Source organism: Lutra lutra, chromosome 9 (genome assembly GCF_902655055.1).
Source record: "Lutra lutra chromosome 9, mLutLut1.2, whole genome shotgun sequence".
In the NCBI taxonomy this organism is placed as follows: domain Eukaryota; kingdom Metazoa; phylum Chordata; class Mammalia; order Carnivora; family Mustelidae; genus Lutra; species Lutra lutra.
In genome coordinates this window covers 51,287,985-51,429,717 of record NC_062286.1, presented here as the reverse complement: position 1 = coordinate 51,429,717, position 141,733 = coordinate 51,287,985, and the positions used below count along the sequence as shown (strand labels likewise).

The 141,733-nt window shown below is 51.7% G+C and overlaps 2 protein-coding genes across 9 annotated transcripts in view; one reads left to right on the top strand and one right to left on the bottom strand.

Annotated features, from left to right (window-relative positions):
- The window catches only part of EMX1 (empty spiracles homeobox 1), a 20,217-nt gene extending 762 nt beyond the window's left edge, over nucleotides 1–19,455 (top strand). Inside the window, exons 1-3 of the mRNA XM_047747095.1 lie at nucleotides 1–1,008; nucleotides 6,731–6,915; nucleotides 16,737–19,455. The exon at nucleotides 1–1,008 is cut by the window's left edge and continues 762 nt beyond it. Coding sequence (XP_047603051.1) covers nucleotides 474–1,008; nucleotides 6,731–6,915; nucleotides 16,737–16,904 — 888 coding nt within the window. The 5' untranslated portion in view covers nucleotides 1–473 and the 3' untranslated portion in view covers nucleotides 16,905–19,455. The remainder of the gene's footprint in view (nucleotides 1,009–6,730; nucleotides 6,916–16,736) is intronic.
- A 6,392-nt stretch (nucleotides 19,456–25,847) lies between these two features.
- SFXN5 (sideroflexin 5) lies at nucleotides 25,848–140,427 on the bottom strand. 8 transcript variants are annotated; one of them, XM_047747087.1, is made up of 16 exons: nucleotides 139,119–139,722; nucleotides 132,129–132,206; nucleotides 130,224–130,354; nucleotides 127,483–127,551; nucleotides 115,766–115,843; nucleotides 100,932–100,958; nucleotides 100,403–100,457; nucleotides 98,445–98,470; nucleotides 78,453–78,506; nucleotides 77,609–77,665; nucleotides 76,144–76,209; nucleotides 65,159–65,249; nucleotides 51,077–51,192; nucleotides 49,003–49,088; nucleotides 43,251–43,368; nucleotides 25,848–28,111 (listed from the first exon to the last, which is right to left on the bottom strand). In XM_047747087.1, exons 3-16 carry the CDS (start codon nucleotides 130,272–130,274, stop codon nucleotides 28,034–28,036), a joined length of 972 nt encoding a protein of 323 aa, XP_047603043.1. In that variant the 5' UTR covers nucleotides 130,275–130,354; nucleotides 132,129–132,206; nucleotides 139,119–139,722; the 3' UTR covers nucleotides 25,848–28,033. The 8 variants fall into 8 exon arrangements, with proteins under 8 accessions (XP_047603043.1, XP_047603048.1, XP_047603045.1 ...); XM_047747092.1 differs by lacking the exons at nucleotides 130,224–130,354; nucleotides 132,129–132,206; nucleotides 139,119–139,722 and adding an exon at nucleotides 140,265–140,422 and having other exon boundaries at nucleotides 25,848–27,651; nucleotides 28,038–28,111; XM_047747089.1 differs by lacking the exons at nucleotides 132,129–132,206; nucleotides 139,119–139,722 and adding an exon at nucleotides 140,265–140,389.
- Nucleotides 140,428–141,733: the final 1,306 nt, after the last annotated feature.

Genomic DNA, 141,733 nt, shown 5'->3' with positions numbered 1-141,733 from the left:
CGGCAGAGGCTCCAGTCCGCTTTTTGCCTCCGACTGCTGGCTCCTTCCCCACCCGCCGTCCCTCGCCCCGCCCCGCCCCGCCCCCCACCTTGGGGCAGGTGAGCGGCGGCCAATGGGCGAGCGCGGGGCAGGTGCCGGCTAACTCGCGCCTCGCAGTACAGCGGCCGAAGCTGAGCTGGGCAGTGCTGGGAGGACCAGGGGCGGGGGTCTGTCCTGGCTGGACTCGGGAGGGAGGGGGCCGGGCTCAGCCCCCAGGCCGTAGAGGCAGCTCGCAACATCGCACGGAACCCGCGCCAGTGCCCGCGCCGGGAGCTGCCCGCTCGGCCCCAGAGGCCGGCGCGCCTAGCTGCGCGCGGTGGCCCGACTCCGCGTTCGCTCGCTCTCACGCCCCTCGCCTCTCCGCGCCTGGCTCGCCGGCAGGGTCTGAGCGAGGGCGGGCGGGCGGGGGAGGTGAGGGGTGCTGGTGTGTGTGCATGTGCCTGGCTGGGTGCACACCCCGCACGGCGGCGGCGCCAGGACGCGGAGCGCTCCCCAGAGCCCGGCTGCCTCGCTCGGCTCCGGCGACCGCGACCATGTTCCAGCCCACAGCCAAGCGCGGCTTTACCATCGAGTCCTTGGTAGCCAAGGACGGCGGCACCGGCGGGGGCACTGGCGGCGGGGGCGCCGGCTCCCATCCCCTGGCGGCGGCCGCCTCGGAGGAGCCACTCCGGCCCACGGCGCTCAATTACCCTCACCCCGGCGCGGCCGAGGCGGCCTTCGTGAGCGGCTTCCCCGCCGCCGCCGCCGCCGCCGCCGCCGCCGCGGGCGCCGGTCGCTCGCTTTACGGTGGGCCCGAGCTCGTGTTCCCCGAGGCCATGAACCACCCCGCGCTGACCGTGCACCCGGCGCACCAGCTGGGCGCCTCCCCGCTGCAGCCCCCGCACTCCTTCTTCGGCGCCCAGCACCGGGACCCTCTGCACTTCTACCCCTGGGTCCTGCGGAACCGCTTCTTCGGCCACCGCTTCCAGGGTGAGTGCCCATGCTGTGCCCGCTTAGGCGGCCGGCCAGCGCTGGCCCTGCGGTGGCGCGGGGGAGGCTCGGGGGCGTGCGGGGGCTGTTCAGAAGTTGTTGAAACAAGGCTGTGGGGTCCGCAGAGGCCGATTCCCAAACCGGGAAGAGCCGCGCCGGATCCGTTCGCGCTTCCGCGGCGTTGGGTTCCCTCCCAGAGAGCCAGGTTGGGACCTCCAGGCTTGCCCAGAAAACGGTGCGGGTTCGGACGCCAAACCCGGGCGCATCCCTGGAGTTCTTCTCCTGATCCTCCCCGCGGCCTGCCAGAATCTGTCGGTGCTGAGCCAGTCCCAGTCCAGAGAGCGCAGCGCCCGCCGCCCCCTTCCTCTGCGCGGGCTGGACCTGGGACCCTACTTCCCTCTCACATCCACCACCAATTCCCAGATATCCGCCCTCGCTGGCGCGTCCCAGTGGGGCAAAGTCCACGCGCGTGTCCCGGGTCTGCGGAGAGAAGGGGCAGCGGGGAGGGGACACTGGAGAGTTAATGTTCCGTGAGGAGTTCTCCACCGTCTCGGGGTGTTTCTCAACAACCTCGACCCGACTTTGTCGAGTCACAAGTGCCTCTCGGACCCAGGGTCGGGAAGGGTTGCAATAGCAACCGGCTTCCTTCGCCATGCGCCGACTCTGGGAGTCCACCCGGCGGCTGCGGGACCCACGGCAGTCCTCCCAAGTAGGGGGGCGGGAGCTTTTAAGGTCGCAGGCTAGCCGAGCTCCCACGTCTTCACTGGGCAACGGGTTTGCTAATGAAGATCCCCCACTAGCCTTACAAACGCGCGCGCACACGCGCGCGCACACACACACACACGTTTCCATTATCTGACTTTCCCGAAGGAAAGAGTTGCATTTGTTGGAGTTCGTTTTCTTCCTGGAATTTGTTAAAGTTTGTTTCTCTTTTCTTGCCTTTTTTTCTTTTTAAAAGAATGACCTAATTTGTACAGTAATTGCTTAGTTTCCAGTTTTATTTTGTTAGTGTAGACGGGACTGGACTTCAGCCTTTTGAGGTTCCATAACTCAGAGCTAGGTAACCCGGCTTTTAGTGAAACCAATGAAAAGGATATGGCTAGAGCTTCGGCTGCCAACCTAATCTGAGGATAAACCGCGGTCTACACAGTCAAAGTAAACCAGATGCTTGGTACCATTATCTAGATAACAGAAGAAAAATTATCTTTTTTGAAGCTTTGGCTATAGCTGAACTGTTTCATGGGAAGCTGCTTTCCTGGTCCAATTTGTCAATTTGCTTAGTCCCATCTGACAAGTAGATACTGACCCAGCAGATCCCAACAATATAAAAGGCTGTAATTACTTGAACAAGAATTTTTGTGGGCAGACTTGTTTCCCCTCAGATTTCAAAGATTTGCCTAAATCATGCGGTGGGGGAGGGAGCCTATGGTGTCAGCCGTTTTGGGCATGAAACCTGTCAATTACAATGATTGTTTATTGCTATAAATGATTGAAGTTTTATTCAGAACTGAGTAAACCATCTCGGTGCTCCTTTGGCCCAGACCAGCCTGGGTCTCAAAACCTGGCACCCATGGGCCGATCTGAGAGTCGCGGCTATTTTTGAACCGTCGGGCCGGGGCAGTAGAAGGACCCGTGGTTAGGAGGCTGGTGCAAGGACAGGGGCTCTAAGGAGAGGGCAGAGCCGGTCCTAAGCCCTGGGGTCTCTGATCATCCGGGGAAGACCTCCCGCGCTGAGCCCTCGGCTTCGGACCCTGCGCCCCACGCCCTCCTAGATGCTTTTCCCGCCTCTGGCCTCGTCCCCGTGGGCACGGGGCGCCGAGGGCCAGGGACAGCTTGCGACAGATCCAGCTCCGGCTCTGAGCATTCCCAGCCAATCGAGCCCACATGAATTCTCCGAAAAACCTTCTCAGAAATTGCCGCGGCTCCCTGAGCCATCAGTGCCGGCGGGCACGTTGTTGAGTTGCAAAAACGGTTGAAATTTTCTCTTAAGAACCGTTTCTGGACGCGGAGATGGAGCCATGTGCGGCCGCATTTTTGAACTCGGAAATCCGTTGGACACGGAAGGACTTTGCCGACCCTGAGACGTTTCAGCTTTGGGTCGGGTCTTCGTCGCCGCCGCCCGATGCGCGGCCCGGCAGCTGTGAGCCTGGCGGTCCCAGCTGGGCCTCGGGGCTTCGGGCCGAGCCGTCCCAGGCCCTCCGGCGCCGCGTTTTCTAGAGAACCGGGTCTCTGCGATGCTCATTTCAGCCCCGTTTTAATGCAAGAAACGAAACCCTACACGAACGAAAAGGAACATGTCTGCGCTCCGTGCGCAGCGCGGGCCAGCGCTCGGGGAAGCGGCTTCCCGGCGGAGCGAGGCGGTGGAAGAGGAAGAGCCCACGGGGTATGGTCTGGATCAGGTGGCGGGATCCTGAAGCCGGTAGCCTTCGAGGCCTGAAGGGGAGGAGCCGGCGGAAACCGGGAATTGGCCGCACTTCGGTGCCATTTTCCGGACGCAGGAACTTTCCAAGCCGGGAACGGCGTCTGGAGGGGGCCTGGGAAGCCCCAACCCTCAAGGATCCGCGTCTGTAATGGGCCGGTGCTTCAAAGGGCGCCTTTGTTCCGGCAGGAGGAGGGGGAATGAGGTTATCTCCGCAGCTTGGCCGGCCTCTCCCACTCGTCGCCCCAGGCTCCTCCGCCCAGCCGGCCGGCTCAGAGCTCCTGGCCGGCCGCGGCCTCTCCAGAAGAGAGTTCAGCGGCCAGCGCCGGCACTTCGGATCCTTTAGTTCCCACGTCCGGCCACCTCAGTCCTGGGAGTCTCTCCTGCCAGTCCCTGCCTTCCCTGCATTGAGAGGCTGGAGAAAAATGGGGTGGGGTTCAGTTCCTCCTGGCTCCAGGGAAGCTGAAGTCATCCTCCTTCCACTTTTCCACCTCTCCTTGTCTGAAACTGACAGCCCACTGCCAGAGGTGAGAACTACTGCAGGGAAACGGGCCACACTGGCCCCAGCCCCAAGCTTGTTCTGCTCTTGTGGTCCAGTTAAGGGAAACTGAAGCTGTGGTAGGGACTGTTGAGGCCCCCTACCCATAACAAGAGGGGCCCAGGAACTTAGGCGCCTAAAGCATCACTCTATCCTTACAGAAACATAGAGCTATTTGATCAGTTTGTCCGGATAGTTAGTTTTGCACTAAACCCCCTCTCTCTTACAGGAAAAAAAACCTTGCTTCTTTTGAAATCCAGTCTGTCATCACCTTTCAGTATACGGAGTCATTTTCCTGCCCCTTGCTTCTTCGTGGCTGGGTCAGATGGACCCCTATGTTTCTGCGGGTACATGTGGACATAGCCTGAAGGACAGTCTATCTGCCCCAACAGGGCATGACAGTAAACCAAGCCTAGCTTTTCTTAAAATAGCCAGACTTGAGGCAAAGGGATGTGTGTATGTCACAAGGACAGAGTAAGCTTGTTGCTTCCATCCTCCACTTTGGGTTTATGAAGACAAACACAGAGAAGTCCACCATGCAAGGGACCAATACATACCCCCAGAATTACAAAACGGCCATCAAACCATACACACCGAGGCAGACTGCAGTCCTGCTCTCCCAGCCACAGATTGTCCCTGACACCCCTGCACCCCATTCACTCCCATCTACAGGGTCTCTCCAGGCTGCCACCTCACTTTTGACAAGCCTGGGCCAATTGAGCTGCTGAGGCCAACCCTGGAACTCTGGGATGAGCGAGGCCTTCTCCCTGCCCAGCTTATTTGTCCAGAGGCAAAACTACTGTTGGGACTCCACCCAGGCTCAGAACCACACCGTGTGCTGAAGCAGTTTAACATCAGCAAGAAGGGTTTGCTTCCCACCCACCTCTTCCACCTTTCTCTGGCCTATCACACTGGTACCCACTTAAGACTTTAATTCTTATTCCTACTTGGATCAGGCTCCTCCTTTCATTCCTTCTTACTTCCTCCTCTCTGCCAGACCACTTCCCTTGATCATCTATCCCCTTCACCACCACCAGTTAAACTTCCTTCATTCAGGCCTAACAGCCCTGGACCTGCCTCCACCTTGAAGGGCCCACTGGGCAGAGCGTCCCCTTCCATCTCCCCAAGGTGTGATGCCACTCCCTCTTGTAGCTGCACAGATCCAGCCACTTGAAATGGGAATGTGATTGTCAGGGGACTTCATTTCCCTTCTGGCAACCTTGTTCTAGAACGGGAGGGGGGGAACAATACCCAGCAATAAAAGACACCTGTGTAAGCCTCCAAAGCCCAAGGAGTTGGAGAAAGTAACGCCAGTCAGTTTCCACCAGCAGAGGGACACGAACAGTTACCTGGAGAGTTTTAGCAATAGTATGTCCATGATGTGCCCTTACTTCCCTTACAGAGGTATTTCCAGAAATGGAAAATCTCAGCTGAGATCCAAACAATTGCCTTAAACAAAACAACAGGTCAAACTGGGTAAAACCAGTGGGCCATTACTGGAGAAATTCATTGGCTCGGTCAATCTCAGTGGCTAACCGTGTGAAAACATTCCATCTTGGGCTCTTCATTGTCAGTGGCTCAACAGTACTGATATTTGCCCCTGCAAGAGAACCCATGGGTGATATCAGGGCCTGTTTCAAGTCTGAGAGCATGTGCAACCAAGCCAGAGATTGCACGAAGACCTGGTGGGGGGTTTACTGAACGTGGGGTGGTAGGTGGAGGCTCATTTTGGCTTTTGTACTTCCTGACCTCACCACCCCCACCCCGGGGGCCTTATCCCACCCAGGTTCAGCCCCTCCTCCTGCTTGTAGGAGCTGAGTTCCCATGATGGCCAACACTTGCCAAGGGACAATTACAGTCTTTGAAAATCCTGTATGGTAGATGGGAGAAAAAGACAGTAGGGAGGCTGGAGCATATATTTACACACGCCCATGCAGAAACCAATATATCTATATCTATATATATTAGAGAGAAAGATGACATCTAGATATTTATACACGTGTTTCTTCAGCACGGGACTATTCAGGGACGAAGCAAGGCCTTTTCCCACTGGAGAGCATTAGGAGTCTCCCGGGGGCAGTGAGCTTTACCTGAAGGCCTGGGGTGTTGCCTGGACATTGACCTACCCGCTGGCCTATTTTTACCACTTGCAAGGTAGAGCCTGGGCCTGTTGGCAGGAATTTTCAGAGGGCTAGTGGCCTGAGCATTTAGCTGCAAGTGTGGTTTAAACAGGTGTGAAAAGAGAGTGCCTTGGGTCCCTTCTAGTTCCTGAAAATGTGTTTGGCATGAGGGTGGTGAGCAGCCTCACTGTTCCCCATATCACCTTCGTGACTCTCAGCCCTGTCCCTCCTCGTGTAGCAGGGCCAGGGGACAAAGAGAACTAAGGGATTTTTCCCACCCCGGCCTCTTCCGCTGCTCCAGGCGCCTCGCTAGGCCTGGGCCCTCCTCCTGGCCCATCTAGTGATCCGCTGCTCTGCTCCTCCAGGCCTCGGTCGACCGACGGGGTAGCTTCTCGAACCCTCAGGAAGTGTGGGGGAGGAGAGAGGAGTGGACTTAAGGAAGGGGGCGGCACAAGGGAAAGGGGAAAAGTGGGGGCGGGAGCCAAGGATTGGAGAGGGCAACGGAGCGCCAAGGGCGGTTGCGAGCGGGTCCAGAGGGCCGGGCTCGGCCGGCTCCCGAGGGCGGCCCGGCGGCCGGGCTGCGGCTCACGGCGCCCCTTCTCTCTGTCTGTACCTGCTGTGTTGCCGTCGGCGGCGCGGCCGCAGCGAGCGACGTGCCCCAGGACGGGCTGCTTCTGCACGGCCCCTTCGCGCGCAAGCCCAAGCGGATCCGCACGGCCTTTTCGCCCTCGCAGCTCCTGCGGCTGGAGCGCGCCTTCGAGAAGAACCACTACGTGGTGGGCGCCGAGCGGAAGCAGCTGGCCGGCAGCCTCAGCCTCTCGGAGACGCAGGTAATCACCACCCCGCCGGCCCGCGCTCGGTCCGCGGGCCCAGGTGCAGGTGGGGGCGGGCAGGTGCAGGAGGGGCCCGGGGCTCACGCCCCCGCCTTCCCCGGACTCGGTCCCACTCAGTTCCAAAAGCTACCCCTACCCCCCGCGGCCCTCCGGCAAAACCTATCTCTAGAGCCCATTCCCTCCCGCTGCGGTTAGCCTCGCCGAGGCCGCAGGGCCTCTGTCAAGCTCTAAGGACCCACCAGGACTCTGGACTCAAACCACAGCCCAGCCTGCTCTCAAAGCCCACAGGAGGCGCCGGGTTCTCAGGAGGAGGCAGGGCCACGCCGCTGTCACTCCCGAGCTGTCCCAGTGTCCCCTGGAGCCGTTTCAGCCCTGTGGTTACTGCGGCTCTTCTCCCGCCTCTCCTCTGGGGTGCTCACGGTTTTGTGGGAGGCCCGGCCCTTTCCCACCCCCCGCACCGGCTTTGCTGCTGTTCGTGGGCCGAGTTGGCGGAGGCCTGGGCTGCCCACCAGCGGCTGTGGTGTGGGGAGAAAGCCCACGTGTCCTCAGGCTATAAACATCAGAAGTCGAGGAAACAGCCAGGAAGGGGCCAGCCCTGCTTGGGGTCGGAGGGGGGCGCTGATCTCTGCGCAGGCAGGCTGCTAGGGCTCTGGAAACTGGTGTTTGGGGCGCGCAGACATGGGAGGCAAGTGGGAATGGTGGAAAAGTAGATTCGGGGACTCAGGGACTGCGTTCAAACACTTGGAGGGCTGTTGAGTTGGGGAGGGAACAAACTCCAGTGGCGTTGGAGAGGTTTTGAACTGGATGAAATTAGGGTAACCACGGAGTATTTTTGTAACTGATAATTAAGAAAAGAAAAAATTAAAGAACTAGATTAGACTTCTATGGAGGCAGATTTGGGTTTATTGTAAGTGAAGACTTTGCCTTAAATAAATGCTGTGTGGAAGGACCGCCTGAGCTCTTGGTCCCTGGGAATCCGATATAGCTGTAGGGGCTGGCTGCTTCCCTGGAGGCTGATTTCAGTGTCTGGATAGGCCTTGGGAGATGGTACTCCCTTCCATCCCTCAAAGCTCCCAGATGTGCAAATGAGAGAAGGCCGCTTGCTTGCCCAGGGGCCCCTCGGGCTTTTTATCATCCTCTCCCCATTTTGGGTGGTCTGGCCCCTACTACCTTCCATCCTAGTGCCCTGAGGAGGTGTCTTGCGGGGAGGGGGACAGCCTGGAGTCTCCCACGGAGTAGTGAAAATAGGAAGGGGGCCCAGTGGGGAATCCAGATCCTAAGTGCCTCCCCAGTCCCCCAGCAGACATCACTGGCTGGTCCTCACATTCTATTTTGGTTTCTATTGTCAAGACGTCTTATCTGTCTGATGCTCCATTTAATCACACATTACTTTCTCCTCTACCGCAGGACCCATGCTTTTTCAGATTTGCTGGTTGGGCTGTTCTAACTACAGAGCTAAAGCTTACAAAACAGCCAAGATAATTTTTAAAATGTTTAGAAGAAATATACGCTAAAAAAAGAAGTTAATAAAATAATACCCCCGTTCCCTCATGGCAAACAGTGTTTTAAAGTTGTCTAAAACAAGGTGTCAATTTAAGAATGGTGTTTATAGTTAGCATCATTTAAAAAGTATTAGTTATTAAATTTTAATTGCAGAAGTGTAAGAAAACAAAACGGTTTATAATCCTCCCACCCACAGATTAACACTTGTTGAAATAATGTCATTGTTTTTAAACTTTTAATTTTTTAGCTCAGTGAGGGCATTTTTAATTCACTTTCTTTCAAACCGAATCTAGCTGCCTGTTTGCTCCCCACAATGCCAGTTAGTAAATGTAATGATTGTTTCCTTCATTTTTGTTATGTTTCAAACACATTTAAACCAAAACTGGGTAGAATAATATAGTATATCCAGCTTAACTATCAAAACTCATGTCTAATCTCGTTCTATCTATAGATGAGCTGGTTTTAGCATATGGGACAAAAAAACCCAAAAAAACCAAAAAACCACAATAGAACTATGGGAGGCTTGAGTCTGAGAAACCATCCTGTAAAGGCTCCTCTTTTCAGGTGAGGATTGAGATAGAGAGATGAGGTGGGCAGAGCTCCCTAGGAGGACAGATTGGATTTTATTATCTGCCTCCTTGCTAATTGACTGTGTGACCTTGTGCAAGTTACTCAACCTCTCTGAGTTCTAATTTTCTCATCTGGAAAATAGATTGTTTAAGGATTAAAGGCATGTAATAGGAATTCAAATAATATGAATTCTTATCCCCAGTCCTTCCCTTCCCTCTGCGTAAAGTAGTATATATATCAAGGTGGTTAGTGTTACAGTAAGCCCCTAGACTGGGCTTCCTGAATTAGTCTGGTGTTTCTTCTGCCATATCTGGTCTCCTTCACCATCATAGCTGTCTTTCTGTCCCTCTTGTAACTTATCATTTGGACTTAGGCTACCTAATTAATTATCCATCTTTCAGTATTTACTGGGCAAGCCTACCTGTCATTTCCAACTATTGGCTATTTGTCAAACATCCATTTCTGCCGTCAGTCCCCTGCCATCTATTTCTACTGTCAGTAACTACATTAACTACATTTGTCTCTAGGAGCTCTCCAATCCATCCTGTACAGATAGCTGTTTTATATCTAGCCACATACTTCTCTGTCTGAGCTCCTTAAAATGCCTCTCCAAAGCTGGTTAATTTATATTTCCTATTTTCTATTAATTACATTCTTCTTCCTCCTAACTAACACTAGCTCTCACCCAATTGTTGATTATTTCCTTATCATCTATTCTGTTTTATCTTCTGTGTACCTACCATCCTTCTCAAGCTTCCCTCTATACAGATCTAGTTAGCTACTGACAGGGTATTTGCTTATCTATCGTGTCATCAGCTCTGTCTTTGTCTTCTTTCTGGGCCTCAGTTGCTGTATCTGTAACATTTAATGAAATGAACTCCATGGTTCTTTCCAGCCCTGAGTTTCTGTCTCATCTATATTTTCCTCTGTATTTCTGTATAGTGCTCCCTCCAAGTTCTCAGAGCTCACAGTACAGCTCCGGTATATCATAATACGCATAGGACTTTGCTGCTGTGAAATTATCTACCACGTCCAAATGTCACTCTGTAGACTGGCTAGTTCCATCTCACAAGGATGTCTCAACATACAGATTCCCAGGCCCCATTCAGGAGATTCTCTTAGAAGTTCCAGGATAGGATCCAGGAAATGTTTTTAAAACAGCTCTCTGGGTGATTCTGATGAACAACAGGCCAGCTTTGGGAGTCAGGGGTCAAGCCTTCCTGCTTCTCTCTCTGTACTCTATAGGGTCCTGCTCAGTGACGAGCAAGGAGTCGATGCTCCATAAACATGTATGGAATAAAGAGGCAAATTTCTGGGGCGCCTGGGTGGCTCAGTGGGTTAAAGCCTCTGCCTTCGGCTCAGGTCATGATCCCAGGGTCCTAGGATCAAGCCCTGCATCGGGCTTTCTGCTCAGCGGGAAGCCTGCTTCCTCCTCTCTCTCTCTGCCTGCCTCTCTGCCTACTTGTGATCTCTATCTGTCAAATAAATAAAATCTTAAAAAAAAAAAAGAGGCAAATTTCTGTGGATTGTACACATCTCCATGTGTTAACTTTATCAGTCATTGCCCTTGCTTTCTGTAGTCACTGACACCTCCCTGTGTCTCTGTTTTCTATTCTTCCCTTGCACTTTATTTTAGATGTTCTAGTTTTATCCACCAGTTCGTGGGTAAAACTCCTGGTAGGAATAAGGAAATCAGTGTGTGGGTCTTAATTTAGGGCTCAGGGGTCTCTGTATGCTCAAAGCTTTAGTATGAAGTGTTGGGAGGTGGGCAAGCTGAACTTCTTTGTTGGGGCAGGTTTGTATGTTTGGTGGAGTGTTGGGTATCTATGCGGGGAAGGCCACGGGTCAATCCAGAGAGTGGAGGGAGTGGTCCTGGGAAAGGGCTGGTTCTCCTTTCTGGCTCTGATCACTTGCTCCTCACTGCTGTGGCGCTGCTTTGGAGTCTGATCCGGATGACTGGGTGATGTCCTAAGCTTCAGTTCTGGTGGGGCAGACCCGGATTAGAGTCAGATCAGAGCTGTGAGTGGAAGTGAATGTATGTATTGTAATGGGTGTGTGTAACATGTATGTGCTACAGTGTGGGGCACATGCAGGCAGTGTGATTGATGCCCAAAGTCACGTGATATCACATATACGTGGCATGGAAGGCGGCTCGGGTGCTTATGTGCACGCATAGGGGTGGCATGTTAGGTGTATGGGGAAGGAGTCCAGGCTGATCAGCCGGTCAGTGTTTCCAGCTGCCCCTCCTGCTCTGATGTGTTCAGCAGGTGTTTCTTCACCTTCTCTGGCTTTGAGCTGTGACAAAGGGGTGCAGAAATGGAGTCCTCGGCCTTGGAGATTTGTGATGGGGGGAATTGTAAAGTGTGCACGCTGGCAGAATATGCACAAGGAGTGACTAGAGTCTCCTTGAAGTCACAGCTGTGGGCTGAGGGAAGTGAGGGGAGACCTGCAGGGGTGGAAGGTGCCCAGAAAGCTTGGAGGGTTGCATAGGGTTCTACATTGGTGGGAAGGAAGGGGAGGGTTTGATGTAGGTGGATTAAGATGCAGCAGGAGGTGTCAAGTCTGGCCACCATCCTGGGGCCCAAGAACAGGTGGGGAGGTCTCAGAAGGAAAGAGTGTCTGATTACCTGCCTGTGGGTTTTTCCCTCTGGGGCATTGGTAAGGAGACTTCTTGGGGTCCATTCCTGCTCTGAAAAACTCTGCTTTTAAATGTTTGTTTGTTTGTTTGTTTGTTTTAATTTTATTTGGCAGACAGAGATCACAAGTAGGCAGAGAGGCAAGTAGAGAGAGAGGGAAGTATGCTCCCTGCCGAGCAGAGAGCCTGATGCGGGGCTCGATCCCAGGACTCTGGGATCAGGACCTGAGCCGAAGGCAGAGGCTTTAACCCACTGAGCCACCCAGATGCCCCTGAAAAACTCTGCTTTTGAGATGATGGTTGAGAAGGAGATATCCAAATGACTTGAATTTTAGGGAAGGTCAAGAGACATTTGTTACTAGCTCACTGTCGGTCCTGAGACGGACTCATCTCTTCTCCAGGTCTTGGTTCTTTTCCAAGAACTTCTGCGTCACTCAAGTTCCAGAGTCCAGTGGGAGGCAGAATAGGGCAGGGGAGGTGAGGGAGACTGGAGTAGGTCCCTAGGGGCTAGTCCTAAGGAGGCAGATGACTGTGATGTCTTTCTGAGAGTGAGGGCAAGCATCCAGATGATCTGGCAGAGGAGGAGGCAGGAAGGCTTAGGACGAGTTGGGCTGTGGTTGACAAGGAGTCAGAGGTGACCTCCCTCAGTTTGGTGGGCCTAGCATGGCATCGGGCTTGACCCTGAGAGTGGGAGTAGCTCATATGATCAAATAATAGGAAATGGATCCCCAGCAGAGAGGGCTATTACCTTGATAGAGTGTTTGAACACCTTGCAGACAAGTATTCTCCTGAATATAGGCAGGCAGGAATATAGGCAGACTCTTCCATTTGGGATGGGCTAAAGTTGGGGACCAGTGGAAATGAAGGGATCCAAATCTGGGTCATTCAAATAGCAGGTTACTCAAAAGTAAAGTGAAATAATTGGCTGGAGCTGTAGTTTGCTTGTATGTTAGTTCCTTCGTCAATTCATTTGCTCATCAATACATGCACACCTTCATTCATTAATGTTACATACATCAGCCGGTCCTCTTATACATTAACGCACGCATGCGTTCATTCATTCCTCCACAGCACCTTCTTCATCCTGTTTGACTCATGCTGACTCCTGTGCCTCAGTAAGTCTCCCTCCCTCCCCCAGATTCTCCCTAGAAGTGGTTAACCCAGTCCACAACATGGAGAATTAAGAACTGACCCTATTGTAGAAGTGTCCACTGAACTATGCCTAAAAAGAATCCCATCTCTCCAGCCATCGCACTTCCCAAACCGCTTTTCTGATTAGACCTCAATCCCTCCACCACCGATTTTCTTGGGCTCTCCATGTCTGGCCGAGGCACCTCTTGCCCAGAGCACAGGGCCAGGTACTTCACCTGTAGCCAGCTTGCTGAACAGACCGGCACGTGCCCAGGGGGACGCCAGCCCACACTACTACGCTGCTTTGGTTCTCCAGGTTCCCACCGCCTGATAAGCAGACAGAGGTTTTAGAAGTAAATGAACGCACTGCTGGGGTCCCTGTTGCTGACACAGGGAGAGTTACTCGGGAAGCACAGACAGGCAGCAGGGCAGGTCCAGCCCAGGAACATCTGAGCAGGCTTTTGAAGGCTAAGCAAGAGTACTCCAGGCAGGGAAACTCAGGTAAACATGGAGAAGCTTGGAAGGATCTGGCTTCTCTGAAACACTGAGACAGTCGGTGAGATGGGGACTTGGGAGGCCACAAGGGACCTCTCTCCAAACCCATAGGAGTCACAGATTGGGGAGGGGTTTCTTCAGCCAACATCCTGATGGTGCCCAGGGCCTGTGTGCGGGTATGGTGGGGAAGCGGGTACAGAATAAATACAGCTTCGTAAAGCTAGCACTCAGAGCGGGACACACACTGCATGACCTGGTTCCTTTCTAGGGCCTCTGTCCTCCAGGGAAAGGGCTCTGGGGTGACCCCAGATCACCCCGCTGGATTCCGGGGTAATGTCACTCTGGCCTCCTACTACACTCAGAGCCCAGTTCTTTTTCTTTTTTCTAAGAAAAAATAACTCTTTTTTTTTTTAAAGATTTTATTTATTTATTTGAGAGAGAGACAGTGAGAGAGAGCATAAGCGAGGAGAAGGTCAGAGAGAGAAGCAGACTCCCTGTGGAGCTGGGAGCCCGATGCGGGACTCGATCCCGGGACTCCAGGATCATGACCTGAGCCGAAGGCAGTCGTCCAACCAACTGAGCCACCCAGGCGTCCCAGAAAAAATAACTCTTAATTGTTATTAATGCATCAAGGAAAAGACAAAAAGTGGAAAGAAGAAAGAAATGTCACCCACACTTTAAGTACATTTCCTTCTAGTCTTTTTTCCCCATGCATAGATTTTGTTTTCCCATGGTTGTGATCACACTGTGCCCAAACCGTATCCTGCCCTTTTCACTGACATTATTAAGTCATAAGCAGCCCCCTGTTATTACAGTCTTTGTAAACAGCATCTGGTCACTCAGCCTAAGGCTGTTCACAAGATAGCCAGTCTGCCTTAGGAGACAATTTACCTCCCTGTTTCTAGAAAGCTGCCTCCTTGACCCTGGTCGTTTTCATGGAGAAAATATTCAGGATGCCCTTTCATTTGGGTGCCCAGGAAAGGTGGCTCTTGCCAGAAAAAGTACCGTGTGCCTGGAGCTCCACCATTGAGGACTTTCCTCGTTCAGGCTGGTGTTGTGGGGTGAGGGTAGCAGGCTGGGTCCACCCCACTCCAGACAAGTCTCCTTCCCGAAAGGAGCCTTGGAGTGTGTGTGGGAGGGAGAAGATGCAGAAAGGGGCCAGCTGTCCTGGTGTAGCCCAGAGCTTCCCCAATTGCCCCATCCCTCGGCTGGGCTGGCTTAGCCCTTGGCCAGCCTCGAGGGCCCTCGATAATGCCATTCCGGCCCGCATCCAGGCATCCCAGGCACTCACCCACCTACTGGCTGGCGTAGTGTCAGTGGGCTCTCGGATGGGGGGCGAGGACAGTCAGGGGCCAGATGCAGCTGTGCTGAGAACCACCCAGAGCCCAGCCTGCCCTTTATCCCAGAAAGGTGGTTATGGGATCTAGAAGTCTTGCCCCCAGAGCATCTACCATTTTCCTTTGTCTGTCTGAGGTGAGACAGGCAGGCGGTGAGTTTGCCCCCTGCCTTAGAGACGAGGGAAGAAGCTCCTCCCTCCCTTACTGTATCCACTGAGGCCAGGGGCTTCATTTCTTCCTATCCCTAGCTCCATGCCCCCACCCCCCGCCCAGTGCTCTAAAATTAAAGGGCAGGGTCTCCCTGGGGAGAGGGAGATGTTAGGGGAAGCCTTGGACTGGGTGGGCTCCATGAAGCGGACAGGGGGCCGTGCCTGGGAGGCATGAAGGCAGAGCGTCTTGGGCAGGAAACTGCTCCCTGTGCCCTGACATGAGGCCTGCTTTTGGCCCAACACTGCCTTGTTTTATAGCTACAGCCTGTGCTTTTCCACCATTCTTGGAGTGGGTCGTCTTCTGAGGATGGCCCCTGTCCCCACCCATTCCAGGATCTTCCCTCAGCATTCACTGCTGCTGCCAAAAACCGAGTATGCTCACCATCATTCCACACACACGACCTCCCACTCACCGCCGGCAGGGACACCAGGGGTCACCCAGCGGCAGCCAACAGCACCTGCTGGCTTTGTAAATGAGCTCTCGATTTCAGGAAACCATCCATGTCTCTGCCATCTCTGTGTCACCTCCCCCAGGGACTCTTGGGAGCAAAAGCCCAGGAGGTGCCCTGGAGCTGCAAAGCCGCCGGAAAAACATCTCTCCTACAGATGAGGGGCATAAGCCCAGAACAGGGAAGGAACTTAGCAAAGAATCTGCGCTCAGGCCCACTTTCGCCAACTCTGAGGATGGGGGCGGGCAGGCGATGGCCTGGCTCTGCAAGGCCAGCAGGAGCGGACAGACTGAGCGAGGCTTCCTCCACCATCTCGAGCACTAGGTCTAGTTAGGGAGCCCTCCTTGATCATGCATAAGAGGATGTTAAAGGCTGTATCTTGGACACTGAGCAAATGCCGGGGGAGGTGGGAGAAGTGAGGGGTGAGGAGAGATATGGCTAAATCTGGGGCAGCTTCCTGGAGGAGGTGAGCTTAGCATTGTTTACCTGCCCCTCCAAGCCCTCCCTCCCCCCCCATCACAGAGGACAGCTATCGGCTTTTGAACCCTCCCCTTGTCAGGACTCTCACTGCCTGACACAGAAGCAGGGGGCCCTCTCTGTTTAAGAGGAGCTCACTTCTGTACTCTTTGGTTTCTCCTGTGTAACCTGTTCCCATATTTGGATGGGCTGCAGAGGCCAGTGCTTCGGGGGCAAGAAGTTTAGAGCACTGGCCCCGATCGGGCTGCAGGCACCCCTGTGTCTAAGGAGGAGGCCTCATTAGTGGGTTTCAGACCACCATGAGTAGCTGCCCCCCGAGGGAGCAGCCATCCACCTGCCCAGCTCAACCTCTGATGTGGGGTGGGGGGAATTCCACCTGACGTTGTTCACAGGGTCCTCTGGAGAAGCTGATTGACCTAGACGGTGTGTTAGTTGGAACCTTGAGTGGCGGGGTATGTGACCCTAGGAGTGCTCTGGCTGTCCTGGGCACCGCTCTTGGAGTGGACATCACCTCCTGGTTATTAGCCATGTCTACTCTGCCTCATTATGCTGCAAAGAGCACAGGGTGGCTGGGGGTGGGGGTACATCAGGGCCACAGGCGCTCATCAGGACTCATGCAATGGCTTTTTATACGTCCGCCTACTCACTCTTTACCTTCACCTCGTGAAGGAGTGATTATTATCTCTCCCTAGAAACGGGTAGGGACCCAGGCCTGCCAGGCTCCAGAGCCTGGCTTCCTCCCCTCTGCTGTGCTGTAATTGCTCCCTGCCCTCTGTGAGAGGGACTGGAAGATGGCCCCATCTTGGCCCCCTGTGTCCTCTCCCCGCCCCACCTCATTCACACCTGGAAGCGTAGTCTTTCAGATCCAGCAGGTGGCACCTGGCCAGAGGAGAGGACCCTGGCCTTGGTTTCCCCATCTGGCTCCCAGCTCAGCCTGGGCACTGAGACCCCAGGAGCTGCTCTGGGGGCCTCCTGGGTGTTTCTTACTTCTGCCCCTCCCTCCCTGGCCCAGGTGAAGGTGTGGTTCCAGAACCGGAGGACAAAGTACAAGCGTCAGAAGCTGGAGGAAGAGGGGCCTGAGTCTGAGCAGAAGAAGAAGGGCTCCCATCACATCAACCGGTGGCGCATCGCCACGAAGCAGGCCAACGGGGAGGACATCGACGTCACCTCCAATGACTAGGGTGGGCAGCCTCGGATCCACGAGAGCAGAGCACCTGCTCGCTGCTGGCCAGGGCCCCTGGGTGGGCCCAGCTGGACTCTGGCCGCTCTCCCGCCAGGCTTCGGGGAGGCCTCGAGCCACGGCCGCACAGGGCTTGGAGCCTGGGGCCACTGCTGACGGAAGGACAAGAAATGGGCTGGCTGAGGCCTGGGACTCCTCCACCTTCTCCTCAGAGAGCCCGCCTGCCTGGGCAGGCCGCCGGCCACAGCAGCCTCCCAGCCATTCTCCACTTCTCTGATCTCCTGTTTGTTTTGATGCGTTTCTGTTTTAATTTATTTTCCAGGCACCCACTGTAGTTCTTAGTGATTCCCTTGTATCTCCCTTCCCTATGGGAATAATAAAAGTCTCTCTCTTAATGACATGGCATCCAGCTCCACCCCCCGGAGCCTGTGAGCCTGGGGGGTGGATTCGGGCTCTGGGGACCAAGTGGGGACAGGCAGAGCAAGCTTGTACAGCACTTGGGAGCCTGGGGCAGGGCCTGGGAGACTCAACCCATTACCTTTACTCCTCTGATGGTGGTCCACCCTGATCTTGAGCTCTAGCTCTAGAGAAAGGGAAACTGAGGCTAGATGTGGGGAAAGACCAACCTGTGTCTTAAGGGAGGCTAACTACACTCAGGCCTTTCCAAGGTTATGGAGCAGTGGGAAGCAGGCACATGTGGCTTAGGGGAGAGACAGAATATGCCCACTTCTGCGTGCTGAGAGATGCGCCTACTGAGAGATGCTGGGGGCTCCTTCAAGTGAAGAGACACTGGGAGTGAAAGGGAGGGCTGGGGGCAGAGCACCATTCATAGAAGCTGACCATCCCAGGCCCAGGTTCTGGCCCCGCTGGGACACTCATCCATCCCCAGAGCACCCCCCCCCCAACACACACCATGCAGAGGAAAGCTTTCGAGATGGGGCATAAGGCTGAGCCCACCACCTGTCCCCAAGGACGCAGGGCCTCTAGCCGGGAAAGAGAAATAGGGCAGGGCCTGACTGAGCTCTTTAATCCACCTGCCCTTCTGGTTGTCTGCTAGCCTTTCCTCCTGTCACAATTCCTTCATCTTTAAAACGCAAGACCTGTATTCCTAACCTTTCCCTTACGACATCCAGACCTGTCTCCACTTCTTCACCTGCCGTGTGCTCCCCAACCCTCTGCCTGTGCTGATGACATCACCAATCACCGATTACCAGCACCCTTGGGGCCAAACTCAGCTGCCACCTGTTCGGCTTTACTTACACCGTTCTCTTCTGGCCGTTCCCTCCTTGACTCCCACACCCCTGCCTTCATTTCAGTGCCTCTGACACTGTCACCTGCCCCTCCGTCCTCCTGTCTTGTCCTTGCCTCATCGGCCCTGTTCCTCATCAGGGCCAGTCCCTGTGCCTCCTGCCTCTTCACTGTGCCCTGCCCCTGGGGCTTCACATCTATGTCCGGAACTTCTCCTGGCTCCCCGGACTCCCTCCAGCTGACCCCTGCCGAGCTGCAGACCCACCAAGCTTGCTGCCCACATCTGCTGCCTCCAGGCCCCCTGGCACCTCGAATCCAACACATTCACCACTGACTCATCTCCCCACCAGTTCTCCTTCAGGACTGCCCACCTTGGCAAACAGCCAAGGTTTCTTCTACCTTGGGAAGCAGTGCCCATGGCTCCCAGGGCGTGGGGAGGGGAGGGAAGGGAAGGAGTGGTAGGCGTAATGAGGTTTGTGTGGATGTCAAAGAGGAGGTCCCTCCACACTCTGGCTAGCGCATAGGACTGTGTCACGCCCATCCTAAGCCCCTCACTCTACCCCTACTTCTTTCCCAGCCTTGGCCTCTCCTACCTCACTCCTGGTGCCCTCTACTTCAGTCTTGCCCCTGTCATCCCTGTCCCCCAGTAAGCCATGGGTTTCGCCTGTGCTGTGCCTTTACTTGTGTTTCTCTGGGCTCCTGGAATGTGCTGGGGACTTGATCAATGTTGACGTCCATGTTGAAGACCTGCTGTCTGGGGCACATGCAGGGATCCAAGCACAGAAGGTCCTTTTGCCCGGACTGTCAGCATCTCGCTTGGGTCCAGTCAATGCTAGAAACTAAAGGGCTTTCTCCCATCCCAATGCCCTTCCCCACCCCCTCCACCAGGAAACACACTCCTTACAACTCGAACGTCCTAACCTCAAGGTGCGTTCTCTCGCTGCCAAGCAGGCGGATAACCTCTGGGGAGCATGTACACCCCAGTGGGGTGAGGTGGAGAAGGGGAGGCGTCCTTTTGGCACTGGTGGGGGCAGAGGAATGGGAGAACTGTTCCTCTCCAGATTCTCTCACTTGGTGGGGGAGGGGGTGCGTGAGGATCACAGCAGAGCCGCCCCTGTCATCCAGATAAAGGGCTGGAAAGGACCCAAGGAAACCTGCCAATCTTCCTAGGCCAGGCCCGCGAGGGGCGGGGCGGGAGTCCCCACCGCACTCCCATCCATCCCCCGTGTTGTGCCTCTCCCTGCAGACGGTAAATATTGGTGTTGTGACTTCATTAATAAAGGCTTCTGTGAGCCTGAAAAACATGGAATCAGGATGAACTATTTTCTGAGCTGCCGGCTTGCCAGGTTTGCTAATTTGGGAGTTTTTGGGCCCTCTCCAGGGAACAAACCAAAGTTTCTCTCAAAGAGACACAGATGCAGCCGGGAAGGGGAGAAGAAGCCGAGGAATGACGCTCCCATCCCTCCCTAGACTCCTCCTTGCTCTTGGAGATCGGGGCCCTGCAGGTGGACAGGTGGACAGGGGCTACTTGGCCTGGCTTTCCCCAAAGGAGCCTGGCATTGTTATGTCCCCTCAGCTGGGCTGGCCTCCCAGGCCCTGCAGGGTCAGATGGCTGAGACACTGACAAGAGGCAACCCCACGCTACATGGGGCTTAAGTGGAGGGAACGTGGGGCAGCCGTTCTTAATTCTCATGGCCCGAGCCACGTGCCTCTGCTTCAGGGAACGATCTTTATGCTCTTGGCGTCCATGGAACTTTCCGAGATTAGCCCCCACAGCTCTGTAGCCGCAGGGCTTGTGCTCTTGGTGTCTCTGCACTCGGTTTTCACCAGCTCCTCCTCGGGGGCGCCGTGATTGCCTCCCGTGGGGCTTCCCAGAACCCCGGGCCCAGTGAGCTGGGTTCTGCCCAGGAGGGAGCCAGGAAGGGGGCGCCCCCCAGGCCTCTGCGGGAGCCCCTGCTCCCGGGCAGCCCTGCAGGGGGAGGGGCAGGGAGGCCAGCAGGCTGAGTGGTGCAGGCCCAGCCAGCTTTCCTGTCAGACAGGCGCTGCCAATGCGGAGCCAGACATCGGGAACAGGTTTAACCAATTACCCGAGCGCCCCATCTGCTGTCTGGGGTGTGTGTGAGGGTGAGTGCATGTGAGGGTGTCTGGGAGTGTCTGGGAGGGCTGTGGGCGTGTGTGCGCGAGTGTGACTGTGTGGGTGTGTGTGGGCGTGCGGCGGTGCGCGTGGGCGGGGTGTGCCACCTGTCCCAGTCGTACCCCCTCATTTGTCAGGCTGTGGCCACCGGCTTATGATCTTCCTGTCTCCCCAAGACCTGGGGAGACATTCACTCCATGAATGACCCACCCAGCGCCCCAGGCCCTCGCTCCCTACTCCCCTCATCACCACTCTAGCTCCCAGGGCTTACGAGAGACCCCGGAATCACACCTTCTCTCAAATTGCACATTCGGATGTTCTTTTCCTACTAGACCCCATGTTCTTCCCGCTCACTCTCTCAGTTTTCTTCTACATCGACACTTTGACCTCCTCACAGGCCGCTCCTGGCTGTGCACCCATTTGCTCTCTCTCCCACATCCCCTGGTCCCACGGTTCCTTGGTTGCACCTGCTTGGCAAAAATCACAAACTTTCTTGAATCTGTTTCCCCGTCTGCCCTTGCAGCTGAGTCTGTGAGGACATCAGGCAAGAGCGCTGGATGGCACCCCTTGAAGTCCAAGGTCCCAGCCTCCGTTTAGGCCTCACCCTTAATAAACCCACTCTTCTTCTCCACAGGGGATGTCTCAAACAGTCACCCTTCTCCCCAAACCTCTTTTCCTGCTTACCCTCAACAGGAGACCTTATTTCCATCTCTAGAGGGAAATGAGAAGCTCTGGAAGTGAACACCTTCATATCAATTGGGGGCCAGGAAGAAAGAGGTGGTCTCTTCAAACGGGGCAGTCGGAGGAGAGTTGGATAAAGGAACAATTCACCAATGTTGGGAACCCAACAATGGATGTTGTAGTGCCCCAAGGCTAACGACAGTGGCCCACAGCCCTGGGACCAGAAAAGGCAGGGGCAGGAGCAGTTATCAGAACCTGAGAGGACAGATGGAGGGAGATGGCCCCAGACAGGAGCTGTGGTCTTCAGTAGCGGGGGCCGAAGGAGGCAGGAGAGGCCATAGGAATGAATCCCCCAGGGTCGCTCTCCTCAAATCCTTCACTGGGGACTCCCAATCAGAGGAGCCAGATGGCAAGTCCATACGAGTCAGCCTCCCAGGACAGAGAGCAGGTGGAGAGTGGTGCAGTGTGGATCTGGAAGGGCCAGGCAAGCTAGCCTCTCACCCCCCAGCCTCCACCACCACCACCCAGCCCATCCTCTCCACCTCCTTCCTGTTACCCGAGACCCTTCTCTCCTACCGGCTCGCCCTTCTCCTCTCTGGGGACCTCACTTCTCTTTCCCCCCTCCCCAGGTTCCTCTTCTCTCACCCATTACTGTCCACATGCCCCAGTCTTCCTTCTAATGCCTTCGCTTAGCCCCACATGGTGTTGCAGCCATTGTCATGTCTCAACGCCCAGCTCACTTTCACTTTCACTTCTTGGAAATTCTTTGTTTTACAAGTTACGGTACATTGGCAGCCAGTCCGAGTCCTACTAACTTCTCAGCCCATGGAGATCTGGCTTTTGCTGACCACACTCCACTGAGACTATTCTTTCCAGGTCCTTCCAGGGGACACGCTGTGTGTGCATCTTCTGTCATCCCCAGCACTTGTTCAGTATGTGGACAATCCCCCCACCCTCCACTGGAAGCATCCTCCTCTCTTGTCCTCTGGGATCCCACGTTCTCCTCACACTTCCTTTTACCCCAGCATTATTAGTGGGCGGGGGCTGTCAGGACAAACACCATGGGCGAGCGGTTAAAATGACAGGAATTTATTTTCTCACAGTTCCAGAGGCTAGACGTCTGAGCTCAAAGTACCAGCAAAGTTGATTTTTCCTGCAGCTTCTTTTCTTGGCTTGAAGATGGCTGTCTTCATGTTCACGCGGAGTTTCCCTCTATGGGTGTCTATGTCTGAATTTCCACTTCTTACACGGTCACCAGTCCCATCGGATTAGGAGCCGCCCTCATGAACTTGTTGTACCTTAACTATCTCTCTAAAGATCCTACCTCTGAATCCAGTCACATTCTGAGGTACTGGGGGCTGAGGCGTCAACATTTGAATTTAGGGGGACACAATTCAGCCCATAACACCCTTCTTGTGGCTGAACTGCTTAGCAGCCTTCTGTCTCTGGCTGGGCCTCAGAGGTGAGGGGCTCCTCAAGGTTCCATCCCAAGTCTCCCTCTTCTCACCCCACGTATTCCCCCTGGGTGGTTGCTGCTGTTCGTTTAGCTCTAGGTGCTCTCAATAAATGGCTAACATGCCAAGCTACGTATCTAGTTCCCACCTGGCTCCTGAGCTCCCAACAAGCACACCCAACCGTATCCTGACATCTGGACTTGGGTCTCTCACAGGAACTTCTAATAACCTGTAAAACAAACGCATAGATTTGTTCTTCCTTTTCTGTCCCTTAGCTCTGAGAAATGGCACCATGGTCTATGTCCTCAGCTGTCTGAGCCAGGAAGCTGGGGCCATCTCTGACTTCTCTCTGCCATCAGTCACCAAGATCTGAGCTGAGCTCTTCATTCTCTACATCCCCATTCCACCACCTGGTCTAGGCTCCATCTTCCCCCACCTTGACTCTCTGCTGGTTTCCCCAGTAGTCTTGCCTTTGTCCATGACCCACTCTACTCTGTTGCCAGATGAATCCACTTTTCTACTTAAAGCCTCCAGTGACTGCCAGCTGGCCCACTTCTACCTCCAGTGTCTTGTCTTGCCCCCAATTCCCCAACACTGAGCTTGCAGTTCACCCCTGGACTGAGCGAAGGCCCTGATGGACTGAGCGAAGGCCCTGATGTACTGTCCCTCCCTCTGCCATGCTTACCTGTGAAGAGGAGAACCAGCTCGGGTGGCCAGAGACTGAGAGCAACCTTCTTTCCTCTCCTCCTCACTGGATTTGTATGGCGTCCTCAAGGGGGGGCACCTGGTGCCTCTGTCTGCCAGCCATTTATCTACCTTCCCTTTCTCCTTCCTTCTCTTTACCCTCCCACAAGGCCCAGGGAACTGGGGTGAAGTGAGGCCCCCGTCCTTGTCAGGAAGGAACCAGGCTCTGAGCTTAGACAACATTGCCAACAGCTACGTTGGAGTGGGGCATGAGAAGTGAACGGACATTTTTCAGCCACTGCCCTGAGAGACACCTGGCATTGCAGGGAAGCAAGGGCACGTGGGAGTTAGGCCTATTGGGAGTGGCTGCGATTTTCCTGTTTAAGGGGCTAATCAGTGGCAGGGGTGTGGGTGAGATGGCAGGAGCGGCAGCAGCTGTGGGGGGCTGAGGGCGCTCCATTCTGAAAATGACCCTGGGCCTTGAGAAAGCCTCACTCATCACTGGCTTCATCCCATAGCACTCTGACCCTCCTAACCATGGCCTGAGTGGGAGGAGGGAGGCCTTAGGGGCCAGTAGGTGGGGATGGGGCCGGGGAAGCCACATTCCTGGAGTGTTAATGATCTCCGGGCTGGGCAGGAGCTGAGCCCCCAAACCAGCTAAAAACAACAAACAGCTCCTAGGAGGGATTTGTGTCTGTCCTGAGAGTCAAGGATTTCCGCTGCTCTGCGCCGCCCCCCCAATGGGGGCTGTGGCCAGTGGGGCTCTTCCACAAAGAAATTCCCCAGAGACCAGAAGCCCGGTGACCTAGAAGTATAGCTTTGAGAACAGACCCCACCCCCACCCCTTTCTCTCCTCCCACTCACCTAGGGAGGCTCAGTGCCCAGGTGAGGGGAGGCAGCCGCCCTCCTGACACTTGGGAGGCATAAGAGAAGTGTCTGGGTGCCTTCCTCACCTGGTCTCTCTAGTCCTTACACCAGCCCAGCAAGTGATGCTGTTCTTGACATTTTATGGCTAAGGACACCATGGCTCTCTGCTAGGGAACATGTTCCGTAAACGTGTGATGGAATTGGGGAAAGAAAGATGGAATTGGGGAAAGAAAGAAAGAGACTGGCTGGAAGTCAGAGAGTCCAGCTGCGGCCAAGCTGGGGCTGGAACCTGGGTCAGCCTGACCCCGACCATGGACCTCACCTCTACTACATGGTCCCCCTGGCATGGGAGGCCATCAGCTGCTCCCTGCAGAGGTAGAAGGTGTTTGGAGGTCCCGGAGAAGAGTTCAGGTCTCAGTCCCCTAGGAATTCTGGGGGCTGCTTAAAGGAGGAGCAGCCAGCACTGTCAGGAGGCAGCTGGGGCCTGGTCTTGAGTGACTGTGGAGCGGCTAGGAAGGGGCAGAGTTCCCGAGGCCGGTGCCATGCCCGCTGCAGATATTGCAACCTTGCCACTTGGCTCAAACCCTGCCTCCCTATGAAGCCTCTCTGGGCCCCCAGGCAACCGGGAACTACCCTCCCCACTGTACTCCCTCTCCCTGTCCCCTGGAGATCAACAGTAGGAGAAGCTACCCAAATCTCTATCCGCTCAAGTTCCTCGCAGTGGGGCCCTTAGTGTATGCTCAGCATCTGCTCTGTAAAAAGGGGTCCTTCTGCAGAGCTCAGCTCACCCGCTCTGTCCCGCCTGCTGCCCTCACATGCTCTTCTGTCCTTTCCTCTTCCTTTGCCTAAGGGCCTCCCAGTGGGCCTGACCTCTCCCAGGGCTTGGGTCTGCCCCTCCCTCAGAGGCCTTCCCACAAAACCCTCAGGCAGCACTGGCTTGTCCTCACTGTGCTTCAGTAACTCCCTCACTCCCACCCACAAGCCACAAAGCCAAGCCCTGAGGCTTTAAATCCATCATTTATTGCCCACAGTTCATTAGTATTACATATATCAGAGACTGAGAAATTTTCTGAGAAGGTTAAAAAGACACTGCAGAGTCTCCTCGGTGTGGCTAAGGCACGAGTGCCAGTGCCTCACTCACACCCGGCCCGGGGACTGGAGAACCACTTTGCCTCTGGCCTCTGGCTTTTCTTCCCTCAGGACCCCACCCTGCTCCCGGGCCAGCAAGGGCTCAGGACTGAAACCAAGCAGGCTCAAAGTCAGAAAGTAGAAAAGGGGGGCTGTCGGCCACCTGGCCCCAGCTGCCATCCAGACATCTTGGGCTCCTGGTACCCGCACCATCGGATTATTCTTTGGAAATGGGCGTCCCGAAGTCTGAGGGAATGTCAGAATTGACCAGGAGAAGGTGGACCAGTACACTGGGCCTAGAGAACTGGGGTGGCAGGGGTGCCCTGTATTCTGACACCGCAGGGCCGGCTACCCCCTAGCTGTGGGACCCGGCCCAGTCTCCTCCCCAGTCATGAGCCAGTCTGCCCATGATGCCTCCCTTCCTCGACCTCTGCCAAGTGGGGGATGGATGTTGGGCAAAAGTTCTCCCTCGTGGTGTTTTCCACAGTTAAGCCAAGGCTCATCTTAGCAGCACGGCCCACTAGACCTCCGACATCACACTGAGCTATACAGATCCTTTGCCAATCCCCTCTCCAAAGAGAAGTCCCCTTAGCTCACCTGAAATTGCATTTGGGAGCATGGCCAGAAATGATCAAGGAGACAAAGTAAGTTGGTTATGAGATGCCAAGGCCACAGGGTCAGGACTGGGATGGGGCCGGGCCAGGGCAGCCAGCACTGGGGGGAGTCAGAGAGACCCCCATTTCTTCCAGACCTCCAGAGGGGGTGGGAGTGGGGCTGGGGTGAGCATTTGTGGTCTCAAAGTGAAGTGCACAAGAACAGGACACTGAGAGGTGAGGCAGAGTGAGCTAGAAGAGAGCTTTTCAAAAGGGGACCCAGACATGCCCAGGCTGTTGCTGGCCCAGTCATATCATGGCAGGATTAGCTCAAAAATACTTGTCCCTCTGACATGGTGGCAACCTTTCCCTCTTCTGTTTTGTTCTCCCTACTGGTTCTGCTTTTACCCTTTCCTGATTGGCTGAGGGTGTGGGGGGGGTGGGGAGGGGATGCTGCTCATCAAGACAGTGGGGGGGTGTCCTTCAGGGCAGCATCCTGCAGAAAGAGCATGCTGGCTAGGAGTGAGGGCAGCAAGGGCTTCTGAGGGGACACCTGGTGTCACCCCTGCACTGAGGATGGTAAGAGCAGCCCATCCACAAGCCCCACACTAGATTTTCCTGCCGGTGTTCACTGCCAGCCACGTCTTTCCCCAGGTGGAGTCACCCGGGGCTGCCATGTTGAGGGCTCCGTTCCAGTTGGGGTCAGGTGAGGGGTCTGATGAGGCCCACACTTCCTCTTTGTTTGCCCCATCCACCCCCACCTCGTCCCTGCTTCCTTCTGCAGAGCCCCAGCAGACCTCTCCTCTTCTTGGCCCACCAGTGGAAGGAGACAGCAGCAAGGGGGCCAGTGCAGGGGGAGAGGCGGCACATGGGTTTGGAGCCACACGTAGGCGCAGCCACCCACGCTAGCTCCCCATTCAGAACCGAAAAGTGTTTGGCAGAGGTCAAGTATGCCCGGGATGTGGGCTCACATACAGAAAGTGAAGGTCCAGGTTCTGAGGCCAACTGCTGGCCATTCCCAAAGGGGCCTTCCCCTTTCCCAGTCCAGTGTCCACATTGGGGATGTGCCTGGGATGACCAGCATCTGAGCGGAACAGGCAAAGATGAAGTCCAGCTGGAAGAGCCAGTGGGAACCCCTTGATCCAGTCCTCTGGTTCTGGCCAGGGAGTAGAGGCTGAGAGAGGGGAGCAGACTTCTCCAAGGTCATGCAGCCCATTCGTGTCACAACCACGGGCATGTGATCACTGGCTTGAGGCTGACTCTCAGGTGCTTAGAAACCTGGCCTCCATCCTCAGGCAGAAGACCCTCCCATTCAGGAAGCGGGGGAAGGGGGTAGGCAGCCTGGGGGTGGGGGCTGGAGAGACCTCCCCACCCCCCAGATGGCAGTCAGCCAGGCTCCAGCGCCAGCCTCCCACCCCCACTCAGTCCAGCTTCCAGCTTGGTGACTACAAGGAGGATCTTTCCACAGAGGTCGAAGGGCAGGCCCACAGTTCCAGCCAAACATCCTTCCTTCTTGGGGCTTCTTGCCTGGAGCTGGGGTCATTTCAGAGGCCTCAAATGGATCAGCAGGGTTCTATGAAGAGTGGCCCAGCCCCTGGCACTGGGCTTCATGCAGAGGGATTGGTTCTGCAGGTTGTGGCGTGGATGAGGGCCACCCACACTCACAGCCAACTGCCCACAAAATCTTTCAGAGGCCTCCAGTGCCCCTGACTCCCTGGGCCACCTCCTGAGGACCTCGGTCATACTGGTTCATCCTGTGAGGTGCAGACTGCCTCCCCTCCCCAGCCCAGCCTAGCCCAGCCCAGCCCAGCCCAGGGAGCCTTGGGCATGGCCACCAGAGTATCTTGCATCTATCTACCAGCCCCACTACCAAACCAACAAGCCCCCAGGCCTACTCCTATGCCACCACTGGCCAGCTGCTGCATCCAGGCAGTGGCCACCAAGGCTCAGACTTGATTCTGATAAAAAAGAAAAAGAAAAAAGAAAACCAAAGTATAAAAGGATCCTAAATCTACCCCGTGGACACTCTACAAATTTTCAGCTTCACACATAATTGTGCTGAGTAGAGTTTTGACAACCCCACGTAAGGCCCAGAAATGCACTTGATTATTTTTTTTATAGGAAATGTGTCAGAATTCCTCTCCAATGTGTTAACATGTAAATAGATTAGTCTCCCTACCTCTGCGGGGATCCAGTGCTCCCCCAGGTGGCTCAGGACTGGTGGGGTGAGCTTGCCCCCTTCCCTGCAGGTGCAGTCCCAGAGTCTCCGACCCCACCCCCGATCTACCCCCAACCCCCCGGCCTGGATGGCACTCTGGCCCCAGGCCGGCTGGCCACCACTCACAGTCCCTTGTTGTACACCACTGTCCGACTACTCGTGGCCCGGGCAATCTCAGGCTCTAACTGGGATGTCTCGATCTGAGGAGAGAGGGAGAACAGAGAAGAAAGGTGAGGGAGGCAGGCAGGAGGGAAGGGGTGAGCTTGGAAGCTGGGAGTAGCATTAGGAGCAAGCTGGTGACCATAGTTCTCCCCCTATGCCACCTACTGACACAACCTCTTTACCACCCTCCTGCTGAGGGGCTCACGGTATCCCTTCCCGTCTAGGTCTTGTCTCTTCCTCTGGTGGCCTGTCTGTGTGTGTGAGCATCCTATAGTCTGATCTCCAAGTTGCGTCTTCCTCATCTCCAAGGGCCTGTACTGCGCCACAGTCTGGGCCTGGACCCCCACAGTGACCAGCAAACCTCTCCCTGCCAACCCCCTCACCCAGTCAGCTCTTTCTCCCATTCTCCACAGAGAAATGCCTGAAACCATCCCCACCTTCCTCAGCTCCCCACTCATTCTGAGCACCACAGCCTTCTTTCTACTTCAGAGAAAAAGCAAAAGACAACGGAAGGAACCCCTCAGCATCCCACCACCAAACCCATGAACTACCCATCCACACTGTCCTACGCCTGCCCTCCTGCCACCCCTCCCCTCAGAAGGCAGAACCTCCTGGGGTCCACCTTCCCCATCCCCACTCTGGAAGCCCACTCCCAGACTGTCCTCCCCGTCTCCCACCTTCGCAGACCACTGACTCCTGACCACCAGCATTTCAACACTGACAAAACCTCCCATCTGATAAAACATCCCGTTAACCCCGTGTCACGCTCCATCTACTGCCTGATCTCTCTCCTCCCCAGCAACCACATTTCTTTAAGGCACTGTCTCCACTGGCCTTTTCCACCTCCTCATCTCCCACTGACTTCTCAACGCACAGCAAATCTGGCTTCTCTTCCCACCATACTCCACAAAAATCCTTCTCTCCAAGTTCACTGCCGCCCCCATGCTTTGTGACATCCACTGGACCCTTGTCAGTGTCGCTGGTGCTCAGCCTGGTGGGCCCTCTTCCCTGCACAATCCCTGGGGGTGAGTCAACCATCCTGGTGACTCCCAGATTGGAGGGGTCTCCCGCCATTATTTCTGCCCTGAATCCTGGGCCTATGGGGACTGCCTATCAGACCTCACGGATATCTCACAGGCATTTGAACTCAACCCTAAAATCTAAATCACAACTGAGGTTGCCATCTCCCCCTGCCCCGGCTCCCCATACCACCACCTAATGGTGCCCTGGGACTGCCTCGCCTCCTCTATGCACCCTTCTGCTTGAGTCCCTGCCACCCCGGTCCACCCACCTGGGACAGCCTGAGCCTTCTCAACTGCGTTGGGCCACCCGTCTGTTCCTTACAAAATGGCTGCCCTCAGGCACCCAGTCTAGACTCCTGTGCTGTCCAGTCCCTGCCCAACCCTACCCTGCCCCTGGGACCGGAAACACCACACACACCTACTTATTTCAGGGCCTCGGGTCCACTGGGCTTTCCCCAGCCTGACTCTTTGCCTGAGCTGGTTCCTCTGTCCCCACTTCTCTTCCTCCCCCTCCCCACGTTCCCCCCCAACAGGCAGCTTTGGATATCTTCCCTCCCCCAGCCTGGGTATGGCCACTTCCCCAGCCCCCGGCAGCTCCTGGAGTTTCTCATATCCCAGTTGTATCACTTGCTGCTGAGGCTGACTGTCCACTCGTCTCCCCTGCCCCCTTCACTCTAGATCGCAAGCTCCATGAGGCAGCAAACATGAGGTGTGATCGTGTTCATCCCAGCATCCTCAAGGCCTAGTGCCAATACACAGGAGGTATTCAGTAAGTGTTGAATAAATGAATGGGAAGAAGAGAGGCAGAGGGCCCTGGGAGGAGAAGGTTCCCCTGGAGGCTCTACGGCAGCCCAGGGGTTGGTCTGCAGCTCCAGGGACTAAGCCAGTAGGGATGCCTGAGGCTCCAGCCTGAGGGAGCCAGAAAGAGAGGTGCTACCTCAGTGAGGGGGGCCCCCCGGGGCCTGATCTCCTGCCTGGGCAGAGTCAAGGAAGTGCAGAGTCAACTAAGCCTTCGTGGCTTAGTTCAGCCGAACCTGCTCCCAGGTATCTGCTCTATGTCGAGGCCGACAGCCCTGAAGAGTAGGCAGAAGGTTCCATAGACCAGCCCTGCCTTCAAAGAACACAGTCATGCCCGAGGCCGGGCCCTTCAGAGGCCAGGCAAGAGGGAACTCAGGGCGGACCGGAGCTGCTGGGCATGGTGGAGTTCCTGGAGAAGGGGGACCTTTCCCCTGTCGTCCACGGTACCCCGATACCCAGACTCCGGCCATTGGCGAGGGCCAAAGAGACAAGAGCAAGGCTGGAGGCCCAGGCCTCTTCCCCACCCCCTCTCCTCAAGCCACCTCTTCCCTCCCTACCCCTGCCGGCCTCCGAGTCCCCTCCACCCCACCAGTTCCCCTCGTCCCCATGCTGCCACTGACACAATGCACAGCGCCCACGCTTAAAAATCTAAATGCTTTTGAAAATGTTTAACCTAGTTAGACAAATTAGCAAAAATTTGTGCAAAACAATTTAGGTATTTAAAATATTCAATGTTTTTAAAAAACTGGAAAACTGTTCTTAGCTTTCAGCTGCAAAAACCAACAAAATATAACATCCCAGCAATCTTACCATGAGGTGTAACATAACCCTTCGGGAAAGCTGTTAAACAGCTACTGAGGCATCCTGGGAAATAGCACTTCATTTATTCAAATGCACATATGTCAGGCTTTTGCACCATATGTCATTCCAAGCTATTTACAGTAATAATTAAATCTTAATCAACGTTTAACCTCTGTAAAATGTTTGAAGAATCCTAATCACCCTTCAGACTGCACTAATGAAGGAGAAATATATAAACATAAAAGGAAAATGATGCACAGATATCACACTGGAAAGAACAGTAATTGCAAAATTGTATTTCTTTTAAATATAATCAGTAAATGATGTAAAGTAAGCCAAGGAGTATTTTAAGTTAAGACATCTTGGATGTCAGAGGTGTGAGCAGCTAATTTTGTTCTGCTACCCATAACAGATGTAGCATATTTTATTTTAGTGCCATTATTAGCAACTTCCCATGCCGGCTTTCACCGAAGCACTGAGGCCCGCATTAAAATCGGAGAGGCTGCTCACCACCGCGGTGGAGGACCACGGGCCGGGGCCACGGCCCACTTGACCCATTCGACTGATTCCCTGGAGAGCGCTGGCCCGGGTGCAGACTGGGGCCTCATCCCCTCAGCGGGATGCTGCCGTCACAGACCCCGGGGACCCCCCGCCCCAGGCTCCCTACCGTGCCCGGGGCAGCCGGTAGGAGGGATGCAGGCGGGAGGTTCGGGCAGAGGAAAGGCCCTGGGGAGGGGAAGGTGGCTGAGGTACTCAGGAGCAGAGGCTTGGGGACAGAGTGCCATTCAAGGCTTTTTTTCTCGTTTCAATGTAATCAGCCCTCACATCAGATGTCTCTGGCGGCCAATGCCATCCTCCAGGGCTGGGCACACAGAGATGGACAAGGCATCTCCTCCACGCCCTCGAGAAGCTCAAAGTCTAGGGGAGGAGTCACATAGGAAAGCACATGGATCCCAGAGAGACGAGGTGCCATGGAAACTGGGGAGGGGGTGGGGGTTACCATGTATTGATGAAGGAACAAGGAAGAAAGGCTTCTCAGAGGAGGTAGGCCAGGAAGAAAATGGAGGATTTGATACGAGAGGGTAGGAAATGCTTGGTGGATGAAGGGAGGAGCATCGGCCGGCCAGCATGGCCTGTTTGGTGACATTGCGCGTATAGGGAATGTGGCAGGAAATGGAGGTGGCGTCAGGACAGGCCCTTGTAGGCCTCATGAGTGTGTCAGTGGGGGGCCATGGGGAGCCAAGGGAGGATTCTGAGCAAGGGCGGGCTGCGATCCAGACTCTGTTTTAGAAATGCTGGTGGCCGTAGATGTGGAGGATGGACGGGAGGGTAAGCCAGGGGGCAGCTGTGGGAATGAGAGGCGCCAGCTCCTGCCCTGTGATGCTGCCAGAGGGGCTGTGAGGCGGGTGGCACTGGGATCGTCTCTGAAGAGAAATCCATAGGAGTTGATGACCAATCCCATGTGGGGGTGAGAGGGAGGTGTCGAGGATGACTGTGCGTTGGATGACTCCTAATTCTAGCTCAGGAGCTGGGGTGGCTGGTGACGCCGTTCTGAGGCAGGGAATACGGGAGGGGGACGGGTCAGGGGGGAGGGGGACGGGCTCAGGCTGGACCATGTTGAGACCCCCGGGTGCAGAGGCCTAGGAGGCAGACAGGGTATGGGTTCTGGAGCTCTGGGCAGGGGTCTGAGCGGGAGAGCGAGCAGGGATGTGTAAGCACAGCCGGAGCCCCCAGAGTGGGGGAGCTTGCCCAGGAGAGCAGATGGAAGGGGAGGGCGCCAGGCCTGGAGAACAAGCACATTTGAGGGGCGGGTGAAGGGAACAAGCCCATGATGGTGGCCTTGAGGGACCAGCCCAGGGAGCAGAAACAGTGACAGAGGGTGCCACACGGAACCAGGCAACATGGGTACCAGGCAAACAGTTTCCTGAGTGGTCCCAGTGAAGGCTGAAAGACTTCGGCCTTCGTGACGGGATGTAGTGACCTCTGGAGTCCAGATTTCCTGCCCCCAGCCCAGTGCTGGCCCCAGGCCCAGACTCTTGCCCCCATTCTGGGCCAACTCGAGTGGCTGTTCGTTTAGACTCCTCTAGCCTTAGCTGGGGCTTGGGCAATGGCAGCTTTCACGGGTGTCAGGACCACTGGGGGAGGACCCTGGGCCACTTGAAGGTCACCTTTCTGAGGTATGGGGGTGCTGGGTCTCCCCAACAGAAATCACAGCCAGGGCTCCGCTGACAAATGGATGTGGTTCAGCTCCTGGGTGAGGGCACCAGAGCTCCCCGCTGCTGCCTCAACCAGAGACAGAGACCAACGGCTGTGCTGTGGTCTTGGGGAGTCCCTCCTGCTGGGGGGCTAATGGACAAGCAGCAGAGGCTGGCTTTATGTACCATATAGGCAACAGAATCAATAGTGTGGTGGTCACAGAGGCTCATGGGTGGCTTGGGGAATCAGGGAGGTGCCAAGGCCCGGTAAGGGGAGTGGGTGCAGTGGGGTTGGGGGACACCAGAAGCAGCCCAGTAGAGGCTTGAAGCCCCAGGGTTATAGGCTGAGGGCAGGGGCTTGGTTCTGACCGCAGACCAGCTCTGAGGGTCCTCCTCCAGGGAGAAAGTGATGAGGAGAGAAGGGGTTGGTCAAGGAGTGGCCACAGGGGGAAGGGGTGACCCAGCCCCAGGCAGGTAGCCGTGGGCAGGCAGGAACCCATAGGTCCCTCCGTTAACCTGGCAGACACCTCCCCAGGGAACTGACCGACATTCAGCAGGGGATGGGGAGCTAGAGCCCCGGAGAGTGGGGGCCGCAGAGCCCAGGGAGGAAGCAGAAGTTCTCAGCCCTCTGTGATCGTCCCCCCAGCCCCAGGACTGGCAGTGCCAGGAAGCTGTGGGCCTGCTGGGGACATGTCCCCCTCGCCATGAGAAAAGTAGTCTCACCTAGCTAAAGTTTCCTGCCCATCACATCTGAGCCCTCACCCCATCCTCCACACTCAGCCAGACACAGCAGAGAGCCCCCAACTTCTGGTTGCATCTAAAGTCAGTGACAGAAAACACGAAGCACCGTGTCCAGGAAACCCAGCCTCCCCTGAGCACCCCAACGCTCCACTGGCCCCAGAGTCCCTGAGAGAAGCCTCATAGGGTCTTCCTTGGTGGTGCAGGAAGGGTTAACCCTGAGCTAGCTGCCTGTCTCCTGGCTGGGCTGGCTGGGCTGGCTGGGCTGGGCTCACTAGGGTGGGGGGCCAGAGTCAGGAATGTGTGTGGGGCCACCTCTGCCTCCCAGCCTGGGAGCACACACACCTGCAGCCCCCGGCCAGCAGATAGTTTACATATTTGAACCTGGAGCTAAGGTGCCGAGACATAAACAGGAAACTGGATCCCTGGCCTGTGCCCCATTCTCAGGGGCTTTTACCTACTACAAAGAACTTCCTCCTCCTTGCCTTTCTTCTGGTGGCTATTCTGCCTCCTTTTCAAAGGCACAGGGCTGGGGGGTGGGCTGTTCGGTGTGACCCTGTGACACAGCTCAAAGCTGCCTCCTGCTCCTGGCCAGGGTAATGGGCTTCTGAGCATCCACAGGTGGTGGTGACATTGACATGGGGTCCAATGCCCAGGCCGGCACCTGACGGACTCTGTGCCCAAGGCCCCTTCAGGCCTGGAACCTACTGTACAGCACAGCCCACGCTCTCTCTCTCTGGGGCTGAGCAGGCCTTAGGTCCCACTCACACACAAAAGTCCAGACCCCATCTTTGGTGAAGCTGACCCAAGTGTCCTGGAGGGCAGACGTGTTAGGACAGGGCTGGGGGAACAGCTGAGGCCTGAGCCCAGACCCCTTGGGTCAGGCCTCTGATTCTGGCTCTGGGCTCCCACTGCCTTCCCAACGAATGTCAGGTTCCTTGGCTGGACACTAAAGGCCTTCTGGGGCCGTCTCCAGGTTCCTCACCTATTGGCTGCTCTCCATTTCCAGCACTTTGTATGTCTAGCCTTTGAGGCCCTAGTCTCTAGGCCCAAGAACCCTAATCCTCTAAGATTGCCTCCTCCAGGAAGTCTCCCCTGACGTTCTCAGACCAAATCCACTGCCGCTGCCCCTGGTGCCCCTGGCACTGATTTCCATCTCCTTCACATCCCCAGTCCCAAGCAATTTGTTCACTCACCATCTGCAAATACAGCAGGGGATCCCCCACCTCACCCCAGTTCAAGTGAGTAGGTCCTTGATAAAAGTCTAATCCAACTGAACCGAAGCTCCCCAAATGCAGGAATCCCCTCTTACACTCTTCCATCTCCCCTGTGCAATGCGCACCCAGGAAAGGCTCAGATCCTCTCCCCATTTTGGAGCTTTGTGCTGCTCCTGGGTGCCCCCTGGTGGACCAATCTGGGAATCATTCTCAGTCTTCCATCTTTTGGGCTTTGAGGCCTCAGTTTACCTGTATGTGCGGTGGGAAGATTTTCTGCTTCCGGGGACTGAGATGAGGATAATATCAAGAAACAGGTGAGAGAGCCCTGTGGAATCTTGGAAAACCTGTGTGTTGCTGCATAAGGAAGCTCGGAACCCCATGGCTCTCCTAGACTCCAAGCCCAGGCTTGCTCACGGGAGTCCCCTCACGGTTCACAAGGCTAAGCCCTTGCTTGTGGGCCAGGCATGTCCTATGCTGCTTCACACATACTGATGCTTTTAATCCTCTCAGCAGCGCTTTACAAAACCAAGCCTCCTCCCTCCCTGTCCTGAATTCAGCGAGGCTTTCTAGAAGGTCCTAGAAAGAACCAGGAGGGCTAGGCTGAGAGGTGGCCCTGCTGAGGCCTGTCACTAGGGCATGTGTGTGCACGTTCGTGTGTGGGCCTGCGTGCACGCACAGGTTTGGGCCGGGGGTGTGGGGAACAGGCGACATGACAGGTGGCGTTGGCGTTCCTGGGCTCTGAGTGGCTCTGCCATTCCCATCCGTCCCTCCTGGGGGGTCCTGTGGGCAAACTCCAAGAAAGCAGCGGGCGGGGAGGCGGCAGATTTCTGACGGCAAAAATAGCCCACTTTGGAGTTCAGTAAAGACTGATTAAACCAGTAAATGAGAAAAACCCCAAACAAACATCTCCAAGCAAAGTGGGAGATGGATTTGAGATTAGAGGGGAAGAGGCCCCTGCTCTGGGAAAAGGTGAAAATCTGTGGACTCAGGAAGAACACAATGCCCTCTAGACTTTGCCTCTGGCCTCACATCAGGACCGGAGAGCAGGAGAAACAGGAACCAAAAAATACAACCAACATGCTCTGTGTCAGGTTTTCATAGAGCGCTCATTCTCAGCCTTAGGGCCACCTACATGATGAGGGAGGGAGAAAGGACTATTGACCCGAGGAGCTAGATGGGACACAGGAAACACATGTCACCAGAGTCTACCATGCGAGGTGAGACAGAGCCTAGTGGGGCTCATCAGAGAGGACTTCCTGGAGGAGGAGTCATTTCTAGAACCACCCGAATGTAGATCTGAGCTCATTCCCAGCTCTTCCCCATTCTTGGTGGGGAGTTCAAATGCCTTCTCAGAGAAAGCAAGGCAAGCTGGGGGAGATATTTGCTTCTGGTGAGTCACAGCTTCCAGCCAAGCTCGTTCACCAAAGCTACCATTTTCCTCAGAGCTGGTGATGGGGAGAGAGATGGAAGAGGTTCTGGTGCCCAATGGGGTCACCCATATTCTTTTCCCACATAGGGAGGACATGTCTCTTTGTTTCTTAACTTTTAAAGCTGGAAGGGGGACCAAGGATGGGTAGAGGGTGGGGAATGAGAAGAGGGGGCTGAGCTTGACCCTCAGATACCTTACCTACAGCGGGGAGGTGGCCTTTAAGAGCCACCCTCTGGGGCCAGGGTGAGCTGCAGCTTGTGAGTGGTATGAGGACGTGATGAGGGCCTTTGCCTTCTTCAGATCCTGCCTTCTTGTGCCCTGGACCCGGTAAGGCTGAGTTGAGGAGAGGCTAGGCTGGGGGAGGGAGTGGGGCTGACAGGGTTGACATGGGAGGCTCTGAGCAGGAACCCCGGGGACCTCTGATGATGTCTTTTCTTCCAGACAAGGTGTCTGGCAGAAGCTGGAGGGGCAGAGGGAGGGTGAGTGAGGGGGTCCCCTGCTGAGTTGTCAGGGAAGGCCAAAGAGCAAAGGCTGAAAAACCACAGGCAGGGCAGCTGGGCGGGCCAATAGAGCAAACAGGCCTGACAGGATACAACCCTAGCTACTAGTGAACCTGACTCCTTGCCTCTCACTTGGTGCCTGAAAAGCTGGTGCGGGGAGGAGGGACACACACTCAGAGAGCCCCTAGCCCTCAGAAGCAGCCCAGAGCTCTGTCCTCCACCTGCCACCAGCGAGAGCGCAGAGGCCCTCTTTCCTGTGCCACCATTCCAGTCCCTCTTGCTGCTGGGAGGCCAGAAAAGCTGAGGGAGGGTCAAGGGGCCACCAGGCATGTCCCCAGGAAGGCGAGGCTCTGCCCATCAGAGGCATACTCCAGTTTGGCAGCATTCTCCGGTCATGCCAGGCCCCAGGAGGTGGCTCCCAGAGGGCATACCCATGCTGTAGACAAGACATCCGAAGGTCAGCCTCTGGCTTAAGATCACACAGCCTGCTTTCAGCCCTTCCAACTCTAGACCTCAGCCCTGGCCTTGTGGCTTCACTTCTAGAATCCTAATGTGCAGAGCCAGGAAGAAACGTAGCTCTGCCACCCTATGGCCGGGGAAATTGAGGTCTCTGAGGTTCAGAAAGGTTATATGGATAGTTGAGGCTGAGGGAATGCCAGCCAGAGGGGAGGAGGGTGGGCCTGGGGGATGTGGGGTGACCCTAGCCCTAATTCCACCTACAGACCGGGCAGAGCCCCCCGTGGCCCCCTCTCTCTCCCCCACACCTCACTCATCCCCAGAAAAGCCCCACCTTTTCCTGTGGACACATTTCAGCCTCACCAAATCAGCTAATTATTGACAGTTGGTGAAGAGGAGATTTCACTTTTTCCTCCTGTTAAACTGCTCCTAATTAGTTCCCTGTTACCGCGGCTGGCTCGCCCGCCCGCCGCCCGCCCGTCCGCGCTGTAAGCCCGCTGCACAGTGCCTCATTAACCTTTTGCTCCTCTCCTGCCGCCTGCCAACAAGATGAAGACAAAAACAGATTGTCAAACAATGGCTCCGGCTTGTATGTGCAGCCCCGTCCCCCAGCCCCTGAGCTCCCAGGGGAGTAGTGGGGAAAAGAGAGGGGAATGAGGTTGGGGAAGGGGGGGAAGCCTGAGAAGAACTGAGGAAGGAAGAAAGAGGCACAAAGACAGAGAGACAGAGACAGGCAGGGCCACGGGGAGAGGACTTGGCCAGGTACTGCTTCTTGCTCCAAGGAGACATGAGGTTCATTAAATGGGATTGGAAGCTCTCCCAGGTGGGGAACACTGCTGTCAGAGTCGGAGGGACATTCGCCATTCCCTGGTCCAGCCTCCTGTGGCAGCCAAGACTGGGAGCATGAAGACAGGACCCTGGACATCTCCCTCTAGGGACCTGGGCGCTCTGTGTGTGTGTGTGTACACGCATGTATCTGGGGGAAGACAGAGACGACCACATTTGCTGATACCCAGGGCCCCAATCTCCACAGAGGACGTGGCCAGAAAGGCCACCATGAATCGGGCCCCACGTGCCACGGAGGCCTCCACAATCCACAAATCACCCATGGGCAAACCCCCACACAGCCCTCTACTTTATTTTCATGTTACTACATCAGTACCTGACATTCTTTGTTCATTGCATTTCTGTCCATCCCCTCAGAATGGAGGCTCTCGGAGACCAGGGGCTATGGCACGGCCCTCCCAGGTACAAGAAGAAGGGGGAGGCAACCCAACATCTCTGGGGTGGGGAACAGAATCTAGGTGTGGATGAGTCCATGCCTGGGTGCAGCCTGAACTAAGCCGGCCTTGGCCAATGCTCCCACAGCCTTAATCTATCGGTCCCAGGGTCTGCTAGGACACACCTGACACTCCCTGCATGGTGCCAGGCCTGGGGCCTGGAAGGAAGGCCAGCCCTTACACCCCTGTTCTCACATCCAACTTCCTAAGGAGGTTCCCTGTACCACCTACTGGCCCATTAGACAACCCCCCGCTTCCACCCCCAGATCTAGGGGGCACAAATACCTCCTCCAGAAGGTCCCTGTGAACATGGTCTCTCTGAAGGGTAGGAGGGCTGGCTGAGGTGCCGGAATGTTCCTAAGGATACATTAGCAGGGAGTCATCTCGGGCTCTGACACGGGACTTCGCACTTTATAGTGAGGTGGAGGAGGGCTGGGGAGGGGTTCTAAAATCCTTCTATGAGTATAGAGCTGACATTTACCAACCTTGGACCTTGGGCAAAGCATGCCTCATTTGTTTCCTCATTTGTAAATAGGGAATAATACTGTGCCTACTTCATAGGACAGTTGTGTTCTGGACCCTTGTTTCCCTTCTGCAGCCAAGCGGGCCGCTCTGCCGACCAGACCCAGGGCCATGCCTGTCTGTCCTGGGCTATGTGCATTCCTTCCTGCGTTCCTCCCCATACTGCCATCCCCATCTCCTGGAACACCCAGGGAGTGGAATTTTCTTTGCTGTTCTCCAGTGCTTTCCCATCCATGAGCTCACTTCTCTGAACACAGAGAAACTTGACTACCATACGCCTCCTGGACCGCGTTGTCTCCTACACCCACCCCCAGCTGCTGAGCTCTTCAGCTGGTCCCTCTCACTCTGTGGAGAGCCCCTCGTCCTTGAAACGCCCTTGTCCCAGGGTCCATGAAGGCACTCCTTCAGCGTCCTCCCCTATGCCCCTGTCTGCTCCTGCCTTTTCCTGATGCCTTTCCTTCCTCCCACAATGACCTCATCCCTTCCTTGGCTTCAGCTCCCCCCATGCACCAAAGGTTCCACATCTCCAGCCAAAACCTCTCCCCCGAGTCTGAGACTCGGACATCTAACGGTTTAGGTAACATCCCTTAAGAGTCACTAATGCCTCAGACATGAAGGGCACAGGGAGGGCTTAATACAACAAGGTAAGCAGTCACCAGCATGATGACTGTCCTAGGCGACGGTTGGCAAGTGGTCACTAGTATTATTCTTTGCAATTTTCATTTCAAAATTAGCACCGTTTTAATAGGCAGAAACATGAGTTTAGAAAGAGCAGGCAAAACTCTCTCCCAGGGATTGAAGGGAGGATTGAAGTTCTTTCTTCAACCTCTGGGGTTAGCAGGTGGAAACTCCACACCAATCACTGCGGGCCAGCCATTCTAGAAACAAGTTCCTGAACTCTACCTCTAAGTCCCCTAATTAATTAATTAGCGTTCCAGCTATTACTCCTGTTGACAACCTTGGTGGCTCTTGGCAAGGTTGGGTCAGCCCAAGCAAGTCCAGACGTATTGCGGCAAATCCCACCGGCTTCTGGGATGTGAGACATGATCCCCATAAGGCAGGAGCGCTACCTTGTTAGAGAGAATTAATTGGGAGGATGAATGGGGGGAACGAGGTCCTCTCACCAATGGGCTGATGGCCTCTGTGCCATAGGTCACAGGCCTCAAAATACCCAATAAGGCCCAGACAGGCCTGCATCCTGGTAAAGCTGATGTAGGTGAGGAAGGGGCGCTGGAGCCCATGACCCTGCCCTCCTTTCTCAGAGAATGCACTTCTCAGGCAATGATGACGTTCTTCCCAGCCTAGAGAAAAGGCTTGGGTTTCAATGAGAGGGACTCTGGTTAGACACTCAGAAGAACTAATTTCTGTGCCTAGTTGAGGCAGGCATGAGCGAAGAGAGGAGCCCGGACCTTGACAGGGAGCTTCTGTGAGGCCAGGCCTGCTCCCAGAGACCCCTTCCTACAGCCACAGCCAGCGGCTCAGGTGGGCGGACTGGAGCCATCTCTCCACTGTTAACCTCAGAGGAACACCTGCTGAAGGCCCACAGCACTCAGAGACTCTCCCCCACCCCCAGGCCCCCCAAGGGTGCCCCCCTAGCTCCCTCCTCTCTCCACTAGCCCAGGACAGACAAAGCGGTTGAGGGAGAAGAGAAAATCCTGTAGAACAAACAAGATGTCGCATTTCCCCCAGAGCTCTGGCTTGAGATTGGGTCTCTGGGGTTTCCTGTCATATCAGCCCCTGACTTTGGGCTGGTGCCTGGGCTGCTCTGGGCCTCCATTTCCCCAGCAGACCCAGGAGGATGGTAAGCTGGATGACCCTGAGCGATCCTTCCACCGTGTGAGTCCCCGATTTGGTACCATGAGGCTTCTCTGCCTGGGGTCCCTCCCCATGCAGTCAGGTAGAGCTCTGAGGCCCACCTGAAGCTTCTGAGCACGGTGGGGCCTCCAGGCCCCTCTGACCCTCACCTAGGCCAGCACACTCTGCCTGGCTGTACAGAGAGATGCCACCACCTGGGGGAGTGCTGGGCACAGTCCTTCTAAGACCGGGATGCCAAGACCACCAGGAAGTGCCTCCCCTCCCATCTTCCCAACTTCCAGGCAGTCTGGAGCCCTTGGCTCCCTTCAGAGTCCCCTGACATCAGGTAACAGCTCTTCAGCTGTCAAGGGGGAAGAGGTACCCCTGGCTTCCCGGGAAGGCTGGGCTCTGTGGGCCTGAAGGCTCTCCCAGCACATATCACACCCCAGGCTCCCCACCCGAGGGTGCCTTGGCCTGGTGTCAGTTTCCTGCTAAATCTCAAGGGCTCAGTAGAGGGAAGTGACTCCCGTCCTCACCTTCCCAGGACCTCGGGGCCTGGAGGCTGGCTCACCACATCCTCCTCAGGACCCTGGGTCTTTAGTCCCCACAATCCAGGCCCCTCATTTTCACATTTCCGACTTCCCTCCAGGAACCTGCCCCCCATCAAACCTGGCTTTCTCCACTCAGCTTACTCGCCCATTATCACCCTCACCCAGCTAAGATTCTGGGGCTCACCGCTCCACCCAACGGCTTACTCCCCGAATGCCCCATCCAGCCGGATGAAACCTGCTGGGTGAACCCTATGACTCTTGTAGCCCCCAGCATCTCTAGAGAGACAGGCCCTGGCCACGCCCACAGCCCTGTGTCCTCCCTCAGCCATCCCCTCCACAGACCCCTTGCACAGCCTACCAGGGTCCTCTGACTTCCTTGGTCAGCTCTCTCTCCCATTCTCCCCTCTGAATGTCTCCATGTCCCAAACTGCACCCCCTTCTCCACCCTCGTCCTTCTCTGCTTGGTCCTGAGCACAAAGAAGCCATCAGAACAGCTTCCTTAACCTCCCCACCCCCAAACACTGTCTCCAACCATGTACACAAGCTCCAGTCTCTCTGTTTAAAAAAGGCAAAAATAAGCAAATAAAAGCCTCTCTTGATCCCACTTCTTGTTGCTGCTGCAGGTCTGTTTCTCTGTTTTCTCTTGGGGCGCCAAGCCTCTGGCCAGAGGGGTCAGTCCTGTACCCCATTTCCTCACCCCTCAGCTGGGTTCACCCCTGGAGAGAGGGTTTACCTTCATCGCCCCAGACTCCAACAGACACTCCTCAGCTTGGTGGAGTTCAGCCTAGCACGAGTGTCTGCCCTGCGCACGGCCCACCTCCTACTGGCCCATCTTAGCTCTGGCCTCACCACCCTGGCCTCCAGTCCTTGGACACCATCCCTCCCCAAGACCTCTTCTCTCCACGTGCTCCCTGCTGCCGTGACTGTTTTCAGGCTGGTGGCCTTACTCTCCTCCCTCTAGCCCGGGTCTCTCTCCTGGCTTCCAGACCCAGAGCCAACTTCCCATAGGACAGCCCCATTCGCACATTCCACGGGCTCCTCGGAGCCCCTGCATCCGTCCAACTGGACATGCCATCCTCCCTCAAACCACCCCTCCTCGTGTCTCCATCTCGTTCAGTAGTGCCTATGTCTGCCCCCTCGCTCAAAAGCAGCGAGCTGGACGTGCCAGCCCCCTCACCCTCCCCCATCTGAGATCTTCACAATCCTTCCTCTCCCTTCAAGGACCCACTTCTCGATGCCCACTGCCAGCAGCCTGGTCCAAGCCACCACCATCTCTTGCTGGATACCTGCCAGCGCCTCCTGATGGCTCCTTCTCTTCCAGAGCTCCAGTCAGGCTCATAGTCAGGAATCTGCAGTCCTCCATTGCCTAGCCTTTCAGAGAACACCTGCCTTCTCGTCTTCGGCCTCCCAGTGCCCAGTTCCAACTGCCATGGCCCGCCTCACTCTGCTCACTCTCTGCTTGTGAGGCGGGTTTTCCTCGGCTCTATGCTGTGTCCTGCCCCTGCTGAGAACTTTTACCCTAGTTGATGCAGTCCAACGTGTCCCCTCTGGCCAACTCCAGCTTATCCTCCAGGCCCCATGAAACGCCATTTCCCTCCAGGCTGGGTCTGGGGCCCTCTACTCTGTCCTCCCACATCCAGCTGGACTCATCCCCTCCTCATCCTTGCCCTTCATTTGCTAGTCCCTGTTTAGTTGTCATGTTCACCACTTGGCCCTGGGCTCAGGAGAGGTCAGAGCCTGGACTTGCCTCATTTGTGGTTCTAACCCCGGTGCCTAGCTCTGGGCTAAGGAGCTGGACTTGAATAAGTGCCTGTTAATAAACACTGCACCCCTCCCTGCTTTGCCCTCCCCACACCCACCCTCCCTGCACTGACCTCTGACATCTGCGGGAAGAGGCTGATGGCCAGCGGCAGGGCCAGGCCGAAGGCCGCCAGGCACACAAGGCTTTGCACGGGGAGGAGGAGCCGGGGCCGTGCCTGCAGGAGAGCTGTCCTGTGGGGAAGAGAGGAGGGAGCGCCATGAGACCAGAAGACAGGCTGAGCTGGCTGCCAGCCACCGTGCAGTGTCCCACTCAGAGTCCCAGGGCCCGGGCAGCATGGTCCGGGCCAGTGCCAGTCTGTATGTAGCTAAATAGTTGTGGAATTCTGTCTTTGGGGCCTTCTCCAGTTGGCACCCTTTTCCCCAGGCCCTCTCCTGAAGGACATTGCTGCTTGAACTCTCAATCACACATCATAAGTGAGTACTTGGGGGGCACCCATTGCACCCTGTGTCCAGCCCTGTGCAAAGAAGGCCACATGTGGGGGAGACACAAGAGGAGTCTGTCAGTCCCCACCCCTGGGGAGATTTACAACAGAGAAAGATGGTCCTCAAGGGCAGGGCATAAGAAAATACTGAACATGCCAGAGTAGAAGCCAGGTCCAGGGTAGGAGACATATGGCACCCACATGCCTGCACACACATATATACACACACGGGGACACATGCACGAGCACACACACACGTACACACACAGCCAAGTATGGGAACAGAATACACCCCACTGACCACCTGGTCTGGTTTTATCCAAAAGCCACAGAGAAGGGCAGTGACTGGCCCAGGGTCATAGCCACATCTGCAGCAGGCAGGCCGGGCTGCCCAAGGTCACGGCCATGTCTGCAGGAGGCAGGCTGGGCTGCTGCCCAAGGTCATGGCCACATCTGCAGGAGGCAGGCCAGGCTCCCAAGGTCATGGCCACGGTTTCCAGGAGGCAGGCCTCCAGGAGGCAGGCCGGGCTGCTGCCTGGCTTTTGACTCCCTGCGAGTGCTATCACTCTGCGCCCGCCCCCAGCTCTTGCCCTCAGAACCCTTCACCAAGGTCATGGCCAGCGTGTCACAGCAGGCCCCCATCCCCCACAACAGGATTCCCGGGAGGGAGGGAGGAGTATATGGAAAGCCTCCCTCCAGGCCCTGGAGTGAGTAGCTGTGCCAGCAGGACGGGTGACGGGACTCTTTGCTAGGGGATGTTGGGTGAGCACTACATCTGACCTCAATAACTGTTGTCCTCCGAATGCCTGGGACCGGCTTCCTGGGATGGAGAGGATGTAATCAGGCTCTGGCCCTCTCCTGTTGCAACAGGGCTGGCTGTGGCTACAGGCAGGTGAGAGACCCTCTCGGGGGGCAAGGCCTCAGTGGGTGGGGGCAGGCAAACCCCACCCCGCCTTCACCTCCTGGGACAAGAATCCCGAGAGCAGCTGGCCCTGAGCAGACAGCAAAATTGAGAGCCACCGTTCTCAAACTTTGGTGTCTAGGCACCTGCTTCACGAGGCAGACCCCCAAAGGCCCCCTACCCCGATGAGATCTCCATTTTGTTGGTGCTATGACTGGGAATCTGCACTTCAAACAGCCTTCCATGAGTCTAAAACAGGTGATCCCCAGACCACACTTTGGAGAAACCTTGGTCCGGGGTGTTCTGCTAAGGTCCTAATAAAGCTCCAATCACTTGTAAGTTCTACACAGATAAGAGGCCTGGACACAGTAAGTGCACAGTAACTGTGGCTTATTGTTGCTGTTTTTGCTCTTGTTAGTGTAAGAAGGAGGGAGGATCCTAACGATGCTGTCCTCTAGCCCTTCCTACTGGCCCAGACCCCAAGACCTGCCCAGCTGTTGAATTCAGTCTGAAATGGGCTATCAGAGAGGGCAGTTTCACAGGATTAAGAGCGGCAGGTCAAGGCCCAGATCGACTTTCCCCTCAGCCTAGTCCAGTGCCCCCATCGTCTCTCCCTTCTCCAGGGGAGCCTCATACCCCCCCCCCCCCCCCACTGACTCGGCCCCGGGTCCTCCTGGTTTCCCTGGGAGTCACAGTCAGTTGGCTGATAGGGGCTCTGAGACCTCTTCAACTGAGATCAACTCCTCTGGTAGGACAAGGAGGTGGGGACCCAGGTTCACTGTCCAGATTTACATAGGAGCACCCCCCCCAAGAGGCTGTGGAGGGCTGGGCTACCCTCCTGATCAGTTGTGACAGTGACCCGAACCTCAGTCCCTGGTGGGGAATCAGAGCAGGGGGAATGGGAGAGGAGGGTGTGGAAGTCCCTGGCAGCATAGACTGCAGGGGCACCAAGGGCAAAGAGGGTGACGGGGAGAAAGAGTGAAGCTTCCTCCCCAGCAGATGAGGGGCGGGCCATGGGTTCCATCCTCAGGCACTCCCAGCAGGGACCCCAGGCAGCCTCCTTCCACACAGGGCTGTGACCCTGGCTCCTGTCTCAGGGGTGGCTGGCTGAAATCTGTCCTGGAAAAGGGGTCCAGGATGCCCCAGGCCTGTGCTCCTGACTCAGGAAGCAGGCAGTCCCCGAGACTTCAGCCAAACAGGAACCCCTGAAATCCCAGCCCTGAGCAGGGAGAGTGAACACAGCAGGACGGGGGAGGGGAGGAGGAGAGGGAAATGGCAGGGAGGGATCAGGAAGGCAGCTGGGGGAGTTGAAATATACAGATGGAGAGATGTGCGTGCCTGTGCTCGTGCGTGTGTGCGCTCGTGTGCGCGCGCGAAAGCCTGGAGAAAGGAAAGACCCGGAGCCCAGGGAATGAGGGAGGCTGGGGAGCGGCCTCAGGAACCACAGTGGAGGATGCCCAGAACACTTGCCTCACTGAGACCCCATCTGACTGGAAGGTGAACTCCAGGGCGAGGGATGCAGGGCTGCGGGGAGAGAGCAGAGGCACCTGCCTCTGAGACTGTGGCATTATGGGGAAGGATAGATCTCCCAGGCCCAGGAGAACACCAGCTTCCTTCTCAGGAGGGTAAAGCTGGAGTGGGCGCCCTCAGCCCGAGGGAAGGTACAGCGTGTGTGCTGGAGCGGGGTACACCCTCGGTGCTCCCCCAGGGCTCTGGGCTGGGGATGGAGGCTCCTCTGTCTCTGACTTGAGACTCTTGCCCTCTGGGTCTTAGATTAGAGACAGGGACACCTGGACATGCTGGGCTCCCTCCCACCTCTCTTCTGTTAGCAGGAACCCCAGGGACCTTGTCTCGGGGTGCTCCTCCCAGCGAGGAGGAGCTGAGGCCAGAGGCAGAACAAGGCGGTCGCTGTACCACACGACAGCTTGTCTCCCCACGGCCGTGAGTTCCCTCATCACTTGGAGCAATCTTAGTTTGCACTCCATTAATTTGCAAGAAGCCTGCTTTGTAAGTGTTCTTTTGTCTTCTTCCCCTGGCTGTCCTAACTCTCTCACCGACCTGGGCTCCCAGAGGGGAGGAGCCCCTGCATTGCCCTTCCCCAGGGGAGAAACTGAGGCCGGGGGAGTCTCCTTGACTAGCCTAGCCTAAACGTGCTGGAGCAGGAACCCCAGTTTCGTGTTCCCTCCAGGAGACTCAGCTGGCGTCGTTACACAGCCCTGAGGGCACAGCCTAGGTCTTGATACTGCTCAGGGTCCCTGAGCTCCACTGCTTCTCTTCCTCAGAAACCCTCTCAGGAACGTCAGAGAAGGAATAACCCAGTACAGGGCTTCCAGAACCAAATAGCCAACCTGTTTCCACCCACCTGAGGGCCTTCTTCAGACTCCAAGCTGAGCCAGACCCATGGCTGCCTGGACCCTGGGAAGATCCCAGGCCAGGAGGTTTAGAACTAGAAAATCCCAGCCAACTTCCCCAGGCTATTTAAGTTCCCAAACTCACCATCCCTCCACTCCACTTCCAGCAAACCCAACTCAGATGCCAAATGGAAAGGCATCACAGATAAAACCCCAGGCCCAGGGTTCAGCAGCTTGAAGACAGAAGCCCGGCCTTCCTTATTTGCCTGGTGGTCTCCTCTTGTGCACTGGCAGTCATTCACAGTCACTCAGGTTGGGGGAAAGCCTCGGTTCACGAGGCAGCTACGGACTCAAGGGCCGTGGGCACCAGAGCAATTCCTCTCCCAGATCTCCCACATGAGACTGGTTTTCTTGAATCCTGATACTCAACATGTCACATGCTCAGGTCCCTCCCACAACTCCCCCTCTTCCATAAGGAAGAAGGGATCATCTCCCTGGCTGGACTCAGGGCTCCCCGTCAGCAGGTCCCAGTGAGCACACTTTGCTTCCGTCTGGCTAGACTCCTCAATTCCCCACACAACGGACCCACACCCTGCCCAGAAAGCCAGGCTTCCACAGAAATCCTGCCCTGCTCTCAGAGTCAGCGGCAGCCCTTCTCCGGTCTAGTGCTCCCTTCCCTCAAGGTCACCTTGGGTCCATTTACATACTGCCCAGTCCCACCTCCAACTGATCCGTGTGTGGGTCATGCCCATCTCTCCTATCAAAATAGAGGCTTCCTGAGACCAGGACCCCAAATCTGCTTCTGTCCTGTCTCCATGCAGGACAAGATGCAAAGACATGCTGATCAGGTGATGTGATTCGAAGCCCTGAAGCCGCCCACGTGGTAGAAGAGCCCAGCTTTGCACCTGCACTCCCAGCTCCCTCCTGGCTCTGTCATTTCCTATTGGATTCCTACAGGCAGATGACATAACCTCTTTTTGCCTTGTTTTCCTCATCTGTGAAATGGGACTATTCTACTTACCTCTGTACACGACAGCCATACTGTCGTGATGGGTAAATGAGATCACTCACTCATCTGACAAACACCACGCCTCTACTATTTGCCAGGAATTGTGCCAGATGCTGTGCAGGGCCATAGATAAAAAGAAGGAACTTGCCTCCATGGAGATGGCGTTTTAGTGGACCAGACAGATAACGGACAGCTAGGTAAAGAGTCTCCGATGTTGCTAAGAGCTACGAATACAAATAAGGCAATGGAGGGAAGAGGGAGTCATAGTGCTATGATCTCGATGGGGTGGTCAGGGAGGGACTGTCTGAGGAGCTGGCATTTGGGCAGAGACCTGGCTGAGAGGGCACTGGAGTAAACACTTGATAAATATTAGCTGTTATTATAAACCGTACTGTGGGAATAGGGAAGTCCCACTTTCGAGCCTCAGCTAGAGCACCCCTGAACTTGTCCTTATGCCTTGAGGTGCCCCCTCCCAGGCTGGGCTGCCAGGAGAGGAGGCAGTGTTCCCCGCCTCCCTCCTACCTGCGTGAGCCCGGACTCTGCACCTCCGGGCCTGTATTCATCTTGCTGTCTCCACCTAGAACCCTCCTCAGCCCCTTGCCATCCCCCAAGACTCACCCTGACCCTCAGAGCTTGCCCAAACCTACATGAAGGTCAGCTCTGGTTCCCCTCTTTGGCCCCTCACCTGCCCCTCAAGCAGCATTTCTTCTTCATGATTCAACCTCACACTCATTAAGTAAAAGGATCACGGCATCGTTCCTATGATCGTGTCCCCTTCTAGCTTTATAGTCATGATGACTACATGTTCTCAGAACATGCTTTGGGGGAAGGCAGGGAGGTTAGTACTACTCGGATGTTATAAAGGAGAAACTGAGGCTCAGTGAGGTGGTGAGTTGCCTCGTGGTGGGATGTCTGAACAGTGTGGTCCTAACCCAAATCTGGTCTTCCTGCCATAATCCTCCTACTTCCCAGTTCCAGCGGCACTGCCGGGGAGTGTCTGAACGAACTCGGGCAGGGTGGACTGCCAGCTGCTCCCGTCCCCTGCCCTGGGCCAGCTGGTTCCAGTTCCCTCTCACCCTCCTCCCCAGGGACGGCCCCTCTCTCCTGGCTGCCCCAACTCACTTCTCCAGCATGGACATGACGATCGGGGGGAGCACCAGGATGGGCATGGGAAGGACCACTCGCGTCAGCGCCGTCTCCAGCAGGGCCTGAGGGGCAAACAGAGACTGTGGTGAGCAGAGCTCCCCGGAGTGGGGGACGGCCACCTGGCAGTGAAGCCCTGTCTGTAGCCCCCTAGGTGGGTGTGCCGCTGCTAAGCACATCTGGCGGGATGGGATGATTCAGGGAGCTGCTCACGAAGCCTGATTTCGAACACCAGAGTAGAGCCACCCCCATCTTCCCACTTTTTTTTTTCAAAAAAGAGCAGATCCATTTCACCTGCCACGTGTTGGGGAGGGGTGGCAACACAGAAGTGGCCCAGGAAGGGGGCCTGTGCCCAGTGGGGGGTGCCCAGGTGGCAGGCTCAGGGGCTGGGGAGGAAGCATATGGAGGACTCGAGATGCTCTAAGAACAAAGCAGGCGCTGGGAGGACCGGAACAAACAGCTGGGACTGGCTGAGCCGTGTGAGTCTCTTGGTGCTGAAGGAGGACAGAGATTCTGGGATTGACTTTTTTTTTCTCCCCTTCTTGACACCCCTTAAACACAACAATTTGGAGGATCTTGCATCTCCTGGCTCCTTTTTCAGTGACAAGAGGTCAGTTTTGTAAGCAGGAAATGCTTGTGCTGAATGTTTGCTGTGTCTCCATATGGGGTTGCTGGGGTCCTTGCTCTGGGAGTTCCCTCGGGATTCCTGGGGAGTGGGGGCAGGGTCAAGGCACAGCTTAGAGGCTGGTCTGCACCCTGATGGTCACTGTGGGGAGTTCCTTCAAGGCCATGGGCTCCTGGCCCTCAGAGCAGACTCAAGGAATAGGTCATAGCTCCCAGACCACAAGGGGCTCACCTGGCCAAGCTGAGGGGAGCCCAGGGCTGAAGAAGAGCCTGGGGTTCCGTGTTGTTTGCACCATGAAGAGAGTTACCATGGCTGGCCTCCTTCTTAGCACATCAGGGGCAGCACTAGGGTTGGATGGGGGTTGGGGTTGGGTAGGAAACTGAGGCCAAATCCCCTTCAAGGATGGAGTGGTTTAGGGCTGAAAATTTCTCTCAGGAACCTGAGTCCTTCATGATCAGCCTCTGGAAGGCCTGGGAGAAGGTCCCTCCAATCTCCTAGACAGGTATGGGAATGATGGGGGTGCCCAGAGCCAGCACAAGGAAGCAGAGGGTGCAGCACAAGCCCTGGGGCCACCAAGCCCTTTGCCCCTCCCAAGCCTTGGATGGGCACTTACTTTCTCTGAGACCAGTGGGGAGGGGAGCACTGGGACAAGAGAAGGGTCTTCCCCGAGTAGGGGATTAGAGAGAAGGTCTCGCTGACAGGTGAGGCTTGGGGACCATTGCTGGAGCCGATGAGGGGTAGTGGCCGGGGCAGCGGTGAATGCTCAGCTACTCTTGGCTGACCCCCATGCCCTCTCTCAGAGGCCAGAGAAAGACAAGCCAGTCACCACCACTGGGGCAAAGGCCGGGAAAGCATTGGGAAAAAGACAAAAGTGCTAGAATTTTCTAAAGAAATTACAGTTGGCGGAGTGGGTGATGCCGGTGAAATGAGAGGTAGGAGAGGGCCTTCCTGCAGTGAGCTGTTCTTCCCCAGACCCCCACCTCAGCCACACAGGGTCCCTTGTGAGGCAGCACCTGCAGAAGCCTCTGGTAGCCCAGAATGGTGAGCCACCTGCATCTATGCCTTCTCTTCTGACCCGGGAGGACATGAAGGCCCAGGGAGCAGCACCCTGGGTCCCGGGGTGGGGGGAAAGAAAGCTCTAGGGCATCTCCTCTGCCCTTTCCAATTAACAGATCTGAGAAGCCAGGTCCTGAGGGGCTGGGACAAGAGATGGGGTGTCTTGCAGCAGTAATGATGGATGGGGAGGAGGGACCATGTGGGGACAGGCGTGGCTGGGGCCAGACCTGGAGGCCCAGGGCTGATACAGATGAGAGGCAGGGTGGGTCAAGGAGAGCAGATCCAGAGGACACAGAGAAGCCCCAGAGGAACGAACCCCTCTCCCAGTCTCTGGCCTCCCCACCAGTGCCCCAAGCCCCCCAGATGACCCACGTGTCTGGCTGCAATCTTGGAGGAGCCCACGAGGTTGCCATCGCCATCCAGGACATCAATGCCTTCCTCCAGCTCCCCATACCGCATCAGGACCACGTTGCAGATGTTGGCACTGGCTGGAGAGAGAGAGGGGAGCAGGGGGCAGGAGTGAGAGGGGAGAATGCCGCTCTAGCTGGTGGAGAAAGTCACTAGGCTGCCCCCAAACCTCTTGGCCCCTAGCAGCAACAGTCCCAAGGAAGTGTCGTGTCTGCGTTCGGACACAAGGGGTGAAGGTATGGTTCTGCAGCTCATTGCCCTCCCTTAGCCTGCTGAGGGACTCGGGGGCCCTTGAGAACCTGGTGAGCTAAGGCAGAAAATAACCAGTGGGAGGGAGGAAGGGGACAAGGTTCAGGAGCTAGAGAGCGACCAGTTTTCAAGGGAGCTGCCTGCCTTTCCCCAGGGGTGGGCCTGGAAGGCAGGCAAAGTGAACGTCCATCAGCAAGGGCTCCCTGGCTTGAAGACACTCTGCCAGTGCCACATGTTCTGTCATCAGCAATTCCGTCCCTGGGGCTGCCTTTCTGGGTCTTTTCCTGAGGAGCCCCTCCCATCCCCCACCCACCCCCATTCAGCCCTTTGCTCCTCAGAGAGAACCAAGTCCCCAGAGATTTGCTTCTCTGAAAGCAGGTGTCGGAGCAGGCAGGAACCTTAGTGCTCTCCCAGCACCGCCCCCTCATCATATGGAAGGAAAAGTGAGGCTCAGGGGAGGCGGGTGACTTATCTGAGGTCACACAGCAAAGTGGGACAGAACTAAACCTCTGTGGACCCAGGAGACAGGAGGGTCCGGGGAGGGAGGTCAGGCAGAGATAAAGGCCAGCCTTCTACAGTGTCACTTCAGATGGCTGGGCTCCGTCCCTGGGCAACGAGATCATGACAGACCTGGGCTGAGGCAGGGGGCGGGGGGCGGGGGGCTCCTGGCTCCTCAGTTAAACGATGGATGCCAGAGCTTGGGGGCCGCATGTCAGCTGGTGGCCAGCCCCAGGAGTCTCCCTCTGCTCCTCTCAACTGGAACTCACAGGGCCGGGCTGGGGCTGACCTAGCTTGACCTCCCCCAACCCAGCTCCAGGCTAAAAGTGGGGGGACTTGAGGGTGGTGGGTGGGTGGGGAGTGGGGGGGTGACAAATGTGGAGGCCGCCTGCTTCACTCCTCCCCCCAAAGCGCCTTGCTGTGTTTAAAGTTTTAATTTTTGCTAATTAATGTCAATTAATTTTGTATAATGAGTGTTTAATTTTGGGGAGTGTGTGAGCCTGGGAGCGACTGCAGTTCTGGGCTGTGAACGCTGATTAGCATCAACACCTGCTGCTTCCCCACTCCCTCCAGTGGGGGGGCACGAGGGTTTGGGGAGCTGCGGGGCTGCCGGGCCTAGTGGGCAGGTGGAGTGGGAGGAGGACCGCAGATGCTCCTGGTGCCCGAGCCAAGGCTGGGGAGCAGGCGGCGAGGGTGCCTGCAGCTGGGGGACAGGGTGCCGCAGGTGAGGGGCGGCTTGCGGCCCTGAGGGTCTCTGAGCCTCAGTCTCCCGTTTCAGTACGGTGGGGAGGTGGAATAAACAGAGAGGAGGGCCAAGATGTTCTGCAGTCTTTGGAGAAGCAAAGCAGGAAACCGAATACAGCTCTAAAATGTATTTACAGCACATATGCCGTCCTTGAGTAGCTCCTGTGTTTCCACACGACACTCAGCCGCAGTGGTAACCATGGGCAGACCTCTCCTGCAGCCGGTCCCTCCTGTCCTCCCAGCAGCATCGCTCACCTGCCTCACACAGCCAGGGGCAAGCTCAGGAGACATCTGGCAAGGTTTGGAGACGTTTTTGATGATCCCGACCTGGGGTGGGGGTGGCTACAGTCATCTATGGCGGAGAGACCAGAGGTGCGGCTCACCATCCTACAGGGCACAGCCCCCACCACAAAGAGTTATCTGGTCCGAAATGCAAGTAGTGCTGACATTGAGAAACCCTCGTCTTCCATAGAGACAGACATAAGAGGGAAGGTGAATTGGAGGTAAGGAAGGAGAGGTTGGGAGCCTGGATTTGGGGCCAGTGGGGCTTGAGTGACAGTCCTGGCTCTGAATCTTGACCTTCTCGTTCTCAGGGGTGAGCTCCTGTGGGCCCTGGGTGCTGTCAGCCCAGGGGTTAGGGCCCAGAATGGCCCCCAGAGTGGCCTTGGGAAGTGGACACCTGGCCGAGTGTTAGCGCCTTGCCCTCTAGTGGCAGCAGGACCACTCTGCACCCTTCACGCCTCTGGGGCAGCCAGGCCCGTGGTTCCCAGGAGATCCAACAAAACCAACGGAGAAGATACTGGGCTTTTCTAACCTCTGAGAACCGCTTACATCACTACCACACCAGCACTGCCGCTGCGGGAGAGGCAAAGCTAAAGGAATGTGGTCCAGGTGGTGAGAATCCGCCTGAAGTCAGGAGCCACCAGCTCATTCTGTGACCCTATGCCACCACCCTTACCAGGCTTCCCTGGTTATAAAAGTACCTGCTGCATTTAGCATCACTATGGAATCTCTGGGCACTGGCTGAGCTCACATGGAACGTCAGCTTCTGCACCCAAGCCCCCACCAGGATAGGAAAGCCAGGGACAGCTGAAACATCTCTAGCCCCAAGGTGTGCCCATGTGGGCACAGGTGCAGGGGACAAAGAAGAGATTATTTAGAAGCGGTGGTTCACCAGTCCCAGACTCATGGTGGCATCTTGCTCGCTCTCTGCCATTTCCAGTGTAGAATGTAGCCACAGCAGATGGAGTAGGACTTTGGTTCAAACACAAAACTACTTGGGATGAAACACACAGCAGGAAAAGAAGTGAAAACCCAATGTCCTTCCCCTCAGCCCCTCCAAGACAGTTCAGGCACGAGTAAGCCCTCTCCTCCTCTAAGCTACCTGGATGGAAAAAAGACAGAGAAAATCCTAAAAAACCACCCTAAAATGATGGCACCCCCAGCTCCCTCCCTCAGAATGCCCACAGTTCTTCCTGACTACTCAAATGGCACATGCCCTGCAGTATATTCTGTTGGACTTACACTGGCAGTCCATTTTATTGAGCACCTGCTGTATGCACAGGTGACCAGCTATCCCCGTCTTTGAGCAATGAGAACACGAGATGGTCTCAGTGATTTCATTTCTGTGATCTCATCCAGAGCATTCATTTCTGCCGTATTCCATTTGAGGCTCCCTGATCCCTCCTATCCCACTCCTGGCAAGTCCAGCTCCCAAGTCACGAGCACTGAGAGCCGAAGCAAACAAAAAAGAGAGAGAAACAGAGACCAGCCATGGGCCATGGGTCTCCTTTCTAGCACACCAGCAAGATCTATTATTGACAGTATCAGCAGGTTAATTAAGCAGTCTGTTAGTGATCATGTTAAGAAAGCTGGCACATTTTCAACTCGGATTGACGCCATTCAAGACTCAGGCATAACTGATGTTGGAGAAGCTCTGCTGAGAGATGTCACAAGATGAGAGAGGGAGAGAGAGGGAGATCGCTTCACACTGATGGCAAGCTCAGTGTCAAGTCCTGAGGAAAATATGCTCTTGACTGCTGCAGATGTTCTCACATCAGACCCATCGTGATGCAAAATCATGCAGATTGCGAACAGCTAATGAAGCACCCTGTGTAAAAGGGACAGTGCAGGGAAGAAGAGAGAGCAGTAGACAGAAAGACAAATGTGCAAAAAAAAAGTCCTCCAAAAGGAGACAGCGGGGGAGCCTACCCCCTGATCTACCACAGGAACGGAGGCACGGACTGGCGGGGTTAGGAGTCCAGAAACATGCCCACCCGTGGGGGAAACGAGTTTTCGGTAAAGCAGTTACTGCAACTCCCAGGACAGGACCATTCAAACACAAAGGGGAAGCCGTGGGCTATTGGGCTTTTCCTTTGGGGACAACAAAATATCTTCACTCTTTGGTTCTAAGAGGCATTTCCCCACATTATAATGGTTTAGAAGTCATGAGGTGCCTTACAACGGACGTCGGGGTGGAGGGAGCGGAAGCCCTTACCCGCAGCCCGTGCATGTGTAAACTTGGCCACGTGTAGAGGTTCATTCAAGTGTCACCTCAGCTACCCATAGCAGTCTGCACAGAATCTGAACTTAAACTTAGATTCCTAATTGTTGCCTAAAACATCTTTTTAGAACTTACACTATAATGGAGCACGGACATGAAAAGTTATTGTACATGCAGAAGATCGTCTGCCAGATACCAGGCAATGCAATTAAAGACAGCAGAAATTGCCAAACCATAGATAGCTACCCTAAAGAAATGCTTGCCCATATGCACAAAGAGACATTTACAAGGATGTTAATTATAGCACTGTTTGTAAGAGCAAATAATTAGAAACAACCTAAATGTCCACCATTAGGGAACTCACATGGGAAGATCTCCAAAACAAACTTATATGAAGAAAGCTACCGAGTACGTACAGGGTGATTAACTCTATGTAAAACCTCATAACTGGGATGCGCCTACTGTGTGCCCGGAAATCCACAGGTAACATTCTGGAAGGTTCACACCTCACATGGTGATTCCCTTGGGAAGGGAACTAAATTTAGGAATTAGGGGTTGTTGAAAGACTTCCACCTTATTTTTTTTTTTAACCCTGTTTTTCTAAATACCATTTGAATTTTTGCAATGAGAATATAACTGTGCTTTCCTTGTCTAAGAAGTGAAAAGAAACGGCCAAACTTCCTAAGTAGATCATAGACATTTGAAAGCCATCAGGGATTGGTGTGACCTACTCATGGTTCCCACACTTTGGGGGCTATAGATGAGAAACTTCCTAAAGAGGCTGATTAACTTCAGGAATAGTTTTTCCTTCAAGTAAAGAAAAAAAATATGAAACCACAAATATAACCAAGTACGAAATGCAGACCAAAAAAGAAAATTCCCCCATATTTTTCTATGCTTTGAAATTATACTGTTGGTTTTAAAGGGGCCCAAAGGGCCAAGACTAGGAGCAGGGTGACAGAAAGCAGTGGTGGCCGTGATGCTGGGCTTAACAACCCAAGTCCAAAAGAGAAATGGAGAATGTGAGCGAGGCTCAGATTCAAACTCTGATCTTGAAGAAAGTGACTCAGATTGATTGTGTGGTGAAGGCTTGTTTATTCCTTCACGTGAGCAGGGAATACAGTTCTCTCCTCTTCCGAAAGGCTATTGTATTAATGCCCCTTGTAACTGAGGCATCTAAGCATTGAGAAATACGGCCCGTGATATCTGTGACTTTTAAGAAATAGGAAGCTGGGAAAATATATTTTATGTGACAAAGAGCCGCTACTCCTCATTAGCAGAGGGTCATGGTGACTGACTCCCAACAGCTATTCTACTCCCAGAGGATGAGTCTTAACTAATTGTAGTAAATCCCTCCCTTGCCAGTGATGGATGGAGGAAGGGACATGTGACCAGACCCAGCCAATGAGGGATGCCTGCAGGGGACTTCCAGGAAGAGTCTCCTTTCATTGAGGAAGAGGCAGCAGGCAGAGCCTCCTGACTGACGTCTGGGCTGTGGTGGGTCTGTGTGTGGTGCTTGGATTTCCTGCTGCCATTTTAGGACACAAAAGGGGCTGAAGAGCACAGAGGTGGAAGGAAGGGCCCGGGGTGTCTCACTCGGCACTCGACCTTTGTGAGGTAATACTTTCATTTATTAATTTAAGCTAGTTTGGGTCTGGTACTTTTGGCCAAAAATATTCATAAAATGTATAAAGAGATTTAACACTTGTTAAGAAAAAGGTAGTCATCAAAATCACCCCAAAAATATTTCAGTAGGAATTCGTGAAAGAAATAGTAAAAACTCAATGAACGTGAACTCAAAGATAGATTTTTTTTAATCTAGAGAAAAATCTATCTGCGGGTGTTCTTTGGATGTGTTGGAGACTAATCCTCATCGGTTAAATGTTTTACGAATAGTGTGAGGCTCTTTTTCCTCACTTTGTTGACTTCTGGCATATAGTATAACATGTCATCAAATAAGCAATCCTTTCCCCCTCCACTATACGCTTTTCATGTCATCAAAAAACTCTGCTCCTCCCCAGCGTTCATCTATATTTTCTTCTAGGAGCTTTAAACATTGTACTTCCACATTTAGGTGTCTCTGGAATTTATCTTTGTGTATGGTATGAAATACGGGTTTTCTTTTCTCTCTCTTTTTTAAGGTTTTATTTTTAAAAAATATTTTATTTATTTTTTTGACACAGAGCAAGCAAGAGGGAGAGAGACAGAGAGTAAGCACAAGCTGGGGGAATGGCAGGCAGGGGAGAAGCAGGCTCCCCGCTGAGCAAGGAGCCCAATGAGGGGCTCAATCCCAGGACCCTAGGATCCTGACCTGAGCCAAAGGCAGATGCTTAACCAATTGAGCCACCCACGTGCCCCTTTTCTCTCTTCTCTATTTGAAAACCCAAACGCCCAATAAAGTTAAGAAAAAAATTCTCAACCATTCTGGGAATTAGAAAAATGCAAATTAAAATGAGAAAAGAACCATTTCAGATGGACAAAAAATTTTCAAGATTGATAACACCAAACGTAGGGAAACCAAAATGTAATCCTTGCAGGCAGAGTAAAAAGCCAGTATGCTCATTTGGCAATGTCCGGCAAAGCTAGGTGTGCGCGCGCCCTCTGACATGGCCATTCCATTTCTAGGTACCGTGATTCTTGACACTGGATGCACACCTGAAACTAAATCTGAGATAGGGTCCAGGTCTCTGCATGTTTTAAAGCCTCCCCTCCCTGCTCAGGTGGCTGTTTGAAAACCTCCGTCCTGGGGAAGCTCCTACTTGTGTACACAGGGACACACGTACGAGGCTGTGTAGTGTGGTACTATTGTGGTTCTTAGGATACACTGAGATTTTAGGACAGTCCTATAAAGGCATCTAAAACTTATTGAGGTTAAGATGCAGTTTACAGAACAGCACACATGGTATGATCTCACTTATATTAAATGTATATTTATACAGGCACATTTATGTTATATAGAGATACAATAAATAGAGATTGCTACATTTTTAGATGTTTACTCAGATTTGGAGGGATATACACAGACTTACTATGGAGAGCAAAGTAGGATTGTTTACTTTAGAAAACAATCATATATTATCAGGGGGAAAAAAACCAGAACCATTTTAATGAGAACAAAAATGAAAACAAAAACATTCCAGTGGCAACCAGGAGACAAGCTCCCATCTTGGGTCCAGACTGACCCTGGTCAAAGTTCTCCCCACTCTACTTCCTCTCTCCCTCTCTCTCCTACCTTGTGGGTCATATGCGCATACAGTAAATAATTCAAATTGTGTAGAAGGGTAAATAATAAAGCCAGTCTCCTTCCAACCTTTGGCCCTTAGCTTCCCTGCACCCTCCCCAGAGGCAACAACCACTCCAGCCAGGCTCTCATGGCCCTTGCCAGACACACTCGGTGTAGCTACAAGTGGAAATGGATGGACGTCACCACCCAAAACACACACACACACACGCTCAAGCCAGTCCCACCGGAATACAGCCCCAGCCCTGCCTCTGGAGGAGGGATGATTATCCAACAGAGACGTGCACCCTACTATTTGCCTGATTTCATGATATTCTCCAATACTCCACCCGAAAGGCAGCGGTATAAGACACAGATTTTCTTTTAAATAGCTTGAGAATTTGGAGAGAGTTTCACAACCCATCCTAACGTGTCACACACTCAGGACTGGAAATTTCGGGACTGAAAAATCAGCCTATAAATTTAGGTGTAGGCTGACTCTGAAGTTCAGGATCACTTCACCAAAGATTCCTGCTAACACATTCAACTTCTGGAAAACTCCCTTTTATCACAGTTGTCCTTAGCTGAGAATTCTTCAGTAGTTCCCTATTAATCATAGGATAAAGCTCCAACTCCAAGCTAACACCCAGGGCCTGGATAGCCCTTGGCCCTGGCCCTTCCCGTACAGGCCCCGCTCACCCACCCCCCCCGCAAGCCTCCCACATTCATAACCCCCTCCCCTGCCTTGGGTTTCCCACCCAAGCAGATTTCTCTGCTATCCAGGTTTCACTCATTATAAAATCTCTGACCCGGAAGGCCATTCATGCAATAAGCATTCACTGAGCGCCTACTGTATGCCAGGTCTGGGGCCAGCTGCCCAGGAACAGATGACTTGATCACACAGGAGTGCCCCTTCTAGCTTTTTGGGCCAGGCTGCTACTTGGACGCTTCCCTAACCGGGGGTGGGGGGTGGGGGGGGGGGGTCAGGCAGCTCACTGCAATACAAGACTGTCAGTTTTTCAGAAGATCCTGCTGTCGTTGTACTCCCACTTATGTGTGAGCATCTCTTGAGAGGTGGGGTCCAGAACCAAACAGACTCTTTTGTTCAGGGCTCTCTGTCTCTAGTAATGCAGCTGAAGTCTGAGTGAGCCTCCTCAGAGCCATATACCACACTGCAGACCTATTCTGAGCACACAGCCCACAAAATCCCCAGATCTTTATCCTAAGCACTCTGGCCAACTCAGGTCTTGGGCAAGCCTACACTTGTGTAGCTACATTTTTTGGAACAGCAAGCCTTACATCAAAACTTGCAATCTGAGATCCCGCACCTCTTGCCCACGAATTCATACTCCCTGCCAAGTTGCTGTGCCTGTTCCTTGAATGCGACCCACAGTTGTATGTGACCAAGGCCGTTCTAACGGAAGGGGACGAGATTGAAGACAGAGCCCACTAGAGACTTCCCTCTGGCTAACGTGGCCTCCCTACCCATGTCTCCTTGGGCCCTGACACACACTGGGGGCCCATGTCAGCTCCAGGGCTGCTCATGCTTATGGCACCCAGCCCAGTCCACCCATCCTTCCAGATCCAACCCAGAAAGGTTGGAGAATGTGACCCGGATGACCTGGTAAGGTGGCTCATTGGTCACCCACCCTAGATTTGCCATCCAAAAGCATGACTGATGGTGTTAGAGAAAACTTACATAAGAAAACAGAACATTCAAAAAAATTTTTTTTAATGAAAAACAACAACAAATCCAGAATGAATGTCCAAGGAGCCATAGAATGTGACCACCAGTGTCATCGTGGTGGGCTCCCATGGTGGGTACCCAATTTCAAAGCCTTTCTGCCCAGCTCTCATTTGATCATGGAACAAACCCACACTGAACAGTGTGTCCCAGGCATACAGTGAGCCTGGGGGTTGGGGATGAATGAGAGCCAGTCCCTGTCTTGGGGAGCTCACAGTCTGATGAAGGAGGCAAACTCGGGAACAAAATGGGCAGGTCCAGGTGACACACAGACACACACATGGTGCTGTGGTCTTGCCCTGACTGGGGCTACCAAGGAGGGCTTCTTGGAGGAGGAGGTGTCTGAGCTGAGAAACAAAGGCCTGGCAGTCAAGAGAAGGCAGAAGGTGGGGCTGAGTTAATGGGAAGAGCTGAGATTCCAGGCAAAGAGGGCCATGTGCAAAGGCCTGGGGCCCCTGAGAGAGGCAAATGGGAGGTCAAAGATTTACCACAGCTCCAAAGGAATATGAGCAGAGGCCAGGTCAAGGAAAGGACCAGAGGAGCCTAAAGCCTGTGGATGCCACATTGTCATTGACCGAATGGAAGGAACGCACATCCCAGGCTTGGCTAATACAGGTGCACCCTGCTGTCTTCTAACCACGGGGATGAGGCATGGTGGGGTGGCCAGGACTAACCCTTGGGGCTTGGACATACTGCCGTGGCCATCTCCCAGACAAGGCAAGCAAGATGGCTTGAACACCAAGCAAGGAGCCACAAAGGGGGAATCCATGACACCAAGACCCCAGTGGCCTGGAGGGTGGAGGGAGTGAGGAGATGGGGTGGGCCAGATATGTGGACAGAAGACCTTCTCCCAAGCACTGCCCAGACATCCTGAGGAACGGACTCCCCGGTGAATGGAATATGCGGTGACATTTAACATAAGGGACTACTGTGGACAGTGCAGGAAGAAGTCATGTTCCGGCAAAGGGGTGAGGAGGCTGAGGCTCAGGCCTTGCCTCAGGGAGCTTAGAGCCCACAGGCCCCTGCTGGGAGTGGATGTGACCAGGCAGCTGGGTAGGGCAGGGTGTGTGTGTGACCTTCAGGGCTTCCTCCCCTCACCCTTGCATACACATATGCAGAGCCTGGTACAGAGATGTGTTGGCCTGGGGACACCTGGGGATCCCCCCTCTTGGCCCCTGGCTAGCTGCCCTGCCCCATGCATGCCTCTTCCTCTTACCAGTGTCCCCTCGTGGCACCTGCGACCCCTCATTCCTCCCGCTGGTCTCTCCTGCCAGCTCCTGGCCCAAGGCCTCATGAGAAGGCTGTTTGCAGGGCCTGCCTCTCCTGGAATGGACTCTGCTCATGGAGACTGGCAGTTGGACCTGGGGGGAGGGGCTGTTTTTCCAATGCCTCCTCGACTGACCTTTAATTACACTGTTTGCCCAGCTCCCCAAACCATTAACTCCCACCTCACAGCAACCATCAATTAATGGAGGGCCTGCTCTGAGCTCGAGCTCCTGAACACAATTAAGCGTGACAGTCCACAAATAAGAAAGAACTGGAGAATTAATTAAGGTCTAAACAAATTAATTACCAGTCCCCAATCGATTCCGATGCCAGCACACATGCTCCTGGGCTCACCGGCTCTCCTAGCATCTCCATGTATAAATAGAAACCAAGATTTCCAACATGATGGCTGCTCTGGACCAGGGCACAGCAAGGCTCTGGAACCACCGTGAGGGAGAGAAGGGCTCAGTGGGCGCCCTCAGGGCTCCTCACGTGCTCGGCACACATGTGTGCATGCACACATGTACAACCCCCACTGAAAAACCCGGGTCAGCCTGGAGGTGGGGTGCTCCTGGTGGGGTGCCTCTGGGCCAGATCCCTCAGTTTCTCAGTGGTGGGTGAGGGGCTGTCCAAGGGGGCTGAAAGTAGCCTGGGCTGGGCCTTTGCAGTCTGGGCTGTAGCCAACTTAGGATAACTTTCAGAGTCGGGATGTGTTTCTTCTTCTTTAAAATGGGGATGGCTTACCCTGCCTTGGGTCTTCCCAGAGAGACAATGTGGGGAACGAGGGGGAACAGAGGCTTGCTGGGGAAGACATGGAGAATGGTAGGGCCCCTGCAGGCCCAGGGGAGGCCTACAGTCTGTCACAGACATCCCAGTGGGGAGGGGCTGAAGTGGAGGCTGGTCCAAGGCCAGAGAGGGGTAAGGGCAGTAGGGTCAAGTTGGGAAACGAGGTGTCCTGTGACTAGAGTCTCAGGCTCACTCTTGGGCAGCAGGGGCCCAGCTAAGGGAGGTGTCCTCCTGTCTTCCAAACTGCAGGCTGGAGCAGGGCAGAACTCACTTGGCAGGGCAATGGGAAGAATCAACGGAGCCCGGGAGCCTCCTCCTTCCCTGAGCCTGAGTTCCCAGCTTGGCCAGGAAGGAGGGGGTGGGGATGTCATCTCTGAGCACAGGGCACATAGGCAGGCCCTTTCAGGACCCTTCCCCCTCAAGAGCCCTTGTGCTCTACACTCACCGCCCCCCCTCCCCTCAGACACTCACACTCATTCCACCAACCAGGGCTTAATCCTGTCACTTCAAACTCCTCCTTCCCGTGGGCACGAAAGGCTCCCTGAGTCCTGCCTCCCCAAAGGTCTGAAGGACAATGGACCCTCTACCAGGCAAAGCAAGCTGGGCAAGCTTCTTGGTGGCCTTGCTGTTGGCGTGGCCTGGCCTAGCCGGCCGTGGAAAGCAGGGTGATTGCCCGGAGGGACCGAGGCCCTGCCAGCACGCAGTGAGGCCTAGAGAAGCCATCTAAACCTGAGAATACGGTGAAGGGTAGCCACGTGCATGGGCTATAGGGCAGCCTGAGAGAACAAGGGGCCCCAAAGCCGGTGAGGGGCCATGCTTGTTTATCCTGCACACCACCGTGTGGGCATGTACCAGGGGGGACTCAGCAGACGCCATTTGTAGATGGGCCTGGGAGGACATCAGGGGCCTGGGAGGGGGAAGCCTCTGTGTAGGCGATGAGAAACCGGGGCTAGGGGTGGAAGGAAGGTAGGCACACAGCCAGGAAGCAGCCTTGAGGAAGCAGCCAGAGAGGATCTGCTGCTCTCAAGATCCTGGCAAACTAGGACTATCAGGACGGCAAACCACATTGTGTGCAACCTGTGCAACTGGCTAGGGAGATCTCAAGACCCCTTAACAGTGGCTGGACCTGCCAGGTTCCTCTCAGATCAGCCAGGAGGAGAATCAGGCTGGAGCCCAAAGAAGAACGCATCAGAAAGTCTCCGGTGGGGATGGCAGACAAGGTTAAACCGGAAAGTGGGGTCTTTCTTCCTGAAGGAGCTCCAGAGGTTAGGACCACCCCCAAGGTCATCCAGCAAGATGGCCAGCAGAGCCAGGCTGGAACGGACCCGTGGCAAAGTCCTTGTCTGCAGCTTGGCTCAAGGACAGATTACATCTCGGCCGAGTCCCAGATCCAGTCCAGTGCAGCTCAGAGCCGCCCACCTTCTGAGGCTGCCTCTGACCCTCCAGCCCGGGAGAGTGGGGAACGCAAGATCGGCAGCCTTGTTCGCTCAATTAGGCCCCTTAACAAAGTCAGATCTAAAGAGTTATTCCATTAGTGGCCCATGCCAGAAATAGCTGAGAGTTCATTAAAAGTGTGGAGTTGCTATAGCAATTATCTGGGTCAGCTGAGGCTCACCGGGGCAGCTGGGCCTGGGAGTTCATTAGCCTCTGGCCAACAAGGAACAAGGCTGTCAGGTAATGATCTCCCATCTCCTCGCAGGGGCTTTGCAGGTGCTCCCAAGCACTTTCCTATGAATGGAATCTGATCGGTGGTAGTCTGATCCTCCCACAGGAAGGTAGGTACCAGCACTCCCATTTTACGGGTGGGGAAGTTGAGCCCTGGAGGTGAAGCATGAGATCGGGACAATGAACCTGGATCTGACTCTGGCTCTTCAGCCTTAGCCTTGGCACCCGGGAGGTCACAGGACCTCATGCCGCTCCTGGGCTGCCCCCCAGCCTTGTCCTCTGGCATCACACTTGAACTTGGCATCATGGTTCAAGTGTATACTTCTCTTTTGATGATGAATCACACACTGCCTCATGCTTCTGTCAATGCTGTTTCTTTTCAGTTTTTAAAAAACTTTCTACTGCAGCGCCCACTTCCAAGCAAGGCGTGGGATTCTCAAGAGCCAGGCTGGGCCTGATAGGATGGCCCAAGGCATCTCCTGGGAGCTCAGAGCCTCCAAAACCATCAAAGTCTCAGCCAAAGGCAGTGAAATCCCCTACACACACACACACACACACACAGGTACCACAATTACCTGACTACAAATGGAGGCCTCCAGAACCTCAATGGTCCACAATACCCATGAGCTCAGAACACTAGACTAGAAAGCGCTCTGGGCCTTCTTTTGTGCCAGGAATCCCTGTGATAGTCACGGACCAGGAGAAGCCCATGCACCCCCTCCAAATAATGTCCCCAAATGCGTGACGCAAAACACACAGGATTATAAAGGGATTATATTGGAATACATTATCAAACTATTTTTTTCATTGTGGTATAGTAACAGGTATGCTCTTTAATTAATGAGTTAAAAGACAAGACCTACCAGTGGATTGAATAAATATCATAATTTTGACTTAGTGTTGCACATAAACAGTATTTTGGAATCCCCGTAATAACTGTAATGGGACATGAAAATATCTGTGATTTCTATGGGTAAAAGAGCCACTTCCTCATTACTGTGGCTTGCTGCCTACAGTCACAATGAAAGGAAATGTTAAATTTCAGTTCGAGGCTAGTGTAGACATTTCTCCCAGCCAAGTTCATAGGATCCACCGCATTCTATCTACTAGCTCTTTGGTGGGGGGCCTGTGGGCTACTCTGGTGTTCAAAGCAGGATCTCGGTCACAGGGCTTGCCAGCGGGGCCCCGCTCACCCTGACTTCTGTCCACCCATGTTCTGCCTAGTCGCCCACACCAGGAGACCCCTGATGTCAGAAACGGTCTGCAAAGGCGGTCCAATTCCCCAAGACCCCTGCAGCCCCGCCCACCCAGGTGTGACTCTCAGGTGCCCGCCCACCCGCTCATGCGCCTCCGCACAGGTGCAGGTCTTACCTACGGCGGGGAATGGCACAAATCTCTGGACAAGAAGGCGGGTGGCCGGGGTGAACTTGTTGGCTTTCTGAACCAGGACATTAAGGCCCACCTTCGGAAGAGAGAGAGAACGTGCGTGCGTGGTGCTGCAGGGGCCTGGCAGGCTGGGGCAGGAGCAGAGAGTGAGCGGCACTGTCTGCCCGGACCCCAAGTCTTCAGCGTTGCCTGCTGCCACCCGGCCCCAGTGCCGCCATGCAAAGCGTCACATGGCCCACTCATCCCAGTTAAGCAGCCTGTGAGGGAGGCTGAGGGGAAAGCCTCAGACCTCTCAGAGAAGAGAAGAAGAAATGCTGCTGTTATCAGAGCACAGAATCGGCAAGTAAATTAAGTGTGGGAACCCTCATTCTCACCTCAGCCTCTGAGCACCCACTTTCTCAGGCCCCACCGTGGGCTCAGGCATGGTCCTAAGCACCAGGGCTCAGGAGGAGATCCACACACGTGCCCACAGGTGACTGCTGAGCTAAGCTGAGCAGAGGCCGGAGCAGGACAGGGCGCAGTGCACATCCCCGGCTCATGCCCTCTTCACTTCGACCCCAGCCCCCCTACCTCAGCCTGAGACACTGGAGTCCCTCTTGCCTTCACCTTGTGCACTCCCTACTCCGTTCTGTCCCCCATGCTGTCCTTTGTCCTTCTAGAACACAGGTCCAACCACATCTACCACGACCAGCTCTTCCCCATGACCCGGGTGAAAACATGCGATCTCCTTCAAGTGGCTCCCCTACCTTCTCCTTCCGGGAATCCAGCTTACTGCTCGCCAGATGCTATGGGAGCTTTTCGGCCTTGGGGGCCTTTGCCCATGCTGGTCCCGATGGCCCGAATGCCTTCCTTCTCTATCCAGTCCACATCTGTTCCATAAGGCCCACCTCTGAGCAATCCTTCCAGTGACTTTCTAACAATGGGAGTCACTGAACCGTTCCCTGCCTCAGTTTCCTTGTCTGTAGAAAGGGATGGTAATACCGACAGCATCCCAGGGCTGTTATAAGAATGTATGTCTAGTGTTTAGCATGAGCTTGGGGCATAAGAAACCTCAATGAATGAAGCTGTGTAAGAAGGTCGCCTCTCCCGGGCAGGAAGTTGCTTCCTCTTGCTTCCTGAGTCCCTCCTCCCCAGCACACACTGCTCCTGCTGGACTGGGAGGGGGGGGGGGGACCATGCCTTTCTCATCTTTGTACGACCAGCACTCAGGACAATGGCAGGCGTGTAGTACTTGCTCAGTAAACGGGACTGAGGAATACATGCACGAACCAACAAACAGATGAATGGATGGAGATCAGCAAAGGCTGGAAGGGGAGTTGCTTGGAGGAGGGAAAGGTGGGTTAGGCAGAGCAGAAGAAAGAGACTTGTGGTGGGGAAAAGAGCACAAGCACATGTGGCATAGAGACAGAAAAGGCGAGATGCATGTGGCCAGACCAGAAACGGGTGTAGAGAGGCCGCTGCTCCCCCAAACGGAGGCCAGAGCTAGCCCCCACCCTGTAGATCTTTCCTGGGAGGAGGGGCAGCAGGGGCTGCTGTAGGACTGCTGGACTAAGGAGGCCTGGGGCAGCCAGCTCTCAGCTTGGGCTCACCTGGTAGCTAGCAGGCCACCATGTACCTACAGCCCTGCCTCTGGCCTTGACCTTCCAGGTCACTGGAGAAGATGCAGAGCCTGGGGAAGGCCTCCAGGGCGGCAGGGTGACTGCAGCAGTCAAAGCAAGAATGGTGCAGTGACCTGGGCAGACAGGAAGCCCAGGGCCCCATGGAGCTAGAATCCAGCCAGGCAAATCCAGCTTGGGCTCTTGGGGGTCTGGTCTAGATTGGAAGCCTCGAGCTGCTATCCTCAGAGTCCAATTCTTGTGCTTTCTGCTTACTCAAGGAAAGGCTGGGAGGCAGGGAGATGTGTGGCGGCTTGGACATGCTTCCCTGGGACCACAGGGCAGGCTGGGGGGCTGCCGGCCCATACTAGGTCCTGCTGCCCTGCTTCCAGGCTGCCCTGCCTCGCAGATGGAGCTCAGCGAGTCCAAAGCTCCCCAGCTCTCTGCAGCCAGTGACTGTCTATTTCTGTGACCCCCCAACCCCCAGAGGCCAGGGCCCAGGTTCCTATAGAGTGCAGAGAGGGCAAGTGCAGAGCGAGGCAGGAGGACACACAGGCAGGTGTTGGTGGTGGGAGAAGAGGAGGAAGGGGGCAAGGGGAGGTGCCAGGCCATGAGCTGAGCACATTCCCATTAAACGCCTGAATTATACCCCCACCTCAAGACTTCTAGATAGGGCATGTTGCTTCTTTTCACAGATTCAAAGAAGTTCAGACGAGTTCAGAGAGGTTAAGGAACTTTACCTAAGGACTTACAGCTATTGTGAGGCATGCAAAAGTTCGATTTGAACTCAGGGGTCTGCTAATTTCAAAGGTTTGCTCTTAACTGTTGTTCTTTACTTGAAAAGTGTCTTCCATCTCAGGATGGATCTAAGGATCTAGATCTAAGGATCAAAGATGCCTAAATGTCTGCTGTGTTTGCATAGCAAAATTGGCTTTGAAAAGACCAGCCTGAGGCTGCGGCCCAGAAGAGAGGAGGGCAGCCCCAGTCAGGGAAGATGGGGCCCTTGATCCAGCCCTGCCTGCACCCCCATCCCAGCTATAAAACAAAAGGCCCAAGTTCAAACCCCAGCCCAACCCCTATATTCTTTTAGAAAAAGCAGGAGCCCTCCAGGAGGCCACCAGGCAGCTGGGACATTCACCCTCTTGGGGACAAGCAGGGCTGGAGTGTAATGGAAGGATGAGGAATAGTGGCCACTGGTTGTAGCAAATACTCAGACTTGTCCTCAAGCCTTCCTACTAGGACTGGCACAGTCCAGAGTGAGTGTCCCAGCCTGTCTCCCCAACTCTGTGTGGGAGGCATGGTAGAAGGGGAGGAAAGAAGAGAAAAGAAATGCCCAGATCCCAGATCTCTTCTGGCCTGCCCTTCCCCAAAGCCCACTGGGGTCTTCCCAACATGCTCATCCCTGAGCATGGCCAGCATGCCTGAACCGGGGAAGGGGAAGGGGACTAGCCAAGTGAGGAGACCAGGAGCTGGTGAGGTCACCCTGCTCACCCAACTGATGAGAGCCAGAGAGCAGGAAGGTGCTCTACAGGGAAGGCAGGGAAGGCAAAGGGCCACTTCCCCCCAACTCCTGCCACAGCCCCCAACTCAGGCCTTCCTGTCCCAGCAGCTAGGATGGCCGCAGCCTGGGAAGGAACCAGGCTGGGCTGCACAGTGGGGTTGGGAGCCCGTCTGTGCTGATTCCTCAGGGGCCCTTTGGCCTGGAACATTTGGTGGAGCCCATTAAAATTAAAAAGCCAAGTGGCTGGTGGCTCTGAATGCCAGCTCATTTTCCCTGGCATGGTGGGTCCTGTTTAAGGGAACCAGCTGGCATTAATGGCACACAACTCATCATGAACAGCAGCTAGCGATCAGAAAAATCTGAGCTAATAATCGGGTTCGGGAAAGATAATGAGATATGGAACAATCACTGCTGAGGGTCCCCCGGGGTCTGTTTTAACAGCCTCCAAATAAGCCACAAAATAAAAATTAACCAAACAGGGGCTCCATTTTGGTGGAGAAGAAAACAAACAGGGTGTGGGTTTTACACACGACAGTCCCCTTGTGGTCAGCAGACAGGGGTCCTGGGAGAAGCAAGAGCCCAGGACCCATGGGACATCAGCAGTGGCCTGAGGAAGCCTCGGACCCTCTCTGGATACTTCTCTCCAAGTCCTGGCTCCCAGGCCAGTGAATTTGCCATGGGCAGCAGACAGGAGCAGAAGAGGGAAGATTGCTTCCTGAGAATCCCCAAGGTGGGGTAAGTGCCAACTAGCACCAAGAAGCAGACTGGGGTGGGGGCTTAGTGACAGAAGATCTCCAGTGTCGTGAGCTCGCTGATACATGTCCCCTTAGGCACCAAGGTCCTCCCCAGGCCAACAGCAGCCTCCTTTCTGTGAGGCCAGCGAGGAGATGTGGGATGGGGCTTGAGCAACGCATGCCAGCTCTGTCCTCAACTTCAACCCGTGCCTGCAAACCCCTGTAGGACGCCTTTATCTAGAGGGTCTTCGGCCATTCCACCTTCACATGCCCCAGATCAAGGTTGCTTGCTCTCCCTCACCCACCCTCTGTCCTCTTCCACTCCCAGCAGCAACTCACACCTGAAACCCAGGAATCTTCCTGGACAGGAGCCTCCCCCTCCCTACATGCAGCCCAGTGTGCGAAGCTGATCTGAATGTGACGCCTTCTCTCTGCTCCGGCCACTTACCATTAAGCACCCATCTCTTCTCCCTGGACAACTGTCCACTTCCTAACTTGCCCCCCACTGCCCCGCATTCCGCTCTTGCTCCCTCCAGTCCACTCTCTACACAGCAGCCAGGACGGTCTTCTAAAGATGGGTATCCATCTGCTTTAGCCTTTCAGGGACTGCTCACTGCTCTCAGAGACCTGCCTGCAAGGCCACAGCCACCTTGCCTTGTCCTACTCCTCCCATGAGCCAATTCTCTTTCTCCTTCTCTCCCTCTCACCCTCCCTCCCTCCTTCCCCGCCATCACCTCTCCTCCCAGCACCTTCAAGCGCTGCTGGCCTCAGCCTCCTCACCTTTCAGCTTAAATGTCAGAGAGGCCTCCTCTTCACTCGGGGCACCCCTCTCGCAGCTTTCCACAGAACCCAGACCTCTTCCTACCCTGTCCCGATCACAGTCTTGTGATTTATATTTGTTCACCTCCTCAAAATGTTGGGACTCAAAGTAATACATGTATCTTGTTTAAAAAAACTGAATAGCACAGAAATGCTTTTACCTGTGGCCTTTTTACTCTCCCAGTAGGTCCTAAGCGCTGGGCGCAGGGCCCGTGTCTCTTACTCCTTACTGAATTTCTAGTGCCTGGGGACATGGGTCAGTGCTTAATACATATTCTAGAATAAGTCAAGGGAATGGTTTCTGAGGCAGGAGGAAAAAAGCCACAAAGGAGATCTATCCTGTGCACTCTCTGCTGTCCACCTTAGCAAACACAGCTCTGTGGGGCTAGATGCCACACACACGGGGCTAAGTTCTCCCGAGTGGACGGCGCATTACTTCCTTGGCGGGTGGCCCCAAGGCTGCGAAGCGTTCTGAGAAAGGGGGAGCTTGACTGAGTCCTGAAGGGTAAGTGGGAGGTAGAGCCAGATAAGAAGGGAGGTGGCTCAGTAGAACTTCCGAAGTAGGAAATACCAGGGGGTCTGTAGCCAGCTGTCGACTCCACTAGCACCTGTGATAAGGGGACCGAGGGATTGTGGAGAACAATGGGGAAGAGAACATGCCTGAAAGGAGAGATGGTATGAGGTTCCAAAACTAGACCTACTCTTGGGCGCTGGATAATAATGTAAGCAGATGGTTAGGGGTTTTTGTGAGCCTTAGTGGGGCCAGGGCTGGGGTGGGTCGAAGAATCTTGGAGGTGCCAAAAATGCCCAGCAGAGGGCGCCTGTTGTAGCATAAACTCTTGGTAATCACTGGGACCCTATGACCCTCTATGGAGGTCAATTGGCGTCCACAGGCAAAGGGCCAAGGTGGCTGGGACTGAGTCATACATGGGCTAAAATGCCAGTCAACTTCAGCAGCAGCTGCGCGTCTTGTTTGCTAGCAACAGTGACCAATCCTGACCCCTGAACCATGTCCTGCAGGGACCTGCTGGCCACCTGCTAGAAAACAAGTTACATCAGACTCCTTACATGTGGGAGGGGACAACAACTTGTCCTCCCCAGAATAGAATAGATGTAGAACTGATATTCATGTCGGACTCACCACTGCCAATATCACCATCTGCAGGCTTCTGGAAAACTTCATATTCTGCTACAGGGTCCATGCAATGGGCCCTCCAACCCGAAAGCAAATCACAGTGAGGGCAGTGAGACAATAGTCTGACCTGGGATTCTCAGGCTAATGGCCCCTACCTCCATTAGGCACAGAGAAGGACAGCAGGGCTGGAAGTATACTCAGGATCCCAGAGAGCACCCTTAAATATATCCTTGACCACAGAGAACATCCTGAGGTACACCTTGGATCACAGAGAGCACTCTGAGGTACAGCTTAACTACAGAACACACCCTGAGGTGCACCCTGGATCACAGGGAACACTCTGAGGTACACCTCAACTACAGAGAACACCCTGAGGTGCACCCTGGATCACAGGGAACACTCTGAGGTACACCTCAACTACAGAGAACACCCTGAGGTATACCCTGGATCATAGAGAACACTCTGAGGTACACCTCAACTACAGAGAACACCCTGAGGTGCACCCTGGATCACAGGGAACACTCTGAGTTACACCTCAACTACAGAGGATACCCTGAGGTATACCCTGGATCACAGGGAACATTCTGATGTACAACTCGGTTCACAGAGAACACCCTGAGGTATACTCGCAACCACAGAGAACAGACTGAGGTACACCTTGGGTCACAGAGAACAGACTGAGGTACAACTTGGGTCACAGAGAACACTCTGAGGTACACCTCAACTACAGAGAACACCCTGAGGTGTACTCTCAACCACAGAAAACAGACTGAGGTACACCTTGAGAGAGTAGACCCTGAGTACAGACAACACCCTGAGGTACAACTTGGATCCCAGGGAAGATTGTGAGGTACATGTTGGATCACAGGGAACACTCTGAGGTACCACAGAACCACCCTTGAGCACAGTACCAGCCAGACATGGTCTTGCAGGAGGTGGGACACGCTCTGGACCAGGGACAAATACATGCTGCTGACGCAACCTTGGCCAGAAAGCACAGGTGCAGAAACCAAGTATGAAGTTGGAGAGAGGGTCTAACCCCATTACACCTGAAGAGCCTCTCAAAATTTTTCTTCCAGTCCCTGCTGTTCCCAGGGTACCCGGAAGCAGACTTAACTGCCAGAGGCATGGTAACAGTTCCTCTAAACTGGAAGCCAAGAACACGGTTTGGCTTTTCCCTCCTCCTCACGCCACAGTGGGAGCAGGAAGAAAAAGGGGTCTTTGTATTAGCCAAATAGTATTTGACTAAATCTGTGTTCGAATCCTAGTTCTGTCACTGGTCTCACCTCTATGCTTCAGTTTCCTCGTCTGTGAAATCAGGAGAGAACTTAAGTGGTGCCTGGCACATGAAGGCCCTCCAAAAATGTTAGCCATTAGGATTCTTGTGATTATTTGCTACTTTAATACTGGGACTTGGAGCTGCCGGTGGCCAATGGGAACTGGGAGGGGTAGGGGTTCAGCCCAGGGAGCTGCCCTCAAACACCTCCTTGGACTCCAGTATCTAGTAAAGGTTAACAGAAAATTACCATATCCTATACAGAAAGGATCCCTCAGGGCCCAGACCCTTGGGGAATGGAGACCAGGAATACCCCAACAGGGAAAGACCTCAGCCACCCACAGACCTGGCTGCAGGTGAGGGGTCTGAGGACTAGGCATGAAGTGTCCCTCACACTTTGGATCCACCAACCCCTCCTGACTTTAGCAAGTAGGACTTCAGCCCCAAGCTTTCCTCTCCAGCCACAGGTCCATTCTCATCCAGGACCTGGTTGTCCATGAGGGAGGTCATCTGCTGGGCCTACCACCCCACCACAACTTCTCCTCTAGCCCACTCTGCCTACACCCTCTGCGACACCCCAGCTCCCTGAGTCGAGGCAGGGCAGCTGACATGGCCCCCTAACTCCTGGGTGGGCTCCTGCTCCTCCCTAGTTCCCCATCACCTCATCCCCATCCCTTGTCCCATGGTGGCTACACTCATCTCCCCAGCACTCTGGAATCCGTCACGTTCTCTTGTGTGCCTCTCCACGTGCTGTGCCCTCCACCCGGACCCCCCTCCCAACCCTGCCTTTGGCTCTCTCTGCTCTATCCTGGAAGAGTTGGCCCCATGTAACTGAGGGGCCCCTTCCCTAGTTCCCACCATACCCAAGGGTCGCCTTCATCATAATTCTGGTTCTACCACAGAGAATCCTCAGCTTTTCCTCTCCACATCTTGAAGGACACACCAATCTGTGCACCGCCCCGCCCAGGACCTCCCAAATGCCTGAAGGGACAAACACACCCTTGAAGGGAGGGAGTGGGTCTCAGGCTTGTGTAGCCAGCGCCCAGGGAAGCTGACCACAGAAGGGCTCAACATGAATCCCCAAACTCAAATACACTGAGGACTGACAGAGGCTTCCTTTGTTAAAAGACAGCAAACTGTTAGATTTCAAAAATAACTTAAGACAAAATTTCTTTTTTATTCTCGAGCAAGAAGCCAGACATTGCCAAATCTATTTAGAGAGTTCACCAAAAGGCTGCTACCCCTGCACTGGGGTCCCGCAGCCACCGTGAGACTTTATTCAGGAGGTCATGCGTACTGGGGGTCCTTGATTCTGGGGATGGCTGGCCAAGGTCAGGGCGCTGGCTCTTCTGAGGGAGACGAAAGGTCCGGGGAGGAGGCTGGCCTCTCGGGCCTGGCCTCCACTCTGGCTTGTCCCCAGTCCCTGGGATTTGCCCTCGGCCTGTCAGCACCCCCATCCACAACGCCTGCTTGTAGGGACTCGTTTTAATTAATGCCAGAGCTGGGCCAACCACTGGGGCCGTGACACTTGTTTGCAGGTCATCGCCTTCTAACGGGTTCTCCCTGGGAGGGGATTTGTCACTAATTGAAGCAGAGATCGGTTAATGAGGCCGCGGGCCCAGGGTTCCAGAGAACAAGGGAAAGGAAAATAAAATAAAGCCTCTTTCTTTGGAGGTTTTGTGATTTACACACACAAAAGAAAAGCAAGCAAGCTGCAGATTTTCCAAGTCAGAAACTCCCGCTCCATCTGCCGGAGTTAGACCCTCACTGTGTGAAGACGTCAGGCAGAGGGACGCCACCACCGCTGAGACCGGGGATCTAGGCGGAGAGGGGCCTCCTGAGCCCGGCAATCAATCAGCAACCTAATTAACAAGTATTTATGGAGCAGTGCTGGCGCCCCCTCTGTGGGGGAGAAGACACAGGGCCTGTCCCTACTTAACTCGTAATCCAGTGGCAAGATGACAGGACGGGACACACGGAGTGTGTGGGAAGGACGGAAGTTTCTAGGACTTGGGGGTGGGGGGACAGTTTGGGCTGGCATGGTCAGGAAAAGCCTCTGAGCACTCTGCAGCTAGGCAGGGAGTTGGAAGGAGGGTGTTCCTGGCACAGGAACAGTCCCTGAGGGCACAATCCCGTGTGACTTCCTAGTCCTTGACGGTAAGACCCTGGCTCTGAGAGCCTGGAGGGTTTCCAGTCCCCAGTAACTGCAGCTTCCACATCAGAGCCCCCACCCCACAATCTGGGCTGGGTCTGATCCTAGGAAGTGATAGGGATGGAATGACCACAGGCCCCTTGCATGGGACAGTGAGGAGTGGGGATGCAAACAGCCTGGAGCACCATGCCTGCAGGAGGAGGTCGTCCCACCAGGACAGTGGTCCCCTTCACTCAAGCTTTTCCCAGGCTGCTCAGTATTATCCCTGACGGGGTTTCCTGCCCTCAGCTCCGTCCCACCTCACCCTTCACCTCAAAGAAGGAAATGGGATTTTCAAGCTACTGAACTAGGTAGGGCCATCAGCTCCTCTTGTCATAAAAAGCAAGAAGGAGGCAACAGAGCCCCTTTCCTTCTTCTCACAAGAGCCCTGACCTTTGCCAATCACCCCCCAGAATCAGGGACTGCCAATTTGTATAACCCCAAATGATGTCTCCGTTGGTTTGAGGACCAGCAGGGTAGGGTTTGTGGTCTCTGGGCAAGCCATGTGAATAGATTTGGCAATGTCTGCCCTCTTGCTGGGTCTAAGACAAGGATTCAGGGCGGGAGCTCAAATCTTGGGCATGAAACAGGGATCACTCACCCACAGGGCATTTGGAGAGGAGGTGGTCTGCATGGGAGCAGAGTAAATGAAGCCACCCCAAGACAATCCCAAATCCCTACTTTCCCAGAACAGTGAAATCAATGATGGCGTATGGTACAACGGGTTAGTACATAGTTGTGAACAATTATTATATTTAATGACAAGGCAAAGATGAGGAAAGTGGGATTTACAAAAAAGAGGATTATATGTGAGTTCTTTCAATACATGTGAATTTTTATATTTGCATTTTCTGTTTTCTTACTAACTGTGTGTATTTATTGTATGATGAATGGAATGACAAAGTTGTGAAGTGAATTTTACCCTCTAGAGTCCACTCTGGAGAGCCCCCAGTCAGGATCCAGAGAGTACAGATGGAGGTGTGAGGGTGGGTTCAAGAGTGGGATGAGTGTAGCCAAGGTCCTGAGAACTTGAGCTTCCACTCTGGCTCTGGCCCAGGCCCCTCACCATGTCACCTGCGCTCAGCCCTCCTCTGGGATCCAGGCTTACGCTCACATAGTCAGTTTACAAACCTAGCCTACTTCTGAGCTGCTCCCGTCCTGTGGGATTCAAACGAACCTATCGGTCCTGTCTTGAAGAGCTCATAGGCCTCCAAGGGGAAGTGGACATGTGGCCACTTGACCCAGGCCACTGAGAGGGGACAGCAGTGCCCTGGGAACTCAGGCAGAAAGCAAAGGGGAGCCGGCCTGTGGCCCAGCCCTGCAACTGTTCCTGAGCAACTCGCTTCCTGCATCAGCCACGTCACCGAGAGAGAAGAGCAGCTCCCCTGAGGGTGCTGGGTAAACACGGACCCCTCTAGCAACAGACCCCCTGCCCTCAGCTTGGAGCATGCGGCTCTTTGCGTCACTCGTGGGTACCGCCTCACCTCCCCACCTGCTCTCCAAAATCTGCAGCACTCTCTATTCAAGTTCATGTTTCTCTGTTAAAGTGTCACCAGAATCTTCTCTGCCTAGAAAGTCTACCCTGGTGGCCCACCCACAGAACCCTCTGTCTCCCACACCCTTGCCTGGCCCTGACCTCAGACAGGTGTGGCCAGAGCTACTGGGTGAGGGGGCACCCACAGCACAGGAGGACAGAGAAGTGGGGACAGAGTTACTCACAGCGATGGAGACGGCACTAATGACAGCTCCCAGGTAGCCCTGGATGAACTTGGACGCAGGAGAAGGCTGGAAGGCAGAGAGAGATTTCCAGGCTCACTGGGTACCCAAAGCAGCCATACCCAACCCTTGCCAAGAGCCCCAGCCAGCAAGAAACATTGCTGCCCACCAGCAGGTGAGTAGGCAAAGGTCCCTCTGGAAGCCAAAGGGACCCAGGCCTCCCTCTGCATAGCTCCAGACATGGAAATGCAGGTGGGCAATGTCCCGGGAGAGTCCGAAGGGCCCATGGCACTTTCGCCCTGTTCTCAAGAGCTCACTGGCAGGCTCTGCTGGCTGGAGGGAGATAATGGCGAGGGCCAAAATGGGACATCCACAGCTGAGTCAAGCAGGGCCAGTGGAGGAACGAATGCTGGACGTGGGCTGCTGGCACCCAGAAGCCCGCTGAGGCAGAAATGGCTGGCTACACCTGGCTGGCTCTTCCGCATGGTCAACCCAGGTGGCAGACCAGGTGGCCGTGCCAACAGATGATGGTTGCTCAACATTTCCACAGAAAAACGCAACCCGAGTTGCAGCGGATCACGTTAAGAAGGAGCTACGGAACTTGCCTTTAGCAGTGCTCTGACTGCAATTTGGGGGATGTTTGGTTTAAGGTAGACAGGAGCCATCCAAGCAGAGCTCCACACATGGGGATCACACAGGCCAGACGTGGATTGAAGGTTTAGATAAGGGAGGGGGCGTCCTCAGAGTTTCAGGCCCAAAAGTTCCTACCACCCAGGCCAGCCCCTAGCTCTCCCCTGCTCTGCCCCAGGGTTAGAGAATGCCCACACCTGCCCCTCCCCAAACTGAGCGCCCCCAGTAGGACCTGGACTCCTCTTCTCCTCTCCCTGCCTTGGGACAGAAGTGCAGAACAGACAGCCTTGCCGGGGAAGAAGGGGCCCAGCTCCTTCCTAGACAAGGGAAGGGTGACAGGGCCTCCAGTGAGAATTGTTCCAGGAGCACAGAGGACTTGCGGGGAGGAGGGCCTGGTCCCCTCAGACCCCTCACCCCTCCAGAGCAGCCCTTCCACTCTATAGCCGACTGTCTGGGGGCACCAAGGCAGCTTCCAGGCGAGTTTGGAGGAAGCTTCAGGGGAATTCAGTCCCCATGTGGCTGATGCCATCCTAATCCAAGATCTGGGGGATAAGAGCTGCCCAAGGAGGATGCTGAAGCCAACAGAGCTCCTCCCTCTCACCGCCTCCACTCGATTCCCATTTTATGGACCTTCCTCACTTCATGTGAACAGCCCCTCCCCAGTGGGGCCCTTCCAGAAGGGTTGGCAGTTTAAATTAGGTGCTTAGAAGAGCACAAGGCTTAACACAGAGGAACAACCCTCCCCCCGCCCCGCCGATGGTGGCAGGCCACACTGTAGGGAGGAGGATCTCCCCACCCTGCTCCCTGCCACTGCGTGCGGGTGGTCTGCGACACTCACCTTGGTGGCATTGCGGTTTGCATAGTTGACACAAGCATTATGGCTCTGGTTCAGCCACTGAAAGGGAACGGGTGAGAGGAGACGTCAGGGAAGGGGGTGGAAGCTGGGCCTGGACCCCGGGTGGCCACAGCCTCCAGAAAGACACAGGATGCTGTCTCCAGCTCACGGCTGGTTCTGTCTACAGTTCTGACCATTCCCATCCGCCCAGCAGCATGGAAACCCCGGGAAACCCCTCAGTTCCTGGCAAACCAGGATAGGGGTCCTGCCCCTGCGGGCAGTTCTTCCCAACCCAGAGACCGTCCCCTCTCCCAGAATCACCACGTTCACTGCCCCAGATGGCCTCACTGCCTTTGACACATCACCCTTGTTGTATTACTTCTTGAGCAGAAAGTGGACATTTAGCCCCGGGAATTACCGACAGCCCCAAACCTCTTTCAAAAATATGCCAGCCTAGTGTCTTGTACCAAATACTCTCCACCTTGGTGTTGGTGGTGGATTTACCCTCCCTGAAGATTTAGGGAGGCTTATATCAAAATGAGGCTGAGGGCCTTGAGGTCACAGGCCTTAGGACAAACAGCCAAGGAGCAGGGGGACAGCCACAAAGAAGACCTCATCCCCTTGTGCAAAAATTAGAGTCACATAAGATGGCCTAGGCGTGGGCTACTGGGACCTGCTCGGCCAAATCTGAGTTCCGGGCTTCCCCCAGGGGCCACTGAGTCAGGGAGGGGTGGGAGGTGGGGTGACTTTCCCCGAGGGGCCTGGAGGGGAGACACTGGGACCAGGGAGTTCTAAAGAGCACTTGGTGGGTCCTTCCTTCAGAAGCCCTCTTGGCCAGGACCGTTACCTGCCAGAAGACAGTGGATGCCAGCGTCTGGTTGGGCAAGAGAAGACCCACTACCTGCGAGAGAGAAAGAGAGGAGAGCCTGGATAAAGCCAAAGAAACACCCTATACGTTTGCCAAGAAAAATGACACAGCCACAAAGCAAAGTAAATCAGATCTGTACAAACTGAGATGGACAAGGGGTACGCATAGACCGCTGATGGCGGCAGGAGGGTGCGCAAAGCACAGAACTGGGTTGAGGAACTATATCACAGCACAATCCCACTTTGGTAAAGAAAAGAAGCCACATCGTCTGTATAACCATATACACAAACATAGGCATATCCGTATCTCCATGTGAAAATCTATAGCCCAGCATGTAGATGTCTCTGGCGGTTGGGTGACAGTAGTTTCTCACAGTCTTCTAGAATATTCCTATATTCTTTTAAACACTGGACATGTATTATTTCCATAACTGGGGGCAGAGGGTTAATAAAAACAAAGAAGCAAACCAAAGGAACAACTTTACTTCCACTCAGCTAACCCTGCTCTTTCATACCCTCACCACCCCCAAAGGATTTCTGTGAGGATTAAAATATGATGATAGGAGTGTCTGGGGGGAGCTCAGTCAGTGAAATGTCTGCCTGTGGTGCAGGTCATGACCCCAGGGGTCCTGGGATGGAGCTCCTGCAGTGGGCTCCCTGCTTGGGGGAGTCTGTTTCTCCCTCTGCCTCTCGCCCAGCTCATGCTCTCTCTCAAGTAAATAAATAAAACTTCCAAAAAAGTAAAATATGATGATAAAAATCATTTTTGTAAAAGATTTTATTTATGTATTTGTCAGAGAGACAGAGTGAGAGAGAGAGGGCACAAGCAGGGGCAAGCAGCAGCAGAGGGAGAAGCAGGCTCCCCACTGAGCAGGGACCCCCCCGATGTGGGGCTCGATCCCAGGACCCTGAGATCATGACGTGAGCTGAAGGCAGATGCTTACCCGGCAGAGCCACCCAGGCACCCCAGATAAAAATCATTTTGAGTACCGGTAGCTAGGTGTGGATTCATTATTCCCAGAGCCCAAATGTCACCTAAGAGCTAGAATTGCTGATTCCATTTTTTGGGTTTACATCAAGATGAATTGTCTCATCTTGACAACTGGCCAAACTTTGGCCTTCAGGGATTCACATGTCTCTCTCGAGTTTACCTTTTGAGTGCTTGTGTGCAAAATAACATCTACCGAGTACCACTGCATATGGGGAAAATGTGCACAACCATCACATATTGACTTATTTATTATTCCTGTAGATAAAATGGTTCTTTGGCAAGGATTTCTGTAAGAGGCAAGTATAAACATTCAATACTATGCAGTAAATCAAATTCTAGACATCCTCAGCAGCATTTGTAAATCATGTTTTAAACATTAAAATGTTTTAAGACAGCAAACACACACACACACACACACACACACACACACACACTTATATTTATTGGCCCATATCAGTTTGAATAAAATTATATAATGTAAAGCCACTCCATAGCTCCAATGAGGAATTACGAGATTTCTCTCCCCAAAAGGAGATCCCAGTTTGATTTTTCTCTGCAGCAACAGCTTAGGGCACTGGAGTGAGAATCAGGAGAGCTTGGAGCCCAGCCTCGGCCCCGTCCCGGTGTGATCTCCAGCTGACACTGTCTCTAGCCGAAGACAGTCCCCTTTCAGGCTCTAGCTTTCTTACCTATACAGTGAAGGGGTTGGGCTTGGAGGTCCTACCTTGGTGTAAAATTCTATTCTCGGGTTCCAAGCAGCAGGTATGAAGTCAATTGAGATCGCCCCACTGCCTGTAAAGGGAATCCCTCCTCACCCAGCCCAGCAGAGAAGTATCGCTGGGGACCCAGGACCTCCTCCCAGTCAGGCTCCAGCCACCAGGAGCCAGACCACAGAGAGGAAGCTGAGCCTAGAGAAGCCTGAAATTGGGAGCCGACCATGGGACCCAGCGAGTGTGTGCATGCGTGTGTGCACGTGTGGATGTCTGTGTACACTTGTGCCTGTCTGACCGCCTCTCAAAGCCTGAAGAGATGAAAGCTATTCTTCCCTGCTGGGAACTCAGCCATTCATTCCCCTGACTTGGTCTAGGGGACCAGGTCATGTGTATATTATGGACCACACTGTCTTCTCCTTCTCGATCCTCCTTACATTCCCTGCCCTGAGCTTGGGCCATTGGGAGTGTCATAAGATACAGCCTCTTGGGACAACCATAGTCCAGGACACTCACTGCTCCTTACATCGCAGAGAGTCCCTTTTATGAATCCCCCCTGGGGGACATTTTTCTAGTCCTGGGGTCAGAAATGTATACTTCTGAGCATCTGGTTTGCATCTATCTTGCACACATTGAGCATTTAACCGTGTCTCTCTTTGCACTGACTGTCAAGGACCTCAGGCCAGATCTCCATGGCTCACATCTGTCCAGGGCACAGGCCCTCACTACATGCATTTTATGCCCAAACGTCACTCTTAGCTTCTTCCCTTTCCTAAACTCTTTCATTTTTGTCTTCACTTGTATTTTCTGTGGCAGGCATTTTTTTTTTTTTAATGGGACATCAAGTCTTTTCCAGAACAAACCACAGCCCTAAACTAAATTGAAATAATAGTCAGGCTATGTCACACACACACACACACACACACACACACACACACACACACCCCTTGTAACCTGTGAGCTCTTCTTGTTGGCCAAACCTGGCCAGCCTCCTGTCCCAAACCCTGCTCTAACTATGCTGGACACCTCTGACCCCTTATGTGTTCTTAAAGAGATTGATTGACTGACTGATTGATTGATTTTGCTAAGCATTTCCCCTATGTCACTTACCATGATCCTTATCCTCTGGGGCTCAGACAAAAGAGAGATTAGGTTCTATATTTTACAAATGGGGAAACTGAGGCTTAGAGAAATTCAGTGATTTGCCTAAAGCTTCACAGCAAGCTAGAGAAAGTCAGAAAGATCTCCTGATTCCTGGCTTGAGGGCTCCAACTCTCTGATCTGAGGGCTCCCTTTTCCAGCTCATTCACTGGAGCACAAAGGAAGAGTCACACTCCATGCCCATTTCCAGGCATCTTCTAGGCACCAGGTTCCATGGTGCTCTCAATGGAGAATACAGAAAGAGAGGAATATACGGCACTTAACCACAAAGACCAAACGGGAGAATGGATGAGAATATCCTTTATACACCTGGCCGTGAAAATGACCAGGCGGTTGAATCAGGTACTTGGGTATGTCAAGTGGATAAATGCAAATATCCCAACCAGAGCTCAGGAAGGAGAGATCAGTGTGCTCTGGCTGCCGAAGGAGGTGGTGGGACAGAGCGGAGGTGTGCACGTGTGTGTGTGCGCGTGTGCGTGGGGGGGCGGCGAGAGTGCACGCTCACGGGAGCAGGAACAGCCAAGAGACTGGTATCCTTAAAGGAGGAGGTTTGAAGAATCAGCAGACCTAGGAGGGTGAGGTTAGAGGCAGCGGAAAGTCTTGCTGCATTGGGCCCCCAAACAGGGCCCAAGGGAACCATCCGAGGCTGAGGCAAGGGGAACAGGGATCCCACTTTGCAGGTCCTACAGTCAGGCTGCCGGGGCCAGGAGCACATGGGTGCCAGCCCTGTTCCCTATTAGGCAACACGCAGCACCATCTGCACAGTCCCAGGAGCAAGAGCAGATATTTTATAACTTCCTTTTTTCTTTTTAAGTCGAAATTAAAAATAAATGTTCCTTCAGTTCTCAGATGTATATCTCTGGTGCAACCTGCCCACATTCCCGCACGCTGCCCTTTCCAGAACATGGCAGGGGAAAGGAGGAAAGAGATGGATAGAGAGAGGGAGCCAGTCCACCCGGCTTCAATGCCAGTGGGTTGCACCTCTTCCAAGAGGGAAACGCTTCAGGCGTGGCCGCGCAGACGGGTGGAGAGCGCCCAGAAAGCGGCTGGTACCAGGGAGAGTGGAAGGAGAGCCAACAGCCAGAATTTCCAGCCCAGCCTCCACCCGATCTTGCTGCAGGACCTTGGCCAAATCGCACATCCTATCTGTGCTCCCATTTATAGTTCGTAACACGGCTGGGGTCCCCTCCGCGGCTCCCGCCCCCGGCAGCTGTCCTCTTCACACATCTGTCCACTTTTGCTGCCTCCCTTCCCTCAAGTGGCCGGCCATGGGCCCTGGGGATTAACCCACTGGCTCTGGTCGCAGGAAGAGCTAGACTCAGATCCTGGTTCTAGTATTTACCAGCCACGTGACCGCACACAAGTTACTTGAGCTCTTTGTGCCTCCATTTCTTTTTCCCCCCCATCTGTTAAATGGCAACCGCCCTGGTACTTATCTGGATGACCATGGGGGGGAGGCAGGCATGGGAGGAATTTGGTCCAGTGTCTGCGTGCAGCAAGTACTTGTTAAGTATAAAGTGTAAGGCATCGTTCTTCTCCTCCTCTCTCACTCTTTTCTAGTTTTTGCTGGTCTCTCTTTTGTCTGAAATCCACGATCCGCCTTACATAATTGAGCATCATCTTGCCCCCATCTTGTCTCTAACACAAGCCTCATCCCTCCAAGGATGGGGATCTCCTGAAGGTAGAATCAGGGCTTTTCTCTCCGATGTCCCCCAAAGTGCTCAGCACCAAGCTGGGCCCACACTGTGTTGTACGTCCTAGAAGAATATTGCTAATTCATTATTAAGAACATTAAATCTTGGGGGCGCCTGGGTGGCTCAGTCAGTTAAGCATCTGACCCCTGATTTCAGCTCGGGTCATGATCTCAAGATGGTGGGATCGAGCCCCACATTGGGCTCCATGCTCGTGCGGAATTTGCTTCTCCCTCTCCTTCTGCTCCTCCTCCCCCCACCTCTAAAATAAATAAATACAGGGCACATGGGTGGCTCATTGGGTTAAAGCCTCTGCCTTCGGCTCAGGTCATGATCCTAGGGTCCTGGGATCAAGCCCCACATCAGGCTCTCTGCTCAGCAGGGAGCCTGCTTCCCCCTCTCCCTATGCCTGCCTCTCTGCCGCCTTGTGATCTCTGTCTGTCAAATAAATAAATAAAATCTTTTTAAAAAATACAATCTTAAAAAATAAATAACATGAATTATTGGTCAGGAAAAACATCTGGGATGGGCTGTGACCATGACCACCACCACCCACTTCTTCCTTACTCCTTTTATTAAAGTCCGAATTGCACAGCGGTGTGGGCCTTTGGAGAGAGGGGCAGATTCAGTTTTTGGTCCCGATTCTTCACTCCTCCCTGCATTCATACCCGTGCCATGAGAAGAACGTATCTCCATGCTCTGGACCAGGGGCAAGTGGGAGGAGGTGGCGGCGTGCCAGCCTGGAGCTGGGGCCTCAGAGGTCACATGTGTTTCTGGTGGTCGTCTTGGGCATCTAACATGGCCACGAGGAGACACACCCTGACTACTGTCCTGGGCTGAGGAGGGTAAAAGGCATGGGAAGCAAGGCACAGCCCATGGCAGATGACTCCCAGTTGACCCCAGGCCTGTAATGAGAAGCAGGACTGCCTCCGTCAAGCATGGTGTAGACCAGCTGAACCCCAGTAATTGCAGACCCCTTAAGAATAAATGCTTACGGTCGCCACGAAAATTCTGTGGGTATTTGCTACCCAGCACAGTCGTAGCAAAAGCCGTTTAATACAGGAGTTGCTATATATGAAGAATGAATGTGCGTGCTTTGTGGTCCAAAATTCTGTACTGTATCTAGTGCACTTGAACTACGTCTTCACTAGTGATGTTGGTTCCTGAGCAGCCTAGCTTATCATTCCACCTGGTGACCAACCGCCCAACTCTGGGGCTGCCCCGGCCAGTCCAGAAAGAAGGGTGCTTTGGGCCTGAGCCTCATCTCAGGACAGAATCCAGAATGAGGCCAATGGCACCCATACAGCAAATGGCCCACAAGAAAAATCACATCTTCACTTCCGGACCCCTCCTTCGGAGGATTCTAACCTCTGCAGAGAGCTAAGGTCTCGCTCGGAGAGAAGGGCACCACCAGATAGCCTGAGCCACTTGGCCAGAGGTGGGCCGTGAACAGCAGAAGACAAAGACAGGGGAGCAGGGCCCCTGATCACAATTCTGTGTCCTGTGATCCTGGGGCTCAGAAAGAGAGAACTGAGCAGCTCCCACTTCCTTGGCAGCCGCCCATGCAAAACTGACTCAAGGAATAGCAGAACGATGTTTTAAAAGTACAGAAAATCCAGAGAGGAAACCGTGTGTGTCAAAACAATCAGGTGGTGAAACCCACATCAGGGGATGAGTACAGCACCAGGTCCAGCAACTGTCCCTGTCCGCGCCACCCCATCTCTACCTGCGTAATCCCTCCTCATTCTTCAGGTTTCAGCTTAGCTGTCACTTCCTCCAGGAAGCCCCTCCTGGCCCTCGAGGTGAGTTAGGTCCCCTGTCATACGCTCCCCCAGCACCCTGCCTGCCTTCTTTGCAGTATTCATTTCAATAGTAAGAATCTGTTTAAAGTCTTTCTCAAGAGCTTCCAGAACCTTCAGAGGGGTGAGAACATCAGCGTTCACTTATCACGTACCTGGGAGTCCTCACTGGTAAAGCGATGGGCCCCTGGCATCAGACCCGTTTCCTCCATCCTGACTCACTCAATTCGAAAAGGCTCTTCTTCGTTTTTCAAAGACCTGCCATGGGCCCCAGTACTCAACAATGTGCCTGTTTTTTCCTTCTACTTTGTCTCCATCTTCTGATTTATGTGGCTAACGATCTGAAAAGTAACACTTCAGTGCATGAGGGGTGATATTTAAAGGATCCCAACCAGTTAAAGAGAATATCTTTGGTCAAAGGAATGTTTGTCCCTGACCGGTCGATTCTAGCTTAACCGAGCAACACCTCTTGTGGGGTATAAACCAGGCCCAACTGACTGGTGGCAGGTTACAATGGAGGTAGGCCAGGAAGAAAGTTGTGATTGGCATTTAAATGTGTGAAAAAGCAGAGTCTGGGATGAGAAGGGTTGGGAGACACCAGGAAGACTCTGGGACCCAGCCAAATCCTCACGCAAAGTGAACCCTCTGGGGTCTACCCTTCCCCCCTCCGGTGACGAAGTGACCTACACCAGCACCTTCTGAGGTTTCTAAGTCCATGCACACGGCCGCAGTGTTAAAACCCACAGGGTTCAGCGCATAGAATCCCAGCTCTGAAGGTCCCAAGATAGGGATCTGGTTTGGAAGCGACACAAGGGCCCTCGACTCACTGACTGGGTGCTCCGGTCTGCCCTCCTTGGTCTCCCAGCTGGAGAGGAGGAATTGGGGCCTTGAGTTCTGAGAGTTCAAAAATGACAGGAGGAAGGGAGAGGAGGACAGCGGTGTCATGGGAGGCTCGGAGCAGAGGAGGGAGGCACGGAAAGCCCCCGGGAGGAGCTCAGGCCCACAAGAGAAACCTAGCTCCTGGCATGTGAGACATTCTGGAAGCCAACGGTGCAGGGTACACTGGTAGGGAAGTGCAGGGAGGATAGGACGAGGACCGCCACAGCAGCCCTGCCTCCCCCAGCCATCATGCGTGCATGGAAGGGACGGTGCTGCGCACTGCTTAGTGGAAACCTGGGAACAGAATTGCCCGACATAAGCAACAACAGTGGGTGGGGTTCTTTGGGGAAGGTACCCGAAGAAGAGGTGCCATGAACCGACCGCACTAGCCTCGGGAACAGCCTTGGTGCACTGGCTTAGCCACCATGCTTGTGTATAAATTGGGATCTCTTTGCCACACACCGAAGGGGGAAAAGTTCCCATCTTCAAATGTTAAGCTTAAAATAAGACACTACATGGGTGCCAGTGGATCTGTGAAATCTGCTGACTAAACTGGCACCAGCCTCTGGGAGAAAACCAGCTCGCTTCTCCTGAGCTCCAGAGAGTGAGCAGGGTGGGGGTGGGGGGACTCTCAGGCAAGGCGGGAACCACACGGGGGTCGAGCCCGGGATGCTCACCTAGGCAGGAAGCGCGGATGTTGTTTCCAGAAGCACGTCAGCTGAGGCATCTGCCAGCCTTAACCACCCCTCCCCTTCATCACTCAGGGACCCAGTTCCTAGCACATTCGCCAGCACCCCATTTCTATTTTGGTAAGCACTTGAGTGGCTGCTGCGTGTATATGTTTCTTACGTACTCTGTCACACCAGGGGCTTCCCTAAGGTGTGGACTGGAACCTTCACTCCCCTTCAGACCAGGCATTTGCTAAGATGTTCAATGCTGCCAGCGCTGGGGGGGGGGAGGCGCTCAGGGGAGCTGAAGTGGCCAGTGGGAGCTGGGCTCTGGTAGAAGGGCTGGAACAGCCACAGTGTACCTTCCATACAAGGTCAGGCGGTGGCCTGGGAAGGAAAGGGACCATGAGCTCTAGGGTTGCTGATCTGCATCGAAGGGCCAAGATAGAAGGCTGTGGGTTCTCCTCGTCCAATGACCCCTCTCAGGACCTGGCCTCTGGGCCAGCTATTCTGAATCCTGGAATATGAATATTTGGGACTAGGAAGTGGGGAGAGGTGACTGTCGTTTTGGCTCTGGCAGCTAATGAGGCCTGCTGGGAGACGTCCCAGCTCATGCCGCCCATTCTCCTCCATCAAGTGTTGACACAGGAGCTCAGGGCCGGGGCACCCTATTGTCATACCCTATACATTCACTCACAGAAGGGACGTTTGCTCCGGGCTGGAAGAGGACTGGTCCTTGGAAGACATTCACAGCATCTGCTTCAGCAGTAAACCCCTGACGCACAAATGAGTGGACAGCACCCACGTTCCCAGGATGCCTACGAGGCTCTAGTGACCTGGAAATAACTGACTCGTCTTGGGCAGGAAGAAGAGAATAGAAAATGATGGGGTGCCATCAATCACACCTGGTGAGCCAGAGACAGTGCTGGTGTCCCTTGGGTTAGCTGTTTCATCCCAGTTAATGACAGCCATTGATTGTATAAGTAAGAGTCCATTTGGCCTCTTATGGGGAAATGAGCCCCAAATTCAACTTCTCTGGTTTGGTAAAGAGACAACACTGCTAAGTGATGTATCTTTCTTTTTCAAGTGCTGACAGAATACTTATTAAAATTATTATGGCAGATTTTTTTGCCTATGTATCAACCATTCTTCCCCTTTTTCTTAGTAATGGAGTCCCTATAGTTGGGACTAATCTTACTATATATATAGTATAGTATAGTATAGTATAGTATATATATAGTTAGTATATATATAGTATAGTATAGTATAGTCCCTATAGTTGGGGGATTCTACATGAAAGGTAAACAGAACTTCTGTGTGAGACTTCGAAGAAGTCTCCTTAAAGGGAACCGACTCAGTTGGGAAGGACATCCTTTTACTCCTCCCATCTTTCTCCTCCCTGTATGTAGATGTGATGGCTGGAACTCTGACAACCGTATTGGGTTATGAGGTGATTCTGATGACGGTAGCCAGCACTGAGAATGGTGTAGAAAAATGGAAGTCTGGGTTCTTGGTAGCATTATGCAGATCTGCCTGCCTCTAAACTTCTTTGATGTGAGAGAGTAATAAATTATTTTATTTAAGTCACTGTTATTTTAAACTTTTTAATATGCAGATGGTCCTAATCCCAGCAGGTCTAATCGTATAATATGTTACAAAGAAAACCACAATACGGGACGCCTGGGTGGCTCAGTTGGTTAAGCAGCTGCCTTCGGCTTAGGTCATGATCCCAGCGTCCTGGGATCGAGTCCCACATCGGGCTCCTTGCTCATCAGGGAGCCTGCTTCTCCCTCTGCCTCTGCCTGCCATTCTGTCTGCCTGTGCTTGCTCTCTCTCCCTCTCTCTCTCTGGCAAATAAAAAAAAAAAAAAAAGAAAAGAAAAAAAGAAAACCACAATACAACTCAAATGGCAGAATTGTAGAGGTCATAACAAAATACAATAAAGTAGAAAACAATGAGAAAAGAATACATGTTAAAAAGGCCAATCACTTGTGATTTTAAAAGTGTTCTTCTGGGGGGGGGTCTGGGTGGCTCCGTCAGTTAAGCATCTGACTCTTGATTTTGGCTCAGGTCATGACCTCAGAGTCATTAGATCAAGCCCCATGTCAGGCTCTGTGCTCAGCAGGGAGTCTACTTGACTCCGCTCCCACCCATCACTCTCGCTCACTCTCTAAATAAATAAAATATTTTTAAAAAATAAAATAAAATGTGTTCTTCTGACTAATTGATTAAAGATGATTCAAAACTTTAATTTCAAACTCATTTAGAAAATAAAAACACAGATCACCACATATGACCACATATTAAATAAAGCCAGGTATTAGATACAATCAGAAGCAAATTCACAGCCCTAAGCACTTTTATTAGATAGAAAGACTGAGAATAAATAAAACATTCAAGGTAAAAAGTAAAAAACAACAACAAACAAACCAAAACAACAACAACAAAAATCCCACAAACATACCAAAGAAAAGAGAAAAGGATATTATAAAAACAAAAGCAGAAATGAATAAATTAGGAAATGGAAACAGAAGAACTGATAAATATATCCAAGAGCTGGTTCCGAGATACGACTCTCACAAATCTGCTTATTCTAATAAAGGAGACGGAGGTGAAAAGGGGGACAGGACTCAAAACCAATCCAAGGAAAGGTCATTATATATCTTTTACAGATTTTGTTTATTTATTTTACTTAATTTAAAAAAGACTTTATTGGGCGCCTGGGTGGCTCAGTGGGTTAAGCCGCTGCCTTCGGCTCAGGTCATGATCCCAGGGTCCTGGGATCGAGTCGCGCATCGGGCTCTCTGCTCAGCAGGGAGCCTGCTTCCCTTCCTCTCTCTCTCTGCCTGCCTCTCTGCCTACTTGTGATCTCTGTCTGTCAAATAAATGAATAAAATCTTAAAAAAAAAAAAGAAGTAAAAAAAAAAAAAGACTTTATTTATCAGACAGAGAGAGCACAAGCAGGAGGAGTGGCAGGCAGAGGAAGAAGCAGGCTCTCTGCTGCTCAAGGAGCCCAATGTGGGGCTTGATCCCAGGACCCTGGGATCATGACCTGAGCAGAAAGCAGATGATTACCCCACTGAGCCACCCAGGCGCCCCTTATTTATTTATTTATTTCAGAAAGAGAGAGAGCATGGAGATGGAGGGGGAGAGAGAGAATCCCAAGCAGATTCTGAACTGAGCTTGGAGCCCGATGTGGGGCTCAATCTTGGGACCCTCAAATAATGACCTGAGCTGAAATCAAGGGTCAGATGCTCAACTGACCGAGCCACCCAGGCGCCCCCGGGAAGAACATTATATTTAAAAACATCAACATTAGAACTTTCTACAACAAAGACACCAAAGAGTGAAGAGGAAATAGCTGGGAGAAGAGATTTACAATGTGTATAATTCAAAGGATTATTATCCAAATATATAAAGAACTCCTACAAATCAATTAGGAAAATACAACAAATGGAAGAATGGACAAAGGATGTGAACAGGTAATTCACAGAAGAGGAAGTATAAATGGTAAATAAATAGATGAAAAGCAGCACAATCTTTTTGGTATTCAGGGAAATAAAAATTGAAACCATAGTGAGATGCTACCTTTCTCCCATTGGGTTGGCATACTGAAAAGTCTAAAAATATGAATACGAATGTTACTAAGGTGTAGTGAAATAGAGCCTTCCCGAAAGATAATTAGGCAATAGCTATCAAAAATGTAAACGGCACAGCCATTTACACAGCAAATTCACTTTCTAGAATGGGCCTCTGAGCAGTCTTCATACTTGTGCAAAAAGAAATTCGCAAGGATTTTTCACAGCACTGTTATTTCTAATGGCAAATAGTCAGAAACAACCAAAATCCATCACTGGGGAGAGAATACTACTCAGCAGGAAGAAACGAATGAATGAAGCAGATCTTTATGTAGGCAAACTGCTAAGTGTAATAAGGTAATTCTAGATAAATAGGCATACTATTGTATTTTTAATGGAAAAAAATACAAAACAAAATAGAATGTTTAAATGTATGTGAATGCCTAGAAAAAAGCCTGAAAGTTCACACCAAAGTTCTAACAGAGGTTACTTCTGGGAGCAGATTTGGGGTTGCGCCTTGCCAGGGGAATTTCTACGTTTTTTTGGTATTGTTTGAATTCTAGAGCTGAGAGAACATATTCATGTATTACTTGTATAACTTTTAAAATATTCTTTAAAAAAGTCTTGGTGGTATTTTTGAATTCTAAAGAACATATTCATGTATTACTTGTATAATTTTATAAAATATACAGAGAAGATTTTTTTAAATCCTGAGGATATTTCTGAATTCCAAAGATAAAGAGGAAAAATACCAAAGGATCTCAAGGGGAGTGGGGGAGGTTTACCTACAAAGGAAAAGAGAATCAGGCCAACTATTGTTCATGTATGAGAGAGAGAAAAAAGACATTTCCAGATATGCAAGGACTCAAAAAGTATATTGCCCACACACTCTGAATATTATTCAAAGAAGTGCTCTAGCCAAACATAGAATACACACACACACACACACACACACATACACACACACACCCCCCGAGCCCAAATAATTGTGAAGTTTCATACAGGTATTAATTAAGCAAGGATTCAAAAATCTGATGAAATTTCAAATTATTTCCAAAATCTTGGCAGGTGTGTATGGGTAAAATGGTAGAGGGTGCAGTAAAACAGTATGTTAAAAGTCTCTTCCCGGGGCACCTGGGTGGTTCAGTCGTTTTAAGCATTCTCATGGGCTATGGGATTGCACCCCGAGATGCACTCTGCACCCAGAGGGAAGTCTGCTTGAAGATTCTCTCCCTCTATGCCTCTCCCAACTCACATGCACACACTCTCTCCTTCTCAAATAAGTAAACGAATCTTTTAGAAGTCTCTTCGTATGTGGGGAGGGTTGAGAAGGTCATATTTATTATTCAATTATTGATATTGATAGGGTAAATGTAATGGAACCAGTACGTAAAATACTACAGATCAATAGTAATTAGAGAAAAGTCAGATGTTTCCCCTTCCAAACCACTTAAGAAACCAAAGGACCACTGAAAAGATGACTCTAGCACAAATCGGGAAAAGAAGTGAAAACGATAGCAAAGCTTAGTAAACCAACCAACCAAACACTCGAAGGCTGGGATAAGTGGTCACAAATATGACTGTGTTCCATTTATTATTAAAATTAAAGACCAGGGGTGCCTGGGTGGCTCAGTCGTGAAGCATCTGCCTTCAGCTCAGGTCATGATCCCAGGATCCTGGGATGGAGCCCTGCATCAGGCTCCCTGCTCAGCGGGAAGCCTTCTTCCCCCTCTCCCACTCCCCTTGTGTTCCCTCTCTTGCTGTGTCTCTCTCTGTCAAATAAATACATAAAATCTTTTTTAAAAAAATGAAAGACCATATTTCTCACACTAGGGTGAAGAAGTAAAATTCAGCTATAGTTTGTCAGAAGATACATAATACAAAACAACACAGAAATCAAACGTCACTCATATAAAGGTGTAGGCAATGATTTACAAGGCGAATAAACAAAACAGGAATAGAAACATTGATATCAGATGAAGTAGAATTCAAGATAATATTCACTGAAACTGGGATCTTTGTGCATGCGTGAGTGAGGCAGACTGAGAGATGCTACCATTCGTCACCACGCAACACTATCACAACACCACTGACTACATTCCCTGTGCTGTGACTTTTACTCCCAGGACTTATTCATTCGGTAACTGGAAGCCTATATCTCCCACTCCCCTTCACCCATTTTGCCCATTCCCCCACCCCCTTCCTCTGGCTAATAATCAGTTTGTTCTCTGTATTTATAGGTCTGCTTCTGCTATTTGGTTATTCATTTGTTTTGTTTTTTTAGATTCCACATATAAGTGAAATCATATGGTATTTGTCTTTCTCTGTCTGACTTACTTCACTTTGTATAATACTTTCTAAAGTTCCATTTATGCTGTCACAAATGGCAAGATCTCATCCTTTTTATGGCTCAGTAATGTTCCATGGTGTGTTCCATGGTATATTTTCCATACACACACACACACACACATATTCCATGGTATGTATGTATGTATGTATGTATGTATGTATGTATGTGTATGTATATATATATATATATATATATATATTCCATGGTATGTACGTATATGTGTGTGTGTGTGTGTGTGTGTGTATACACACACCACATCTTCCTTACCCATTCATCTATGGATGGACACTTGAATTGCTTCCGTATCTTGGCTATTATAAATAATGCTGCAATAAACATAGGACTACATGTATCTTTTTGAATTAATGTTTTCATTTTCTTTAGGTTAACAGAATTACTGGATTATACGGTACTTCTATTTTTAATTTTTTGAGGAACCTCCACACCGTTTTCTGCAGTGGCTGTACCAGTCTACATTCCCACCAACAGTGCAAGAGGGGTCCTCTTTCTCCACATCCTCGCCAACACTTGCTATTTCATCTTTTTGATTCTAGCTATTCTGACAGGTGTGAGGTGATATCTTACTGTGGTTTTGATTTTCATTTCCCTGAGGATGAGTGATATCTCATATCCTTTCATGTGTCTGTTGGCCATCTGCATATCTTCTTTAGAAAAATGTCTATTCAGGTCTCTGGACATGTTCTAATTAGATTATTTGGTTTCTGGCGTTGAGTCATGTAAGTATTTTATATATTTTGGATATTAATACCTTATCGGATGTATCATTTGCAAATATCTTCTCCCATTTGGTAGGCTGCCTTTTAGTTTTGTTGATTTCCTTTGTTGTGCAGAAACTTTTTATTTTGATGTAGTCCCAATAGTTTATTTTTGCTTTTGTTTCCCTTGTCTCAGGAGACAAACCTTGAGAAATGTTGCTCCGATACATTATAGTTTTAAGTGCAATTGTAAATGCTTTTTTAAAAAAATATATCATATTTTAAATGTTTTTTATAGGTTCATGGGCCTCCAACAATTTTTTTATACTGGTCTAACATCCAGATATCTTTTAAAAATAGTAGATCTGGGACGCCTGGGTGGCTCAGTTGGTTAAGCCGCTGCCTTCGGCTCAGGTCATGATCCCAGCGTCCTGGGATCGAGTCCCACATCGGGCTCCTTGCTCTGTGAGGAGCCTGCTTCTTCCTCTGCCTCTGCCTGCCACTCTGTCTGCCTGTGCTCGCTCTCTCTCTCTCTCTGACAAATAAATAAAAAATAAAAATAAAAATCTTTAAAAATAGATCTTTTTTTTTTTTAAGATTTTATTTATTTATTTGTCATAGAGAGAGAAGCGAGAGTGAGCACAGGCAGACAGAGTGGCAGGCAGAGGCAGAGGGAGAAGCAGGCTCGCTGCCAAGCAAGGAGCCCGATGTGGGACTCGATCCCAGGACGCTGGGATCATGACCTGAGCCGAAGGCAGCTGCTTAACCAACTGAGCCACCCAGGCGTCCCAGATCTTTTTTTTTAAGATTTTATTTATTTATTTGACAGAGAGAGAGAGAGATCACAAGTAGGCAGAGAGGCAGACGGGGGGGGGGGAAGGAGACTCCCTGCAGAGCAGAAGGCCTGATGCAATGCTAGGCTCCATCTCAGGACCCTGGGATCATGACCTGAGCCGAAGTCAGAGGCTTAACCCACTGAGCCACCTAGGCGCCCCTAAAAATAGTAGTTCTAATAGTTTGTCTATCCTCATGAATGATTTTGTTTCCTCCTTTCCTATCCTATTACTACTTATTTATTTTTTCATGTCTTACTGTACTTGTTAGTCTCCCAGGAAAATGTTGGAAATAGGTATTCTTACGCTGTTCCAGACATTAAGAATTTACCTTTATCTGTTTTATCTTTAAGGACGGTGCTTCCTTTGGGATTGGGATTTTATTTTTTTGATAGACCTCTATGAGTTAACAAAGTTCCCTTCTGAATCTAATCCACTCTTTAAAAAAAAGAAAGTCATAAATGGAGTTATGTTTTATCTTATCAAATGATTTTTCTAAATCTACCAGGATTATCACATTTCTTCTTCCATTTCCATTAATGTGACAAACTATATTAACACATTCTCTAATATTACCATTGTTGGTAAAAATTATTTGGTGGTGATGAGGTGCCTGGGAGGCTCAGTGGGTTAAAAATTATTTGGTGATGAACATGTTTTAATGCATTGCTGGATTCAACTTGTTATTTCACTTAGATTCCTAGATGCAATTTCATAAGTGATATTAGCCTATAATTTTTCTTTCTTCAATTTACTTCTTTGGTATTTGTCTCAAAGTGCCTCATAGATGAATTGGGAGACATTTCCTCTTTTTCTTTCTTTTTTTTTTTGAGTTTTATTTCTTTATTTGAGAGAGAGAGAGAGACAGAGGGAACACAAGCAGGGCAGAGGGAGAGGGAGAAGCAGGCTCCCTGCTGAGCAGGGAGCCCATGCGGGGCTCGATCCCAGGTTCCTGGGATCATGACCTAAGCAGAAGGTAGAAGCTTAATGACTGAGCCACCCAGGTGACCCACATTTCCTCTTTTTTTTTTTTTTAAGATTTTATGTATTTATTTGACAGATCGAGACACAGGGAGAAAATGAACCCAAGCAGGGGGAGTGGGAGAGGGAGAAGCAGGCTTCCTGCCGAGCAGGGAGCGCCATGCAGGACTCATCCCAGGAGACTGGGATCATGACCTGAGCTGAAGGCAGACGCTTCTCGAATTAGCCACCCAGGCGCCCCACATTTCCTCTTTTTAATTCTCTTTTAGGAGTTAAACGAAAATTGAGTTTGGCTATTCTTCCAAGAGTGGTCACCGGGAAGACTGTGGACGTCTATTAGTGATGTTTGTTTGTTTGTTCTTTGGTGCATATATTTTAAACAACTGATTTAATTTCTCTCATTCATAGTCTATTCAAATTCGATATTTCCTCTTGGCGATCTCCGGGAAACTATACTTCCTCAGAAAGGTGTCCTGTTCTTACATGTCTTCAAATTTATTACCCCAGATCATTCAATGTGTTCTGGTTTTAAACTCCTATTGTATCTATAGTTATTGTACCTTTTTATTCCTAATATGTTTATTTGCATCTTCTTTTTTCTTGCTCAGTGGTTCCAGAAATGTCTATTTAATTAGTCATTTCACAGAAGTTAGAAATTTACCCTCAAGATATATCTCTAACAGCATCAAAACAATATGCCCAGGATTACCATTCTGGCATTCTTCATAATAGCAAAACGGTGGAAATAGTCTCAACCTCCATATGCAAGAAATTAGCTGAATCAATTATGGTACTTGCACATAGTAGACTACCATATAGCTATTAAAAAAAAAAAAGAATGAAGACCTCTATAAACTGATGGGTCATGATTTCCAGAATATGTCATTAAGTGGGAAAAAAACACTGCACAGAGTATTGTAGAATGCGACCTTTTGTATAAGAAAAAAGGAGAAATATGTTTGCATCTGCTCATTTTTACAAAAAGAAATAAGGATAAAATTGTTTACCCACAGAGGATGGGTGGGGAGGAGATAAAAGGGATAAGGAGGGGAATGGAATTTGTATCATGCCTTTTTTATGTGGCTTTGACTTTTGAATGATGTTAATATTTTACAAGTTTCAAAAAAACACAAGCCAGGGGCACCTGGGTGGCTCAGTTGGTTAAGATACTGCCTTCAGCTCAGATCATGATCCTGGAGTCCTAGGATCGATCCCCACATCGGGCTCTCTGCTCAGAGGGAAACCTGCTTCTCCCTCTTACCCTCCCCTTCTCATGCACTCTCTCTCTCTCATCCTCTCTCTCTCAAATAAGTAAATAAAATCTTTAAAAAAAATCAATAAGAAGGAGGAAGCAACTAAAACCGAACATCAACAACAAATAAACCCAACTGTATATCAAACAAGTAACAACCACACAGAAGAAACACACAATTCAAATAACTTTGAACACAATTCTCTGTATACCCTCAGTAGGATATATTCTAAGAACATCAAAGAAATCTCAAGTTAATACACTTAGGGGGGGTAGGGCAGATGTAGCAATTCTGAAATGCTCTCATCTGTGTATAAGACTTGGTAAGTGAGTACATATATGGTTGTTGGATTCTCATTCAGGGAGAAGAGAGACAGAAATACGGGATGGTGGGGCGCCTGGGTGGCTCAGTGGGTTAAGCCGCTGCCTTCGGCTCAGGTCATGATCTCAGGGTCCTGGGATCAAGCCCCGCATCAGGCTCTCTGCTCGGCGGGGAGCCTGCTTCCTCCTCTCTCTCTGCCTGCCTCTCTGCCTGCTTGTGATCTCTCTCTCTGTCAAATAAATAAATAAAATCTTTAAAAAAAAAAAAAGAAATACGGGATGGGAGGAGTGCGAGATGGCTAAGATGCTGGACTGGAATTACTGGCATGAACTCATCATTCTGACGTCGTATCTCCTAACTCTGAATGCTAAGAGGGCCTAGAAACAATGACTCTCCAGTAACTGTGAGCACACCTCACATCCAGATCTTGGTGTCCAAACACCATTCTCCTCTGAACGGAACGAGAGCGCTTTGGAGTAACACACGATTCCAGGACTGGGGCTCAGCAAGTACAAGATGGGTCTGGAACACCCACACATCGTGCCAGGAAGTTTTGAAGTTCTCAGAGGATATGGAAGACACGTCATATGGACAGAGAAATCGCTCTATGGGGTTCCTAATCATCACATTTGGCACAATGTGTATATCAACATGAATAATAAGAGAAGTAATCTGAATACTGAATACAGTAAACTGTAACTACTGAATACAGTAAACTGAATAAAAAAAAATTGCCCTGAACATACTGATCATTGTAAAAACATTAAAGGGGGAGGCAGAAGGGGGAAAACTCTTATTCACAGGAGAGGGCCTGCCCATAAATATAGAAAGAACGATATCTGTGAAATACATAGGAAATATTGCAACAAGGTGATGACTCTCTTCCCAGTCAGGTTTTCACTCATGGTTTTAGTATCTTTTGGTCATTCTTTTTTGTTTTTCAACTTTAAGCTAATAGGAAGAAAGCAACGATTAACATTTGTGTAGTCCTTTCTCTTGAAGTAAATGCCCAAAATCACAGTTACTGGCTCACACTGGATGTTAGTTGTATGTTTCACTTCACAAGAGACCACACAACACTTCACACACATCCCCGTCCCGATCGCAGATCTAGGATCAAGAGCTGCCTTCGGTGGTTCTCTAATCCTGTGGTATCATCTGGGAGAAATGAGGGGAAACAGCCTCTAAAAGACTTGTACAATCACATTCAAAGCCGCACTGCTTGTTGTGAACTCCAAACCAGAACCAGCCCCAGGGTTCACCCAAAGTAGGATGGATAAATTTTGATATAGTTGTAACGAAGGTGCTACGAACCCATCAACCATGAGAAATGACTATGACATGCAACAAGACGGATGAGTCTCACCATGTTGAGTGAAGGGAGCCAGACCCAGACAGGGACATCCTGACGGTTCCACTTACATAATGGTCAGTAACAGGCCGGACGGGAACACAGTGAGGGAAGTCAGAAAAGTGATTCCCTGGGGGACTGGGGGCTGTGGGAGAGTGTGCTGAGAGGCTGCTAATGCTCTAACCCTACCTCAGTGAGCTTTACTTGGATGAGTTTGCTTTGTGAAACCCTACCATGCTGTATATTAGTTTTGCTCTAATACATATATATTTTTTAAACAGAACAAACCTAACCCTGATTCCAGAACTAAGCAAAAAGAATACTGACTCCTTTCTGAGTTCTTTTTAAAGTTTAGATTTCAGAAGGCGTGCTTATTTTATGACTTCCTAAGTTTTTCAGAAAACTCGCCTGTGACCAGCATGTTCTGGTGACGATACTCGGGATGGGAACCGGCAGGGAGAACGCACTTTGAGGCTCTGTGTTGGCTGCATGTGGGCACGCATGCCTTTATGGGAAGAAACTGGACAATATGCATCAAGAGAATGAAAAAGACTTAAATGCCACTTTATCTCATAATTCCCCTCTAGGAATTTATCCTAAATCAACATCTCAAATATTTATGACCAATGCTGTAAAGTTATACATTAAAAAATGTTTTAGAGAAGAAAACCCTTTGCAGGTGATACTTACAATTGGCGTTCCAAAAGGAATGTAACCTGAAGGGGGGAGAGAAGAGGGTCAGGTCTTCCGGTCCCACCCATCGCCATCCTACCCACCACTCGACAGAAACACTGGAAGAGGCTTCTGGGTTTGCTCTGGTCAGTGGCCCTGATGAGGCTCCTCCAGCCACCAGACTTTTTCCTGGCTCAGCCCTCCCCAGGATAGAGGGCTCCCCTGTGTCCCTCTGCTGCCCTCTCTCTGTCCCCCTTTAGCCAGACACTTCTCACTCCCCTCCAAAACTCAGGGGCCCATTGCCAAGGGCAGGCTGCCCACTGCTGGCGGGCCATCACGCTATACTCAGTGTTCCTCCCATGATTTCCCCCATGAGGTATGACGTTCCTGGCCCACACCTACTCCACACACTCCACAGCTTTCAAAGGCTCTGGAATGTTCTCCTTCTCTGACCTTGCCTTTCTAGCACACATCTTTACTTCCCCAGCATCGTGACCAATTCTGGAAAGGGAACTCCCCATACAGTAACCCTAACTCTAACCCCTTAACCCTAACCCAAACCCTCTACTTGCCAGAGGTCCTCTGTAACTTTCTCATACCCTGGCCAGACACCCTGAAGAGGGCAGGATAGAGCACCGTTTCCTCACTGCTCACTGCCCCCACGCTGCGGGAGGCTCCCTCCATGGCTCCCACTCTGCTGTCACTGGGCAGCCCTGACCTCTGACTTACGGCAGTCAGTCAGCTGGGGGAGGGACCACAGACGACCACACTTATCTGAGTCGTCTAAAGCAAGGGTTCGTGAGCTGTCACTCTCCTGCCCACATTCCTCTGGAGACAGATCCAAGGTTTGATGGGAGAGTGACAAAAGAGAATCCAGGCCCCAGGTGAGAGGTTGCTATGGCCACGTGCAGGGACTGTGCGCACCAACAGCCACAGCTACAAGACACTTGAGGCTTTGGTGCCTGGGACCCGCTCACGGCCAAGCACGGAGGCTCAGGGGGCACTCACTGCCTCAGTGGGCACAATGGTGTCATGTGCTTGTATGTTCTGTCACCCACATGAGGTCAGGCTCCCTGGGGGTGGGGATCCTGACTGAGCCAGCTGAGAACAGCCCCTGAGGGAGACCCTTTCTCCAGTCCCCTGAGGACTTTCTGAGGCAGCAGCCAGCAACCCTCCCCGCAACCCTGCCAGAGTGCCCCGGTGCACTGAGAAATGTCATGGAGTAGGCCTCAGCACTCTGGTGTGATGCTGACCTCCGCTGTGTGACTCTGGACAAGGCCTGGAGCCTCTCAAAACCACAGGCAGGATGGACACACTGGTCCTGGGCTCAGGGCGTGCAAGCGCTCTCTAGACTACGAAGCTGGGCATACAGAGCTCTCCCTCTCGTGACCCCAGGGCAGGGACTTCCTGGTGGCAGGGATCTTCTGCCCACTCCCCCACACCACCCCCTCCACCACCAGTCTCCACAGAACAGGGATCCACCTTCCGTGGGTGGGCACTCATGCCAACGCAGCATTCTGGAGTAGAGGGGAGCCTGGGGATTAAGCACTTCTAAGGGAGCGTGGTTTGGAGGGGAAGAGCACAATATGCACAGGGAAGGTTAGGGAGGAATGACTCACAGAAAACAGAGCCTGCCCAACTCCGACTCCGGTGTCACCCCTGAGGCTGTCGCTAAGTAAGTAGTATCTAACTGGGCTGGGGGCACCCGATTTCCCCCGTGGAAGCCTCCGCTCCACCCCCCACCACTCAGGCAGAAGAGGAAGACGGGCACATTTTTTTTTTAAAGCCCCATAGGTGATTCTGAGGCCTGGCCAGAGGTCTGTAAAGTTGAGCCAAGGTGAACATGCAGGGGAAAACATGGCTCGGGTGTCACAGGTTCCATCGCTCCATGGATTGTGGCCCCTGGGTGCTCCCAGAGCTGGGACCATGGTCAGCGCCCGAGGCTGGGCAGAATCAGAAGGGTCCCATGGGCTTACCTGACATTCTGAAGGGCATGAAGATCTTCTCATTGGTATCTGGGTGTAGAATAGCCTGGCAAGAGCAGGGAACGAGGCATAGGGTGACTGTGGGGAGGGGAGGGGAGTGGACAGGGGGACAAGAGAGGGAGGAAAGAGGGAAAGGAGAGCTCCCCAAGGACTGGCCAGTCTGTCCTTTCCCACCATTCAAGGCAAGAGAACACCAGAACATGGGCCCCCAACAGGACTTTTCCTGACTCCCACTCAAAGCTGAATGCAGGGGAGTGGGACTGCGTCTACCTGGCAGATCCTCTGTCCCTGGGGCCTGGTATTTGGTAGGCATGTAAGGATTTTGTGGAAGGCCCCTACAGGGAAGGAGCTCAGGGACCCAGGGTAAGGCAAGGGGCCTAAGTTCTGGCAGTCAGAAACTCAGGCCTGATTATGGGGGAAGGAGAAAGGGCAAGGCAGCTGGGCTGGCTAATGGGGCACAATCGTGAATCCCCAGGGCAGAGCAGGCCAAGGGAAGGAAACAAATCCAAAATAGAATTACCTGCTTGATTTTCTGTGCACTCCAGAGCTGCAAGGAAGGAAGGATGGGATGGGGGCGGGGGGGAGAAGGAAAAGAAAATAAAGGACAAAAATTAAAAGCACATGTCAATTGACAGTCTCATAAGCCACATTTTTTAACCAAGAGATCTAGCCCCAAAGGGTACAAGAGGCTCAGGCTGCCCTGGCACCCCCAAGCCTGGCGGCTTCCCTGGAGCTGTGGCATTGGGCATCCCAGGACAGCAGAACCAGGGGATCTCACACAGACCATGCAAACCACGGGTTCTCTCCTCTGGCTGTGCTGTAAAGCTACTTGAAAAATTCTTCCACCAGTGTTCTAGTTGATTCTAGGGTACAGCCAGGTATGAAGCCCTGATTTGAATCAAGACACTTCCACTGTCTCCCGGAATCACTAGAAGCAGCACAGCATGGGTTCTTCAAAGCTTGCTGGACTGCCCAGATTCCTGGCTTTGCCCCTTCTTCCTCTGAGCCTCCATTTCCTCACCTGCAAAATGGGGTAATAGCGGTGCCTCCACCATCACGGAATCTGGGAAAGGTGCCTGGAGCAGTGCTGGGCACAGAGTAGGTGCTTTATGGCTGCTGACCACTGTGGGTATTATTATCCCTATTGTTGTGGTTCTTATAAAAAGGTTGCAAAAGGAAGAAAGTTGCTTTCAAACGAGCGGTGAGGTTGTCTCTCCCACAGGGGCGTGGGAGATAGTCTGGACCAACAGAACCATTCCCAATTCCTTCAAAGGCTATCAATACTGAACCTCACTGAGTCTAAGATATCACTGATCCTAAGATGTATTGTCATGTGCCAGTGAGAAGGAAAACTATAAACCATCCCAAGACCTCCATCCATTAAAAGACTCATCCATTAGAGAGACGTTAAAATGTCATAAGATGGGCGCCTGGGTGGCTCAGTGGGTTAAGCCTCTGCCTTCGGCTCGGGTCATGATCTCAGGGTCTGGGATCGAGGCCCGCATCGGGCTCTCTGCTCGGTGAGGAGCCTGTTTCCCCCCCGCTCTCTCTGCCTGCCTCTCTGCCTACCTGTGACCTCTCTCTCTCTCTCAAATAAATAAATAAAATCTTTAAAAAAAAAAATGTCATAAGATGAACTGTTTAGAATCAAGAAAATGTACTAAATAAAAATGTGCATGTGGGCAATGCAAAGGCAATGCATTTTTTTAAAAGATTTTATTTATTTATTTGACAGACAGAGATCACAAGTAGGCAGAGAGGCAGGCAGAGAGAGAGAGGGGAAGCAGGCATCCCGCTGAGCAGAGAGCCCGATGCAGAGCTCGATCCCAGGGCCCTGAGATCAAGACCTGGGCAGAAGGCAGAGGCTTAACCCACTGAACCACCCAGGCACCCCAAAGGCAGTGCATTTTTAAAGGAGCAAGAAGGTATGAGGCGAGAGGGAAGAGGTGGCCAGCAGCTGAGGTTGGTTTTGACAACAGCACAGTTCAGTTACGCTTCAGGTACGTGGCAATGTCACCTGGAATATAAATGAAGCTGCAGAAGGCCACTGGGTAGCAGAAACAGAAGCATAAGATTGAGGAGCTCACGTTTATGCATTTTACTTCCATCAGAGTCCCTAAACCCTTCATTCGCAGCCTAATTACCCTGACATGTTACAAACACATTTGATTTTTTACAATTCCAGACCAATGAAGATTAGAAGTGGTCGATTTAAAAAATTCTAAGTATGGAAATAGGGGATGGAAGGGAGAAAAACCAAATGCAGAATCCTGTTGGCCAAAGACACCAAGTCAGAGTGTAACATCAAAGAGGTAAAACAAAGTGATAAAAGGCTGATCCCCTTTGCCCAGGAAGTGCCTTTATGCAGTGCATCTCCAATCCCATCACCACCTTCAGTGCGAACCCAGACCCTGTGCACAGACTCCTGACACCCCATATTTCCCACCTAGAATCCAAAGCTCCCATTTCTGGGTCCAGTTCCTTGGAGGCAGGGGCTTGTCCTCCAAGGCTGTCCCCCCCAGCATCTCCCACAGGGCTGAGCACACCGAAAATCTAAAGCTATTCTAAAATTAAAATTTAATTTAAAAAAAAATGTAAGATCTCCTCATACAATACTGAAAGAAAGAAAGAGAGAAAGAAAGAAAGAAAGAGAGAGGGAGGGAGGAAGGAGAAAAGAAGGAGGGGAAGGAGGGAGGGAGGGAGGACAGATAACAGAGAAAGGGAGAAAGAAAAATTCCCCATGATTCTGAAGGAGGGAAAGAAGGAAGGGAAGAAGGAAGGGAGGGAGAGAGAGAAAGAGAAAAAGAGAAAGAAGGAAAAATTCCCCATTATTCCGAGGAACAGCCTGAGCGGCAAACATGGGTCTAAGACAACAAAGAACAGTGTAAAGAACAGGCATTTAAATCAGTCAGGCCTGTGTTCAAATCACTTACTGGATGTGTGGCACTGGGCCAATTACTTTGCCTGTGTGCCTCAGTTTCTCCATCAGTACAATGGAGGGTTGTAACAGGAGGGCAGAACCACAGTGGGTGCTCCCCGGCAGGGTGCATTTCCCTCTGGGCACACGTGAAGCCCGCATCCACAGCCTCCCTCACCGTCAGCAAGGCTCACATGAGGGGTGCTGGCTCGTGGACCGGGGTAGAGGTGACATTGGCCAGCCTCCTGTGGAGGATCCACAGGAGGCTGGCGGGGCAGCACAGCCATGAGGGGAAAGGAGCCCAGTGTCCGAGCAGCACTGAAGGAGAGAAACAGACCTTAGTGTGTAAGTTCCTGAAATCTGGGGCTGTTGGTTACAGCCCCTGGCTCACCCTAACACCGAGGTTTAGATGAGATGTGTGTATCTAGAATACTAGGGCTGCAGAACATGCTTCGTGAATGCCTCAAACACAGAAGTCATTCAAATGAGCAATATGTTTTTTAATGGACTTATTTTTCAAAGCAGTTTCATCTCTAGTGTCTTATTCCTACAACACGCCAGGGAGGTGGACAGATTATTTTCAGACAAGCCAACTCATCTGCAAGAGACTGAGTAACTCAGCAGGGTCCTAGGAACTGGTGGCAGGATGGAGATGGGCCCCCTCAGGCCTCCTGGCCTCCAGGCTCATTTGCTCCCTACTCTCCAGAGGCCTTTGGGGCAGACTGATGTCTGGTCAGGCCAGAGCGGCTGCCAGGTCTGAGGCACAAGAAGAGGAGGAAGGTTAACCGACATCCTCCTGGGGTCCCAAAAACTCCTCCTTGCAGCCAGGGGTGGGGGAGCTAGTGTCCCTCACCAGTCCCTCCTGCTCCCCTCCTGCCCAAGTTCGACTGAGCAGCACAGAGCTGGCAACCCATGACCACGACCAAGCCCCTCAAGTTCAAGGACTGCCTCCTCCACCCCCAAGGCCAGAGGCCTAGCACTACAGATGCATTCCCCACCCTGCAGTAACACCCCCTGACACCCACAAGCCCAGGGCAGGCCGGTGCCACAGAGACAGGTGATGACACGGCCTCACACGCTAATTCCATGCTTCTCCCTTTGGCTGAGCACCTTCCCTCCTGTTACTTATTCGATTCTCACACTTGGAAACCTGTTCTATAGGCCAGGTGAGGAAACCACAGCTCGGAGCCACCTCCAAGGTGTCGGGCAGAGCCAGAAGGACAGCTCGTGACCTCGGACTCAGATGTATTCATCCTCACTCATTCATTCACATTTAAGGCACAAGCGGGATGTGTCGGACCCCCTCCTGAAGCTTTGTACCTCCTGACTTATCTAATCTCCTCAACACCCCCAGGAGGCAGGGAGGGGGTTCATCTATCCCCCACTTCACAGATACGGAAACTGAGGCCCTGACAACGTACCTGACTTGCCCAAAGTCCCACACAGCAGTGGGCTCGGAAGCCAAGCAGTCTGGTTCCCGAATCCCCATTCTTTTTTTTTTTTTTTTTTTTTTTTGACAGACAGATCACAAGTAGGCAGAGAGGCAGGCAGAGAGACAGAGGAGGAGGAGGCAGGCTCCCTGCTGAGCAGAGAGCCCGAATGCGGGACTCGATCCCAGGACCCTGGGATCATGACCTGAGCCGAAGGCAGAGGCTTTAACCACTGAGCCACCCAGGCGCCCTCTGAATCCCCATTCTTTTTTTTTTTTTTTTCCGAATCCCCATTCTTGACCGCCACCTTCACCTGTCTCTGTCAGCACACCGGTGCACACCGTCCCACCCCCTTAGGCATCTATATATTGTAGAGTTCTTTCCACGACAGTGCGCGGGGAGTAGCCCTCTGCTTCCTAACAGAAACCTTGTATGAATGTATTGTAAACTATATCCTACGAGTGGACTTTGAGGCTATTTTCTGTCTTTTTTTTTCTTCTGAAAAAATATACAGAACTGCACATTTACCATTTTAATCATTTTTAAGTGGCAGTTCAAGGCACTAAGTACATTCACTTTCTTGTACCACCAGCCATCATTCACCTCCAGAACCTTTCCAGAACCCCCACCCGAAACTCTGTACCCAGGAAGTCCTACACCTTATTCCTCCCTCCCCCAGCTCCTGGAACCCACCTCCCTGCTCTCTGTCTCTGTGAATCTGACCACTCTAGCTATTTCATGAAAGTGGAATCATACAGCATCTGTCCCTTTTGTGGCTGGCCCATCTTTTACTTTTATGTGTCCCATCTTTTTACTTTTACTTGTGACCATGCTCCAGTGAATTTCCCAGAACTTATCATTATCCTGGCATCAGCATGTAAAGGAAAAGGATAAATGGATGCAGATATCCCTGGCAGGATACAGAAGAAACGTAAGGTTACTCTAAGGAGAGGAAGGGAGCAATCGGGGAAACTTGTCTTTTATCCTCTACTCACTTTACAGCTTTAGAAGTCTGTAGATCGTTTGCACGTTCCCCATTCAAAATAACTGTTGGAAAATTAAGAGTCATCACTAGAAAACTAGAAATGGGGCCTGCAACTTCTAAGCTCTTTATTCACCTCTATGGCACAGATTGTCAAGTGTCCAACAAAATCTGTGTCTCCTCCTCCCAAAATAATAGAATGGTGGTGGGCAGTGGCCTCCCCCGCAGTTAGGCTCAGCCACATGACTGAGGCCCCAGTGGCATCTGAGGACATGTGATATGGGCCTCTCCCTGCCCAGCACCCGCCACCCCTATAACCATGCTTTTTGTCCCCTTCCCATGAACCAGAGCAAGTACGTGGCCGCAGCCCAGGCTGGGCCACGCAGAGAAGACAGCCCAAGGAGATGAGGGAGAAACAGGTTGGAAGTAGTCTGGGTCCCTGAGTGATCCTGTGGAGCTGGGCCCTCTGCCTACCTGGAACTTGAACTATTTGAAGGGAGAGGAAGAAACTTCTACCTCACTTGAGGTGGGACACTTTGAGATCTTTTCATGACAGCGTTTAGTCTAACCCCAACTAAGGCAACCCCATTTGGGATTATAGGAAACCGCCTTCCAGGTTTCTCAGGGAGGCCTTTCCAGAGACAGAAGGAAGAATGAAAGCTAACACAGCATTTGAGGCTCTTCTCCTGACATCCAGCAATGCTCCTACCTCAGGAGGCCAGTGAGATGGGAGGGACACCTTCATTTTAAACTAAAATTCCCAGTCATGACCTGATCTTGGCGGCAACAGTCCGAGTCATGGATTTGGGGTTTGGTTCAGCCACTAATGTGCACAGTCTCTTGTGCGAGCCACTGCACACCTTAGACTTAGATTTTTTTTTTTTTTTTTAATTAAGCAGGCAGGAGAGAGGGCAGGAAGGGCCCCTTCCTGTGTGACGAGGCCAGACCCAGCCTGTAGAGTGAGCAGGACAAGGAACTTGGGTCTGACGCCTTGGGTCCAGGCTTTTCCCGGGGACTCACTGGACCTATGAGTCGGATGCTGGAGGCGGGAATGGCAGCCGAATCACAAGCTGAGAGCTGGTTGCTAGCTTGACATTTCACAAGCGAGGCCTGCACACAGGTTACAGGCAAGGATCAGCCTGGGAAGTCAAGCATTTGATGGGAGCACAAACGGGGCAGCGGACAGTCTAGCCACACTGAGAAGCTAGGACAGGGAGTCCTTCTCTCCAGCCCGGGAAACAGCTGCACTTTAACCTGCAAATTCCTCCACATGGCCGGTCTCCTCCAGGCTCAGCTCATGGCCCCCTCTGCGCCTCTGGTGGAACGTAAAAAGGCATGGCCCCAATCCTCTGGACCTTACTTGCTGCAGCAACAAACCAGTGTGGCCGGGAGACCTTGGACCTTGCTTGGTTTCTCGGCTTGGGCAATGAGGACAGAGTGGGGGCAGGGGGAGCCGTCTGGGTGAGGGGTTGCTGGAACAGTGCAGAAGTTGGCTGCTTTCAGAAGCAGCCAGTGTCTCAGCAGAGCTACCCTCTGAATCTATTCAAACCCTGAACCCCGGCACAGGGGTCAGGGGAGGGCCAGAGGGTGGGCCCCAAACATGCCACAGAAGGAAAAACCCTGCCTCCTCGGGGCAGAGCAGGGCATACCCCCGGTGCCCAGACCCCAGATGGAGGAGAAACCGCCCCCAGTCTGGCTCACTCCCCTTCCCCTCTGCCTCCTTCCAAGCTGCTTCTCCAAACCTCTAAAGGCAGCAGAGACAGAGCCTATTTAAAACAACCTCCAGAAGGTAATTAAACAGAGCCTGAAGGGGATCCTTCTGTAAAGCAAAGGATGCCTCCCTAAAACAAACAACAAAAAAAAACTTCCTAATTTATCATCTGGGCCAATCCCATTACTCCTTACCATTAATTTTGTTGCCATGGTGACTCCCAGGTAATTCGTACATATGCAAGTCTATGTGGGGTGAAGGTACCACCTCCCAATCCTACAGATTCCTGAAAGGAGAAAGAACATTTCCCCCTAGATCAGCAGCGGTCACTTCTGTACACATGCAGCTTCCCTAAGAGGACAGACCTTGGAGTCAAAGCCTGGTTTGAATTCCAGATCCCCCACTTGCTGGCCGTGTGATCTGGGGCAATTTACTTAATCCTTTTGTACCTTCACTTCCTCATTGGTAATGTGGGGATATGAATACTTACTTACAAGGTTCTCCTGAAGATTAAAGAAAATGCATTTGTTCAACAGAAATATTTACTAAGCACCTATCATGTGCTGGGCTCTACTCTAGGCCCTAAGAACACATCAACAGACAAAAAAGACCAAAAATCTCTGCTTTCCTGGAGCTTATATTCTAGTGGCAATAGACAATAAACTAAAAATAAGAATAATAAGTAAATTGTATTGGAAGGGTGGGTGCTTCAGAAAACATGGGAAAGTGCATCAGGGCAAGGATAGAGGGGGTGTGTGTGGTGGCAGGAGGGAGGAGGGTACAGCAGCAGGGAAGGTGGTCTGGGGAGTTTTCATTCAGGTAACACTGGAGGAAATACTTGAAGGAGGGAGTGAGTCATCCAGATATCTAGTGGGAGACTGTTCTGGCCGCCAGAACAGCCTGTGCAAAGGTCCTGAGGCAAAAGTGGGTATGCCCAGCATGTTTGAGGGATAGCAAAGAAGGCCAGCATGACTGGCGTGGACTGAATAAGAAAAGAGTGGTGGGAAAGAAGATCACAGCGGGATGGGGGCTTTGCTGGCCCTTCTAAGGATTGTGGCTTTTACTTTGAGTGGAAAGCAGGAAAGCTACGCAGTTTCTGGAGCAGTGGTTCTTACAGAAGGGTGATTTTGCACTCAGGGGACCCTTGGCGATGTGTGGTTGTCATGACGTGGGAGGGGGTGGATCCTGGCATCTAGTTGGTAAAAACCACAGCTGCTGCTAACCATCCTACAACCAAGAATTTTCTGGCCCCAGATGCCAATAGCACCAAGGCTGAGAAACCCTAGAACCAAGAAGCAAATACAATAATGTACGTGTTCACAGATGACTCTGGGTACTGTACTGGAAAGGCACAGAGGGCCCCAGGTAGAACAGGGAAACCCCTCAGGCCACTGTAGTGCCGCAGCCCAGTGATGCAGCCACAGGTGTTGCCACCCATGCAACACCCATCACATCCTACAAATACTTCAGCTACGACTGCTCCCTGGCCTGGCCTACGCTAATGCTAAGGGCCAGGCTGTGGCTAGCCCAGCGGGGTGGGCTTCTGACCGGGATCCCAGAGGCTAGAAGCAAGAGGTCAGGGTAAGGAAGGGGAGGTGTTAGCCAAGCCCTCCTTTCGGCCAGCTTCCGGCAAACCTGCTGACACCCAGAGAAGATTCGGGGTGCAAGTATTTTTGACTCCCTGGGATTTTCTCTGCTATTCTCAGCAGAGCCCAAATACAGCTGACCCCATTTCTGCTCTGCCGGAAGCAGAGACTTGCAGGATCTCTGACACCAGCTGGCCTTTCTCCTTGGCAGGTTGCTGGCAGAATCCTCCCTTCATGGGGCCCCTAGGGTGACCAAAAGGTTACGCTGGGTGCAGAGCAGACACTTAATAAGGCAAGCCGGTCCCCGGCTCCTGGGGAATGTGGAACAATGGGCAAGAGCCGCACTCAGAAGTCTACAGGGGCTCCCAGAGACCTGCTCAGCTTACTCCTGCCCACTCCAGTAGCTTCCAAGCTGGTTTCCCTAATGGCACTTACCTCCCCCAACCACCTGGCCCTCGGAATGACATTACCCCAGGACGCATTCAGGCTACTCCCTTGCCCAAGAGCTTCCTGAAGCTTCCTCTTGCCCCACACAGCACATTGATTCTCAACGCTTTTGCAGTCTGTAACTTCCCAACCACCTCTCCATCTTCCTCTCTCTGGTCTCATCTTGCCTCCCTGCTCCTCTCCCTCCCCCGACCCCATCTCTCTCTCTGCTCCACTCCGCTTCTCCCTCTGGTCCCATTCACTACAGAGGGTCTCTGTCTACATGCTACACCAACCACTTGTGCCCCCTCCCTGAGGTCTTCCTCACACCCCTGCATTCTCCAGATTCCCTCCCTGCCGGACTCCTACTGCCTTGGCATGAATGTCCCACAGACTAGCCTCTGGCCCAGCCCCTTGTGCCCGCCTCTATGTGGCCACCTCGCCTGTGCTGGGAGCCGGCTGTGGGAGGGCAGCCACGGAATGTGCTCATCTCCCCCCTTGGGCCCACCACCTGGAGCCCCTATTACATAGAGGGTGCTAGGCAGGTGCCCGCACTACTGTGTTTGAACTGCAAGGATATAACTGGGTTCCAGACCTTCCAAATACCAAGCTTGTCTGCCCCCCCCCCCCGCCCGCTGCGTTTGCACATACCGGGCCACTCCACAGAGGACTCCTTCCCTTCCAAATCCACCTTCAAGTACCAGGTAAAAGATGGGCATTGGATCTACCTGGCTATGGGACCTAAGGTAAGAAAGGTAAGCTCCCGGAGACTCAGTGTTCTTGCCTGTAAATTGGGGTTAATACAGGCACCTACCAAAGAGGGTTCCTATGAATATTAACTGAAATACATGTGAAGTACTCATATTTAGTGCAATGCCTAGCACTTGGTCAGCACCAAGGGAGTGGCAGCTTGTCACCGTGAGGGAGTCTTTGACCTCTCACCCCACATACCTCCACGCACACCAAACCATCGCAGCAACACCCCGGCATGGAAAGTGCCGGCAGCAGAGTCAACATCCAGAACTCCAGTCCGGCTGCCTGGGCTCTCATCTATGGTTGAGTTGGGCAGCTGATAGCTGCGGTCTTTCCTGGGGCTCCTAGCACATAGAATTTCTACTTGTCAAGCCCAAAGGGTAAATTATACCTATTTTTATTTTATCCTAAGGGCGAATTTTTCACCGGTATAGCAATCTTCTAACAAGTTAACAGTCTCTGGAGGAGATATCAGCCATCCACTCACGGAAGACCAAACAAAGGCCATCGGGTATGAACAGAGTAGCGATCCACTTGTGGAGGCCTGCCGGTGAGATGGCCTAACCGGAGGCCGGGTTGGGTAACAAACCAGTAGGCAGGTGACCCAGTGTGGCCTGTGACCTGGGCACAGGCCCACCGGCACCGGGAGGCAGCCACAGGCTTCTGACCCACATGCCTACAAAAGGACTTCAGAGCGGCCACAGAGCCCGGGGTAGATGAGGCAGCTGTCCAGGCTGAGATCATGAGCCACCCTGGGCCTGGATGTGACTCATAACCTGGGCCTGCCTGGACCAGGAACAGGGGACCGTCCTTAACTCCAGACTGCTAGGGCTTCCCCAAACCCTGAGCCTCTGTATTGTCACCCAGCTACTCAGTTCCTGTCTGTGGAGGCCAGAGGGGGTGCAGCTTTGTAGAGGAGGCCCAGGGAGGGAAGACTTGTGACCCCTGAGTCCACAGAGTCCGATCCCTGGTGCTCTGGAGAGCCAGGGGTGCCAGCAAGCGGGGAGAGGGAGGATCTGATTAGTCAAGGGGCCGAGCAGCAGCTCACACTTAGAGCACTAGGCTACCCAGCCACCAGATGGACACTGCAGGCATTACCCACAGGAGCCAGAACTGGGAAGCACAACTAGTGCCAAGATCCCCACTCCCCACCTCACCTCCCCTCCTCCAGGCTCTCTGGAGGCACATGGGGGCTTTCAGGACAGAAAACAAGAGGCCCAGGAAACAGGACACGCAACTTTAAGCTACTGAAGGCAGCAAAGAGGAGAAACATGGCCTCATTCCCTAAAATCTGGAGGCTGGAGGGAGTCCCAAAAGGCCAACCTCAGTCAGAGGGAGGTTGGTGAGGAAGGGCCAGGGGGCTGAACTCACCCCGACAGGTCCAAGAGGAACTGCAGAGGTCTGAGCACTACTTTGGCCTAGAGAGGGGCACCTCAGGTCATGCCACCCAGGCTCCCCAGTGCCCACGCCACAGCCCACAGGGAAGTACTGTGTTTAGGGATGATCTGGTCGCGGCCCATCCTTCCTAATGGCAGCACAGATGCCTGAAGACAGACCCTGACTAGCCAGCACTGCCCCGTCTCCCATCACCCACCAGGGGCCTGCACAAGGACGTCTGGCCAAGTGCTCCATCAGCTCACACCTTTGCCCTCCTTTCAAGTGGCCAGGCCACAATCTAGCACATTCTCCTCGACCTCCCCTGGAAGGGCTTGCTGTCTCTGCTCGTGATGTGTCTCCTCACCCAGACAGCCCCTACCCCAGCGCTTCTCCTGGCCAGCCCCTTCTCATCCCTCAAGTCTCAGACAAGAATCTCCTCCAGAGATTCTTGTTTGGGCAGGTTACGCCTTCCTCTGCTCTCCCGCAGTATCATGGCTTTTCACAATCACTGCCTAGATTCTGGGGATCCATGAAGCGAGAACCTCATCTACTTTCTTCCTTGTTCTCTTCCCAGGCTCCAGCACCAAAACTGGCCTGCAGGTGCTCCATAAATACATAAATACATAATGAATTGGGAAATACATAAATAAATACATAAATGAATTGGGTTGGGGAGAGCTGATGGCTAAGCCACCTACCCCAGAAACATCGAGACAGGCAATGGTGTGTGTCACGTTGGCAGCCCAGAGCCCCAGCATGGGCTTTGCACCTAAAGGTACTGGAAGGCAAAGGTAGTGCCTCATAGAGTTACCAAAAGAATGGAAGAGGAGACAACAGCAGAGGACGGACAGCAAAGTGTTTCTGAATGGAGAATCAGTAGAGTGTTAGTAACTGATCCAGTAGAGAGGTAGAAGCCATCCCCTAAATGCCCACAGACTCCATCCTGAAGGAGCCAGTCCATTGGCCTCAAAACACCAGCAAAGTTCAGGACTTAGAGGGATCAGGCACCTTCATTAGGAAAGAAAGGTTAATCGTTAGGCTAAACACAGGGGATTGGTTAAAAGTCTGTTCTCAAAGCAATAGATCCCAAGACCTTCACCATAGGTGAAGGTGACTCTTACCACCCTCACTTGTGTTCCCCAGATGCTAGAGGCTTATCAGCCTCCTGAAGAAACTGAACCCAAGTGATCCCAGACTTGGGAACACCAGCACAGTGGAGGACAGGAGTGAGATTCAAAGCAGGGAAATTACTGAAAGTCTGCAAAGTGAATATTGGGATTCCAGCCTCCCCCACTCCTTGGCTTCCGGAATGCAGAGAGATGAGATGGCTACTGTATTCACAAAACAGGAAAAGAATTCTATCAAGAAGAATTTTAAAAATAAACAATCTAAGAACTCTTGGAAATTAAAATTATACTAGCTGAAGTTAAAATTTCAACCAATATGTTGAAAATAAACTCAAGGAAATTTCCTGCAAAGCCACACAGGACAAAGTGATGGAAGAGAAGAGAAAAAGATATAAGATAATTTAAGTGTCAATCTAAAATGTTGACTATTTGACTAATAGGAGTTCCAGAATAAGAAGAAATTATCAAAGAAACAGTATAAGAAAATTTGCTAGAACTGAGAGAGTAGGAGTCTTCAGACTGAAAAGGGTCACCAGGAGCCCAAAATAGTGAATTTTAAAAGAGATGTTATTGTGGAATTTCAGAAATAAATTTAATAGAAAGCATACTAAATATTTCCAAAGAGGGAAAATGGGTTACTTGAAAAGAATCAGAAACGAAATGCATCAGGTTTCCAAAAGCTATTCTGACAGTGAGAAGATAATAGAGCAATATCTTCAAAATTCTGAGAGAAAATATCTGTCAACCTAGAATTTTCTTCTCAGCCAAACTGTCAATTAAGACTGAGTGTAGAGGTGCCTGGATAGCTCAGTCAGTTGGGTCTGGTCTTGATTTCTGGTCAAGTCATGGGATCAAGCCCTGCATTGGGGTCTGTGCTGGGCGTGGAACCTGCTTAAGATTCTCTCTCCCTCCCCGACTCTCTCTCTCTCTCTCAAAAAAAAAAAAAAAGGAAAAAAAAAGTCTGAGAGCAGAAGTACAACTTTCAGGACGCCTGGGTGGCTCAGTGGGTTAAAGCCTCTGCCTTCGGCTCAGGTCATGATCTCAGGGTCCTGGGATCGAGCCCCACATCAGGCTCTCTGCTCAGTGGAGAGCCTGCTTTCCCCCTCTCTCTGCCTGCTGCTCTGCCTACTTGTGATTTCTCTCTCTGTCAAATAAGTAAGTAAAATCTTTAAAGAAAAAAAAAAAGAAAGAAATACAACTTTCAGACATAAAAGGGCTCACAATTTTCTTCCCATTTATTCTTTTTATAGGAAGCCACTGAAAGAGCTTTCCACCACCCATTTTCCACCAAAATGAAAGTGTACACCAACAGAAAGCCCTGGAGCTGGAGGAGATGGACACCAGAAAGGAAAATTTCAGGAGGGAAAATAGAACTGAAGGACAGGAGTCTTCAGATTGAAAGGAGGTACTAAAAATATCAAAAGGCTGCTAAAGGATATAGTAAGAGGTAGAGACAGTATAAAGAAAACCATGCCAATGTGAAAAACTAAGGCAATCATTACCTCCAGGTAAAACATAAAGTTGAACAAGAGAGAAAACAAACAAACAAACAAAAAACAGTAAATGCTATTTATATCATGGTAATAATGTGAATAGTGAATATCCATAAACCCCCAAATCCATAATAACTATTTTAGGAGAGTGATGAGGATGAGGGAGAGACGTGCTTTTGTGTTTTTTGTTGTTTTCTTTTGTTTCATTTAGATTTTACTTATTTATTTGACAGAGAGAAACACAGTGAGAAAGTGAAGAGAAGCAGGGGGAGTGGGAGAGGGAGAAGCAGGCTTCCTGCCAAGCAGGGAGCCCGATGAGGGGCTCAATCCTGGGATGTTGGGATCATGAGCCGAGCCAAAGGCAGACACTTAATGACTGAGCCACCCAGGCACCCCGAGATGTGTGTTTTTTAATGGGGGTAAATAACAAGATAGCTGAATCAAGGTGAATACAAAATGACTAATTGAAAAAATAGGACTATAGATAAGCATATTAGTTTGACACATTTCTATCTGAAGAAATAACTAAAAGTATTTGTCTCTGGAGAAAAGGAATGGGAATTAAGGAAAGATGGGGGCAGCATACTATTTCTCCAGGTATTTTAGTACTATTGGACTTTTTGAACTATGCATACATATTATTTTGGTTTTGAGTTGTTTTTTTTTTTTAAGATTTTGTTTATTTATTTGAGAGAGAGAGCGAGCAAGCAAGAGAGCACAAGCAAGGGGAGCATCAAAGGGAGAGGTAGAAGCAGGCTCCTTCCTGGTTGAGCAGGAGCCAACTAGGTGCTCAATCCTAGGTCCCTGGGATCATGACCTAAGCCAAAGGCAGATGCTTAATCAACTGGGCCACCCAGGCACCCCTGTGTACATATTATTTTAGGGAAAAGAAGTCTGAAATTAATTTTTTTGAAAGATCTTGAAGTAAAGCTTACAAACAGAAAGAAAAACTTTGGCATATTAATCATCAGTCTCTATAATCATTGAAGAAGCCCTACTATGCATCCCTCTACCTTTCCTCCAAACTGAACACAACCTGTAACCGTTCACTTAGCTCTAGTTCAAGTTCCTACCTGATATACATTTTTAAAAAATTAATTTAGTGTTCTAGCCTAATCTCCACTATTCTCCCGTGTCTTTCCTATTCTCAACCTGAACTTTTGTGTAGTAGTATACTAGTAAATGTTTAAAAGTCAGTTCTTTGGGGAAGAAAGTCCTGATTTGTAGCATTTGCCCATTTCCATAGTATAAATACTCCCACATGGCTGATTTCAAGCTACCACTGTGACATCACTAAATGTGGAACTGGGAAGAGATATACACTCAGTTCCAGGAAACTACAGCCTTTGGGCCTGTCTTGCTTTATCAGCCTCCATGCTTCCCACGAGACCCAGGGTATGGGAAAGACCTGAGTGTCTCCTCCAAAAAGCCAGAAATCTACAAGGCTATGTAGTAGTAGTAGAAGTGGATAATGAAGGAAAGAGAGTGGTTCTGGCTGCAGGGAAGGGAATGTGACTTTGCGGCCTTCCTTCTCCACTTCCAGAAGAATCACCTGTTCATTGGTGACGCCTGGGCGCAGGGTCCCATGCTTGTAGTCCTCCAGCAGCTGCACAGCCTCTCTGAGACGTCTCTGCAAGGGAAAGAAGAAAGACATTGAGGTTCACAGATCCAAGGCTCCTCAACTCTTTCCCTTGCAAACAATAAAGAAGAATACAACTTAAGTGTCCTTCCATAGGAAAATGACTAAATGACAGTGGTCTGAAGATACTATGGAACATTACGGGGCAGTTTAAAAAGTGAAGATCTGTATGTGATTCCATCTCTAACATTTTTTTTATAGCAAGAAAGTAAATTGCAGAGCCGTATGATGCCATTCATTATACCAAACAAACAAAGCCCCCACACACAGAGAAACCAATATTTTCTATGAGAATATTTATGTGTGCAAATGCATCAAAAAAGCTCTGGAAAGAGACCCACCAAATTAGTGGCAGGAGTTACCTTAGGGTAGGAGCAAAGGGTCCAAATTTGGCAAGGGGCATCAGGAGGAAATTTAATCTTAATTATAATATTGAAAGTTTTTATAAAGATAACATATTTATGTAATACTCATACAATTTCTTTGCAACATTTTAAAAACACAGCAGAGATTTACATACTAAAGTGCATATGGGCTACAGTAACTGATGGAGAGAGGGGGAAAAAAAGAAGAGAGAATTGTATCATCTGTAAAACGTTAAAAGCTAAAGAGACAGCAACAGTGATAGAAGGCAGCCTTTGTCCACCAAAATATTTGTATAAGAATATTCATAGCAGCACTATTCAGGGGCGCCTGGGGGGTTCAGTCATTAAGCGTCTGCCTTTAGCTCAGGTCATGATCCCAGGGTCCTGGAATCGAGTCCCACATCGGGCTCCCTGTTCTGCAGAGAACCTGCTTCTCTCCCTCTCCCTCTGATACTCCCCTTGCTTGTGCTTCCTCTCTCTCTGTCTCAAACAAATAAATAAAATCTTTTAAAAAAAAAGACTATTCATAGCAGCACTATTCAAATAGTCCCAAAGTGCAAACAATACAAATGTCATTACTAGACTAGACAGGAAAATTGTAGTACATGTACACAATGAAATATTATGCAACGATTTAAAAAGCAAACTACAAACACATGTTATAACATGGATGAATCTCACAGACATACTGTGGCAAAATGTATTTTCCAAAAAGGGACACTCTAATATCTGCTATGGCCCATTCTCTTCTAGAACCTTCCCACATCCCCCTCAAGAGGTAGAGTCCACGTGTCCATGTGTCCTCCTGCTGATCCTGGGCAGGACTTCATGACTGCCTCAACAAATAGAGTATGGCTGAAGTGAGATTATGTGACCTCTGAGGCTATGTTACAAAAATGCCTTGCATTTCCACCTTGTTCTCTTGGGATGGTCGCTCTTTCAGAACTCAGCCATCATACTGTAAGGAAGCCTGAGCGGCATATGGAGAGACCCACCTGGATGGGAACCGAGGTGCTGCCCATGGCTACAGCCGAGCTATCAGCTGACAGTCCGAGCTATCAGCTGACAGTCCGTACCAACCCGTCTGCCATGCAAGGGAGCCATCTTGAAATGGACTTTCCAGCTGGACGCCGCATGGAACAGCGATGAACCGTCCCCTGTGAGCCCTGCCCAAACTGAAGACTGTGAGCAAAACAACTGAGTCGTGTTTTAAGCCACTACATTTTGGGGTGATTTGTTATATCGCAATGAAAGGCTGATATACTTAACGAAGTCAGATGCCAAAGAGTATGTATAAAGTTCAAGAACAGGCAAAGCTGATCTAACTAACCGTGTGGAGGTCATGATAGTGTTACTTTTGTTGGGGGGGGTGGGTGGGAGGGGGAGGCGGGCCCTGACTTGGAAAGGGCATAAGGGAACCCTTTGAGGTCATGGAAATGTTCGATGTCTTCATCTGAGTGGTGGTTACATGGGTATAAACATAAGTCAAAATGGAGTAAGCCATAAACTTGGGATTTGTGCATTTTACCATATGTTTGCTCTACCTCAAAAAATTAACAAGAAACAGACAACAGCCATAGAAGGCAGCCTATGTCAAGGCTGGCTGAGGGATCCAGACATCAGGGTTGCCCAGTGTGGGCAAAGAAACCCAGTGAAGTTGCCCTGTTCCCCCCTCTTTTTTTTTTTTTTTTTTTGTTCCCCTTTGGCTAGAAGGGCAAGGTTAGCTGAGGATGGAAATGCAAAGAGACCTCCGCAGAAGCCCCTGGGTCTGAAGGCAGGATGCCGCCCTAGGAAGGGCAACCACGGGGCAGGCAGGGTGTTTGCGGAGACATCGGGCAGGGCAGTCCCATAGGACAGGAAAGGAAGAGCCACCTGCTATAATGGAACAGACAGACTGACTGCCGGCCCAGACGTGCCAGCCGGACCACCTGACCCATCAGGCCTGCCTCAGAAGCATCTGTGACCGACACAGGTCTAATCCGGGACATCAGGGAAACTTCTTGCTTAGGAGCAGCCTGACTGGGTGGGGTTGGGGCAGGGGGATGTACTGCCTTTCCCTCTCAAAGGTATGCATATCAATTCCAAAATTCCGTAGTCTCTTCACAGAATCTATTTCCAACATGGAGACAGCTTGGTGGGATTTTTTTGGCAGGGGTGGGGAGGGGAGGGGCAATTAACCCATGCTATTTAGAGAGAATGTCAGAAAACAATAGAAAGGCACAAAAGATCATTTTAAATCCCTCATCAATACACTGCTGAGATAACCACCACAGAAATGAGAAGGGTTGAAAAAGAGTGAAGGGGATTTTTCTTCTGCATTTAATGTGTTTGTTTTTCAACAATATGGGATCATGTTGATGGTTTTACCTTGCTTCAGGTCACAGGGCTACAACATGAGAAGTTTAGTCTTCCTACCCAGAGTTTAGTCAGACCCTTGCTGTGTGCATCCCCCTCCCGCCCCCGCCCCTAGAAAGCCCTGCAGTGATGCCCTGCAGTGATGCGGCAAGCTCCCCACCCCTAGCCTGCTTCCTCCCACACTGAGGCCTCTGCCACGGGACAATGACTGCTCTACTTTCCAGTGCTGAATGGTGAATGGCCCCGTGTTCTCATTATTTTCCCACTCCAGGGATTCTCCCGAGTTCCTATAACAACCTGGCCAGGCTCCATTTCATTTGACACAGTCATCAAAGGGAGGCCTCCTGCCACAGGAATAAGTTCCAGAGAGCCCCGATCTTGGCATGAGTTGAGGGAGACCTAAATCCAAAGTTCCTGAAGAACGAGTCTGGGAAATTAGGACTGGAGGAAGCTAGAACATGCTTTCTCTTGCCTGGGCCTTACTAAGCCTCAGCCAGTCCCCTCTGTCAGAGGCTGAGGGGCTAGGGCTCCAGGCTGCTCTGTGGGACAGCCAAACCCCAGGACACTTGCTTTAAGAGGTCCCTGAGGCCTGACTCTTCTGGGGGCTGGGCCCTTCACTACAGAGAACGAGGTCATTACCAGGGAGTCCTGAGGGATGGGAGGAGGGTCTCCCTGCTTTAAACCCTCCAGCAAGGAGCGGATGAAAGGCTGCAGGCCCTTCTCTAGAGCCATGGGCCAGAGGGAGGGTCAGCCCTGGTTGCTTCCCAGACTCCCTCATTGGCTTGCCTGCCTCTAGCTCACCTGCCAAAAAGTGTCACCTTGAGGTTATCTCCTGTATTTTATTGGGGCATGGTTTCCAGAAGGTCCCCAGAAGGTCCTTCTGGAAACGCTGGCACCTGGGAGGTCTGCTCCAGGGCAGAGAATTCAAAGAGAGGAGGAACCTGGCCTTGAGGGTCCTGCCCCAAGCCTTGAGGGGCAGAAGAAGGAAGTAAAGGGGCAGGCATGGAGTGTTAGAGTGGTGGCCAAAGAGGACAAGAGATCATGCCTGGGACAGTGGGACCCAGGAAGGAAAGGACACAAAAAGGAAAGCTGGGAAGAGAGTCAGCAAAAAGTCCCTCAATGGTGATGCTCCTTTGACCATCCCAGAATTACAAGAGACCATTCTGTATTCACAAAGGATGTGGATAAGAATATCCCTTTGCAGGGAGGTGAACCATGAGAGACTATGGACTCTGAAAGACGATCTGAGAATTTTGAAGGGGTGGGGGGTGGGAGGTTGGGGGCACCAGGTGGTGGGTATTGTAGAGGGCACGGATTGCATGGAGCACTGGGTGTGGTGCAAAAATAATGAATACTGTTATGCTAAAAAAAAAAAAAAAAAAAAAGAATATCCCTTTGCATGTATCTATCATAGAACCATCTAGGCTACTCCCTCGCTGAAATAACTGGGGCCAGAAAAGGAAGGGCATTTCCACGCCCAGGGTCACAGGGTAGGTGGGAGGCAACTTAGAAATACCCTCCACCCTAGTTCTGGGCCATTTCCACAAAACATCAGCATGGAAGACCGTCCAGTCCTCATAAGAGTAACTGAAAGGGTTGTCTCCCAACGATTTCAAAGCAATGCCTACATCCCCCAAAGCTGAGGCCTATGGGGGCAGGGCACCTCAGGTAAGAAAAGGAAGGGTCTTCTTTACTCTCATTCAAAGCCAGGCCTGATCTGACACAGAAACTGGAGCATTGAAACTTTAGGCAAAGTGGGGAATTTGGGAGTTCCCCAGAGCTTGCAGAACTTAAAAAAGAGAGAGAGAAAGAAAAGCAGCATCAGGGGTGGGGAGAATGAATTGGCAATGGAGTGTGAGTGTGACAAAGCAGGGATGGCTGATGGGAGACAGGGGGAGGGGAGGGCAGCAGCTTAGGTCACTTCAGGCCTTGATTGATCAGTATCTGATTGTTCTCACCTGCGTCAGTCTTGCACCTGCCCAAGGCAGGGCCGTGCACTCTCACCTTGCCCGCAATGACTGCTTGAGCTATTTTTATTGTGGCCCCAAGTCCTGGGACTTGTGGCTAGAAGATAATGATTTAAATGCAGACAGAGTCCCAGGCCCTTCTCTTGTCTTCCCTCAGCCTTCTTAAGCCCCCTTCTTGTTCCCTCTCTGCAGTCCTGGGACCCCCAGGGTTAAATGTCTATGCTGAGATTGGTCCTTGGCTCCCTGAAGCCCCAGACCACTGGAGGCCCCAAGGGAAGAGGGAACCAGGGATACATGGGGAGAGGCTCTGTCTTCCCTATGAAACTTCTGGTCACCTTCAGGGGGCCCATGTGAGGCAGATAGAATTCTGTCCAGCTCGCCCAAGAACTTTAGAAACATTCAGCCCTCCAGCCTGGATAGCCTACTCTTTTTTTTTTTTTTTTTAAGATTTTTTTTTTTTTTATTCATTTGACAGAGAGAGATATCACAAGTAGGCAGAGAGGCAGGCAGAGAGAGAGAGAGGAGGAAGCAGGCTCCCCGCCGAGCAGACAGCCCGACGCGGGGCTCGATCCCAGGACCCCAGGATCATGACCTGAGCCGAAGGCAGAGGCTTTAACACACTGAGCCACCCAGGCGCCCCTGGATAGCCTACTCTTGAGAATTTATTCTAGAAAATAAATGTAGCAGAAGTGAAAAATGATAGGTCGAACACTGTTTCTTGGAAAAGCCAAAGCTAGGGAACCACCTATGGGTTAGATCTAAGCATTGAACAGGGATGGTTATTTAGACTTTAAAACTTGATTTTTAGGAAGTATAAAGGGGGCCCATGGGTGGCACAGTCGGTTAAGCATCCAACTCTTGGTTTCGGCTCAGGTCATGATCTCAAGGTCCTGGGCTAGAGCTCCACACCGGGCTCCTCGCTCACAGGGAGTCTGCTTGGGGACTCTCTCTCCCTCTCCCTCTGTCCCTCCCACTCATGCTCTCTCTCTGTAAAATAAATAAATAAATCTTTAAAAAAAAAACAAAAAAGAATACATTAAATAAATTAAAAATTATAGAGACTTGGAAATGATTGAAAAAAGCAAATAAAAATTGTTCAGTGTAATAGTATGCCAAAAATGCATGCAGATAGGCAAGAACTTGAAATGTATAAAGGTATTGACATTTGAGTATTTTTTATTAAAAATTCCATGAAAGGGGTGCCTGGGTGGCTCAGAGGGTTGGGGCCTCTGCCTTCAGCTCAGGTCGTGGTCTCGGGGTCCTGGGATAGAGTCCCACATCGGGCTCTCTGCTCAGCAGGGAGCCTGCTTCCTCCTCTCTCTCTGCCTGCCTCTCTGCCTACCTGTGATCTCTGTCTGTCAAATAAATAAATAAAATCTTTGAAAAAAAAAATTCCATGAAAGATTTTAAAATTAGAATATCAGGTGCTATCTAGAAGGTGTTCAAACAGACCTCCTCAAAGGGATTAAGAGTACACTTATCATGATGAGCACTGAATAATGTATAGCATTGTTAAATTGCTATATTGTATACTGACTATATTGAAATTTTTTGAGAAACATTGTAATTAAAAAAGTATTTAGTTGAATGGCACCTGGATGTCCAGTTGCTTAAGCATCTGACTCTTGATCTCAGCTCAGGTCTTGATCTCAGGGTCGTGAGTTCAAGCCCCATGTTGAGCTCCATGCCCAGCATGGAGTCTACTTAAAAAAAATTTCAATGAAAAATTAAAAGACAAAAATAAATACAACATCATCACTCACTACTACTGAGACTATACACTGATATAATCTTGATACAGGTTGGTATAATCTATAGGGCAATTTGGCATTATATATCAAATGTCTTAAAATGTCTTTCATTCAGAAATTCCACTTCTAGGAATTTATCCAAAGAATATAAAGAGAAATATGGGGAGATTTATGTCCATGGATATTTACTGCAGTACTATTTATAGCGGCAAAAGATGTAAACCACCCAAGTGGGTCACAATAGAGAAAATTATTAAGTACGTTATAGAATAATCATATGATGGATTACTATGTAGTTATTAAATATATTTTGAAATAACATTTAATAACGACAAAAAATGCTCATGATATGCTACATGGAAAAAAGCGTATATATCATGTATACATATATGTTATGTAAATGTAAACATATATATCATGATTCTCTCTGTATATATCCTACATAAGGAGATACAGATATATATAGATATATCTATATATAGATATATACATACACACACACACACACACACACACACACACACATATTATATAAATCATCCCAATTTTGTACATATGCATACACCAAAAGGTCAATGGTGACTATTTCTGGCAGGTGGGATTATGGGTTATTTTTATTTCCTTCTTCAGGCTTTCATTTATTCCAGTATTTAGGGATCACTACCAGAATCATATCACATCAGAAGGCACACAATGTCAGTTTTTTCATGGCTAGTGATGCTAAGTTTGGCCACCTGCTTAAAGTGGGGTCCTGCAAGCTCTTCACTATAAAGGTAAATTTTCCCCTTTGCTAACTAATCTTCAGGGTGAAACTTACTTGAGAGCATACACTTATCCCTATCCCATTGCCCTACAACTCCTTACCCTGTGCAGGCATCCACTAACGGTCCTGGCCAGGGGCAGTTAGTTCACTGAGGGTTACACAAGGCAATTTTCTTCTACATTTATCAGCTGACATTCTTCAGTGAAGGTGAGCTTCCCTCTCCCATACCAGTACTAGTATTACTATGGATTCATGGATTTCTCCTCCTCCTTCCTGTTACTCTTACTATTGACTCGCAGATGTGTTAGTATTACTATTATGATTATTTAGTGTGTTAAGAAGATTGTATTCTTCTTAATGTTCAGACTCTTCCAAATGTGACTGCTGGGTTTCCCTTCAAGCCAGCTGCTGTGTCTCCATCACTCTTTGAGCTCCCTCCTACTTTCTGTAGCTGCTCCCCTTGTCCCAGATGTGGATCTGGCTACCTCTCCAAGAAGTTCCAGTTTCTTTTAGTAGGTTGTGACATTTAGAAACCAAGATCTGAGAGCTAAGTGTGTTCACTGTCACCAGAGGTCATTGCTTCCTGGCCCTTTCAATGAAGAGAGTCAGGAAACCAGGAAATATAACTACCAGTATGTATGTGTGTGTGTGTGTGAGAGAGAGAGAGAGAGAGAGAGAGAGAGTCATGAGTTCATATCCATACCTATGATTCAATAAAACATCACATAGTTCTTTGTCCTTTCCCCTACTCCAGATCTGTAGCCCCCTACCTCCACGGTGGGAAACGTGGTTCCCAACATCAATATAATTACTTATCTATTCTATCCTGTAATATAACCCAGACAGTTTCCGATTATGACACCAATACTCCTACGGAGTCTATGTTATTAACACCAATATTTCAGCCAGTTTTCTCTGCCCTTCAGGATGATATGATCTGTCAACCATTCATTCCCTTAAATAATTATTGAATTCAGAATAGCAAATTCCTTTCATCTTCAGTCCATAATTAAAAGTAACTTCAATGTCAGCTGGTACACCTTTGCCCTCAGAGATCTAGATCGAATTCCATGACGTGGGTGCAAAGCCAACGCTGGGCTTCTGCCAACTCCTGGTGGTTTGCTTCCTCAGGTCTGAGCCTGCACACACTGCACCCCGACAGGAGACTCACAGCCCCTCAAGATCCGCCCCTCAAAGAGTAGACTCTTGCAGAGATTTCAAGAACCAGGCAGACTTTACTGGCAACTTCCCAGGAATGATGGCGGAGGGAGCAACAGTACAACATGTCAACTTTCACAACTCAGTAGGCATGACCAGTCTCAAGACAGCCCCAGCCACTGGCCTCTCAGCTCATCCCAGATGCTTGCTCTCCTTCCCACCGTTTCTCCCTCTTCCTTCTCTCTCCTCTTGGCAGGATCAGAAAAGCACCATTCTTCCCCTCTGTCAAGCAGACCAACTTTCTCCCCTGAAGCCTTGCTCAAGATGTCCTTATGACAAAGACAGCCTTCTTCCTGAGAGAAATTACAGTGAATGAAATTGCCTCCGCCTCATTACACATGAGGGTTGGAATCTTTTTAAAGCTTGGTCAGTTATAAATGACAAACAAATTGCTGCAAAATTCTCTCAAGATGAGCCTATCCATCGACTCAGCGAACGTCTCTCAGAACCAGGTCACCAGATGGCTCAAGCTGCCCAGGATCTTTCTACCTCAAGAACTACCAGCTTCCAGAACCACCTCCTCATGTCCCCACAAACCTATCCCCATTGCAGGCAGACAGGCCTGTCCAGATCTCTTTCAGTGGGGTGCCCACCACCTCACTCTCCCTCCCAGAAACCTAGCCAAGGACCCTGAGAGAAACAGTTCTCTGTAGATATGAATCATGTCCTGTGGATGGAGCCGGGAAGAAGGGGAGCCTGGCCCTCCCGGCAGTGTCACAGTTCGTGGGGGAGAGCCTGGGGTAATGGGCTCTCCGCTCTGCTTCCAATTTCTCATCCCTTCCCTGCCAATGGTCTTGCTAAGTAACCTGCCTGGATTAGACCCAGTGAGTTGTGGCCCTTCCAGAGATTTCAAGGCTTAGATGATGATCTTCTATGGGCAAAATCTTTCCAAAAGGCAGGCATGTGGTGCTGGAAACAGTCCCCAACCAGGGGAGGGCACATGTGAAATGTGAAAAATATTCCAAAGTTTCTGTTGTATCGGTGATTTTCTAGGCAGTGAATTGTTAAGTTGTTTTGCCATGTCAATTGCCGTTAGGGGACCCGGGCCAAAAGTGGTTTAGAAATGTATAAGAATATCGGGGCCATTCAAAATGCAAGAAAGATGTGGTACAAGGAGAATAGGAAATGAAATGGTCTGGGAGTGAGAAGAGGGTGGACAGGGGAGTAGGGGATGGAGGCCCACCGGGACCACTAGGTCACCCCCTTCTAGCTACCCATCCATCCTCAAAGCCCCTGCCTGCTCGTGGTAATCTGGGGAGCCCTGAAGGGCCTCCCGACCTTCTGTCTCCCTCCAGCATTCCTCAACATGCCCCCAAACCACCCTCTGCACCTATCCTTTGAGTTAAGCACTAGCCCCTGTCATCTTCTCCAACAAGCAGGTGGCATTTTTGTTGGGACAGATGTTACAATTGTATCTAGTTTTGCACCATTCTGGAGCTTTCTAAAAAACACTAGGCTAGGAAGTAGTTTCTCTAGTGTGCTACTTTTCCAAATTCTCATATAGTCACATTGATTACTCCTGAGGAGAAACCCGACAGAGCCCAGGGTACAGCAGCCTTGCCCTTCAGAGCTGGTAGGCCCAGAGGGGCAGGTAAAGTCAGCCAGTGAAACACCTGAGCCCATCGTCCTCCCTGAGGAAGGAAAGGTGTGTAGGAAACCACACACCAGGGTAATTCCCACATTTTGCATTACTGCATAACTCTCCCAGGGCCCCTGGGGATTGTTCTCGGCCCAGGTGCCCAAAAGGCCTTTTGCTTCTTTCCATCATGGCTTTGACCTCGAAGACAGATCCAGTCTGGGACTGGGGCAAGCCAACCACAGAGAAGATGTGCAGAGAAGCATCCCTCCCCCAACCCCCTTCCCACACCTGGCAAGCCAACTCAAAGGATCGGGATGGGAGTGGGGGGACCCAGCACCGGAGCTCAGGCCCTTTGCTCACTGGGTAATCTTGGGAGTGTTACCCAAACAGGATGCAAACTGGCTAAGAATAAGGGATCTGGAGACAAGCTTACCTATGTCAAACCCTGGCTCTACCACTGGCCAGCACCATGGGCCTGAGACCTAACTCCTGTCTGTTTGCACATCTGTAAAACAGAACTTAGAACCATCTCTACCTTTGCTTTGTGTCAAGCTGATGAGCCGATGCATGTAAGATGCTTGCAACACGGCCCTGCTCACAGAACGGCCCTCGTAATGACCTGCGGCTTCATATGCGTGTGCATTGCTCCGCACACTTGAGGGTATAAAGACATACTTCTTACGATGGCGGAGGTAAATTTGGCACTAAATTTAAATTGGACGATACCACACGTTGGTGAGGATGTGGAGACCTGGAACACTGTGGATGGGAATGTTAAATGGAGAGCCGCTCGGAACAACGGTCTGACAACTTCCTATGAAGTTAAACATACGTTCGCCACAGTTACCACATGAGCTAATGAGCCATTCCTCATTATTTCCTCATGAGAAACAAAAACCTACGTCAGCATGAAGAATGTTCACGGTGCTTTATTTCTCATAGCCTCAGACCAGAAGCAGCCCAGGTGTCCCATTGGCAAGTGGACGAAAAAACAAATTCTAGAACATCCTTTAAATGGAATATGACCCAGCAGTAAGAAGTTACCAAGCCCCGATACACGCCACAACGTGGATGAATCTCGAAATGATTATGCCAAGGAAAGAAGCCAGATGCTCAAGGCCACGTACCGTAGGACAACAACTCTAGGACATTTAAACCAGGACAACAGCAGGGGCAGAGAACAGGTGAGAGGTAGCCAGAGGCTGGCAGCAGCAGGGGAGCAAGTGTCTGAGCAAACACTGTAGGGTGACGGATGGAAGCGTTCTAGGGGTTTGTGGTGGGAGGGGGATGTGACTGCATATGTTTGTCAGAAGGCAGAACAGCACATGTACCGAAAGTAAACTCTACCTCAGGAAATCCAACCCTACCTATGAGAGGAGGGGATTGGGCAGGGAGAGGATACTTTCTCGTTCCACTTAAACATACCCGTACCGTTCGAACTTTGGTCGTGAGTGTGTTCTTCAGGTCCTGGGTAATAACTTCACTAGAGTTTGAGGTCGGAATGATGCTATATATCCACTTTGCTGTGAGGTGCAAATGGGATTAGATCATGTGTACAAGGCACACACAGAGGTGACCCACAGATCTTCGAAAGGGAAGGGGCCTCCGTGGAGAGTGATGCCCCTGACTTACCTCAGTGACAAAGAGTGTACGAGGATCGATGATGTCCAAGAAGTGCCTGAAGCGACCGTAGAAGGACGTCTGGAGAAAGGGGGGGTGGGGAGAGGAGAGGAAATCAGCTGCGGTAGACCATCCTCCAGCCCCCATGGACCACACCCCACAGCATACCCTCATCCATGGGATCCCACTGCCCCCAGGACTCCCCATGTGATAAATGCCAATGAGGACTCACTTCTTGGTCACCCGAGGCCAACTTTCCAAGGTCTGATATCTTTTTAAAGTCAACTCATAAAGACCATTAAGGTACTCCGTGACTATGCTGGGGCCTCTCCAGAGTACCTCCTGTTTTCCTCCCTCTTCCCCCAGTTCCCTGACGTCCTCTCCAAGCCTCCCAGAGTTCCCCAGCACCAGTGAACACACAGGTTGGAGAGGCCTCTCCCACGCTTTCCTGTGCACCACAGGCCTCCCTGCCTTGCTTTGGACCTCTCAAGCAGAGGGAGGGTCCCTTCCCAAGGTCCGGCTCAGGCTCCACCCCCAGAAAAGCTCCTCACAGGCAAAGCTCAAGGATGACCGCACCCAGCTCACAGACTTCAAGCCCTCCTTTGCCCCTAGCCCTGGAGCAGCTGTGAGGCTCAGGATGGGGGCCTGCTTGCCCTGGCCTCGCCCCAGAGCAGGGGCCCCAGAAAAGGAGGGCTTTGTGCAAAGCAGGCCACGGGCATTAGCCCACAATGAAAGGAAACCGAGCAACGAAAAACATTGCTACTGGGCCCTCTGCCCTAGGGAAAAAGCTGAGCTCAAGGGGTTGAGTAGATGCCAAGCTGGAGGACAAAGGGGAAGCTGCAAACACTGGAGGTTCATGCCTCACTTCACTCCAGGCTCTGCCCCAAATCCTCCCTAGAGCCCCACAGTTCTCCCAGTACCCTCCACTGCATGGGGAAGGAAGCAGAAGCCTCCACACTCCCTCCCTCCCCTTGCTCATTAGGACACCAGACCCTACAGCCACCTTCTGCTTTCTCTTCCCAGTAACGACCCATTTCCTGAAAGTCCCCTGTGCATACCAGGCCCCATGCTGCCTCCACTCTCTGCTCGCTCTGACACCCCCCTGCACCCTCTCCACCCCCTCCTGCCACCCTCTTGAGGTACTGCCATTCACAAACCAGATCTTCAGTACTATTCCTTAACTCAAACAGTTGCTTCTCTAACCTCTCATAATTCAAAGGGCCTAAACAATTACCCCACTTATACACAATGCTCACACTGCCATCCTGGCAAAATTTCCCCTCTAAGTATTTAGCCTAAGGAAACAACCAGAGATGTTCAGAGGTGTGGTTAGAAGTATAGGCCCATGATGCGCACCGCTGCGTTGTTTGCAAAGGTGAATTATTCCGTAAACAATGGTCCACTCATATAACTGAACACCATGTAGCCATCTAAATTATATTTTCAGACATTTATGATAGGAAAAAATGCTCGTGATTTCGTGAAATGCATACAAACAGGATAATTCCAACTTAAAAAAAAAAAAAAACAAGGAGATGAATAGAGCTAGATGGACAGTGAGTGGAGAGCAAGGACACACAATGACATCCAGGCCCTGGTCGACCAGATCCAGCCAGGGGGCCTTACAGAAGTGGCTGATTCCAGGGCTGGGGAAGGGAAGCGACAAGCTGCAACCAGCTCATTTTGTTGGGCCAGAATGTGATGAAGCTGCCAGCCCACAAAATGGTGGGGACATGCTCAAAGGACCAAACGGGGGGCAGATGGACATCATGTACCTCTGGATATGACACTGAGAAATTCACAGTGTCACTCAAAGGGTATTCTGGAGGGACTGAAGCTAATCAGGAGTAGACATGGGGCAAACCCAAGTTGAGGAGCATTCCATAAAATGACCAGCCTGTTCATCGAGTATGTCACTGTCATCAAGACAAAGACGGGAATGGGTCCGCATGAACGGAAGCCAAAGAAACAAGACAACTACAAGTAATCTGCAATTCTGGACTGTGTCAAAGAAAGATGCTCTCAAGGACGTTACTGAGACAACTGACAAACTTGGAATAGGGATCACAGATTAATAAAAGTAGTCGAGGGCGCCTGGGTGGCTCAGTGGGTTAAGCCTCTGCCTTCAGCTCAGGTCATGATCTCAGGGTCCTGGGATCAAGGCCTGCATCAGGCTCTCTGCTCAGCAGAGAGCCTGCTTCCCCCTCTCTCTCTGCCTGCCTCTCTGCCTACTTGTGATTTCTCTCTCTGTGTGTCAAATAAATAAAATCGTAAAAAAAAAAAAAAAATAGTCGAACCATATTAGATTCCTGAATGTCATAACTCTACTTCCTAGACACTGAATGTTTGTGCCTCTCCACCAATTCATATGTTAACCTAACACCCAAAGTGGTGGTATTTCAAGGTGGGGACCTTTGGAAGCAGTTAGATGAGGGCAGAGCCCTTACGAATGACATCGGTGCCATCGTGAGAGCCCCCGGAGGGCCCCTTGACCCTTCTACCATGTGAGATTTCAGAAGACAGCTGTCTATAAACAGTGAATCTGCCAGGCCCTTGAGCTTAGACAACCTAGCCTCCTGAACTGGGAGAAGTTCATTTCTGTCGTTTATAAGCCGCCTAGTCTATGGTATTTTTGTTATACCCACTCGAGTGGATGAAGACAGCAAAGTCAGAATGCCCTCGTTCTTATGATACACGAAAGTAGTCAGGGATCAATGGATATAACCCACTCTCAAAGGGCTGAGAAAAATTACATGTGTAAACACAGCAGGCAACAGTGCAATCTGGAAAGTGAATACTTTCATGTGAGTTCTTTTCTTTACAGACTGAAGATGTCCTTGATGATATCACGGATATTTGCTCTGTTTCTGGACTTTCTGATCACCTGTAGACAAAAAGAATAATAAAGGAAGTGCAACAAGAATGTTAAAAACTGGCGGACCTAGGCCAAGGGTATACGAAAGTTCTCTTTATTCTTACTGCAACTTTTCTGTAAGAACAAAACTGTTTCAAAATAGAAAGTACAGAGGCACCTGGGTGGCTCAGGCTGTTGGGTCTCTGCCTTTGGCTTGGGTCATGGTTTCAGGGTCCTGGGATCAAGCCCGCATAGGGTTCCCTGCTCATTGGGAAGCCTGTCTCTCCCTCGGCCCCCTCCCCACCTTGTACTCTTTCTCTCCCCTTCTCTCTCAAGTAAATAAATAAAATCTTTAAAAAAAAAATAGAAAGTACAAAATTTTTTTTAAGTTAGATGAAAATATATTAAAATGTTAACAGGGATTGACTCTGGGTAACAGGAATATGGATGATTCTTTCTTTTTAAAATGAAATAAAGAGGGACGCCTGGGTGGCTCAGTCGGGTAAGCCACTGCCTCCGGCTTGGGTCATGATCCCAGGGTCCTAGGATCAAGTCCCGCCTCAGGCTCCTTGCTCGGCGGGGAACCTGCTCCTCTCTCTGCCTCTGCCTGCCTCTCTGCCTGCTTGTGCGCTCTCTCTCTCTCTCTGACAAATAAATACATACACAAATAAATAAAATCTTAAAAAGAAAAAAAGAACCAGCATTCTGTATAACATATAGAAGTAATAGTCTATTTTAAAAATACGTACTTAATTTAAAATACTATCTACTCTATTACTTGATTACAAGCTCCTGAAGGAGGTAGGCTGTTGGGTGTTCCTTCCGTAGCCTCACCCTCCCTGGATCCTAGTCTCCTGTCTCACACCTAGAAGGGGCTCCGGCCACACCCCTGCCACGAGAATGAATGAGTGGGCAGGTAAGACACCTATGGCCCGGAGGCTGCCTGGAGGGGATGTAGCCCAGGCCGGGCTTCCAAGGGAGACTTCCAAGGGAGGTAGGACTTGAAAGGGACAACAGGGTGGCAGTTAGTGGCCCAAGTAGGGAAAAGAAGCAGCAGGGACAGAGGGGAGGGCCTGGAAGGAGAACAGCCAAAGTGAAACAACCTCCTAAAGATGGTCCAGTGGAGACTTCTAAGTCTCTGACTGCCCTGTGGTCTGGCACCGTCTAGCCCTGCTGGCCCCTGTGTCTAGCCCTGCTGGCCCCTGTGTCTAGCCCTGCTGGCCCCTGTGTCTAGCCCTGCTGGCCCCCTGTGTCTAGCCCTGCTGGCTCCCCTGTGTCACTCTCTACCACGGCCACTGAGAGAGTGTTCTAGGTAAAACACTTTGCTCCACAGATATCCTCCCTGCCCTCTGAGCTGGGCTCAGGAAACACCACAGTGGACAAGCATTCGAGAAGCTGAGTCCATCAAGCAAGACAAGTAAACAAGTCACTACAAAATGCTGTGGTCAGACCTTAAATGAAGCATCATAAAGCACAGTGAGGACACAGATGACTTCTTCCTGGTGAGTCAAGGAGGCTTCCCGGAGGGGCTGGGATGGGTGGGTGGACGAATTTACCAAGCAGAGAGGGGTATCCACAAGGGCTCTCTTGCGTGAAGGCTGGACTTGGAAACTGCATCAATGTCAACCAAGAGGAGGGACTGAAGTATGACAGATGACATTTTAGAAAAAGAGGGCAAGGCCAAGAACAGATAGGGTCTGCCTGGAATGCTCTGATGTTTTAAAAAATAATAATAATTCCTATAGTGCCTGGGGAACAAGCTGTATTACTGTATTCATTCAGTCTATATGCATTAAATACTTACTGTGTGCCAATAGCTGAGCTGGGAGGTGTAAGGCGAACAAGGTAAAGATCCACCCCCAGCCCAAAACAATCTTGTCACCTAGAAGAAAATTTCAAAAAATTGGGTTGCCTGGGTGGCTCACTGGGTTAAGCCTCTGTCTTCCCAGGGTCCTGGGATCGGGCCCCACATCAGGCTCTCTGCTCAGCAGGAAGCCTGCTTCCCCGCCGCCTCGCCTGCCTCTCTGCCTACTTATGATCTCTCTCTGTCAAATAAATAAATAAAATCTTTTTTTTTAAAGGAAAATTTCCAAAAAATTAAAGGAAAAGCAACTTCACCAGACTTCTGTGGTTTTATTTGTTCATTCACCAACGAGCTCCTGAGGACCTACTGTGTGCTTAGCCTGCACTGAGTCCTGGAGTATAGCAAGGGGCTTCCTGACTGGGAGAAGGAGGAAGAACAGAATGTGGATAATGCCTTGATTTCTAGTTAAATACTTAGGCCTATTAATTAGGACAGGAAAAAAAAGAAGCATACGACTTAGTGGAGGGAAGACCAAAGTTCTTTGCTGGTCATGTGAGTTTGAAATACTTAAAGGACCCTCTGGATTTAACATTGCAGTAAATACTGGAAGCACCTGAGATTCAAGAAAGGGGTTCTGAGTCGTAAATGCTAAGCACAGATGATAGTGTACTTATCCAGTCAGCCTCAGACCCCCCCCCGCCCAGGGACAAAGTTACATCTACTGACTCACTGCAGTGAGGGAGGCCATATAGCAGAGGAAGCTTGGGGCACATCACCAAACGGGGGAAAATTGAGTTGGGATTTTCTGGGCAAAGATGGAGGAAAATTTAAATGACATGGTGCTTTAATAGGCTCAAAGCAAAGAGATGAGGAAAGGGGTCCATCTAGGTCTAGACTGAGAAATGGCCACACGGTCTTGTTTCCTTAGAAACTATAAAATTAAGATAAATGTGGAAGGTTGTGTCCAGAAATGGCTTATTTAAAGCACCGCACTTGGGTTAAACTTTGAGTCAAAGTGCCTTAGCCCCACCTCTCAAGAGGGGAATGTTTCATTCCTCAGATATATTATTTTTTAAAGATTTTATTTATTGGGGTGCCTGGGTGGCTCAATGGGTTAAAGCCTCTGCCTTCGGCTCAGGTCATGATCCCGGGGCCCTGGAATCGAGCCCCGAATCGGGCTCTCTGCTCAGCGGGGAGCCTGCTTCCCTCTCTCTCTCTGCCTGCCTCTCTGCCTACTTGTGATCTCTGTCAAATAAATAAATAAAATCTTTAAAAAAAAGATTTTATTTATTTATTTGACAGAGAAACAGCGAGAGAGGGAACACAAGCATTGGGTATGGGAGAGGGAGAAGCAGTCTCCCCACTGAGCAGGGTGCCCAATGCGGGGCTCGGTCCCAAGACCCTGGGATCATGACCTGGGCTGAAGGCAGACACTTAATGACTGAGCCAACAGGCACCCCGCCCCCCCACCACTAGTATTATTTTAAAAAGCAAAGTTTCTGGCAGCTTATGGTCTCAGAGAATGCTACTTCTCAGTGAGTATGGAGGAGAGGTCACTCAAAGAAGTAAGTCACAGGAACAATTTACAGCTGCAGGGGGTCCTGGGGAGAACCACTAATTCTTTGTAGGAAGGGGGTTTCTCTGTCATTCCAGACTGAAAAATGGCAAAGAAGCGTTTCACTTTCTGAGTCTGGGTTATTTTTATTTTCTCAAAAGTTTAAATTATATGGCCTTTTTTTTCCCCTCCAAAATTCAGCCCCCATCTCTACCCAATCAGCCAGTGGATGTTTTTCCTTCCCTTTTATATCACCGGAAGAATGAGTCAGCCAAGTGATTCCTTCTCCTCCCCTTCACAAGAAAGGTGAGTCAGCTCATTCTCAGCAGGACCTGCGGTACAGACATTCCCACCTCCATAGCCACTGGGGAGAGCGGGCCTTGGGAGCAGCAGCCAAGGGCCAAGGCCTATAAGAAACTGGCAGCCCTCCAATAAATATACACCTAACCAGACCTCTAAGTCATGACTCTTCCGGATCAAGAATAAAATAGGCACTGAACCTATAGCCCAAAGGCAGAAAGGCTGGGCGGCTCAGTATCCCTCAGCCAGGCTGCACGAGGAGACACCCGGGCATCCCCAGATGAGGTCTTCTACCCAGGGACTCAAATTCTATTGGCTGGGGTGGGCTCCAGGCATCAGTGTCCATGGAAAACCCTGCCCCAGTGATTCTAACATGCAGCAGGGACTGAGAGCCACTGGTCTAGAAGGTGTTGACCTTGTCCACCGCACAAACTAGCTCCAGGACCAGCCTCGGAAACAGTAACTGTCCAGCCTATAGGATGCAAATGATTAAAACACATAACTACCTGCTGGGTTCATTCTGGAACTGGAGTTCAGGCAAACTATTTAAGAAACCTCCCTACCATCTCCCAACTTTCAGCCCACACACAGCTCTCACCCTGGGAGTGAAGAGTGCACTTTCCTGCTCCAGCCAGGAGCCTCATGCACTCCACCTGCTCTGCTGCCTCGGTTCATTTCCAAATTTCCCATGCACACACAAAGCACGCTCACACCCCCAGTTAGCTTCGCAGCTAAGTGACTCTCCCGAAGAAGCCAGGAAGTTTAAAAACAAAACAAAATGAAAAACAAGGGGCGCCTGGGTGGCTCAGTGGGTTAAAGCTTCTGCCTTCGGCTCAGGTCATGATTCCAGGATCCTGGGATCGAGCCCCGCGTTGGGCTCTCTGCTCGGCAGGGAGCCTGCTTCCTCCTCTCTCTCTGCCTGCCTCTCTGCCTACTTGTGATCTCTGTATGTCAAATAAATAAATAAAAATCTTTAAAAAAAAAATGAAAAACAACTCATTTCTGGGTAGACTGAAACACAGATGGGAAGAAGCATGTGTTTGCTCCCTGTCCTCAGACCCGACTTGCCAAAAGTGGTGTCTGGGCCCAAAGCAAGTTCAGGAGAGCAAATGAGCAGACAAGTAGAAAAGGGAGCACAGTCAGGTCACAGAGCTTCGCCGGGAGCTGTCCTATTGTCTTCCACCCCTTTGCTAGACAATACGGGGCAGTGGGCAAAAGCATGGACTTGGGGGCACTTGGCTGGTGCAGTTGATTAATCATTGGACGCTTGGTTTCGGCTCAGGTTGTGATCTCAGGGTTGTGAGTGCAGAGCCTGCTTAAGATTCTCTCTTTCCCTCTACCCTTCCCCATTCCTCCCTCCTCTCTCTCTCTCTCAAATAAATAAAATTTAAAAAACAAAACAAAGTATAGACTTAAAGTTTATAGGAAGCACAGGGGACAAAAGAACATGTTAAATACCACAGAACTGCCATCAGTCACATTCAGAATGAGGGAAACCCTACAAGACAAATAAGACAAGACAGTTTTTCCAACAAATAGAGGAAGAAAAGACAGAAGGAGGACCAACAGATTAGAAGAGACTTATCAGTCAAATATAATGTGTGGGGCTTCCGGGTTCCTGATTCAAACAAACCAATTATTTAAAAAATTATGAAACAGGCGTGCCTGGGTGGCTCAGATGGTTAAGTGTCTGCCTTTGATCAGATCATGATTTCTAGGTCCTGGGACTGAACCCCATGTCAGGCTCCCAGCTCAGCAGGGAGTCTGCTTCCCCTTCTCCCTCTGCCTCTCCCCCTGCTTGTGCTTTCTCTGTCTCTGTCTCTCTCTCAACTGAATAAATAAAATCTTAAAAAAAAAAAAAAATGATGTGACAATCATGGAAATGTGAACAGCTCAATGGACTGGATGTTGGTATTCCCCTCAAAGTCACATGTTGACTCTTAACCTCCCCAGTGTGAGGTGAAGTGACGGTATTAGGTCATGGGGCCTTTGGTAGGTGCCCTCATGAATGGGATTAGTTCCCTTATAAAAGAGACTCCAGAAAGATCCTTCTACTCTTCTGCCGTGTGAGGCTATAGCTAGAAGGTACAGTCTACGAAACAGAAAGCTGGCTTTCATCAGTTGCCAGCACCTTGATCTTGAACTTCCAGCTTCCAGAACTGTGAAAAGTAAATTTCTATTGTTCGTATGCTACCCCATCTATGGAGTTTGTTAGAGCAGCCCAAACAGACTAAGACAAACTGTGACTGATTTGATGATATTAAGGAATAATTATTTTAGGTGTATTAATGGTATTGTGGTTGTTAAAACAAATTTTAAAAACCCTCTGATACCACGTGAGAAAGAAGGTACATCACCTCTGTGATATTCTTCCCCCAAAATGCAAACCCCAGTCTAACCCAGTCTAACCATAACTGGACCGACCCAAACTGGGAGATACCCTACGAAATACCTGACCAGTACTCCTCAAAACCATCAAGGTCATCAAGAACAGGGAAAGTCTGAGAAGCTGTCACAGACCAGAAGAGGCTAAGGAGACATGACAACTAAATGTAATGTGGGATCACGGATGGGATCCTGAAACAGAAAAAGAACATTAGTATAAAAAAATCAGGAAATTCAGTAAAGTCTGGAAGTATAGTTAATAGTAATGTTCCAATACCAGTTTCTTAGTTTTGACAACTGTACCAGGGTCATATGAAATGATACTATTAGGGGAAATAGGGTGAGGGTTATACAGAAATTCTGTTCTCTTTTTGTCTTCTGTAAGTCTAAAATTATTCTGAAGTAAAAAAATTTATTTTAAAAAAGTCCTGATTTTCTAGAGATATCTACTAGCAGTTAAAATGAAATGATGGGCGGTCTGGGCCTTGCTTTAAAATAATTCTTTGGTTGGAGGGCACCTGGGTAGCTCAGTCAGTTGGGCATCTGCTTTAGGCTCAGGTCATGATCTCAGGTTCCTGGGATGGAGCCCCACATCAGGCAACCTGCTCAGGGCTCCCTGCTCAGTGGGGAATCTGCTTCTCCCTCTCCCTTTGCCCCTCCCCCCACCTGTGCTCTCTCAAATAAATAAAACTCTTAGAAAAAAATAAAAGAATTCATTGGTTGGGATTGGGGGCATATATATGAAATGAGGCTGGTCTCACAGTGGCCATTGTTGATGCTCAGTGATGGCTGGATCTTTCTTTGACAGCTGTCTCCACTTCTGCATGTCTGTAAACCTTAATAAAACAAACAAGTAAGGATCCTGGAGAGAGACTGCCTCAGAAGTGTTAATCTGGCCGTGTGCTGCAGGTTTGTTACCTATCATATATGGGATGATTGTACCTGCCTCACAGAGTTGTGAAAATTCAGTGAGTCAACATGCCAAAAGGCTGGAGAAATGCTTAGCTATTCTCAGCATCTTATGGGAGGAAAGGTGGTCACAGACCAAAGCCCAGCAAGGCGAGTCATCTTTCTCCACCCTCTGACACCGCTCAACGTCCTTTCTCCCCCAGTCCTCCTGCACAGAGATCATTGAAGGATGGAAGGAAGAAGGGCTCCAGGGCAACACTAGCGGGTAAGGAAAGACCTCCGCACCCAGTCTTGCAACATGATGAGACTAGCTGGGGACGGAAGGTGGCGTCCCTGGTGTGGGCTCTGGGAGTTAGACCCTAGATTATGAGCCACTCAGGGTTCAAGTGGCTGAAAGGAGGGCTAATGTGGTGGAAAGGAGGGGTTCTGATTTCAGAAAGTAGAGGTCAGCAGGGGTGGGCCCTTCCAAAAGTGAGCTCCTTATCTCAGAAGCCGGGGAAGCCACTGGAAAAAGTTCAAGTGTGCGGTGGAGGTTGGGGGTGGGGAGGGGAGGGAGTCACCCAATCAGACCTGCATTGTTGAGACTGCCAAGGGGAAGAAGGAAGCATTGGAAGAGGGCCAGAGGGAAGCAGGGAGAGCTGTTAGGCTTCCATAGTGGCTCAGGATGTAGATAATGGGAGCTTGATCTAGGATTCCAGCAGGGGAGGCCAGTGGATTTGAGAGCTGTTTTAGAAAACACTGGGCCTCTGGCTGTGTTTGGAGGGTGAGGGTGAGAAAGTATGCAGGGGATTTGCAGGTTTCTTGGGGAGTCAACTGGGTAGCAGTTGGGCTGCCTGCACACTGGGGAGCGGTGTGGGAGGAGCAGGAGGTGTGGGGGGGGAGGGTGCAGAGAGAAGTTCCTTAACAGGGACAATCACCACCACTGTGCTTTATGCAAGTCACTATGCTGGAGGAGGGGAGCTTCCAAAGCAAATACCGCAAACGCTTTCAGTGCCCTCAAGATCGGTGCCAAAAAAAGATCCACCAGCAATGGCTGAGTGGAGGAATCTCAAATGTGCGTTTATAGCTCCGGCGGTGATCACAGCAAAGGCCTCAGTCATTAAAGCCACTGGGAAGTCTTCAATAACTGTGTGTTGTGTGACTGAATGTCCCAAAACAGGTATCAGAAAAAAGACAACCCACAAACCTTTATTCAGCCATTATCATGTGTCTAGCCCCACCTTGGCATAAAACGGAGGCAAGGAAGGGCAGGATTAGCCCCCTCCCTCAAAAGACGCACACAAGGATTGAGAACAAGTAACCACACATGAGTGTTAGAGGAACACAGGGCAGACCGTCACTAAAGGCTGACCTAAAAGGATCCCACTTGGGGTGGCCAAAGAGGGGTCAGGATTGAGTTGGTGACCTGGTCCCACCAGGGGAAATATCACACAGGAAGAAGGCAGTAAAGTGCTTCCAGAGAAGGGGGGCGCCTGCCTGATCCTGGAGGAGTGAGTAGAAAGTGGAGGGCGGACTGGGAAAGGGGGACAGCCAATGAAGGGTCACCAGAGTCCTGGGAGAGGTGCCCCTAACCCTCTCGCAGTAGGGGGGCATCCTACACGGGCAGGAAGATGCCAGTCTTGCCTCGGACAACTACACGCTGAGATGGTTTATTTCTTTAAAGGAATTTAAAGTCCTGTCTTAAAAGTGGGGACATTTTCTCACTCTGAAGGCTCAGGGGGACAGTTCCTTCATTACCAGCAAAGCTCGGTGCACCACTTTCCTAGCCCCAGTCCCTCTCCCACACAAGCACCACCACCAAGAAAACAAAAACACAAAACACAAAACACCACCGCACCGACCTTTGCACAATTTCCTTTCTTCCTGCAAACTTCTGTCTGCCTCCGCTGCCCCCCCGCCGCCCACCAAGGAAGGCCCGGTTCGCTTCAGCAGAGCCTCTTTGCCCTTTTCCTAATAAAGTCCACTTCCTCGGCGCTGGAGGCAGTGGAGGACCGAGGGTACGAGGCGGCCCGAGACGTGGGAATGGCCCCTCCAAGCCTTCAGCCCCGGCCTCACGTCCGGGCTGTAGGTTCGATCCCCGTCTGCGTGGCCGTGTCGGGGGTCCCCGAGTAAAAGGGCCACTGTCACCGTGCTCCGAAGAGACCGACAGGGTCGGACAGAGGCAAGCTCTCGGCCGCGCCAGGGCCCGGGCGCCAGAGACCCGCCTCGGAGGTCGCACGGGAGGAGGGGGCTGAGGCGGGCTGCCGGGAACGGGGACTCTCGCTACAGCCCGCGGCCCCAGGGGATGACACAGCGTTTCCTCCGCACCCCGGCTCTCCCCGCATGTCCTCGTTCCATCCCCGGCAGGGCACCAGCCGGCCAACTCGCTGCGTCAGCGGATTCCCCGCTGGAAAGGACAGGGGTGGCCCGGGCCGCGGGGACCGCTCGGCTCTTGGCCCTAAACCATCGCGCCCTGCGGACCTGGCTTGGGGGTCGAGGGCTGGGAGCATGACCGCGGGGTGCGGACGCTGCCCGGGAGCTCCGCCAGCAGCTCGCAAAGAATGTCAGTCCCCACCCACGGAAAGTTAAAAGGCATCTCGGCCACGCCAACTTATCATCCAGAGCCGGAGTCGAACTTTGCGCCGGGAGTGGCTGGCTGCACAGCCCAAAGCGACCCTGCAGAAGCCGCTTGGACCCGGACGCCCCGGATCCCGGGCCGCGACCAGCAGCGACCAATCACAGAGCGCCTCCGGCGGGAAAGGCTGGAGGGCGCGGGCAGCTGAGGAGTGACGGCACCGGTGGCCAATAGGGAGCTAAGGTGGGAGTCCTCGCCCATCCTGCTCACCAATGGGAAAGGGATGGCTGGGGCCGAGGTCCCCGAGGCAATAGCTGCAGGCTCCCCGGTGGCCGCGGGTCGGAGACCCTAGGACTAAAGGGAATTGGGGAGAGGAGTTGGCTCACCCTCCCTGGGCCACCCGCCGACCCTCAGACCATAGCCCGGTCCTCACCTGCTGAAAGCGGGGTTTGCCCAGCTGGAACGGAGGTGCATCGGTCGAGGTGTTAGCGGCACTAGCCGCCGCCGCCGATGCTGTGGTCGCTGTATCCGCCATGGCCACTGACGCCTGCAATCTCCGGCCCTTTTAAAATGTCCCTCCTCGGCCCCCGCCACAGCTGCTTCTCCCGATTGGCCATAAGCAACCGCAGCGAGCCGGAGGCGCAAGGGGTTGTGGGGAACGTAGTTTTTCTCGTCACGGGGGTTGACAACCCTAGACTGCGGAGAGTTGCACCGACTCAGACCCAGTCTCTGTTCCTGCCGCCAGATCTGCAGGGCTCGGCCGCGTGGGAAGAGTGTGCGGGTACGACTCTAAGGTTCCGACAGAGGGCCACCGGGCTACCCCTCGCCGGTTACCTGCCCCTAGAAGTTTAGTTACTGCGGAGGGCATCGCTCCTGGGGCGCTAGCCCAGAAGAGCCCTACTCAAGCGGGTCCAACCAGGGACGAGATGGGCAAGGACTCCAGGATGTGTAGGGTTAATCCCGGAAAGCTTTCTGCAAGGACTTGCACTGCGGAATCTTCACGCAGTTCCTTCCGTGGCTACCTTGCCCCCTCCCTTTGTGCTCTCCAGCCATCCTGACACCCAGAGCATGCTGGGCGCTCCCCGCCCCTGACCCTTGAACATTCTGAACCCAAAGAACTCCGTAACTTCTTATTTTTGCCTGACTCTGGCTCTCCTGACCTCAGCCTACACATTGCATTTCCGATCCATCACCCTACTTCCCCATAATCCACTTCCGCTCCTATAGTACCCAGCACTTTTTTGCAGCCCGGGTACTTAAAGTTACTTATGGTTCTGCGTATGTGTTTCCTACTGTAAGGTCCACAGGACAGGAGGTGTTCCTGTTCCAGGAGGACCGCTGAGTCCTCAGTGCCAGGCTTGGCAGGGTTTGCAGCAAGGACTCAAATATTTGCTGACTGTGTGAGTTAAACAGTGGGAGCTTCAGAGCCTGGGCAGGTTCCACTTTCTTTGTCCAACTAAGGAAGATCCCTCCCCAGTCTAATTCCCAAGCAGGAGAGAATTGGGAGTGGGGAGTGGGGTTCAGTAGTGTTTACTAAGCACTACAAGGACTTTAGGTAAGAGAGAGCAGCGCATACACAGGGTAAGACACCAGCAAGGATGATAATAAACCCACTTATGTTGTACAGAGTAGAAGATTCCTAGCTGAATTAGCTGGTCAGTGAGCCAGGCTGGGGGGAGGGGAGGAAAGCTCTCTGTTTCACCCAAGAGGACAGTAGAAATAATTTTGACCTTAGGGAATCCCACTTTAGGTCTCCTTCATCTCATGGTGAGGTGGTGAGGTGCAGCATTGGCTTGTGCCTGCCCATGTCTTTCTGGACAATGCACGCACGATCTAGAGCAGTCAGTTCCTCATCTGTCAACATGAACCATGAGAAACAGACTATTCCTAAAGCCAGAGAGA

Coding starts and splice junctions, on each gene's coding strand:
- SFXN5 (XM_047747092.1), bottom strand. CDS start 140,366: ATGGCGGATACAGCGACCACAGCATCGGCGGCGGCGGCTAGTGCCGCT. Junction 127,552..140,264: donor GCAAACCCCGCTTTCAGCAG/GTGAGGACCGGG, acceptor CCCTTTCTCCAG/ACGTCCTTCTACGGTCGCTT. Junction 51,193..65,158: donor TGTGCCATTCCCCGCCGTAG/GTAAGACCTGCA, acceptor CTCTCTCTCCAG/CCAGTGCCAACATCTGCAAC.